General features: G+C 39.3%; 6 protein-coding genes across 8 annotated transcripts; 1 reads left to right on the top strand and 5 right to left on the bottom strand.

Annotated features, from left to right (window-relative positions):
• Positions 1-2,023: 2,023 nt before the first annotated feature.
• On the bottom strand, positions 2,024-5,863 carry coa4 (cytochrome c oxidase assembly factor 4 homolog). 2 transcript variants are annotated; one of them, XM_067608291.1, is made up of 2 exons: positions 5,712-5,863; positions 2,024-3,784 (listed from the first exon to the last, which is right to left on the bottom strand). In XM_067608291.1, the coding sequence occupies exon 2, from the start codon at positions 3,746-3,748 to the stop codon at positions 3,497-3,499; it is 252 nt and encodes an 83-aa protein (XP_067464392.1). In that variant the 5' UTR covers positions 3,749-3,784; positions 5,712-5,863; the 3' UTR covers positions 2,024-3,496. The 2 variants fall into 2 exon arrangements, with proteins under 2 accessions (XP_067464392.1, XP_067464390.1); XM_067608289.1 differs by having other exon boundaries at positions 2,024-3,781; positions 5,712-5,862.
• Positions 5,864-7,630: 1,767 nt separating this feature from the next.
• LOC137196291 (olfactory receptor 1M1-like) lies at positions 7,631-8,665 on the bottom strand. Its single transcript, XM_067609159.1, has one exon. The coding sequence runs from the start codon at positions 8,663-8,665 to the stop codon at positions 7,631-7,633; it is 1,035 nt and encodes a 344-aa protein (XP_067465260.1).
• Positions 8,666-12,140: 3,475 nt separating this feature from the next.
• Positions 12,141-13,103, bottom strand: LOC137196292 (olfactory receptor 1M1-like). Its single transcript, XM_067609160.1, has one exon. It carries the CDS (start codon positions 13,101-13,103, stop codon positions 12,141-12,143), a length of 963 nt encoding a protein of 320 aa, XP_067465261.1.
• Positions 13,104-27,365: 14,262 nt separating this feature from the next.
• tpbgl (trophoblast glycoprotein like) lies at positions 27,366-29,582 on the bottom strand. Its single transcript, XM_067608292.1, has one exon. It carries the CDS (start codon positions 29,304-29,306, stop codon positions 28,233-28,235), a length of 1,074 nt encoding a protein of 357 aa, XP_067464393.1. The 5' UTR covers positions 29,307-29,582; the 3' UTR covers positions 27,366-28,232.
• Positions 29,583-42,289: 12,707 nt separating this feature from the next.
• smyd4 (SET and MYND domain containing 4) lies at positions 42,290-48,748 on the bottom strand. The gene is made up of 10 exons (XM_067608293.1): positions 48,533-48,748; positions 48,052-48,196; positions 47,263-47,352; positions 45,094-46,135; positions 44,651-44,917; positions 44,163-44,374; positions 43,865-44,012; positions 43,649-43,765; positions 42,735-42,858; positions 42,290-42,498 (listed from the first exon to the last, which is right to left on the bottom strand). Exons 1-10 carry the CDS (start codon positions 48,664-48,666, stop codon positions 42,375-42,377), a joined length of 2,403 nt encoding a protein of 800 aa, XP_067464394.1. The 5' UTR covers positions 48,667-48,748; the 3' UTR covers positions 42,290-42,374.
• Positions 48,749-49,430: 682 nt separating this feature from the next.
• Positions 49,431-93,319, top strand: LOC137195713 (replication protein A 70 kDa DNA-binding subunit-like). Of its 2 annotated transcripts, XM_067608295.1 has the most exons (18): positions 49,470-49,564; positions 49,966-50,013; positions 50,181-50,206; positions 51,208-51,286; positions 51,407-51,515; positions 51,627-51,718; positions 51,811-51,909; positions 58,713-59,058; positions 61,003-61,105; positions 61,234-61,302; positions 64,742-64,934; positions 68,352-68,488; positions 69,284-69,432; positions 71,357-71,486; positions 80,360-80,536; positions 80,707-80,814; positions 80,967-81,053; positions 92,582-93,319. In XM_067608295.1, exons 4-18 carry the CDS (start codon positions 51,256-51,258, stop codon positions 92,681-92,683), a joined length of 1,932 nt encoding a protein of 643 aa, XP_067464396.1. In that variant the 5' UTR covers positions 49,470-49,564; positions 49,966-50,013; positions 50,181-50,206; positions 51,208-51,255; the 3' UTR covers positions 92,684-93,319. The 2 variants fall into 2 exon arrangements, with proteins under 2 accessions (XP_067464395.1, XP_067464396.1); XM_067608294.1 differs by lacking the exon at positions 50,181-50,206 and having other exon boundaries at positions 49,431-49,564.
• Positions 93,320-117,641: the final 24,322 nt, after the last annotated feature.

Raw genomic sequence — 117,641 nt, forward strand, 5'->3', positions numbered from 1 at the left:
TATGTGAATCATATACTATGGCCTTCACAGTCACCAGATCTCAACCCAGTTGAACTCCTATGGGAGATTTTGGACTGATGTATTAGACAGCACTCCCCACCACCATCATCAAAACACCAAATGAGGGAATATCTTTTTGAAGAATGGTGTTCATCCCCCTAGAAGAGTTTAGAGACTTGTAGAATCAATGCCAAGGCTGAGGAACACCATTCTTCAAAAACATATCGGAAGATATATGGAAGTTTGAAGAGATATGCACTCAGTGGTGGCATATCTCACTAACTACATTGTCCTATAGCCAGAAGTCAGACTACGTAGCAGAACACTTAGACTAATGTGTGCCTCCATGACAAAATAATATGCATTGTTACATGTTCATTAGGTTTATTATTAATGATATGATAAAAGCATCTAAATTGTTAGTGTTGTAAACTGGATCATCATGATAGCCAATGGAGTACACTATGTAGTGAATGGTTAAGGTTATGTTTATTTATTTAATATCCTGGGGTTTTGAATTAATTGCTCACATGAAATGGATGACTCACTCAGGCATTCTCACTTCTGTTTTCAAGTAGACATAGCATATCCATGTATTGTTATGGCTTGAAAATAAAGAATACATAGTGTTAGACATCCAAGAAAATATGACCTGTCCGACCTGTTTTCTCGTGATATCGGGTTGATTGACGCTTGATCTCGAGATAACGGCATTAAAAAAAACAAAAAACAAAAAATAAACTCCAAGCATGGTGGTTCTCAGCTCCTGTAGAATACAATTAAAGTAGGTTAACATGTTAAATGCATTTCTTTAATTTTCTTCCATTAAAATGAGCTTATATTTCAGATGTTTGAGGAAAAACAAATAAAGGTTGTAGGCATTTCAATGGGACATGTGACTTGCTGCTGGTGAGAGAACAACCTGCAGGTCTGACTCCTCTGACAGCACATCTCTTGTCTTGTTTTCATGTATACCAGCAATCAGAGAGCCACGTGACAAATATGAATCTGGGAACATGTAACACCACAGTGAATGTGCATGGACAATGATGGATACCCGTCTTTCCCATCGGATAAGTCGTTAGTAGAGTAGTTTTGTCAGTCGTCTCTGTGTTGAGAGCTGAGATGTTTCAACATTTCTTTCAGCTGTTTTTTGTGTCAAACCTTTCCATCACTGCTCTGACAATCACTTTTTTCTGAATGCTGACTTCTTATCTGACCGCAGATTGTAGTTGATGTAAACGTTGCACATTTTTGCTGTAAAACGTTATTAAAAACCCACAATAGATGAACAATGATACATTTATTCTCACAGCACCCTTGGCCCATCCTCATGGCACCCACTTTGGGAACCACTACTCTAGTGTCCAGTATTTGTAGTCTTCCCTACACTGATGGTCTATACAGTTCTGTCATCATGGGATTGAAAAGATATTTATGATTCTTGTCAACATAGAGGAGTCACTCTTAGTATTTTTAGAAAATGTCAGTGTCAGTATGTGTCAGAGAGCAAGAAAAGGCCAACCTCTCCACCCCCACAAGGGACAGACACACAAACACACACAACCTGCCCGCCTCCACAATGACTTTCTTCATCCAAACTGCATAAATGAGAATCCAAAGAGCACTGTTGTGCCACCCTGATCACAATGACCTCCATGACCTTTTGTGAGAGCAAGCAGAGTCTAACAACTGATGTAAATGTGAGCTCCCAAGACTCCTCATGTTGCAGAGATTTGTACCATCCACAGTGCAAACTAAGAAGAGGCACAGACATTTGTATGTAATGATTATTGAATATGAATATATCACACAGCCTATTAAACTTACAAAACATTTTGTGAACTGTGCTTGTACAAAGTGAATAAACCACGCAATATGACTCACCTATTGCATAATGTTCTCTAAAGGTAGTTTTGTCATTAAACATGCAACAGTGAACCAACACAAAATGATACTAATGGGCCCCTGTGATGGCATCACCAGAGAATTCTGGTTAATGACCTTGACTTTAACAAACAAACCTTTGACTGTTTACACTTCAGACTAATTAATCTCAGTTGCACCTATTACCACTTTTAACAATTAGAACTTGAGCTGTCTTTTAACTCCCCACAACGCCCTGCTCTGCCAACTGCCCTGTCTACCTTCTGTTTAATCAGGTGAGAAATTTAAGGTTTAGATAATATAGAGCATCTTTAAAATTTTACAATCTTGACTTTCAAGCACTCACTCAAACCCAGTTCGATGGGGACTGATGTGTAGAACAAAGAAAAGAAGTTTCAAGCCTGAGTGACTCAAGGTTATCTTCTGAACAAGCTATCTAGCCAGCAGTGCAAGTGTTTCTTTCTTTTGTCCTTGATGTTACTCCTTAGAAGTATTGGGGGACGTGCGTGTTAACACCTAAGTGTTCTGTGATACATTTATTAAAGAAGTGTCTGCGTGATACCACAAATGTACCCCACACAAGAGCCTCACTGATGCGGGAGTTTTTTTTAAATATTTGACATTTAAAAAACCTTAAATTTGCTTCAATTTGTTTCATAAATAATACAGTGGTGACCATTAAGATATGTACTGAGTGTGACATTTCACAGTTGAAAAATTGAAGGATAGGTCCACAATTTTTCAACAGTTGTCCATATGAACACTGAAACAAGTTTTCGTCACTGTAATCATTCCTCTTGTTCATACTGGCTATTAAAAGATCCCCTTCAATTGTGCTTCTCCACAGTGTGTCCACACAGTCATTTTGTGCAAAAATGTATTTCTGAATATATTTTTCCAAAGCTCATATGCTCCCACATTTACAGTCTTTTTAGCATCAAATTCCCTCTTTGTGTTTCCTCGGACAGTGTGTCCCAGTTGAGCTGCAGTGGAAGTAGTGACAAAAAGAGGGACTTTGCCATTAAAAAGACTGTAATGTTGAAAGATATCTACTTGATTTGACTAATTTGGATGACTGAAGCTTCACATTATCTTCAGATAAATTTTTAAATACATTTTTGCACAGGAGGACTGTGCCCCCATCACTTAAATTGTAAGTGCACTATGAAGAGATCTTTTAATGGCCAGTATGAACAGGAGGAATGGTTATGGCAAGAAAAACATGTTCATTTGGGCATGTGACTGTTGTTTTAAGACAGACTTGAAAAAATGTGGACCTGTCCTTTTTTGAACAAACCATGTAATAAAGAGCTTGTTTCTAAATGACCTCAAACATGTCTTTGGAATTTCTGTTCTCAAAAATATTTTTATTTATCAGTCAACATATAAACAGATACAGCTAAGATGATATATCTGATTTACAGGTCAGGCTCTACACCACATACGTGAAAGTCCAAGTCAGGCTTATTTTTAGCTGCTTATACTTGCTGATTTTCATTACAAATAATTACATTAAATACAGTCTTTCCACATCAAACATATCAAACAGGTCCTCAATACTCCAAACCACTCTATGTGTGTGTGTGTGTGTTTGTGTGGTTTTGTGAGTTCAGCTGGGTGCGGACTCAGTGGAGGTTGGCTGCTGTTTCATCAGCTGTTTTTTCCGCGTGTTCTGGAAATTCATCATACAGTCTTTGAAAGTCTGGACCTGGCTCTGGCACACACGCCAGTCCTGGTGTTCAGCCATGCACTCCTGCACAGCATAGTGTAGCTCAGCACAGCCTGTGCGCGATATCATCCGTTCAACAGGGTCATCCTCATCGTCTTTACGGCTGCGGTCATGAGGTGAAGGGGATGCCATCCTGTGTAAATGTACGGTATTGACTCAGGAAGTCTGCTGAAGACAACACAAGATGTTATTAAGTAAACAAGTAATAATGCAGCTTTAATAATACAGGACTTCCTGGCTGCTTTTTTCTCCTAGTTGTTCTTTCTGGCTGTTCAGGCCTTTTGACGATGCAATTTTTCTCTAAATCTCCAGCTGTGTAATTTAACGCACTTTCTAAAGCTTTGTGTTAGAGAATGAAAGAACCTATGTAGTAACTAGATATGGTACTGCTCCGTCTTATCTTTAACTTTGCATTATATTTTAGTTTTAATCCTATTTTATCTTTTATGAGTGTTTATGGTTTTTTTTGTGTGTTGTAAATCTATCCTGTCTCCTAAGGTACTTAGTAACTACATGTCACAAAATTCTTGAAATAGCATGTATTTTTATAAATGATTATATTATTTCAGCAGTACAAAGTTATCCCACATCTCTACACACCAGTAGTGGTGGGATGTAACTAAGAACATTTACTCAAGGATTGTACTGTAGCTACTGTGTACAATTAATGTGAGCTTGACCAGCTGCTACATTTAGAATCAGATTCAGGTTTATTGTCCATGAAAGTATATATGCATGCAAGGAATTTGATTCCAGTTTCTAGTGGCTCTCAATGAGCTTACTCACAAAAATCTTCAGAAAGATGTACATGGACAACAAGCCAAACAAAGATAATTAAACATAAGCATATCACTATTATGTACAAGCAAGTGGGTGAAAAAATAGATACATACATATAGAAACAACAACATACAATGTCTAGACAGGTAGAACCATTTTTGTAAAAAGGATGCAAATAGTGCAAAGGTGTGAAAGAGTGCATAGTTCTGAAATAAATATTGAAGCAGTAAAAAAAGTGATGTTACTTAATATACATAAAGTTGGTGTTATACATGTCAATGCATAAAAGATGATATATAATACATATAACGTTAGTAATAACACTGACAGGGCCGTTTTGCACAGTGAGTATTTAACTTTTAATTATTTAAGTAGACTTTGCTGATATTTCAATGCAGAACTTAAACTTTCAATAGACTAATTTTAAATTGTTGTAGTATTACTTTTACTGAACTGAAGCAAATATCTGAATATAGTCAGCAATACCTGTAGTGGTGTCACTTCAGTTCAGCGGGTCGTTTAAAGCAGAAAGCAACATACTACACTGTAGGTTAGCTATCACTGTCCAGAATAACACTATCACACTACACTGTAGGTTAGCTAACACTGTCCAGAATAAGGCTATCACACTACACTGTAGGTTAGCTAACACTGTCCAGAATAACACTATCACACTACACTGTAGGTTAGCTATCACTGTCCAGAATAACACTATCACACTACACTGTAGGTTAGCTAACACTGTCCAGAATAAGGCTATCACACTACACTGTAGGTTAGCTATCACTGTCCAGAATAACACTATCACACTACACTGTAGGTTAGCTAACACTGTCCAGAATAACACTATCACACTACACTGTAGGTTAGCTAACACTGTCCAGAATAACACTATCACACTACACTGTAGGTTAGCTAACACTGTCCAGAATAACACTATCACACTACACTGTAGGTTAGCTAACACTGTCCAGAATAAGGCTATCACATTATACTGTAGGTTAGCTAACACTGTCCAGAATAAGGCTATCACACTACACTGTAGGTTAGCTATCACTGTCCAGAATAACACTATCACACTACACTGTAGGTTAGCTATCACTGTCCAGAATAACACTATCACACTACACTGTAGGTTAGCTAACACTGTCCAGAATAACACTATCACACTACACTGTAGGTTAGCTAACACTGTCCAGAATAACACTATCACACTACACTGTAGGTTAGCTAACACTGTCCAGAATAACACTATCACACTACACTGTAGGTTAGCTAACACTGTCCAGAATAAGGCTATCTGGCTTGACCGTACCTGTTTTTCTCTCTGGGTGATTCTGTCCGTCGAAGAACCGAGGTTAAGTTTCCATAACCTGCATAACTCTGGACTTTTCATAACCAACAACACGCTGTAGAGGACACATTTAAACAGAAGACAACTGTGTAGCCGTGAAACAGCTCCGTCGATACTTACATCAGTTCCGCTACGTAAAAACAACAATGTATGACAACTGATAATGAAGTCGTAGAAAATAATAAATTGTAGCCTACATGTGAAGATAAAGTAGCAGTGTGGAAATAATGTCCGTAGATATCCTGGAATTGATATTTTAAGTGCAAATGCCACTGAGTTGGTTCATATGCATTAAAAGCCACCAGAGGGCAGGCCGCTTTACTATTTTATAGCTAACATCTTTATATTCAGTCTATGCTCATATCCCCTCACTTTGTGGCAGCTTAATTGTATGATGATCTGCAATGCATAATGTGTTTAAAGTTCATATGGTAATGTAGCCCATTTTATAAAGTATTGAGTTAACTTGTAGAAAACTATATAGAAAAACATTGTTACCTGTAGTTACCTCAGATAATTATAATTTTTAATACATATTAATAATAAATCTATCAATACGCCTATAATAATAAAGATCAATAACCTGGCCTGTTATATCCTATGCTATGATGTGACTATCTTGCTAAGAAGTGGGCTTTTTATAGAGCTAAATGAAAATAGCTTATAGCTTTACTTTCAAGTAATTGTTTAGTTTAACCAACACAGGCAAACATTTGTTTGATTGGGTTGACTGGGTTGGGAACTAAACCACTGAAACGAAATTAGATTAGATTATCTTCGAACAGACGTTAAATGGATAGTGCACACATTTAATGTGGGAAATCTTCCAAGAGGAAAAAATAGAACAATAGTTGTACAGTTGTAGCATTTTTTTATTATTATTATTATTTTTTTCCACATATCCACATTTCAACAAATATGTCAGTGACTCAAAACATTGCCTATAAGGTGTCCTGTATACGATAGATTAACCTAACTAAAACTAAAAAGATTTGATTGAATATTTAAAAAGTCAGCGCATCTAGTCTCTTGTTTGAAATCATCTTCTGACTCTGTGATGATATATAGATAGGTTCTGGGGAAAGTCAAGAGTCTTTCTGCTAAAGTCAGATGAATGCTTTGAATGTGTCCCATATGTCCTTGTTTTTAGATGCCCTTGTAGAGTAATAATTCAGTAGTTTTCATCAATGACTCATGATCAGCAGTATTTCAAACAGCCCAAAATTTTGAATGTAGATGACATCTTACAGGTACACAAAATATTTGAAGACAAATCACATATTTAGGCACAAATCTGCCTGCAGACACTGAGGCTTCAGTTTGTCACTGCTGCCACCAGTAACACCAGACTACTTTGCGGTATCACATCAGGTAAAAATAATGTTCCTTAGCTCTAATATTCACTCCTCTGTTGTTAAACAACTGCACAGAATACAACACAAGGACATGCTTTTTATGGAACTTAATGTAGTGTTCTTCTCAATTTACACAACGCATCAGCAACAACAACAACATTTGTTGTGCACAAAAACTCTTATACACTTGACAAAACCCTCTTTCTTCAATTTCTCAACTATGGTAAACAGCCATGTTACAGAGAACATGTCCCACAACATTATTTTCCATTTTCACTTAACTGACATACACCAACTCATCTGAAATTGTCTCATTGTGGTGAATAACCTTGATTAAAACGATGATAGTATATGTAAAGAAGAAGAATTAGTTAAATCAACTGACCCAGAATGATTTGTTTGAAGAAGTTCTTAATATTTTTGTCTATTATAATAGGCTTTTTTAAACCCTTTTGTTAAAATAAAAAAGTCAAAAAGGCCAAGTTTATAAGAAACCAAAAAAACCAAACTTTGAACCACTTTGCCTCACGTTGAGGACCTAAATTTCTGCAAGGTTTTATTAATCCCCCAAGGTTTGCTCTTAAGTTGATCTGGTTGTTGTGTGCCAATTTTATGTTTTCTTACCAGTGCAACAGCTCTGATTTTGATCTCTTTAGTTTTCAAGGAATAAACAATAGGATTGATGCAGGGTGGGATGCAAGAGGCCAGCGACAGGCTCAGCACACGCTGGTCTGGGTCAATGAGTCGCAGATAAAACCCGATAGTAAAAATGGTAATAAGAGGAATGTAAAATACAGCCACAAGGATGAGATGCTCAACACATGTGGCCAGAGCTTTCACCCGACTGTCCAGTGATTTCATCCTGAACACAGTCACCAGGATGCTGACATAGGACAGAAGAATGAAAGTAAAGGGTCCTACAAGGAGCAAAACAGTGAGAAATGAAGCTGCAAACCACTGCATTGTGTAATCATTACAGGCCAGTCTAAACACAGGTGCATAGTCACAGAAATAGCTGAACACTTTGACAGAATTGCAAAAAGACAGTCGAGTCATTATACCTACTGAAAATGAAATTATTCCCAAAGAAAAACACCAAGTCAGGCCAACAATACAACACATGCTCCGCACAGTGTTGATTGAGTTTTGCCGCAGAGGAAAACATATTGCGATCAACCTGTCATAGGCAAGTACAGCCAGCGCATATGACTCCAAAGTCCCAAATGTATAGTATACAAACATCTGTAACAAGCATAAGTTGAAAGGAATAAAATTGTCCTTAACAAGGAATATCTTTATCATGCTGGGAATGGTACATGTGTTTAGAATCACATCAATTACTGCGAGGTTGACAACAGCCAAAAACTTTGGAGTGTGTAAACAATGATTAAAAGCAATTACGTAGATCACCAAACTATTGAACAGCAGTGTAACCACATAGACAAATGCTAAAAAGATGAAGTAAACACTGATGTAAGGAAATGTTTGAAATCCAATGATATAGAAGCCCGGAGGATGAATGATGACAGAGTTGTTTAAAACAGTCCTGAGAAAAGACATAGTTGAATTCCACAGGCTGTGTGTTGGAGGACAGCCTCTGGCCCACAGCGCATAAAAGCTCTCGAGTCTGAAAAACAGGGAAATCATATCATTGTGTACATCAGACCATTGACAAATTGTAAATTATTAACGTAAATGCATATTTTCGTTCCATTCTGATCACCACATTTAAATTCAAGCAGTATATATAAAATTCTCAGTAAGTTAACATGATGCAAGTTGGTCAGTGATGCTCACCTGATTTTCTGTTATGGATCATTTCACTCTGTGATGCTGACTCCAAAAGCAGCATGCAGATGGCTGCACATCTGCCTTGTGGACAGAAACAGATATACTCTCCCGATTGATCTCTGGAGATCAATCAGATGCAACAACTTTCAACAGAGACTGACAAAGTAACCGTGCAATACTCTATCAATGAAATTAATTTGATCCTTAGAGAGCAGAGCTATAGGTAATGCAACCATTCAGTTATTGCTTGAATGATGATGTATTGATGCTTGGCAGAATAAAATCAAATCTATAGGTCATAGACAAATATCTGACAAGAACTCTGTCTAAATGAAGTTGAAGGTGAAGACTGTTTGAATGTTTGAATTTGACAATAATTATGAAAGAATTACATTATGCATGCTGCAGTGTTTAGCATTTGCAATTCTTGTCATTTTAAATAAACCGGACTGTGCCCAAGCCTTAGTAGTATGATTTTAAATATTATTGATTTTAATTGAATTTGATATATTCCTATATCAATATAATGAAAAATGGAAAATGAAAATGAAAAATGTATGCAAAGATCATATATAAAAAAAACCCCAAACATTCCACTGGTATGCATTACAATACATACATTACAATTTCAAATTTAAACTCATGTAGTTAGTCTTTAATTAAAATTTGCTCAAAATCACATATTTAGACAACAGAATTTTGTAAAATGGTAATATTATGGTATAATTACTATTCCACTGAATGTTGATAAATGATGATGGTTAACTATCACCTATTTGTTGCCTTTAGTTAGTGTCTGAGTGTGAAGGAAGTGAGAGAGACTGAAGTAAATCAGTAAAAGAGCACAATGACCTCTATGACCTCAAGTTAGCAGCAGACTACAGAGAGTTAAGTAACCGTTAGATTACAGGATTCCTCACACTGCAAGGAGTTGAGGGCCATCCTAAATGAAATCACTGAATTATTTGAACAGGTGCAGGAAATGTAGAGGAGGCAGGAGGAGGCTTGTACAGAAGTTAATACTGCATAATTAAGCTCCTGACTAGGCTGTATGAAAATTTACATTTCACATTTTTTTGTGATTTCATGAGACGCACTACAGAACTGTAAGAAGTTAAAATACATTTTGTGAACTGTGTTTATATAAAGTGACTAAACAGTGCAATATACAGTAATAACGTGCATATTGCATAGGCAAGAGTTTGTTCCCTGAGGGCACTTTTATCATTAAACAGACCACAATAAACCAAAACAAAATGATTCTAATGGGTCCAATTTGTGAACCATCACCAGAGCATTTTGGTTAATGATCTTGACTTTAACAAACAAACTGTTTACTGTTTAAAGTTCAGACTAATTAATCTCAGTTGCACCTATTATGAATAAAAATAATTATGAATCGAGGGGTAATGGGTGGGAGTGTACATTCACTGTTTTTGTGAGGCAAAACATTCAAAGTACATCTGCTTTCAAGGCCAGTAGTCTCTTGTGCCTCTTCACTCCCCCAAGTCTCCTCTGTCTTAACCAAACAACATGTCTAAACTGTAATCTCCTGGTTCTGCAAGTTTGTTCAGAGGTTCCTAATTTTTTTTCTTCTTAAAGGTCTTGTTATCACTAACCTCCATTTAGACTTAAAACTCAATTTACCCCTGGTCACTATACATTCATTGTTGGTCTTTTATATTAGGCAAATCCCTTCATCTAAAGCTATAGATTACATGTCTGATTCCAGTAGATATTTTATTTATAATTATCTTATTTTGTCTAACATATGCTCAGTTGAATCAGAGATGTACAGAAAAAGTTATCAGTGATATGGGTACTATCAGCTCATTGAACCACTTGCATATGTTGTTAATAGTAAGCTTTGATTATTTTAACCTGGTTTACACTCACTGGGTCACTTTATAGTAAGGGAGATACAAAATTAGCTACACTTATGTATTTTTCAGTCTTTGTGCCTCTGTATAATCCTAATCATATGTTATAATCAGTAGAAATGATAAAAAACAGCATAAAAACTACAAACGCTGGTTGCAAGCAATGCATGCCTGTGATAGATAGTCAGTAAATGAGTAAAACCTTTCACCTCAGCACTGTCAAGAGGTCTTTGGCAATTAAATCTTTGCTTTGTAAATTGGTAAAAACAAAATATTAAAAAAATAATAATAGCCGGTTCATCCCAAGAATGTTATTTCTTTGGAAACACATAAATTATGACTGCGTGTTGTTTAACAATCCACACATGTTCATTGTATCACCGATAAATCTTTAATCATTAAAGTCTTTTCTTTCTGCCTGAAACTGCTGATGCCCTTGAAACATCAGCCCCCCACCCACCCTCCTCCCAAATGCACTAACCTTGCACAAATGTGAACATTTTGTGCTGTTATTTAATATTCATCCATCCTGTGTTTATAGAAATAGTAAAGTAGTAATTTTCACATTTTAAAATGTCAAAAAATTTAAATATTCAGTGAGTGGTATGAAATATTGACTATTCAATTATCTGAGCCCAATAATCCTCTACAAACTCCTTTTCTTCCTACAAGTCTTTAATAATTTCACATAGCCAGAATTAGACAGAAAAAACTTTCTTAAAAAACATTTAAATCAACCTGTGTTTGTATATAGATGGCTGTGCCTTGTTTGTGGTGTAATGAAGTCTGGGAGTCAGCCTAGTTAAACTTAGTTTAGTATGACTTGAAAATAAATGCCTGAACCAGCACACTGGCTCATAAACTCTGGAAGTACCTCAGGTAAACACTATAATGACACAGACAATTTATGAGGAAAATAAATGTGAGACATATTAAAATGAAGTCAAGAAGTGTTTCAGTTTTCATTTGTTTTCATTTGACAGGTAACAGAACAAATATCATACAATTATATTCAAAGACAACCAAGTACATTTTATGCCTGAATAAGTCTTTTCTCATATGGTTAGAAAAGAGACAGGACATGTATTCATACACTTGATATTGGTGAATGTTAAAATAACAGCAGAATATCAAATACAGATTAAAACATCAGTGCTGTTGAAATGTCAGTAAAACAGATGGTTGAATAATGAGGAATAATTATGGAATAATATGACACTGCGAGTGTGTGGAAACCCGGCTGTTCCCAGATCAGATAAAACCATCCCTGCTTTCTCTCTTCCACAGTGACACACACACACACATAGTCTTCCTGCAAGTGTAAAAAACATCCTTAGATTGCTTTTGGATAGAAAAAGAAGCTGTCATGGGCTTGTTTTCATTCTGTGGACAAGTGCAAGGGCTCTGATTTTGATCTCTTTAGTTTTCAAAGAATATACAATAGGATTGATGCAGGGTGGGATGCAAGAGGCTAGCGACAAGCTCAGCACACGCTGGTCCGGGTCAATGGATCGCACATAAAGTCCCATCAAGAAAATGCTGAATATTGGAATGAAAAATACAGCGACAAGGATGATATGCTCAATACAAGTGGCCAGAGCTTTCATCCTACTGCTTACTGATTTCATCCTGAACACAGTCACCAGGATGCTGGCATATGACAGAAGAATAAAAGTAAAGGGCCCCATTAGGTTTATCATACTAGATGTGGAGGCCATGGACCACTGCATTGTGTAATCATTACAGGCCAGTCTAAACACAGGTGCATAGTCACAGAAATAGCTGAACACTCTGACAGAGTTACAAAAAGACAGTCGAGTCATGATGGCTGTGCTATATGCGACTCTCACCAGATTATAAACCCAAGTCAGGCCAATAATGCAAGACATGATCCTTATTGTGTTGAATAAGCTCTGATGCATTGGGAGACATATTGCGATTAACCTGTCGTAGGCAAGTACAGCAAGCGCATACGACTCCAGTGATGCAAAAGCATAGTAGACATACATTTGTAACAAACATAGGTTGAACGGGATGAAGTTGTCCTTAAAGAGAAATGTCTTTATCATGCTGGGAATAGTGCTTGTATTTAAGAATATGTCAGTCACTGCGAGGTTGACAACAGCCAGACATTTTGGAGTGTGTAAGCAGCGGTCGCAGGCAATTATGTAGATCAACAAACTATTGAACACTAGTGTAACCACATAGACAAATGCAAGAAAGATGATGTAGACACTAATGTAGGGAAATGACTGAAATCCAATGATATAGAAGCCTGGAGGATGAATGATGACAGAGTTGTTTAAAACAGTCCTGAGAAAAGACATAGTTGAACTCCACAGGCTGCGTGTTGGAGCACGGCCTCTGGTCCACGGTGTTTGAAATCTCTCAAGTCTGAAAACAGAGGAAAACAGTACATCCTATTACTTATCACAATTAAGCTTTCCAAAGAAATTGACATGACACACACATGTATACTCATTCGGCAATTAAGTTATGGAAACCATTTTTGTGTGAATATAATGTGTTATTATCATTAGTCACAAACACTACTGTGCCAAAATACAGTGTACTTTTAGCTCCCCTGTTCTTTTGATGATCGTTTTTCACTCTTAAGTGACTCCATACAATGCTGACTTCAGCTGCAGCCATTGAATGTCTGCATGACCGGCCTATGTAGAAAATAAACCCTCCTCATTGATCTCCAGAGATAACATCCAGACTTCTAATTAAGAATAATATAAACATTACAGTAATGAGAAGTAGCCTATTACTGAAATGAAGGTATCATGTTGTGTAGTGAGAGTTGTGTATTGTGCATCTTGCAGAAAAAAACAAACATTCAGTCATTGTTTTTGTGATTCTAAGCACTTCATCACTCCTCACCTCCAGAGCAGGAAAACATGCAAAGAAAAAAAACAGGCAAACGTTCACACTCAATCAGTAATGTTTGGAACAGAAATTAAAACTACATTCTCATATATAATCAAAGTGTTTCACATAAAGTTTCCTCAAAATAAAGACCAGTTTTATTCTTGTCTGTACAAATATTAGTGATTTAAACAAACCTTCAATAGCATCAGAAAACACTAATAACTGAACAGGCCTATGAATTCATTTGGGAGTGATGACAGGTTCCCATCTAGTGTTTTGTATTTTTGAGAGAGGGGCAGTGCCTTTCACTAAGAAATTAATAAGCAAATAGAAATAGAGTTTTATATAGTTGTTGGCTGGTTGCTGATATGCTTTCAGGACCACGGACAGAGACTTGACTTTACTGTCAGTGGCAGTGAAACAGAGTGAAAAGTATATTTTACATTTACATTTACAATTTGTCATTTGGCAGATGCTTTTATCCAAAGTGACTTATAAGCTAGGGAAGGCAATCAAGCATTAGTAGACAGTGACTCCAAAAGAGCCAGAAAACTTCTGAAGTAACTGATCAGGTACAGAAAAGTAGATGTATACACACAGACTGCTCTGCTCTGTATGACCTCTTTTTATGTAAGTCTGTGCACTCCAGTTTAGAAACGGATTGATAAATGAAACAGCTTGACTGTGAAAGGATGGGTTCACAATTTTCCAAGTCTATCTTAAAACAATAGTAAGGTGCCCAAATGTACATTGGCATGTTTTACTTGCCATCATCATTCCTCCTGTTCCTCCTGTCCTGATCCCTTCATGATGCACTTACAATGTAAGTGATGGGGGACAAAATCCAAAAGCGTCCTTCTGTGCAAAAATGTATTTCAAACTTTATTTGAAGCTAACATGTAGCTGTAGCTGTCCAAATTAGTTAAATCAAGTCAATATCTTTCAAAGTTACAGTCTTTTTAGTGTCAAATACTTTTTTTTTTTACAATCCTTCCACTACAGCTGAACAGGGAAACACCGTCCATCAAGGCACATAGAGGGAATTCTTTACTAAAAAACTGTTGAAGATATGCATTTTATTTGACTAACTCAGATGGCTGAAGCCTCATATTATCTTCACATGAACTTTTAAATACATTTTTGCTCAAAGCTTGGACTGTGGATTTTGTCCCTCATCACTTTCATTGTAAATGCATTATGAATGATCTTCCAATGGCCAGTATGAACAGGAGGAACGATTACAGCAAGAGAAACCTGTTTCACTGTTCTTTTGGGCACCTGATTGTTGTTTTAAGAAAGACTTCAAAAATTGTGAACCTTCCCTTTAATGTCCACCTGAGTCACCTGAGATCAGAAGCCTCTTGACTAGTCAGGTCACATAATTGTCCCATGGAGACCAGAGGTGGTTCTGGTCTAGACCTTATTTAAAACAAAATATAGTGAAATATCTAATACATCAAATATAGTGACATGCCTAATACATCATTTCCTCCGGAGGTGTATTTGTCACCAAACAGAACATAATGACCCCAGACTAAAAGATTTCATCATGCAAGAATGCTGGTTAATGACCTTGCCGGTAACAAACAAACCTTTTACTGTTTAAACCTTTGCCTAATTAATCTCACCTGCATCTATTAGTGGGTCTTGCAGTCTTGCACAATTGGAGAGAAATGGATTGGGCTGCTGGGCACTGCTAGCTTTTCCCCCAAGAGTACCTCTTCTGAAATAACAAGTTATGTTTCTTCAGACTATACAGTAACACTTAATTTGATATTGTAGAGGCTTAATTACATCTCGAAACATAATAGCTTGTGCTTAAATAATTCAAATCATAGTTTTAAATGATTTAAGCTGCAATTTTATAGTCAGATTTTAGGTATTTAGAGTGTATTTGTGTAACATGTAGGCTCACATGCTAATACACCTTGACTTTTAATATAAACTTGGAACATAGATGGGTCAATAATTGGTACACTATTACTATTTTAGTTACCCAATGCTATAATCACACACCAAAAAATCACAATTTAATGGGTCTCTTCAGAAAACTTTCATACTTTAGATAAACTTCGGATAAACTTGAAGCAAATAAACAACAAAATATGATGACATTAACAATGAATAGTATTCCCAGAGGGGGCTTTTATCACCAAACAGGACACAGCGACCCCAGACAAAAGGATTCCCTCCTGCCTCTTTGACTCCCGGGAACCCTGCTAATGAGCCCTATTTGTGATGTCATTACCAAAGGATGCTGGTTAATGACCTTGCCTGTAACAAACAAACCTTTTACTGTTTAGACTTAAGCCTAATTAATCTCGTCTGCATCCATTAGGAGGTTTTGCACCGTCGCAATTAAAACTGTAGGGTAATGGGAAGGGGTGTACACTGATATTAATGAGTCATTAGTGTTCTTGAAAGGCTGCCATTTAACTCCAAGTAAACTTCCTAATTGTCCAAGAGTCACTCCTTCTCTGAGATAGACCTGTAGTCTCAGGCCCTACACACCAGTAGGCTAAGTGTGACAAATAATAGGTGACATTAAACTTTAGATTGTGTTCACTGTCATTTGCTGAGTTGGCATTGGACACAAACTATGACTCATTGAAAAGAACAGTTCACAAGACATCTAGACATTGCTTCTGTGCAGCAGCAGAAAATTAAAACTTACTAAATTACCTCACACAAAAGAAGACTTATGCCGGTAATGATGCTTATCTAGGATATTTAAGTGAGGTGTACGTGAGGCTTTTAGTCTTTACTTTCAGAAATGTTCCTATAAATCAGCTATATGGTATAAAAATGGCAAAAAAACGGAGGCACAAGCACTGCTGTAACACCAACTCATGCAGAGTTTCTGGCACAACTTCAGCAAAGAAACAAAGAAGTCTGAAGGGGTCAAAACTCCAGCAACACCTAGTGTGTCCACACAAAAACCATGTATACGCCATTTCCCGCACATAAACTGGTATTTATAAATGCAGTCTATGCAGTGAGAATGTGCACACTTCACTCATACTTTAGACCAGGCGTACACATTTTTCCAAAGTAATCTAAGGGTGATGTGATGAGGTGGAGATGAAATATGAGGTGAGAGAGGAACCTTTTAGTAAAACATTGTTTAGGTTGACAATCACCTGCACTGATTGTGTGATTTATTTTGCTTTCACACAGATTTGTAAAATGCACAAAGGTGCAAACGTAATATTGATAATTTTTGTGTGATTAATTTTATCATTCTTTTCATTTATTTTACAGAAGTCAATATTTTGTTTTGCTGTTTATATTCTCTTTGTTTTATCCTTAATTGTGACACAGCTTTTAAAGTCGATTTAGATATGAGCGCTACAAACTAATCATTGATTACATTCATCATCATTTGTGTGTACACACAGTTTTAGTCTTGAATCCACACAGTTTTATTCATCTGGGCCCTGTAGTATAAAGAGCAACTTTATTATGAGACTAACACATTTCAGCTCGCTTCATCGGGGTCAGCATACAACACACTACAAAGACCATTTAAATAAGAAAAGTCTTCTATATATTTTTAACCTCTATGATGATTTTTTGTTTCACACCCATCTTATTTAAGTGTTCTCTGATGAAGGCCACATTATTATATTATTATGGTCTCACAGTAAAGTTGTTAATGTGATCGCCATGAGAGTAAACATATTAGAAGCAGGAACAATACAGTTGGGTTTGTGAAGGCTAATGATTAGAAATACACCAATCCAACATTTTCTCTCCCAGTATCAAATTTGATACCTCAGTTTAGGGTGTCTGCCAATAACAACTATGATCTGATACCATAAAAAAAAGTTTCTTGAAATGCTTGACTATATTTCCATATTTCCCCTCCACTTCTTATGAATGAATGAAGGAAGGAAGAGATTAATTAAGGTTAATGGTTCAACAGTAGAGGGTTTGTTTGTTTTCAAGCGAGGTCATTAAGCGTCATTCCCCGGTGATCCCATCACATTTGGGACTCATTAGAGGTACTCCGAGGAGTGAAAGAGGAACGATCCTTTTGTCTTGGGTCATTATGTCCTTTTTGATAATAAAATGAATGTAAGTTGTAAATTCCAAGGGGAATCTCATGAAAGTGTCAGACTGCCAGACAAGACTAAATTTAAGTACATCTAACATGAGGCACTAAAAATGGATATGATTATGTCCTCTGGGTTCCCTGCTATGCAACTGTGCTGTTTGTTCAAGTCAATCCATATTTGAAGAATTGACTGACCTTGACTAACTTGTAGAGCAATAAACCCAAACGAACCTTCTCTTGATGATTTGCACCAGGAGCAAACTTATGAGCCGGGGCTGGGATTTGATTTATGTAAGTCACTAGGTGAAAATAGATGACTGGACAGCAGGCTCCTGAAAAGGAACAACCCATGTATGAGTAGAGAAGAGAGCTCCAACAGTGGATTTAGAGTTTCAGGACCACAGATTTGTAGTCCAATTTTAGTGGAACAGTTGAGCTACAGGCCGATACAGTAGGAGGGAAGGACATGAATCATTGTCAAAATATGAAACACGATCACCAGGTTTTATGGGAGAATAACATTTTAACAAACTTCCTTTCCTGCTGTTAACTAACACTATATGATTTATGGCTGCGCATAAACAGCCTGAACTACATTTTCTCTAATCCGGACACTGATTCATGATTCTTGTCACTCCAAGGTAATGGATAAGAAATGAGCACTTGTGTCCTCGCTACAGAGAGCCAGTTTGAAATTGATGTCAGAAACTTAAAACATAATTAAGTTTCTCTGGCAACGTGACAGTCAGCACGGGTGTCCCTCAACTATGTGAGCTCCACCACACTCCTTACCTACCGTTCTACACTAACGTCTCTAAAAGGAAGTCTTGCAATACTGGCTTTATAGTGTTTATATGTGGTGACAGCTATTCTCTGCCTGATAAAACGCTGCTGCTCTTGGTCTAAAATATATAGAGAGAGATATACAGTATATAGATTTACAGTAAGAATGAATGAATGAATGTTTATTTTCGTGTCATACCATTAAAAATGGTCCATCCCACATGGGATTACATTACACATAATAATGCAATATATAATATAAATAACAACGTTCATGTTCCAAACAATAATATATATATATATATTGTATAGTAATAGTACATCTATGACCAGAACTTTTGCTGACTGATGTGTTTAAATCTAAGACATAAAAGGAGATGACTTTCATCTCAATGTCAACAAAAAAAAAACCCCAATATAGCCATGGGGTTAATCTCCAGGAGACTTAATCGATAACCACTTATAGATAGGATAAAAAAATGGGAATATTTCTTGCTAATCAAGTGAATGAAATATCTGACAAATCAGTGTTCTTCATCACAATGTTACTGAAATATTTGTAATATCTGTATTGTCGTAAAGTAGTCCTGCACAGTGATTTGCAACAACCAGTGACATTAAAGGGAGAGGTACCTCTAGTGTACCCTATTTACATACAATTAACTATGGCATATGTTCACTATAGCTGGAAACCTGAAGACGTTTTTCAGGTTCAGCCCTCAGAAGTCTGTCAACCAGTAAATGTTCATATTCATCATGATGGAAACTTAAACCAGCAGGGTCTCTTGGACTGTCCACAATACAATTATTTAATTTACTTGAATATTAATGTGACAGGTGTCAACTAAACGTATTATCCCATGCACTCTCATTACTCTTACTGTGTAATGTAAACATTTTATGACCTTTTGTAAAGTTTACATATATGACTACTGACCAACATAATATGATGAAATTCTATGTAGCGTCCCCTTAAGCTTCCTTTATCATTAGACAGTTGCTCTCAGAAAACAACGCTCTCCTGCCTCTATCTATAATTACTGCCAAAACATATTTGACCCACCAACTCCCATCCTGTCAACCAGCTAAGCCTCCATTAAGCTTCATACTGTAGGTCTCTTTCAGGTCAGAAGTCTGTTGATGCGTAATTTAAACTGCAGAGTTTATGCAACATCCACTTGGACCGTGTGCAACCGACTCAGAAACTTAAGTAATATATATAAATGGTAACAAGGTGTGAATGTGTGTAGCTGTGAGTGAGTGCTCTCAGTGAAACTTCTCTGAATAAATAAAAGTTAGTTCTTGTTGAGATGTTATCGGACAGATGTTCATTAATCTCTATCGGAATGTTTTAGGTTATAGCGTCTGTTCATGCTATATTGCAATATATATTTATAGGCCTACTGTACATACCATACAATAAGTGGTGTTTGTTTTGCCTTAAAATGTAAAACAGATTTTGAATTTTATTTTTGTGATAGGAAATACATGCTATCTGCAAACATGTTCAACATAGGTCTGTGTATCTGAGAAAAACACAACAGGGATCCTTTAATGTTGCTGCTTGTATCCATAATGCAGCTGCATTGTAGCCAAATGACCACATGAGAGCAGTAGTTGACAGTTTCAAGATTTTTTGTGGGTCTGGCCAAAACAGGACTCCATTAAAAGTGTGTAAAAAGTTAGTGTGCATTCGTCTGCTGGCTGACTTGTATAATCAGGTTGTACTCTTCTCAACAAAGTAAATTACAGCTCACATTAAGAAAATAATGTTCGTCCTGTCTGCATCAGTTTAGCATTATAGGATGTAGAGGATCCAAATGTATCCAATGTTCTGTTATTAGTAACAAAATTTGTCTTGTTGTGGGTGGATTTTGCTGTCAGGGTTGTTATGCAATAATAGTTATAGCACCATTTGTAGGTGTTTTACAGGACTCGGTTTCTGATGAAATGTCTAATACAAATATAAATGGAAAAGGGGTTAGTGTATGGTTTCAGGCTGAAATTCAGGTTGCAATAGTTGGCTTGAGACTGCACTGAGAGGAAAGAGCTCTTCGAAATGCCCGAGAAGTGACAGACAGGTTGTCAGAGCAGATGCTGTTTTCGCTGAGGTAACGGGCCAGTGTTATGACCGGTCAGAGGATCTGCAGCTCCTCTTGAGTGAAGGACAGCATGAAATATTCAAACTGCTGAGACTGCATTTATTTTTTTTCATAGCCATTTGAATGAGAAGCAGCCCATCACACACACATGCTGCTAAAACACACTCACTGGCAGCTAATTAGCAGAGCTGCAGTAGATGGCTATATGATTAATGGGAATAATATTTAATGAGCACTAAACATTTCAAAGTAATTAGGATGAATAATTGTTGTAAGGTATCTAACCGATTTATCTTTTTTTTTAAGAATTGCATTGGTATTTAAAACTGTTTAAAAAAACTGCTAAAATACAGTTGTGTATGACTGTAATTAAACTGAAGCCAGAATCGAAGGTTTTGTCAATGAACCCCAGAAAATGAGCAAATCATTTACAGTCTACAGTCTAAGTAAGAAATGTAGAGCTGTGTAATATATTTTTCTGTTCAGGGAAAACTATGGCATGAATGCTGTGTAGTCACTGTAGAATGCATTGAAATGTGGGTGTAAAATGGGATCTGTGAAAGACACAAAACTACCAATAAACTATATTATTGCTATCCAATTAAGTAAAAATTTCTCTTGATCTGAGAAACAATGGTTTCTTAAACTGGATATCTTAATAGTGTCTTAGAATCACAGAATATTAAATTATTTTTCATACTGAATAAAACACAGTGATGTAGCCTAAATAGATTAACAAACACCTGCATGTATGGCCATTTCTTTCTGGGCACTTCTAACTTTGATCAACTGATTTCAAGATAGCATGCATGTTTCAAACTGATTGTGTTATTAAAATGTGCTTCTAAAACATCTAATTATTCATTTGAATATTGATGGAGTGATTTCTGGTTATATTTCCTGCTTGTCCTTGAGAGGACGGACCAGCCAGTAAAACCTTAATTAAATACCTCTTAGCAGCGAGGCAGCTGCTGAGGGGTATTCAGGGTCACAGACAGTAACTTGTAAAAACTGCTGTGGATAAGGCTTTTATGAAATGACAGAGCCATAAGGTCATCAGAAAGTTTGTCTGTGATGCACAGATGATGCAAGCTCCCACGACTGGCCTTTAGTAAGGTCTATAGGATCTCTGAGAGTCACATTTTGATAACCGCCATGGTGCCTGGATCATATTTTGTGCATCAACGTCACCTTTTCAATCATTCAATTAACCTGGCATGGAAAGGATATTTATGATAACCTTGTTATCCAAATACAAAATGAGCAGCTGGAAAGAAAATGATTGAAATGAACGTGTGAAATCTCAGGAATTAATGTTTGTCCTACAGCAGGAGATTAAGGTCAGAGTGCTTCCTCTGTGTGTTTTTTCTCATCAACTCACTCCATACAGCGCTGACTGTTTCTTAGAAATTGACATACAAGTCAATGGGTTTAATTAGCGTATAGATCTGAGACACCTGTACAGCTTGTTAAGACAGAATCTGTTCTCCTGGTCAAAGGTCGATCGACCAGCCAACTGTGTTTATCCACAATCCTGGATGAATCAAAACCCAGACCAGAACTGCAGTCATCTTCTTTCAAACCTGATCAAAACCCACAAGACCTTTGAGCTTAAGAGGCCAGACAAAGGTTCAGATTCTGTATATTGGTTCCCATGATTTGTAATTACACTGCAGAATAACCAGAACCATTGGTAATGGAAATATTGAGTAGAGCAAGAGGCTGGAATTGATACATTATTTCATAGAGATGCAAACTGCATTAATTCAGTCTTGTTTGATACCTTATAAAATGATATAATATACCATATGTACTCAATAAAATGATATGATAACATGCCAAATACATAGTGTTCCCCAAGGGTGCATTTATTATCAAACAGGACATTGTGACCCCAGACAAAAGGATTCACTCCTTCCTCTTTGACTATTGAGAGTCTCCCTAATGAACTTCATTTGTGATGTCATTACCGCAGGATGCTGGTATAATGACCTTGTCTGTAACAAACAAACCTTTTACTGTTCAAATTTAAGCTTAATTAATCTCATAAGAACCTGTTATGGAGTCCCCAGTCTGCACTCATAACAATTAAAACGGGAAGGAAATTTGTGGAGGTGCACGCTAATAATGAGTAATTAAGATTGGACTTGAAAGCCATTTAGTTTAAAATAAACATGGTAATTGCCAAATCGTCAACCCCACTCTGACTCATATTCAGAGCTGAGTGAGTTTCAGTGGTGGTTTAACAAGCCTTTGTTGACTTCCCCTCAGCACTACATCTCCGGGGGAATCCCCGCCACCAACGTAAATGACGTTCCAATCCTCAGAAATCTGAAGTTAAATCTCTGGTGAACGTCTGTGAGATCAACCCCTTCAGGGGCTGAGGGAGAGAGGGATCAATGCAGGACACTGAAGGAGCATTTTTACCCAGAATGCTTTGTTATTTCCTCTATAGGGTGGAATAACAAGTGATATACTATATTATAATTCAGTGCAGATACGAAAACAATGTGTTCTGCAATAGCTCGTCTTGAGGAATATAAAAACATTTTTCAACAAAAGCCTATTTTCTAATTAAAATAAATAAGCCAATCTTTTCAAATTCATCAGAGTTTAATTTGAACACAAAGCAGCCATACAAGAACTTTGCCTAAATGAAATATGGTCAAAAATGAGCAAAGTTAATATGTGAATCAGGAAACACCTAACCAAACAATAAGTAAACAAGACTAAGATTTGTTTTCAATGCTTGGTGCTAGATACGCATTTTGGTCAGTACCCAAAAAGTATTGAAGCTCAGTTCCCTGCATTCAATGTAAGAAAACTGACAATGTATAAGGACTTGTATAATTGAAATGAACCCATCTGCAAAAATGTATTGCTTACTTTTAGAAATGGTTTTAACCATTCTCAAAAAACTTGCCCTCCTCAAGGGAAAGTGCATTGAATTTTCAATCCACTGTGCCCCTCAGACCCTGCTCCTTCATTCTGTAAGTGGCCACTTGTGTGGCCTGCGGTGTATGGTCTACTGTACTAGTGGGTGCAGAGGAGAAATAAAAGGCAATGGCAAAGGATTCATTCTTATTACACCATGACGTCCCTCCAGTGACCCATTTTTTCCTTCAAATTAACACCTGCTGTCTCCCTCTGTGCATGAACATTTCTGGTAATACATTTCTGATCGCTGTGACAGTGTCCTAAAGATTTATGTTTTAGAGAGAAAGAGGTCACTTTGAGATGCAAGAGAAAGTTCTATTTTCTGGTTTTGCTGTTTTTGTGAAGGACATAAAGGGAAGAACACGAGTCAGAAACAGAAATAGAAATTTGCTTCCAGTTCACTTCACCTCATACATTAGCACACGGTTCCCTTCCAGTGGAGAGGTAATTTTAAATATTCCTCCTGCTGTTGAGCTCATATTCTGTAAAGTTTTACTGATGAAAATGTAGTTTGAAATATTAATCTGCTTCTACTTTTGGGCATCACAGAAAGTGACCAGACAGATTTGACCCTACACTTCTTGTCCCACGACAACACCTCCAAAACCCTTCTCTTATCTTCAGACAGCAGCCGTGGCACATCCACCGATCAATAAACAGTTATCTTCAGACTACAAATCTACAATCTCATTTCCATTTGTCACGTCACAAACTTCACACATTCGCCATCCCAGGACACCGATTTCACCTGAGCAAGCAACGAACATTTACTTAGATTTGACAGACTGCATGTGTCCAAATAACCATACTATTCAATCAGTGGTTGATGGGCTGTGAGACATCAGACACTTTATAAAAACATTTTGAACATGCTCCTATGGAGAAAAGATATAGGCCATTTGAAAAGTGGCCTGAAGTGTAGCTGCTCAGACATGATTGAATTCTCTGATAGGAGCAACTGATCAACAGTAAAGATAATATTTTCACCTTCATTCCAGACATCTCTCCCAGTTTGTAGTTGGGCTTTGGCCTCCCAGACGTTCATATAAAGAGCAAGACGATGAGTCATCGCTTTGCATAAGGCAAGGACATTTGGTGCCTGGACTAAAGAACACTAATGAATCTTTTTCTCTACACCCCTTTTCTTTATCTTTCTTTTGCGGTTCTTTCCTTTCGCTGGGCTCAGCTTAAACCCTGTCCCTGCGTCCTTACAAAGTCACTCAACTGGATAAAGTCATTTACCTGGATGAAGAGGAGCGAGAGAGGGGAATAGACAGAGAGAGGGAGGGCGAGTGGGTGAGGGCATAGAGGAAGTCTTTGACAAATACAGTATTTGTGAGGAGAATTTAGTAGAACGGAAGAGGAACAAAGAAAAGGAGCAATGACAAGTGAAGTGTACGGAGAGTGCAGAGTTGAAGCCTGAATAGACAAATGAAGTCTTATCTTTCTGACCAAAAACAGAACATTGTGTTGTCCTACCTTTTTATTTATGTCCCAGAATTGTAAAAAAAAAAAAAAAAATGTAAAAAGAAAAATATCATGCAGGGGAAAGAGAGAGGAGAGGGCAGCAAAGACAGGTTGAAGTATTAAGAAACAAAGGAACTATAATTAAATATCAATTATATACAGTAGTGTCCATTTAATTGAACATAGGGTGCAAAATTGCTTAAGAGATTGTGTTTTTTTGACAATAAACTTGTTTTAGACAGAGGGGGAGACACCAGAGAATATTCTGGAAAGACTTGATCCCAAGCTGTGCAGGGGAGAGGTTATGGCTTCAAGTATCTGTGTGTTTTTAGTGTCTTTGAGGCTTGTATTTCCAGGTTTTAAGCACAGAACAGAAGCAAGAATCCCAGGACTCATGCTGAAATCAATCATAACAAGAGCATATAAGTTGAGATCCCTTTGTTTCATTCTCTCTGTCTGTACAAGATAAACATTATCAGCCATATGTCATGAGTTTTTCCCACTCCATTGAAAGATCTTTTTTTTTACAGCTGAAATCTTGACTTGTCATAAAAGCACAGGTGTTACCAATAACATTAACAATGGCTCTGTTTTTAGGTGTTCCAGTAAGATACAATGCACAATTTGAGGGCCTTGAAACCTGCACATATAAATTGAATGCAACCATGATTCATGTTATCAGTTACACCTATGCTCCTCTGGTATGACATGTTAAAATGTCGTGAAGAAGGTTGATGACAAAAAGTTGTGATTAACCCCAAACTCTTAAGATTTAGGGTTAGGGTTAGCACAGTATGTGCCGCATTATAGACACTTTGTAGGAAGTTGCATATCAACATTGGACTTTTTAAATAAAGCGTATAGACATGCATATACAGCACACACATACACACACACACACACACACACACACACACACACACACACACACACACACACAGTCATGTTTCCATCACTTCAGAGGACATTACATTGACTTACATTAATTTTCTGGAGACCCTACCTTACCTTACCTTAACTTACAACGTTACCTTAAGTTTAACCTGCAATTCAATTATATACATTTATGCTTCAGTTCTTGTTTTCAGTTTCATGGATGTCTTTGTGTGTATATCTTAAAACTCAAACTAAAAACACTCCTGGAAATGTATGGAGCTGTCGACAAAAATTATGTCAAAATGAGTTAATGTAACATACATTTTTCCTCGAAGACTGCTGTCCCAATGATTAGGTTGATCTCTACAGCCTCCATATACAACATGACAGTGCATGGTACACTGTCATGTCGCCTGACATAACGAGTGACAGTGTGTCACATTTTCATGTCATTGTCATGTGAAGGTGGCTCCTAGACTGCTGACATAGTGAAATACTCACAATGCAGACTGTTACATGAAACAGAAATGCTTATTTTTAGCGAGTTTTTCTTTCAAAAGTATTCCTTTATTTTTAGTTATTTATTTATTTAATATGTCTTTGCAGCTGAAAGTGTCCAGTGCTAATCATCCTCATGGGCTTTTTCAAGCCACTGTACATCAACACTAAATGATTAATTGTTTGCCTCTGTCTAGTGTATTACTGTAATCATGTTTATTATGATCCACAGGAGAGTGAAAGCAGGTGGGAATGACACTGATTCTGGATCATTTTGTCATGAACAAATGAACAATTTCTTGTTTATGAAACGAATTATTGTCAACAAAAAGCCCTGATGGTGTTGTTTTGAATTTTTTTTGCCTAACTTGCATCAGTTGAGCTCTGCTACTACAAATTTACACATGACTTACATTAACACATACACACTACTGTTTCTAGCTTTTTTCTCAGCTTTTTGTGTTCGACCTTGGTTCCAAAATTACTGTGATCGTAATGCAGACCTTTAGTTAAGACGGTTGATGAGCTACGGGCCATAGATACTGACTTCACAGGTCGTTCGTCATTCTCCGCGGTTTATTAGTCACGCTGCTGAGGAGATTAACACTGCCATGCCTTTCTGTCGTATCTCCCCATGCAGACCTCTGCCAGCCTTCACCCTTTGGTGCTTTAGAAAGAAGCAGACGAGACAGTCTCGACCTTTTCTGATGAATTCAGCGGGTGGTGACAATATGACCTTTTACTGTAGTCCAGAGTTATGAGTTACACTTTCTAAAATTTTCACAGGGAGCAGATGCACTCACTCACATCTGCTTCTTGTGATTGTGTTAAAATTTACAATAACAACAAAAATTGAGAATAAATATACAACAAGGAAACATTTTCACTGTTTCTGGCTCGCACACTGCTGCGTGAAGTCAACATTTCTTGACAGCGATGATAAAATGTGCTGATGTAAAGAACACTGCTTACTCACCATTTTTATTTGACCTTTTATTAATGTTTTGGTTGGTTTGTCTATGCCTACAACAATCACATGCATGGTTAGATTCTGTCTCTTCCTCTGCTGCCCTTTACTGATAAACTGACCTGGTGTGAAATGATACAAGTGTGTGTGTCTTATTTTTTTTTTTTCAGAGATCAAAGGCTGTTCACAAAGACAGGGTTGATAACGTGTCCCATGGGGTTGATGATGAAATGTGACAGTTTACTTCAGCATCCCCTGCTCGCACGAACATGGCACTCCAACCAACATGTCAGCTTCTTTGCCTTGTCTTACCTCCCCCAGCCTCCCTCCCAAACACTGCTCTCTCTCAGTATGGATTCCCTCGGTAAATTATAAGCAGAAATACTCCCTGCTGGGAAAACTGAATGTAGACTATTAAACAGTTTGAAAAGGCTGCAGTTTTCAGTAGTTACATTGATTCATTGTTTCCTTTCAGCTCTTTTTAAAATAGGAAATTATATACCTTTACAGTATATTTGTCACTTGATTAATAAGCTAATAAAGTAATACTAGGTTAGTCTGACAAGCTGCTGTAGACGGTGTCCACATGATGCGTGAAAAGCATTCCTCTCTTGAGGAGATATATATTTACAACATATACAATACTGCTTAGAAGTTGCAATATTCACCTGGCATGATGAACACTTATTAGTCTTTTATAGTCATTTAACTGGCTTTGGCTGTGTGCATATCTCAGTGTGAGAGGAATACCACTTCAGTTCCTGAAAATGATGAAACTGGTTTTAAAAACTATTTACTGATGTTGATATGAGGGCACTGACTCAGTCTTCTCCAGCTCACCATCCTCCCCTGTCCTCTCATTCACTACACAGCACCGGCCTGATGTTTCAGGAACTTAAACAGCCACGTTAGCCAGTCTCGGGTCTGAGTCCTGCTCGTAGCGGTAATGGTAGACCTCCATCTGGTCTCGGCACGCCTCTCTGATGTTGTTGAGCCACCGTTTGATGCCTCCCCGGTTCAGATAAAGCACCATGAGGAACACCACCCCGATCAGAGCCAGCACTATACCGAGGAACACGTACGAAACAGCCTCAAGGTTCTCGTTCATACAATCCATGTCCTCTCCTCTGAGTTTCTCCACAGGAATCCCTCTCTTGGCCTCCGGCTCGCTGCACAGGAGACGCCCTGCATCCGGACACTGGGATGAGTTCTTCAACCAGTAGTAAAACGCCACCAGTTCACAATTGCACCGAAACGGGTTTAAAGACAAGTAGACGCGTAAGCGCCTTTGCTGGTACAAACTGGTTACGTTTTCCCCTGTGATGCTCTCTATGGAGTTATTTATCAGCACTAACGCGTGGAGATTATATATATCTAATCTCATCAGGGGCATGGACTTCAAATTGTTTCCCGCCAACTCCAGTCTGTGGAGGTTGCGTAAACTTTGTGTGCCGAGCGCATTTGAAAGCTGCGCCGTGGCCTCAGGCAAAATAGAGTGATTTAGGTAAAGAGAGCGCAGGTCTAGTAACCCGTGGAAAGCCCTGGCTGAGATAGACTCCAATCGATTGTGGCTCAGATCCAGCAAATGCAAACGGGGGAGTCCCAGGAAGGCGTAAGGTTCAATAACCTGTATCCCGTTATAAGACAGCGAGAGAGTCGTCATTTCCAATTCCGTGTCGTTGCTCATGAACGCACCTCGCTGTAAAGTTGAAATGTTTCTCCCCTTGAGTATCAAGGTGGACGTCCACTCCGGTATGTCTCCCGGTACCTCGGTGTCCTCCCCATCACTGCAGGTTACTGTCCCCGAGTCTCTGGCACAAATGCAGGACGACGGACAAGCATCATCCGTCCTGACAGGCGAAAACAACAAACACACCACCGCTGCGTAATACAAACACCACTGATTCCAAATAACAAAAAGACACTTTGAATTGTCGGCACTGTAAAATATCCACATCTTCTCCCTCATTTCAGTCTCAAAGCAGGTGTGTACCGATGCGTCTCGCAAAGAAGGTGACCTACTGCAATCCTTTCAGGCATGTAAATTCGAAATCAGTTCGGCATCGGATACTACTTTGAACCATCAGAATAGAAAATATGCTCTATCCACTATCATGTCGGTGGTCCGTATATCTGTCTTGAGAATAGATGAGTTTTCTTTGGGATATTTACGCATCGGAAAGGTGGACAAAAGCCGAGTGTGGCTGCGTGCAAAGCTGCTGATCCGCGCTCCCTTGGTGGTATTTTTGACGCCTGTCACTGAGAGAGAGAGAGAGAGAGAGAGAGAGAGAGAGAGAGAGAGAGAGAGAGAGAGAGAGAGAGAGAGAGAGAGAGAGAGAGAGAGAGAGAGATGCGCGCTGCAGTACAAGAACTCCAAATTTATAGTCGGCAGGGAGTCATTAACTATGGATACATTGACACAGGAAAGTTATTGAGAGTGAAATAGTTTTTACTGTTCTCGTGCTGTTGGGTTGCCTGAAGAAATCGTCTCTTGAGTTATCGTGGCTTCACTCTGCCTTTGGAAAACCCTCAATACCAATGACTAATAAGCGATGCAGTAAAAAGTGTTCACTGTTGTGTGAAAAGTCAATTTTGAAACCCTGTCCCTCCCAGTTTTAACAACAAAGGAGCATCATTTAATAGATGGTTGTAGGATAATTTAACGCCCTGTTGTTCAGTTGCTCGTTTCCTTTCCAAATCATGTTTTCATTATTATAGCTTGGATTTGTCTTGTTTGCTGCAAATTAGCAGCTGTAATTACAGTGAAGCAGTGGAGCCTGTGAAATCAGGGTCAATGCTTTCCGATAGATCCCTTCTCTACTGAAAGAAAACTCGCTTTTGGAGAGTTGGTCACGCTCTCCACGTCTACAGTAAGGAGTTGGCAAACAAATCAATACGCTTGAATAAATAAGCCGCTTCTAACTCGGAGATTTGCATTGGCGTACGGTGCTGCTCCGCTGTGGGACTAGTCTGTCATTTTGTCTCTGTTCATTACTTTCTCAGAAACAAGGAGATGTAACAAAGGCGTTTTAAATGTGGGCTGGAAATAATGAGAGTGAAGTGAATAATACTCCAATTAAGCACTAAGCTGGCACAGTACACAGTAAAAGTTTAATGCATCTTTTGTCTTAAGTGACTTTATTTGGCCTACTCCTCCACCAACCCACATAATTCTAGAATGTAAACAATTAGGCTTATGAACAACACATACACTAAATTAGCCAAAAGGACTGAGAAGGTTCAGAACCATGGACAGCTCCGTTAGCTTCAGAGCTAACTGCGTTTCTTCTGTAGTTAGCCCTGAAGAAACCTGTTTAGTTTTGAGTCTTGAAAAAAAGATGAAGGAGGAAAGGAAAGAAGTAGAGATGAAAGAACGTAAACAGTTTTTTGAGTCCAACAACAAACACAACATGAGCTGAGGAAGAAAAATAAATGAAAGAAGGGGTCAAGGAAAGTCAGAGGCAGTAAAAGGTTGAGCACCATTGATAGCTCTAAATAGCGGTGCAATGCAGTTAGTGAGAAAGAAAGAAAGAAAGAAAGAAAGAAAGAAAGAAAGAAAGAAAGAAAGAAAGATTTAATTCCTCTAATGGAAGAAAGTCTGTTAAAGACACAGATTGAGAAACTCAGAACCATTGCACTACACTACTCTACAGGAAATACTTGATTAAAGAAATAATGAATGAAAGAAAGAAAGACAGACAGTATCTATTCCTTACTTTCATGTGCAGTCACATGCAGCCCCTTTTTAAACATATATATATATATAGATACGCATTGGATACAAAAATAACTTTCAGGATGACCTGTCCTTAACAAACCAAGTTCAAATCACCATTGAGGGTTTACTGAATTGAAGCAGCTGCAGAGTAACAGTAAACTGTGCTGACCGTCCTTACTGAAACCTAGTCACAGTTACAATGAACACAACAATGAGCTGCTCTTTTTTTCTTTCTATGCATGTGTGTGAGTGTGTTTACTGAGTGGGTGAAAGCAAACATCCAGACAAAGAGACCAGACCATGGTGTCTATCCTGATAAAGCGAACACAACATACATGAAAAGCAAAAGTTTACCTACAGTCTGCCATGTATTGAAGTGTCAGTTTTCTTCAGGTTCATAAGGAAGTTTTTGAATTATTCTTTAATATCATCCAGGTGAATACCTAATTGCTGTGTTCATGGAAATTTTACATTGCTATTCTTTATTTCAACAACTTAGACCCACAATACTGAAACAAGTCTTGCTATATTGAGCCTACATGCTAGTCTCACAGAGCCAGCTACACTACTTAGTTCAAAGTGTTCAGACACTCAAACATTACACCCATACTGCAGGGTTAGTTGAACATCCCAAAACCGTAGGCATTAATGTGCTCAAATAACAGTCTCCACTCCTCTAAGAAGGCTTTCCACAAGATTTTGGAAACTGCTGCGGGGATTTGCTCACACCCAGCCACAAGAGCATTAGTGAGGTCGGCTACTGATGATGGGTGATAAGACCTGGCTCGCAGCAGTGTTTCAGTTCATCCCAAAAGTGTTGGATGCTGTAGAGGTCAGGGCTTTGTGCAGGGCAGTGAAATTCTTGACAGGAGAGATCCTTCACCAAACTGTTGCCACAAAGGTGGAGGCACATTGTTGTCTAATTTTATTTTTGCTGCTTTGATGATTTATTACACGGATTAAGGCACTGGAGCACCTGAAGCTGATTGCAGTTCACTGTCATGCTCAAGAGCACTCCATCAGGAGGGTTTGGACAGAAAGTGCTGTGGTGTGGATATAAATATGGACACTGGGAGGAGGAGACAAAGAGAAGCTGAGGCCAAGAGACAACAACACAGGAAGAGATAAAGAGTGATGGAAAATGGGCTCGCTGCTGGTGTTCCTGATAAGCACAAAGGGCCATATTAACATCAGGTTGTTTTTGCCTATTAAGGCATATGGGATAGTATTTCTTCCTCCAAACACACAAGGACATCTGCTCAGTCCTCCTCTTCTCCGCTCAGAACCCCTGCGCCTGCTCTATCTACCGCTGCAGAGAGCTGATTTAGTGGCAGCTACTATTCATGGGCTGTTGCTGGGATATTGTTATGGTGCCCTCCTCGTGGCCTTCAACTTGACACTGAACCTCGTAATTGATTTACCCAAGGCTGCCCATCCCTATCTCCTCACTACAGTTTGTGTGTGTGTTTGCGTGTACACTTGTGGCTGAGTGACCAGTTGCCTGTAACCTTGGCAGGCGAGTTTTCCTCCTATCCTCAGGTGTGTCGTTACTTCTAACAGCTCTAGTGCACATGCTAAATTAGCAGAGGCTTATTGCGTTTGTGTGTGTGTGTGTGTGTGTGTACTGTTCAGTATGTATGCATGATTTGATTTGTACTGTGGGCACAATTATATATTCACTGCAAATCCTGGGTGCAATGCTCCTGCGTTCCGCTCTCAGATTTTTGGGTTCATCCCCTCCTTCATCCTTTCTGCGTCATTCGTCATTCATTAACCTTGTTTTACCAGCCAACCTGGTCTTTTCCATCATCCTCCCTGCAGCTGGCATACCACTGACACATGCAGTCATAATTAAACACGACCCAAGAAAAGGACACAAGCACCATGTAAAGACAGTGGAGGAAAAAAAATCCTGCAGAGCCTAAGGGAATTACAGTGCACAAAATATTTGGTCAGTGTAAGCTTACATCTCCCAACATGACTCAACACAATGTCTATGTACAGCAAACGCATTACCTGCACCCTGATGATCTCTCTGGCACTATTTCACACAGAGAGAAAACTATGAGAAGATGCAACACTTGACAATTCTGCAGCAGAGAAATTACGCTAAACCTTTATTGATAGGGCTCACATTTACGTATGTTGGCAAAGGGTGCTGGAGTGCACATTTACATTATTGCCATTTTCTCCTACAGTAGCTGGAGCTGTTTGAAATGAGCATAGCTGTGAGAGGAAAGTGAGATACGCTCTTGTCTATAGATATTTGCTCAAATCCATGCTGTGCTCAGAAAGCCATCCCAAAATCACAACCTTAAAATAACAGACTGGTCTTGTTACTGTGTCAAACTGCTTTCTCCTTGCCATAACTTGCTGTTTTACATCTTGACTGGATTCTGCCCTTCTTCTTGCCTTTGGCGGATTAGCAGCGTTCACTTAAGTTTTGCATGAAAAGAACTTAAAGATGAGGAGTGACCTTAATAAAAGTTAGAAAATTATTTTCTTAGTAAAAAAAAGTCTGTGAGCTAAGAAAGTGACTCTAGGATCTTTGTATGCATTGCTGTACAGGATCATTATTGGCTAGAAACACACATAAGCTTATACTGCTGCTGTCTGTTAAATGGGTGCCAGGGGAGATACTGTACACCAGCATGCTCATAGGTAACAACAGTTCCACCTAAAATCTTCCTTCATCTTTCTCCTTTCACTTTGTGTGTATGTGTGTGTGTGTGTGTGTTTGATAGTGTCCACTTAAAAAAAGGAAGTGGGGTGAGAAATTGAAGGACTCTGTAGCGACTGCTAATAATGCGGTTTACACACACACACACACACACAAACACACTATCTAACTCTTCAGAGAGGAGTGTGGGTGCAATGTGCTCGTAGGAAGGTGGAGATCATAGTTCATCTATCTCCCCTCCAGTCAAACTAGACCAGTAAAGATAGTAACACATCACCCACCTCACTCTTTCTATCTCTCCCTCTCCTTCCCTCCCAGCCCAAGAGCAGTCTGCACCTCTATCTGTCTGGTCCACTTGTCTCTCAATCTGTCCATCTGTCTATCCGCAGACCTGCTCCTTAAACAGTACTCCACCACCAGATTAATTATTCATTCATTTATTTTTATTTGATAGGGACAGATAATAGTGTACATAGACAAACTGAAAACAGCTATCCAAATCAAGTATCATAGTGTTTATAGCAGATGCTAATTTGCAACACCTGTACCTAAAAAGGCTTTTGTGAAAATAAGAGATTGAAACAGTGAGGTACGGAATAAGGGATGAAGTGAGAGGAAGAAGTGAAGAAGTGCAGCAGTTGGTTCAGTGGAGTCCAGTTAGATCCCTATGGGGATGAGGGTGTAAATGGATCTTGAGGAGCTGGTGTCACCTGTCTCAGGACCATTAATTAGTCATTTAGAGTTGTAATGGAGTGAGCTGCAGCCAGACAGACACAACCTGCCAAACAAAAGCCAAGTCACTCAGTCAGAGGAGATAGCTGTGGCTGCTGATCGCTCTGTGTGCCCAGTGTAGAAAACAATAGATGTTGTAACAGATCATAAACACATACTGTGATGACACAGATTCAGATGCACGTATTCTCTTCTGGAAAATCTATTGGATTCTGAAACACACAAAGGATCATATTTAGGATAATAATAATAATAATAATAGTACATTAATTTGTGTATAGAATTTTCAAAGCAAGGAGCAAAAAACAAAATATAAGATACTATAAAACATCAGCAGTAATTGACAATAATTTAGACACAGTATACATGAAAACAAACCAAAAAACAGGATAAAACAGAATATTAAAAATAAAGTAAATCTGGTGATAACGTGATATATAAGATAAATAAGGTCATAACTTTTTTCTAGGTAAACTAATTATATATTATCTTATATATATATTATGTGTAATATTTTAAGAATATAATGACATATATAATATTCCATTAACTATCTTACTTTCCCACCAAATATCCTGCATATAATGAAAAGTCAATATTCCATCTCAATTTTTCAGATGAAGGATGTTTTTGAATCTTTAAATCAGTGATGTACAAATTCATCATTACAGTTTTGATTGGGGATTATGTGCTTTAATGTCATGTATCACATTAACTAATCCAACGTCATCTTGATTTGGAGTCTGAATGTAATATGATCCAGTTCACTAAAGTGCTGAAGATCACATTCACACGGTTTCCTCTTTAAATAGATATGAGGCTCTTCACATTCATTACGTATATAGGTAATTCAGTATCAGTAGTGACAAGTTAATTGATTCAATTCCAACAGGGTCATTGGTTCATTGTCTCCCTCAACAAGTGTTTTTTTCATGTTTGAGATCTCTGTAAGTTAAAGAAGACTGATTTTGTTATGACCATGTAATATACTTGACCTGCCAAGAGGATATTTAGATTGATTTACAAAGTGTATAAGAGCCATCCAGGAGTACTTGTATTATATTGACTTTAAAGATTATAACAAAACCTTGGTCAAAAAGGTTTTTGTAGTTCCTCTGCTACCACTTTGTTTATTCATCCTGTCTACTTGACCACAAATTATACCCAATCAGGGGTGATAAGAGATGATGTACATAGAAACAGATACTAATGACTTCTTCTGTGTGTTTTTCACCCCCAAAAGTCTTTAAACATTTAGTATTACACAATAACGACTCCTCCAGTTGTCTGTTGGATTAGTTTATGTCTCCTCTCAGTCCATAAAGAACATTACGTTTCTAACGGTCATGTAACAAACAAATGATATGGATACTTGACTCGCAATGTGTCTGTTTAGATTGAATTACAAAACGGTTGATATCTGATGTTTGGGTGACCGCTATTTGTCCCTCTGGCTGTCATTGACCGATGATACCAAAGCCCTTATGGCACTTAAGGCATTCATACTGAAGGGTGAAATGTATCAGTGACACCTTGGAAAGTCAACCAGCTGCTCGAGTCAGGGCAACACCGCCTGTCTGCCGCCAGTCCTGTTAGAAGGGGTTAATCAGCCCCAGTGGTAGGTGATCCTGTTTCCGTTTCACTATACGGATGTTTTGGAAAAAAGGCATTTACTTCCATTTGTCTATTAGATAATTGCTCTATAAATACTGTATTGTCCTCACTTTTTTTGTTACAAAATGTGGTCAGTCCCTCGTTTGAGCTCAATAATATGGTCCCATATAATACAAGAGCAAAAATTAACTCTTTGTCACATGATATTTAGATACAGCAGAACAGCGCTGCTGCTCAACTTGCAACCACAAGGTGTCAGTAGTATGTCTGTCTTCTTTAAAGTGATACATTATTGCGATAAGCATTCAACAGATATTTGATCTAGATTATAGGCTAGGTTCAGGTCTGTCTTAAAATATCAGTCAGGTTAGGGTTAGGGTTAGATTACTTGCTGTAATCATTCCTCCTCTTCATACTGTGCTTACAATGTAGGTGATGGGGGACAAAATCTACAGTTCTCATTTTGAGCAAAAATGTATTTTAAAGTCAACTGAAGTTAACATGAGGCTTCAGCTGTCTGAGTTACTCGAATAAGTGGATATCTTCCACAGTTTAGAAGAAAGGTCATACTGTATGTGTACATGTGCATGCTGATTGTGGTCTAGCCATCCTGACACCACTCCCTCAGCATCTCCCAATAAACCTCTGTGCTGTCAGGCTGTCCTGAAGGCCAAAATAAGAGACGATATTTATGTTTGGCAGGGCAAGGCAATCAGAGACGTAGCACCCTCCATCCATCAGTAGCTAGACTACTCATCACTTCTACCCACAGACAGGGTGAACTTTGCAGGGCAAACCGCTGCTGTTCTGCTCTGCACCCCAGGCAGCAGGACACTGTGGAGATGGACGACCAGCGACCAGAGGCCAGTGCTCTCGCCTCTCATTTATTCAATAATTAATGTCTGTGTAGCTGCTGAGAGATGTGCCATGTGAGACTGGACTGCAGGACTGTGTGTGTTGAAAGATGGTCATTAACAAAAGTTAGTCAACTTACAAAGCTCATTAGGACTCATGCCATCTTTGTAGAAATTATTGTCACACCGAGGACAGACGCATTTGACTTTAAAAAACCTCAAGCAATCATATCACATGTGTGTGTAATCTGGTGTTGATATGTGAGCTATATAACAAGAGAGGTGGTAGGGGGACCACTTATCAACAGCAAGACCAGCAAGCATTATCCCTACCGAAATGTCCTTGAACAAGACACCGAATCTCTACCTGTTCTGCAGCTGATCCTTGGCTCTTCTTGAGAGGGGAGAAAGTGAAAAGAAAATTTCCCTAAGGAGAGTAATAAGGATCACATTACATTACAGGGAGGGATAACTGATGAATGAGAAGTGTGAGCAGTCATAGGGGTAAATGTCCTCATCATCCATCCACGTTACAGCGTAGTGCTGAAAATACTCCAATACCATTAAAGCTGAGAACAGAGGGGGGACATTTGCAAAGAAAAGGAGGCGTGGATAGATGGACAAAGAGGAGGAGGAGATTATCTTACATTTATTATAGTGGAGCAAATTAAAAAGGGGAGGTCATTATTTTTATCTGGAAAGTAGAGAGCGAGTGACAGAGACCTATTCTTAGCTTTTACCCCTATGGCTTGTGGACAAGATGGATCTACAGTTTAATGTGAGCCTGTTTTAGAACTCTGTTAAATTACTGCTTCATAAAATGCACACAAAAGAGAAGAAAACATCCTCTTATATTACCAGTTTGTCAGATGAATACACTTCTATGGCAGTTATGAAAAAAGAAATAACTGCAGACCTTTCATTCTTCAGTTAACATATTTAGAACCGCAGGCAGCAGAATGCTATGCTGACACCACAGAATATAAACTAAGTAAATAGATAAATTTCAGCAAGAGCGACTTTTCCTCAATATTTTTTATTTGCTTTTTGAGGTTCGAAGTATGTCACCTGGGTTATTGTTCCCTGGAGTGGGATGAATAATGCCAGCAATATTCCGCTTTCATATCTGGGAACATCATAACAAGAAAGCAGACACTATTTAGGGGACGGGATGAAGCATTCCTCTGTAGATTTTGTCAACAGCAACTCCTCTCATTGTGGAAGATAATGTGATAAGACTGACACTAAAATTATGCTAAATAAAAACTCCACTCATGTAAATACAAGCCTCGTCGAAGATTTAAATGACAAAAACCGGGTCAAACTTTACTTCTCAAACTCAAAAACAAAGGGGGGGAAAAAAAAGCTGGATTAATCAAACTCCAACCTTGCATGGTTTGAGCTGCTTAGTCATAGGCGTGTGACTGTGTTCCAGCAAGGTGAACAGACTGTTTTAGCAGAGTGATTGCCAGTGGGTCTGCCAGCCCAGCTGACCCTCACCTTGTCCAGTGGTGTACACACCTCTCATACACATGTGCCAAATTTAGTAAGCCTCACTGTCTGCAGCCGAAATTACACCAGCCCTCAAACACATAGATCGTGATTCTCATTCGTACAAGCCTTTTCTCTCTCTTTCCAATAATGATTTGGATGTTGGAACTATATTCTCCAAGTGCGAGTAAAAACTAATGAATGTTTCTATTTTTTGCTCTGAAATTTAGAACAAATTGTCGTCTGTTTTAAAATGCATCGTTGCATTTCACATTCAGTCTTGAGTGACTATGATTTACTGTCAGCCATTTCCATAATAGTTGGTAATAACCTTGCCAGTGTGAGAGAGTGATGAGGATTTTATTTTTACATGAGCACCAGCCACATTACCATAGTCTGCATCATGTATCAGATGTCCTCGGCTGTGGGGAGAGGGGCTGAAAGATAGAGCATCGGAAGAAACTGACTGAAGGAACAAATCCACTTAAAGGCAAGATGCAGACATTGGAGAGCTAGAGGGGGTCCGAGCTCTCAGAGTGAGGAGTGAGGGGTTCGTGTGCTGTAGGCAGCAAGAGGGATATATTGTCTAAAAAAGATGAGACCCTCCAAAGGGGTCAGCATGGGAGAATTCAAGGTGCAGGTTGATGGAAGAGTGGTGAAAGTACCAAAATGCAAAGAAATTAAATTACAAACCAAAAAACTAGAACAGCAACTCACAACTTTTAAAGCTGTAAAAACACGAGAAAGCATAAAGGTGAACAGGTTTGAGCATGACTGAATTGCTTGCCTTTTAGTTTTGGGCTGTCTTATTGGTTGTTTTTGAGCTTGACCTTTGTGTTTCTTGGACAAATGATCAAGGGGCAGTGTTTTTAAGTATTGGGAATTTGTTCATATTGGTCAGACAAATTGACATTTATGCCTGTAAAACTAAACTCCAAAGCAAAAAAAAAAAAGAGAAAAACTCAAAGAAAGTCAGCTAACATTTGGTATTCAGCAGTAAACACAAAGTACAGCTGAGGCTGCAGGAATGTCATTGGTATATAGTCATAGACAAATTAAAAATTTGACCTGATGATGGCACTAGATTAAAAGTTAAGAGCTTGCAAAGGTTATTATAATTCATCCAAATTTCACGACAATTAATCTAATAGTTGTTTAGGTATATCTGGACCAAAGGGGTGGATAGACCACCTGACCGACATTGCAATCCATAGAAACTCCACTAGCATGGCTAAAAAGCTATTGAAGTATCATGGAAAATGTGGAAACTGTCCTTTTTGGAGCTCGACCCATGTTGGAGACTAAAAATCAGGATATCTGCTGCATCAATTTTGACTCCAGTTTCTTTACTCTCAAATATTTAGCTGTTTTTAACAGTTTTAATAGTTTCAAATTGGTGTTAATGCAGCTTGGTTTGTTATCATACATTTTGTTGCATTTTACATAATTTACTTAATTTCTGTATAGATCAAGGTTTAGCTACTTGCTGTTTTCCAAATTGTGATAGAGACAGCTGGTGACTTTACTATTATTACTGCTGGTGCTAGCAAGTGTTTAAAATGTGCCAGTTGGTATTTTCTTTCATCTTTACCGTTCCAGCCACACCTTCTGACTGAAGGTCAGAGTTCATTGTTATGGTTACAGCTGTGTGTATAATTCATGTGGGGGTGGTTGTAATGATGATGACCAGCGGCTTACAGGAGACGAATTAAGTCAGGCTGACTCAGCTGTTAGTAACTCTGTCGGTCTGTGTTACAGATATTGACGCAGGACAAACGCAACAGCTTTTTGTTTGTGGTCTGGCCAATTTTGATTGCATTATGTATAGCAAGACATCTGATAAGCCCATGATCACAGCCTCTGTAAATGGCCTCAAATGGCACTGGACAGTTAAAAAAAAGGAAAAAGAAACCTGTGATGTGATACTGGAGCAACAGGGAGATGTCTGCAGACTCATTCATCTTGGCTGTGCTCTTTATCTCCAGCTTCTTTTTTTCCCTCAGTTTCTCATTTCTCTGTCCTGTTGACTGTAGCCCTCCCTTCTTCACAATATTTAGTTTACTGTTACTCCTTTTGAATCTGCATTCACATTTTCTACAGGGACTCCTGGCTGATATAGAAGTAGCTTAGTTTACAAAAATGAAGAACAAGCAAGCAAACAAACAGAAATAACTCCGAAAACAGAATGAGCAGCATGTGTTATTTTGGATCTCGAGCTGAGCAGACTTTGTCAGGGACGTGTGGAGTGTAAACACAAACACTTGGAACCTGAGCTGATTGATGATATACCTTTGTGGTAAAAATTCAAAGTTTGAGAAATGTGGGCCTTTTCATATCAGCAGTCTTTCATTAAGGTGTTTAGAGGGGATGTTACAGGATTTTCACGTTCAAATACTGTATCTCTCAGATCACATTACATTCTGCATTAGTGAACATCTCCTACTGTTTGCTGTAAGACTTTATGTCTGTGTAAGCAATGTTATCTCTGGCTCTATGCAGATTTTAAGCTGCATCAGTGACTCTCCCACTGTAGGAAGACTTTCCCTGACGTTTTCTTGATATACAGTAGCTCATTAGAGGACAAGATTTTATGGGTTCATGATTTTCTAAGGATCTGAGTGGTGGAGTGGAATTACTACTGTATATCAAGTTCATTTGAATTTAAGAATTCATTGTCAGTGTGTCTACAGACTGTACTTCAGTCACTGACTGTCTGTTAGATCACATACAGTATGTGTATGTACAGTAAAACAAAGTCCTGGAGTAACCTGTGATATTGCCATATTCTGTCACTCAAAGTTGACCTCAGTTTAATTCCATCACTGTGTCTTTTTGCCCCTGGACCTGCAGCAACCTTATCACTGCAATAATCAGTAAGAACCAGCCCCGTGATGCCTTTTGGGTTCACCGTTTTACGTCTCCTCAGCTCATTTCACCAGCTGCCTCTCAAAGTTTTTGCTGTGACCTTGACTTTCTGCGCGCATTCATGTCTGTTGGATTGGCTGCCCTACAGATACTGGTGATGTCTAACTAGCAGATGCCTCAGGGGTTCCAGCTGTGATCAAGATTTTATTGTCCCTGCTCAACAGGAGCCCACCCTCATCTCTGAAAACCCATGAACCTCCTCAGCAGAGTTTACAGTCATGTGGAACCCTTATCTTCTAGCTGTTTATGTTGCACTATAGCCTTTATTCCTCATCAAAATAAAAGATTATCTAGTTGAGAAAGGAAAAAAAAAATCTAATTACAGTATCATAAAGCTTTAATAGGACTGATCCATAAAGACTTTTAAGTTGAGGGTACAGAGGTCTTGGAGGACACAAGAGTGGGTACTGTAGGTTCAAGAGTCAGAGCCACATCTTGCTTTCCAGCCATCCAAGCATGAAATTGAATTTGTCAGAGGATAACTGCTGCCACCTAAAGGTCAGAGGGCTACTTGTATGTGGTAGCTGAGGGTATGAGCAGATTTTATAGATTGATTAACTTGCTACAGTATAAAGCTGCTCCTGACGGGCTATAAATAAAAAGTGGACAAGCCAAATAATGAAAAACGCACATATTTTCTTTTACAGTTTTGTTTAGAGAGGTACATGTAACCTGGAAGTACCTGGTGGATAAGTTGCCTCACATTGAAAGTCTACCACTGAAGCATGAAATTGAAATTATTGATGGATACAGTCCGATACCAAGAGGTCAGAGAGCTACGATAAACTCCATGTATACCTGTGGATATTTGGTAGCTGTGCAGATCAGTGTTTTGCTTCAAAAACAGTATTTTTATAAACTGTATATCAGTATATACGCACACACAGTAAAAAATCAATTCCTTAATGCATACAAAAGCCAACAAAGCCCACAGTGAGAACATTTTATCGATTTTATTCAGTTTCACTGAGTACAAAACTATATACATATGTTAAAGAATTACATTCTGGTATATGTGTAGGACTACCGTCGTAGACAGTCCTCCATGACTTGCAGCTCCTGTAATTCATGACAGTGAGGGCCACAGTGAAGGCAGAGGAGACGTCTGACCTTGGGGATGACAGAGAGGGCCGGGCCTCTGGCACCACTGGGAGAAGGAGAGGAAGAAGTCACACAACTGTTAAAACTATTCCTATCAGTCAAAATAATAAAATAGTGGGAGTTTTAAGATTGTTACCTTATAGACTCACGTAGAGCTCTTCATCTTATTAAACTTAGTGTCCCATGTTTAGGCATTTATTTGCACTGTGACTACACATTTAACATCAGATGTTGAAAAAAGTCTGAAAAATGTTCCCTCCTGTCTGTGCAACTCTTACTCACCCATTGAAGTGTAGCTGTGCTAATTTGAAAAGCTGTCGACCCATTTCAATACTGTCTTCTCCATACTGAGAGCCAGTAGCTACAGCACTATGCTTCAGATGAACAGCTGCATTATTCCAGTCACCTACAACAGCAGCAGACAGGAAACAAAGCAGTAAGAGGACTGCAAAATCATTTCTACCCAGAGCTCTAAGTAACGTCACAAGTCAAGTCAGATTCTCTTGCATATTCTGTTACTGGTTTCTTGGCTTTGTGAAATTAAATGATACTATTAAGCACTTCAGCTGATTATTCTGACACGATGTGGCTAATCAGCACTGTGCTTGTTCAGTAGCTGTTATGACTACTCTTCTATTCAAGTCTGGAAAAGGTTTTTTGAGGGGTGTCAGCATGCTTATTTCTGACTTAAAAGTAAGCTTTCCATTGCCGTATTGTTGCCAGGGCCAATAATGTTCTCATGTCTGCTGAAAAGCACACAAAGTGACACTGTTCCCAAGAAACCACTACTATCAAGGACACAGTGGTATGAAAATTGTGACAATTGTGACATCTTGTTGAAAAATTTGCTGAGTCATCTATAGCACTTTGTTGAACTATGTCTGCCGAAAACAAATTCCCAGGGTGCACTGTGGTTTTAGATCAAGACCTTTTCAGGTGGCTTCCATCCAGGAAGTTATTGTTATAAAACTCAGCTCATAGGTAGAGATGTTCATTAATGGTAAAAGTGCATTTATACCAATTTATGGAAATGTCCATTAAAGGATAGATTCACATTTTTCAAGTGTATCTTAAAACAATACAGATATGCACAGATATGTACCTAAATGGATGGGCAGTCCGAGCACCACATGAGACAGCAGGAATGTATTAACCACAAAGCGCACATTCAAATACACATGCATTATTATTCCCACCCATTGTAGCGTACGCTCTGGCCATAGCATCTGCCAGCTCCCCTTGTAGTGGGTGTGTCTCTGCAAGGATCAGTCCAGACTGACGCTGAGTACTTTTCAACAATCTCAGAGCTTCATCTAGGGGAAGGAAGGGCAGAAATGTAACATGAAGATGTTCCAAAGACTTAACAAATGACAATGATACATTTGGATTTGGATATAGTTTTTCAAAAGCACCTGGTCTTTCTCTCTCCATGAGGTCCACAGCCTTGTCAAGGTCCACCCTGATCTCCTGCAGTCTGTGGCTCACTTCAGAGGAAGTAATATGATGACCACAACATGACTGTAGACATATAAATCCTGTTCCTCTGTCCTTACTGCATTTCTGAAAATCATATGATAGATGATGTGTCAAATGAGTAGAACTGACATGTAAACAATAGTGAGAAAATATTGACAGAGGATTTCCTTAAAAGTAGTCGTGCAATTAATCTTCTATAATTGTTAGACAACAAAAACACTAATGAACGCTTACTTTGAGAGATGCTTTGCACTTGACACACAGGAGTCCAGACTTGTGTTGACTAACACCTGACCGCTGCTGTCTGTCCTCTGACCCGCCCTCCTCCTCCTCCTCCTCCTCCTCCTCCTCCTGCTGGGTACAGGCCTCACACTGACACAGGAAGTAGTACTGTTCCTGCAGGAGACGCTTGCGTTGTTGGGTCACCATCCTACTGCTGTGAGGACCTGAAAGAAGGAGGATAGATAGTGATAGATGACAAGATGGTTATAGAACAACACTGCAATATGATGAATCCTTTTAAGATAACATTTCAGCTATGTTAAGTTATTTAAAAAATAAAACATGACTCTTATATCACAGTATCAATATTATATTTAAACATTGCTCACCTCTATCCTTCAGAATGTATAGCTATACTGTCTTTCTGTTTCCTTTGCACCCTTTGTTCTCAAATCAAAGTGATTCTGATTCATACAATGGGCGCATCATCATTTTCTTACCATAGCAGTGCAGGATCTCTTGTTCAGCAGCGATAGCTTTGGCTGCTCTGACAGTTACAGTGACCCCACGGGCCGAGCCACTGTACTCGGCTACATTTCCACAGAAGTCTGCAGGCAGAACTGAACCAGAGGGATCAGCACTAGCTCCAGTGCTGAACACCAGGCTGGTGTTGGGACAGCAGGAGTGATTCAGAAGACTAAGAGTCGGGAATATTGCTGTAGCAATGCGTATTTCCTGGCTGGACTGCACTGGTGAGTTTGCTACTCCTGTGAAATGCAAAAGCCGATAAGGAAAGATCAAGAAGATGCAACTCTTAAATTCTTTCTCTCAGTTAAAGCCTTGCAATTACTACCTAAATTAAAAGCACAATCAGAATTTAAAGGGCCTAAGATGTGAACGCTGAACAACTACAACACTTGTGAAAACTGAAACTGAGAGTCACCTGTATCTTGCAGCATGAGGATAGCCTGGGCGTTACACCTCAGCTGCAGGATGTGCCTCAGAACTGCACTTCCCAGCAACCACAGCTCCGGGCTCCAATCACCACTACCGCCCTCCTCTTCTGCTCCATCAGGTGATTGGCCAGTTGCCCTTGAATATCCACTGGGGTTCCAAGATGCAGGAGGAGGTCCAGCCTTGCTGAGCCTCAGGTACAGGGTTGCTGCAGTAACGGCACACAGGAAACGCATACCAGGGCTATGGCGATTGAGGTGGTGCAGCAAGTGAAACACGCTCAGGTAAGAGTCACCACAGTATAATGTAGGATTGGGTTGATATGTATGATGCTGATTGGAATTACTGGACTCACTGCAGTCACTGTTTAAACAGCTTAACTCGGACTTTATGTTCTCGTCGTTAGCCTCATTGGCCATTCGGATGTTTTTTAACCCGGCCTTTAGTGTGACCCTCAGAGCGAGCTGTGACATCACACCCATCGCCATCAGATCTGCTCCGAGTGGACACTCCCAGCAGTGATGTTCCTCCCAGGCATCTCGCTGACAGCCAGTTGAACAGTATTGGCTGTAACTACACCCCTCACACGGCACAGGACACAGTGTTTCAGTCAAACACCTGTGACAACGCCTTTGCTCTGTTCCAAACAGCACTCCCTTCTCCGTTTCCTGCCTTCCTCCCTTCACTTTCACCTCCTTCCTCCCTGGTATGAGGACATAACTGTACGGCCTGTCATTAAGGATCACCTCTCCAGCTGCTATTCTCTCTGCAGCCACCAGGTGTCGACCTTTCTCCAGGCTGAAGCCGACAGCGACTTGAGGACAAATCCCAAATGTGAGGGGTCCAACAGATGGTCCGTTTGTTGCGTCTGGACTTTGATGGTTCTTTGAGGCAGGACTGTGATGATCCAGTTTTGCCTTTTGACCCACAGAGAGGTGTTTGAGGCACTGTGTGCGGCGGCTCTCTAGTTTGTGTACAAGATGGGAGGGGTAGCTGTTCTCCAGGGCTTTATCAATGTCAGTAAGAGATTCCTGAGGAAAAAAAACAAAACACTGGAGTGTATGACAGTACAAAATCTAAGATTGTGAGCAAAGCATCAAGATGCCTGACGTTTTTACTAACTTATTAAAGTCAACATTTTAGCTTTAAAATGTTGAAACAAGTCGAGTGTGGCTCTAAATATATACCAGGAGATGCTGACTTGCGACACTTGAGACTTGAGGACACTTAAGTATGCTTCGAAGACTACATATATACAGATAAGTTGGAACAACACATCTTAAAGTAGTATCTTAGGAAGTAGCTCTTGTTCTGGGTTCTAAGCAGACAGACTAACCATGATGCAGGTTTCCTTTCTAAGTGGGACAGCTACAACACTGGACTCAGCTGGTGCTTCTAAACCGGGTGGTCATTGCAGCATATATAAGAATTTAGACTCTGAGCTTTATTAGTAGTAGTATAAAAGTAACAAAAATAGTCTAGAATATGTCTGACTTGCTTTTTTAGTGTCAAAATGAATTATTAGGTCAATTAGCAATCATAAGGTTGATAGGCTTCAATTAAATTAGGTATTATAGAAGCAGATGCCCCTGGTTTTAAAGGTCCATTAATATCTATAGTTATGTCTATATATTTCCTGGGTTCTTGGAAAAGTTCCTGCAGTATAAACCATCTAAACAAGGGAGAGACGGGTGTCCCCGGGGGTGAAGGCTGCTTTCTGACCACATGTCTGCAGTGTGTTACCTCACGAGGCAGCAGGATTCACGAGATCACACAAACCATCTGGCGCGTCAGTTTATGCAGTGTGAGGGGGGGGTGACAGATTCGGGTTAGAGCTAAATGGACTGGTCGCATTTCCAGGCTCACCAGGGTGGCGTTATGTGCTCTTGTAAATCATCTGATATTCGTGTGGACTTGACAGCATGTCGAGCATGAGTGGGTCCTGCTTACATATGAATTTCAAAAAGATTCTCTGCAGGATTCCTGAAATCAAGCTCTATTCAAAATGATCAAACAATGGCAACACAATCTGTTAAACATCTACAGGCAAATTTTCAGCCAGCAAATGAGAAGCAGTGTTGGTTTAAACAAAGTTTTAATGATACCGCAAGGACTACACTACCTCATTATTTCATTGTTGTAGACAGTGGCATCTCACCTGGTAGTGCTGCAGATGGTAGAGCGCAGCAGAGCGGTTGGCATAGCACATAGACAGCTGCTCCGAAGTTTGGGGAGCAAAACATATGCCCTGTCATGACAAGAGACAGAGAGGCCGCATATTAATTAGTACTGGGAGGCATGCAGTGATATAATGGATTTTTACACTGCAGTTTGTAATACAGAAGACATAACTTCATATCTATGTTTGATTTTGAACCAGTTCAAAGAGATACTATATTTATCTGTATTGTTATTAACAATAGGTGGTGCTCTACCCTGCCTAAAGGATATTTACACCAGGTGCTGCAAGAATAAAGCTAAAGGAGTCATTAAAGTTCCCAACCATCCGGATAGTGGCCTTTTCTCCCTGCTGCGGTTGGGAAAGAAGGTACCGGATACACCAGGCCAAAACTGAGAGGCTCAGAAATACAATCAGGCCACTTGGATCATAGGAACTTTTTTAAATTATTAATAATCCTTACTTTTTAATTTATTTTTATTGCACAATTTGAAGGAACTGACACGATTGCATTTTACTGATTGTGCCTGAATAACTGCATGTGAACTTGATTGATTGATTGATATCATGACTATAACTTTAGACAACTTTCTCTGATTAATACAGTTGGTTACTTTTTTGTACTGTGAACTGATACACTGCCATTACTGCATGACATAATCAAAAGCTAGTTAGGATTTTGAATAGAATGATTGATCCATTGGATCCGTGGATCAAAGTTTCTATTTTCTGAAACATCTGAACTGTGGGAGATTGTTTTCATGTCACCTGTGAGTAGTGCAGAGCAGCTGCGGTGTAGTCTCTGGTCTTGAAGCTAGCATTACCCCTCTCCCTGCTTTTGGTTGCTTGCTCTGGGTCCTTCTGTAAAGAGTATCCTGCAGACATGCACTGCACAAAGTCCAGATCATCTTGGCTGGAAAACAGAGACACAGACCACAGACACATAACAAATACGTTTTCCTTGATTAACAATTAAACAAGTTCCCTCTCTGTTCAAAAACTTCCACAGCAGCATTATCAAGGAAGTTAGAGTTTATTTACAAATTACAAAAGTCAGTGGAGACTTTGCAACACTGAGTGATGAAAAGGAAAATATTTTCAAATGATCCAGTCAAAAATAAAGCTATGACCTACAATGGTTGATCAAAATACTAAGTTTAATATACTTATATGGCCTCCAAAGACCTCCATTTAGATAATAAAGACTAAGATAGAGGCAGTGTAGTAAGGTAGTTAGCTAGCTACTCACGTTGTCAGAGTTAGGGCGCATTTAAAAACATCATCTATTTGCTGCAGAGATATAAAACGATCCTTTAACTCGGGATCGAGCCTGGTCCATTTCTGTGCGACGTGATCCTGCCACTGGACGCACGGAAGATCCATCCTGAAGCACAACAAAACCTCATGGGCAGTGAGCACCTTGAGGGTACTTCTGGGTTTGTTTTGAGTTTCAGATCACCGGTGTCAAGCAAGCGTGCATCAGAATAGTTTCCGCCAAGAGCCTTCAGAATAAAACTTTTACGTCTAAGCACATTGCTACTCAATTACAATTTTACAATTTAATTTCATTTAGCAGACGCTTTTATCCAACGTATGTCTTAGAGTTGATACAACACAAGCAAGGATCTAGTGAGGAGAAAACAATGCAAGTAAGTGCCATAAAGCTAAGTTCGAGTCCAAAAGGACATATGTGCCAACAGGCAGTGCACAGAGGCAATGCATAGATTGTATGAAGTGCATAGAAGCAGATTTTTTTCAGTCCATCAAGTGCAGAGGCGTTCACAAAAGAGCTTAGTCTTTAGTCTTTTATTAAAGATTGAGAGAGACTGAGCAGATTGGATGAAGTTGGGTAACTTGTTCCACCACTGGGGAACAACAGAAGAGAAGAGCAACTTAGGGCCCTGTTGTGGTGGTGGTACCAGGCGCCTTTCATTGGGTGTAGTGAGCAGGAGGGAGCTTAGACCTGAATGAGGGAGTTCAGGTAGGTGGGAACTGTTTTAGCTGCTGTTTTGTAAGCGAGTGTCAGGGCTTTGAATTTGATGCAGTGGCGTTCTTTCATCCATGCCGAGATATCGGCAAAATTATTATTTTATTTTGAAACTATAAATGATCTATATCCGGTGTAGTTCGTATTCAATTGACATAATTACCAAAGTATCGTTTGCCTCGCTCTTCTCGCGATACCATTACCCTAACTACGTATGCAATAAGCTAGTCCACAGGCTTTGAGAACAACTTTATCAGAGACATGAGTGTACAACTCACACGGGGGGCGGTTGAAGTAAGCATGACTATTTATTCAAGTGAATGAATGTTTTTACTTCTGGCTGACTGTGTTTGTCGAGGCTGACATTTAGCAGTGCATGACTACTAGCTGCAGTTGCTAGCAGTGTGAGCTAAGGAGATTGAAGTTACAGCCTCACAGCAGCATCAACACAAACATATCGACTTTGAAAACCTTGCTGCTGAGCTAATTATTAAAGCCCAATAATGAGATCATGTGTTTATGTTGTGATTAAATACATACATGTTGCTTAAGTTATCCAAATACTGACGCAGAACAACGCATTTTTTGGCATTTCTGTACCTTTGCACCCTTGTAGTAGCAGTATGGTAATGTGATGAGATAGGGGCCAGGAAGTGGTTAATAACATGTCCATGCATGTCCATGTCACTGTCCAGGCCCTATACAAAGGCTCAGAGGTGAAAAACCCCGTGCTGCAGCTTCTGGTAAGTGAATTTAAGGAGTCCTTGACCAACCAATCCATCTATATTGTATTTTAAACACCACCATAAGAGAATGTGATATGGAACATCATCTATCATATAATGTTAACTTTAGAAGCTGGTTATGGATAATATAAGTACATGGGGGATGTCTGTTTTTTGTCAATCAGGTGAACTGAATTCATGACAAATCAAGGTATTTTTTCACATTTATTCAAAAATAAAATAGTGCCATAAAACAGTCCTGCTCACTGATTTGCTAAGCTGCCTCCATAAACCCTCTGAAGGTAGACAAGCTTGTATTGTCTCATGGTATTCCACTCTATAAAATACCAAGTATTATTGAAGTAATTGGGGCTGCAGCTAATGATTATTATCATTATTGATTTGATTTAATCTGTTGATTATCTTCTTGATTAATCGATTAGGCCTAGTTGTTTGACCCATAAAATGTCATAAAATGGTGAAAAATCTCAATCACTGTTTCCCTAAGCTCAATGTGATGTCTTCAGATGTTGTGCTTTGTCCTAATCAACAGTCCACAACTCAAAGACATTAAGTTTACCATCATACAGGACAAAAAAACCCAGAAAAATATCCATATTTGAGAAGCTGGAACCAGAAAATTTCAAAATGTCTTCTTAAAAAATTACTCAAAAAGATGAATTGATTACCAGAGTAGTTGGGAACCAATCAATTAATCATTGCAGCTAGAGCACAAAACTAGCAAATTAGCACCAGCCAAATGTCAGTAAAATATGTAAGTGGCTGGTAGATTTGCTTCACTCATCAGCCAAAAAAAAACAATGGTAATCTACTGAGTGGCTGGTAAAATTTGAAAGTTCACTAGTCATTTGGCTGGCAGACGAAAAATTTTGGATCCTGATTGCAGCTCAAAAAGTAATGTCAGTCTCAGAATTTGAAAAATGTTGTGGTCTTCTGGTGAGAGATGTTAATATGAAAATCATTACTAATATCCAGCAATTACTGCTGATGAAAACTAGCCTTTTGGTTAACTTGGGTACATTTACATTTGTTTGAATGTTGATTAATGCACATTATCCCTTTTTCAAATAAATAAATAAAAATTAAAATTGGCCTCATGGAACTGTCCACTATCCAGTATCAAACATGATGATCCTGAGACTTCACTTTTTGTCATTTTGCTTGTATAATCCTTCCTTCCCTCTCTGTTAGAAAATCGCTCAGATCAGTAATGCCTCAGGTCCACCCAGGTTCCGGCTTATGATGAGTGATGGTCTGAACTCTTTCTCTTGTGAGTATCTTCAAGTAGCCAGAAAACTTTCAGTTTCCAAAGGTACACATGGTCTCTCGTCTTTTAACTGAAGGCTGACAGTCAAACAAGTTAATCAGGTAAATGCTTTTGTGTATACAGCCTTCCTGTTGGCCACCCAGCTAAACAACCTGCAAGAAGAGAACCTCTTGGTACCGAACTGTGTGTGTATGTTGAAGAAGATCGTCACAAACACATTGTCAGACGGCAGGTATGTGTTTCTTCTTTGTTTCCTGCCTTTCTTTCTTCCCTTTGCCTCTTCTCTATTTGCTGCATGAAATCCCCCTTTGGCCTTATTTTCTTTCTTCTTCTTGTGTTCCAGGCGCGTGGTGATTGTGATGGACATGGAGATATTGAAGTCGGCCGAGGAAACTGGAGAGAAGATTGGAAATCCCACCCCATATAATACAGATGGTATGGTTCTCTTAAAATGCGCATGCATGAATTGAGAAACAGTAATAAGCAGCCCCCACAAATCCCCTTAACGCTGTTTGTTCAACTCGCAGGTAAGACTTCATCTCCAGAGAAGTCAGCCTCGAGCACCTCTGTCCCAGCATCCCCTCCATCTGCTGCAGTACCTGGACCCTCCTATAAGAGCAATAGCAGTGAGTGTCATGTCAAAGATTTTGTTTATGATTTCATACTTCTGTATATACAATTATCCAGTCTAGACGTAGATTTGCATGTCGTTGACTCCTCACTCTCAGCAGCAGTGACACAAACAAATTTCATATTTTGCTATGAAAAGGTGATGGATTCTTAACAGCATTTGACCTAAATATTCCCCAACTAAAGCGCAAAAACGGCAAGCGATAGCCAGCAAATTTGATAAATTTGATTGGTATCTCTCAAACAGGCCGTTATTGAATACAGCGCTGATATTTTGCATATAGCAAGAATATATTACAGCGAAACCTGTGCTTGTCAATACACAAGTGAGCAGCATGCGGCTGATACAGCTATCAGAGCCAATATAAAATCTCTGGTCTATGTTTTTGAAACCAGCAGCAATTATGGAATATTGAGAGTAATACAAAAATATATGTGGATGCTACTGTATGCGCTGAAGAGATTTTGATCTCATTTTTAAACACACTAAAACAATTCAGACAAAGGCCCTCAGGCTTTCTGTTCATGGATATTACATGTCATATAGATAAATACTGTAATAAGTTATTTACTTAGCTGATTAAAGTAATTAACAGTAATTAAGTACCTGAGTAATATAAACAAGTTCAAGTTTTTTCATTTAGCTAAGTTGAATATACTGAGCAGGTCTTTACTCATCCTAAACAGTTCTGTCAACCAGACATCACTGAATTTCTTTGCCAGCAAATGATTGCAGTCACACAGGAGGAACTCTTAAAATGTGGTGCCTGTAGAGGACCAAACCATATCTATGAGTAAGAATATGATGTCAGGGATACATGTGATCATTTTCAAGTAATTCAACTAATTCAACATCATTTTGCACTTGATAAAATGTTATCTTCTTTGTAAAATGAGGAGTTAGTGTCTTTATTTTAAATTACCTTTTGCTTCTTCTCAATTATTTAATCAGAGAACTCTACATTTGTATTTTGTTGATTATTTACAGTCATTGTCAGCTATGCACATTTAATGATAGTTTTAGATTAACAGGAAGCTGAGTTTGTCAGATTGCTGTGAGTTTTGGCCCAGATATTTTAGAGAGAATTTGAGTATTTTGAAAAAGACTCCACGTCACCAGCAGAGGGAGCCATGCACTGATAAATGATTTGCAGTCATCTCACTGATTTTCTTCCTCAAAACCGTTGTTCCGCAGCCATAATTTGGCACCAACAGAGTCTTTGTTGTTCTTTTTATCAATCTAATTTAGCACTAGCCTATACCACACTTTAAACCAGCACTACGGACTACAAAAATAAAACCTGCTTTCCATCCCTTTGATATTCACAGCACTCAAGTGTTCAAAGGTTGTATTCTGAGAGAGGGTGAAGAATTAGATGAAACAGTATCATGAGGCACAGCTTGGGTTTCAACCAGCTGAAGGTAGCCACAGGAAATGCTAAATTAATGAAAGAGTGCAGTTCCTTCAGCTCAAGTGCCTTTTTTTCAAATCACATTGTGCACTTTTATCATATTTACTGCCCAGCTAACAGAGCAGGAAACTATCTTGTTGCCCACTGGCCACTGCGGCTAGTGGAGTCTATAACTCACCCCTTTCACTGTTTTACCACCAACCAGATTTTTATAACAGAGTAGGACCTCCAAATGACGTTTGGTTTCTTGCCAAAGGAGCTGGTACCATGTATCATGTCTAAAGTAGCCTTTGTTTTATCAGATCTTCTTTTATTAGCTTAGTCTTTGTTTCACTCAGTTGTTTTATACCACCAACTGCTCTCAGCATTGACATTGATTTTGTTATGTGGTAGAAACATACCCAATAGTCCTCAGTGGAGGATGTAGGCATGTGGGTGGATAATGAGTGCTTGGTATATATATTGTGTGTGTGTGTGTGTAGGTGTGTGTCTGTATGTGTGTGTTGTGACTGAGGGAGATTGTGTGGGCTGATGGCTCCTCCAGTTCATGGCTTCATGAATATTGTGTTGTGGACTGAATCCCCTCGTAGCGATATACATGCAGAGGGGAAGAGAGAGAGAGAAAGTCAACTAACTTGACTCAGCAAAGACGAGGCTCTGCTCTAAGTAGTTTGTCAGACTCTTTTCTCGTTAGATCCTTTGATCTGTGTTACCTCAGAGATTCCGCAAGATATAGAAAACCTGCTGCTCTTTAATTGTTCTGTTGATGAAATGGTCCTGCATTCATCTTTAGAGCCCAAAACAAGCCTTCTGAGTAAAGGCTTCAAGTGTTCTATCGTACCGAATGTAGTTAAGTGTTTGATTACTTTCCAATATTTTTGTAAATTGCATTTTCAGTATGTCGATAAATGTGAGCGCATTCACCAGATAGCTAAATGCTACAAATGGAGTGTTTCCAATGAGCAGTGGGTGGTGTAATGACTAGGGAGGCTGCTGTTTTATAGAGGGTCTGAGTTCAAGCTCCTGTGTAGAAATGCATCTCCTGCTGACGTGCCCTTGAGTAACACACTTCACCCTTGGGTGCTTCCATTTGGCTAATGTGGCTCCTTGCGTCCTTCACTCACAACTCCTCCTCGAGTTTTAGCTCCTCCAAACAGGGATGTGACAGAGAGATGCCACAAGAGAAGCAAAGACGGAGGAATTGTATTTACCAAATGGGACCTTGCTCACTGCGGCCTCATTTTGAGGCCACAGCAATTACTCATGATGCACGGCATCTTGTGCAGCTGTCTCATAATGTCTAGAAATAATAACAGTATAAAACTGTTTCAAAGAAAAACACCTGCCGTCTGATGACTGCTGCTCCAATTCTGATTATCGGTCTATTGCTGCATCAGAGAATAATAGAAATAACACCAATAGACAAATAAAAATACTTTATAACTGAAAGAATAGAACAGACATGAGGGCGCAATAAAATCAGCTATAAATGAAATCTTTCTTAACAAAATCTATAACATGTGAACGGCTGCACGTATCGCAAGTTGGTCCTTTTCAGGCTCAGACTGGATATTACAGGACTAATAACAACTATGATTGTACAGCTGTTTAGGACAAACATTCTTACAGATTGAGCCAAGGTACACTTGGAACAGAAATTAAAAAAAAAAAAAAAGATGAAGAAAATAGAAAAGGTTTTTATGATTTATTCATGATTCAGATTAAACCCACATCTCATAATTTTTAATTCATGAATAAACATGAAAAATGTTGTGCTGTTATTTGTTTTATGGGTAATAGTACAGTATTAACAATCATGCAGTAATATTAAATATTATATTCTTTATTTGGATCCCCATTAGCTTCCACAAAGTGGTCGTCATGTTCCTGGCATCCAGACAACATGAGCAACAACAAAACAAACAGAGATTTAAAATCACATTGACCAATAAAACAAGAAAAGCCCAAACAAGCCAAATATAGAGATCAGAAAGTAAGTGAAATAGCCCTGAAAAGGTAGACAATACAAATTTAAATAATAACAATAAAATCAAAATTGTCAAGATAGAAACAAAAACAGAATAAAAATAATGAAAAATGTTCCAAAACCACAATAACTAAAAGATTTTGTATGTCTGTAAGAAGCAGACTCCAGGCAGCTGAAGCTCTCCAGAGAAAAGTTCTCATCATACATTGTTTGTGGACATGGCACTGGATGACCGGTGCTATTTAATATTATATTAATAGTACAATAATACTATTAAATATTACAGTATAACTGTTTTCCACAGGAGCTTGTGCAGCTGCTTCTTTACTGTCCTATCAGATCAGCAGACCTGTAAAAAAAAAAAAAACCTCCTCCTAGGATAAACCCGTGTCTCCTCGCTCAATTGGAGGCCTCCTCGCTCTCCTTCTCCTCTGAGATGCATTTAAGGAATTGAAACATCCTCGATGATGGCAGACCTTGATCAATTTCCAGGTCACGGGCTGGAGGATGGAGGAGTGAGGCCAGAATGAAGCATAATTAGCAGAATGGAAAGCATCCACTATCAGCTCCAGGCGTTCTCCTCTGTTGTGAGCGCTGACCTCTGGCATCCCTGGAGTGGGAAGATGTGGTCAGAGAGCATTTTTCCTCTGGTGTCAGCAGAGTTTCACAAAACACAGGAAATTTCAAATGTTTGTTTCAAATAGTCAAAAGCATTGACTATTGTTTGAGCATTCCAAACTCTTGTCAATGGAAAAGCATCAAAATGTGAGTCGCAATTTTATTATTAACAGTCTACAATTAAAAGAAAAAAGTAGTCGTTTTTGAGCAATAGGTGGAGAGTCAGAGGTCATGACACAGACAGATCTGTGTTTCCAGTTAAATATTCATCAGCAGCTATCACTTGAAATAGACTACCTTCAAACTGCTTTGCAGATATTTAAATTCCAAAAAGAGATCTGCACTCGCTGAAGTGCAGTTAAAAAAAAAAAAAATTCATTATTCATCAGTAACCATTCTCTGCAGGTTTCCTTTGTCCTCACAGCTCTTCCCTTCTTCTCCTCTCTCTCTGTCTCTCTCTTTTTGTTTTGTCTGCCTCACTATGTGTAAAACGTCTTTGGATCCCTTGAAAGGCGCTATATAGATTAAAGTTATTATTATTACTATTATTGTTATTATAAACACACACTCATTTTCTTGTTAAATTTCTCTATATATAGTTTTTTTTTCCCTGTCTATATGTTTCTCTCTTTTTCTCTTCCTACGTCCTCATCATCAAGCACTTGTCATAAACAGTGGCTGTTAAATACATTATTGGCATAAATATAAGGAGGCTGTACTGATCTTAATCACAAAAAATGAGGATCCTTGATAAACCTCTATGCCCCTCTCTTTGTTCTGTTCTTCAGACCCCCTCCCTGCACACACAGACACACACACACCTATCATCTCCCGTTTTCTTCTTTCGCTACCAGCTTCTTCCTTTTAACACTCCATCCGGATAGCGTGTGTATGAATATTGATGTTAATTACCCCTCGCCTGAAAATAGCTGTTCAATCTGTGATTTCCCTGAGGAATTTTCTCATGACACACACACACACACACACACAGGCATATACATATACATACACATGCGCGCAGAAGTACACACCCGCAAAGGAGGGTATCATAGAGGTAAGTATTTGTTGTGCTCCAGAACAGGAGCTTAAATCAGAGGAATGGTCTATGTGGAATTGCCTCTTTTTATGCTTGACAATTCTTCCCCCAAATGCTGCTGCTCAATATGGCAGATCATCCATGCCAAAATGAAGCATTGCATGAAATTTATTTTGACAGCACACAACTATCTAGCTTGAATCACTGCTGATGGCTCTGATGCTACTTTATTGTGGGAGGTGAGTTAACGCCTAGTGATTCTGTGGGCTGGTCCAAACTGTTCAAGCAGTCATTGTCAGTTGTAAAACAACACATAAAAACTGAACTATGTTGTTTTAAAAACAAAGGGAGGCTTTTCCTAACTTTTTCATTAGTCGTGTTGATTCATTTATGTGTGAGATTTCATATTAGGTCTGAGTTAAGTAAGCACAGGTAACCATGGCAAATAATGTCAACACGGTAATCCAATTCAACAAAGCACACTATACTATGTATATAAATTTAACAGCTTAAATACTTACACATTAGCCTTCAGGTGATCATGTAATAAGTTCAGCGTATATGATATATAATAAATATAACAATTAATTCTTAGGAGCAACTGTGAGAGACAACCTGTAATCATAAGCTTCCTTCCTATATATACTGTGCTGCACATTCAAAAGAATCACATTTCCTTTGAAAACAGCCATTAAACTCTGACTCAAACTAAATGTAATGTGGTTGTGATGCATGAATATGATTATTTACAGACTGGTCTTTTGGGTTTGTGTCGTGGCCAAAGAGACTGAGATTCTGATAACTGATTCTAATTACTTACTTTAATTAATTTCTTTTCCTTATGGCTGAAAGGCATAAGTACAGTAATTATGAAATTAATAATTGATTGGCAGTCTTACCCAAGAAAAACACAGTTTTATTCATTGGCACAAACTGATGTTTAGGGGAAATGAATAACTCGACAGAGAGGTCCATGGGGACAGTTTAATTTGTGAGGAAAAACAGCTATTCTCAGGCATTTTATTATTTTGGCAGCTGCCTGCATGATCAGATAATAGTACCACTAATGTTTTATAACTGCTTAAATATTTTTGTCAGGGTGTTTAATTAAGTTTGTACTGCCTAATGGCAAACTGGTAGGTGTTCTGCCAGGCATGTATTACTATCAGCTCTTATAAATTTGTCAGCATCAGATAATGGCAACTTTGTACTTTGAGGTAATAATGAAGGAACATTCATGTACTTGTTTAATTAAATGGTATATCGGACAATGGCGTGAATGACTAAGTATTTAGCTCTGACAAAAAATGGTATTGTTATTACATATACACACTAGCTGAAGTGGTTTAATTGTAGGGCTGCGGCTCACAATTCTTTTCACCATTGACTACTGATTCTACTTAAAAAGAAAAGATGTCAGACAACAAATAGTGAGTCTGTAAGATCATTACCAGAGCATAAGAAGACATTGTCACACACTTAATCAATAGTCCAAAATCCAAAGATATTCAGTTTACAGTGAGATATAACAGAGAAAACCAGCATATCCTGACATTTAAGATGGTGGAACCAGCAAATCTTTGATATTTTTTTCTTGATAAAGGACTTCAGCAATAAATCTATCATCAAAATTGTTGTCAATTTCTGTTGACCAACTAATCAGTTAATTTATTGATCTTTTCAGCTCTACTGAATTGCACTATTAATCTTGTTAATCTGAAAGTATCTAACTTTGTTTCCCAATAGCCTTTTCTCCTTCCCGAGGCCGTGGAAGAGGTTTTGTGGGAAAATCACCCATGAAGACGTCACCCGCGAAGACGCCATGGAACTCTTCACCCATGAAGGCTTCACCCGCGAAGACGCCATGGAACCCTTCACCCATGAAGGGTTCACCCATGAAGACGTCACCGTGGAAGGCTTCACCCACGAACGCATCACCCATGAAGATGTCACCCTGGAAGGCTTCGCCCACGAAGGGTTCACCCATGAAGACGTCACCGTGGAAGGCTTCACCTACGAAGGGTGCCAGCGCTTCTCCGGGTTCTTCAACTAAAATGATTCCTATTTCTAGCCTCAACCCCTACCAAAGCAAGTGAGTTTAAGTGTGTGTGTCTGTCACCCCATCTGCATTCACATGCTTTCATATACACATATCCATAAGAGAATTTAAACATAAGAATCCAAACTTTGCAGTGGACGGTTACAAAGCACTGAACCTGACTTGCATGTATTTCTTCTCAAATTCCAAGCAAAGCCTGTACTATACATATTTATGTTTTTTTTTTTTCTCTTACTGCTCCTGCTCATTCATCAGCTTAACTATTTCCTCTCATGCTGTGATTCCACTTCCCTGTTTTGCTGCCATTCCTGAGTAGCACTTTGGGGCATGTTTGGAAATGTGTGTGTGTGTGTATATGTGTTTGTGGGTGTGTGCATGCGTGTGTGGGCATTCTTTTTTTTTTTTCTGTATCAATGAGTGTGTCTGTGTGGATTTGTGCATGTGGATGTTAGTCAGCCCATTTGCATGGAAATGAAATGACCGATCTTGCCTCAGAAACAGACACTGTGGTGGCAGGTACTGCTGGGTCTTTATGATCTGCTGCTGCGGTTTTGATTCTGTTATTTGGCCCAGTGGGGATTTGGCCAACCTCGTTTTTTTTCCCCCTCTTCCTTCCCTCTCACGATTTCTTTACCTCCTCCAGGGTGCCATGTTACCGCTGTTTTTTCCCCTCTCGTTTCTTATCATTTCATTAGGCTTAAGTCTCTGTCTCTGACCTTAAAGTTGACCACAAAAAGACGAGAGCACAGAATAGCAAGATGTAGTTATCCAGATTGGAGTAAAGGTACCCTGTCAGCTCTCACTCCATGTTTGGGCTCTGATAATGTAGCCCTGTTTGAAATTGCAAGCTGTAAAGATAACTGTGCCTCTAGGTGTTGTAATAAACTGATGACTGTTCTAACTTTGAAGTTGGGGAGTACCTACAGTGAGTAAAACCGATGACTTCAGCAGCTGTAGTTCTTCTACGTATGTTTGCACGAAACGAAAAAGTGCGAGCGTGTGCATGTGCGTCCGTGTGGCGCTAAGTGTTACGTACTGCAGATTATATAGGGATCCAGTATATGTGCACATCGTCTTTTTATGGTCGTCTGCATGGCTTTCTCATCCCATTCTGCTGGTGTTAAGTAATAGCATCTAGAGCATACTATAATTGGCTTTTGGCTGCCATAAACCTTTGTGTAGCAGTCTTATCCATACTGAGCAGGAAATGGGGTTCACTCTGGGCCAGCAGCTGCTCTCATGATAGGGGATTTAATTGCAGGCAAAGTTATGGTATGAATATCCTCCACTGCACAATTATCAACTCAGTCAAAAAGCTCACTGCTGCATAAACTGCCGAGCTTGGCTGACTGTTGTTAAAAACAGAACAAGTAGCACTTTTTAAACGCATCCAGGAGTTGGCAGATGTACAACACCTAGTTCAGTCTTAGAAAAGAAAGTTGCCGGATGCCTTTTTTTTTTTTTTCTTTCATGGAACTTTAAAAAGACTAAAAAGACACTCATCCAGTTTCCTTGGGAATTGTTCTTTTGCACAGTTGTGTTTCACTTTGGTGACTGATGTGAGCTGAGTCGGGATGCTCATTAACAAAAAGAGGAAGCTTTTTGAAGTGTGTCTGCAGCATTCTTCACTGTTTGTGCCGACCTTTAGACTGCAACTCCTTTAGTTAAGTTGCACATAACTGCTGGTCAAAGAAAACTTTTCTGTAGTGTTTTTTTTTTCTTTATAAAGGATACATTAAATCCTCTTAATCCACATGATGGAAAGTTGTTGATGGTAATTGACGATGAAAACATGATGAAAGGCCTTAATGTAACATTTTCAAGTAAAACATTTTCAACGCTTATATTTTGGGGATGTTTTCTTTATCAGGAAGTTTGTTCTTTTAATATTTAAGGTGAAATTGTTTCCACGTTCAGTATATTACGTTATCAAATTACTATTACTATTACAAGTATATATTCTGTTTTTATCCCTAGGTGGACTATCAGAGCCCGAGTCACCAACAAGTCCAATGTCCGTACGTGGAGTAACTCTAAAGGAGAGGGAAAGCTTTTCTCTTTTGATATAGTGGATGAAAGTGTGAGTAAAAAGCCTGAATATCTGTCTGATATGTGCGTGCATGTCAACATACAGTATGTCACACATGGCTGCTTTTCATTTTATCCATGAAATGAAATGTTGTTTAATGGGAATGTGCTGGTCAACAGGGAGAAATCAAGATCACAGCCTTCAACAACGAAGTGGACAAGTTTTTCTCTCTAGTGGAGCAAGGCAAGGTGAGCAGATCCCACTCACCCATATCCAACCACACTTAAAGCGATAAGAGCTTCTTGGAAATTTCAGTCAAAAATGATAACTTTTGTATGTACTCCACATCACCCAGACCTGGAATGCTGCAAGTAAATGTTAGTACTGACATCCTTTTTAGTCTCTTAATGTGGTTGTCATTTGATTTCTTCATTAAAGTAGACTGATTTTGACCACAGCAAGACAATATCTAAAGGCTATAAGAAGTTCATTGACTGCTTGCAAAGCACAGTCTCAGGTATCCATTTTGTATGCGCAGAGTACGTCACACAAATGTATCATTGGTAAAATTTTGTCCAGTAAAACCCCCCTGCAAAATCCTCTCATACCTGCAGGACTTCTGGCCAATAAATGAGCCAGAGGCAAGTATTAGAGGATTTTGTGGAGGATTTTATGAAGTCATATTTTACTGAAATATATATATTTCGTACTGAGCATTTAGGTGGATATATGGAAATGGGAATACTGTATCTAGCTGTCTACAGCTTGTGAAAACTTTTTTTTTTTATATTGTTTTATTGGTTTCTGGTTTTCTGGTTATCTTAATTGCATCAGAGATGGCTGCCAGTCGTGCAGGCTGCGTTCTCCACAGATGATACGTGAATGAAGTTTCTCTTCTGGCGTTTCAGGCTATGGGGCTTAAGTAATACAGAGATTATATTCAGAATCAGTAACAGGTTTTTTTGCTAAGTAGAGTTTGCCTTGTGGTGTATAATGATTAAAACATACATAAGTAAGTAAATACCACAAAAGTCAAGTAATCTTAAAGACATTTACAATATCAAGTGAAAAGCACATGGAGAGCAGTGTTTGAACATTTCTCTGTTTAGGAGTAGCTGAGATTGACACTAAAATTAGAATAGCTGGTCCACCTTAAAGGTCAGTCCACCTTAAGTGAGCTTGGTCAGGTTAGGTAACCCATTGTCGCTAACTTCAGGGCTAATCCCCTTCACTTTTCCAGCAGTTGGGGAAACAACAGGTGAGACTTTTCTTGTTCTCGACAAGCTGTAGCATTTATTAACTGACACACTGCAGCCTGCTAACCTTTTCCTCTGCTCCCCTCGCATTCACTGTCATTTTTCTGCCGCTTGTTCTCTCCACTCGCTATACACACACATTATGCACTGCCCTATTTCTTAAAGCAGATACCCTATTCTTATTACAGTACAGTTCACGTAGATGTCCTTTGAAGAATGAGGAGAGGGAGGATTCTGGGATTTGATACACTAGTCGATGACTCAAAAAATTCCACGATAATGTAGGATGTTATCGTGCTTGTGCAGTGTGCAAGTGAAAATCATTAGTAGCCCATTGATATTAATGATTGTGTGAAAATTTTAGCAGCGGTGCTTATGATTGCGCTGCTTCAGAATGAATACAGGGGAAACACTGGAAAGGGAATGCACAAAAAATTGACCAGGAATGTGCAAATGTTTATAATATTAGTAATTTTTTGGGTAAGTATTCCTGTAAGATATTAAAGGATAGGTTCACATCTTTCCAAATCTATCTTAATACAATACTCTGCTACTGTGTGTATGATTAGACAGTTATGAGTCGTTGTAATCATTCTTCCTATCCCTTTGTAGTGAAACTATACTGTAAGAAATGGGGAAACAAAATCCACACAGTCCTTGTTCTGTGCAAAAATGCATTCTGTACTTTGTCCAAAACTAATATGAGGCTTCAACTGAGACTGAGCAAGGAAATGCTGTCCAGAGAACCACAAGAGACTGGCTAAGTCAGACTGCTGAAGCCTCATATTACCTTTGGCTGAAATTCAGAATCCCTTTTTGCACAGAATGAGGACTTTGGATTTTGTCCCTCATCTCTTAGTGGCAGCACAAGGGGATATATGGAGAGGAGGAATGATCCTAGTGACCAGTAACTCTATAATTGTACATATTAGTATGTGAATATTGCATTAAGATGAACTTGAAAAATCCTAAACTATCCTGTAATATATTCTCGCATTTTATTATAGATAGTAATACAAGAATGAAAGTCAGTCAAGCATTAATACATATGAATCTATTTGCCAAACCTGTTGGTCTAAAAGAACCTTGGAGGCAGCATTTGTTAATAAGATCATCTTTTAACCAGTGGACCCTGGTTCAAGACCCTGTGTCAACAAGCTGCTTCACTGTCCTTTAGTAAGAAATATATAGCGGCCACCAGCTCCAGCTTCTGTTACACAACTAATGCTGACCTCTGACCTCACTGGAGGGCTGCAAACAGGATTATTTACAAGGATTTAAGTATATACAGTAGTATCTTTGAAAATAATCATGAATATTAAGGAATAATTCATTTAGAAATTCCTTATCAATACTATTGAGGACACTGAGTTCGTGCTGCCCTCAGTTGGGACTTTTAAGTTCAGTTTTTCCACATGGGAAGTCAAGTATTAAATATGTACAGCATTCATGTGTTAAACTCCATAATTAGAAAAGTTATTAAAAAGTAAAATGTCAGATAAAGTGTACAGATGCATGATGACAGACTGCAAGAGATATCAACATTTTCCTAGGAGAGTGTTGGCACCATTTAGCTCCAGTCTCATGGACCAGCTGGAGGAACAATCAACAAGCCATTGTTTATTTGAGGTAAAACTCTTATTATTGTGCAGAAATGGTTGGTGCCCCCGTCTAAACAGCGAGAACATGCCCTTTGCATGTCCCTATACACCTATGCAATTACAGACAGGTAGAACACATGTCGAAGCTCTTGCTCAGCTCAGTCTGGCCCGCAGAGCTTAATAACTCAATTAACCCCAGCCATCATTTTGCTAGTCACACTGGCTCAGGTATCAGCCACTGTTAGTGACTCCCAACACAGCCCCAGATCCAATTTGTGCCCTCTGCCCTCTAAAGATAAATAAAGGAATGAATCCGTCTTCCCTTCGTGATCTGAGTATTGACAGAACAGTGAGTGGGTGTGACTGGCTCCGAGCGGCCAGAATGCTTATCACATTAGTTTCATGCTCCTATCTCTGTGTGGGGTAAATCAGAGAGAGATAGGGAGTAAGGAAAGAATAGAGAGTAAGCCACTGAGACAAACTCAGTAGAAGATATTGGAGAGTTGGGGGAGTAAATGAAGAAGTGGGCCTTGCAGATTGGGTTTAAATTGTGCTGTTTAGCAGACTCGCTCTCAGCTGCTTCTTATTTTCTGGTGAATTAGAGAAGTGATGGCGCTGATATGACACCACATCTTAGCTGGACCTGAAGATTTTTACATTGTTATCATGAGGTTTTGGTTTAACATGTTGTATTGTAATAATAATTTCCTTAGCAGGATCAATAACATAGTTATGATCAGTCTTAGTTGCTTCAGATTTACAGTAAATGACCAGTTTGATTAGGTTTAATTTTATAACGCCAGCACACTTTGCTCGCCCATTCTCTGTAGGTGTACTACATCTCTAAGGCTACACTGAAGGTGGCCAACAAACAGTACACCACACTGAAGAATGACTACGAGATGACCCTCCATGCTCATTCCTCCATTGTGCCATGTGATGACACTCAGGACGTCCCCACACTGCACTGTGACTTTGTGCCCATCGCAGAGCTGGAGAACAGAGACCCGGACTCCATCATTGGTAAGAGAAGAAGTTTGCCAATTCGACTATTTGTACATTTCTGCCATTTAACCAATAAAAGAACAACTTAGCAGTGAGTGAGCAGGTAGCGCTTCAGTGCCAAGGACAGTTGGGAAAGGACGGGAAGCAAAAGCAAGAGACGTAGCTGCTCGAGTTTTTTAGCCTTATAGAGGCAGACTACATATCACATACTCAGTTTTTGCAATGAAGGCTGTAAAACATGACTAATAATCACCTGATCTCGACAGATACACATCAAACCAATCAGCAAACTGGAGTGTTAAGATGACTCACCGCCTCTCCAAACTTTGTGAGCAGCTACTGAAACAAGATATTAAAGATAGAAAATTACATGTGACTCAGCAATCATGTGGCATATTTTAGCTACAAATGTGTTCAGATAGTGATTTTTGTGGATAGTTATGGAGAGATTTGACAACATTCATGAAGGGCTGCCGTGTAAAGTATGTCTGAGAGAGAGCGACGTGTTAGTCCAGGATGGTTAGGAAAAGGTTGATATTTGTGAAGAAAAGAGCTGTCAGTAATGTTTTGCAGTACATGTTACTTCGACCGATGTCTCTGCCATGTCCGCAATGACAGAACCGAAAAGGTGTGGTTTGATGTTGCCATGCTAGCTGTTGTCAGGATTTGAACATGTGGATTATCAACCGGATAATCCCTCCAACTGTTCAGTCAACCCAGGCGATTCAAGGCTATAGATATAGATGGTTAAAAAAACTGACCTAATAGACAAGCACATGTCAGTCAATTGTGTACCAGATGTCCTGGAATAATACATTATGATGGGGTCAGAGGGAAGGTTAATTCAGGCCTACAGTAAAGAGGAGAGATAAAAAGAGAATAGTGTTCATTCCACCGTTTTTAGAAAGGTTACTTGCGGTGGCTGCCCTCTGTTCCTGACATGAATGTCTTATCTCTTTGACAGGTAAATTGGGATGATCCGAGTGTAGATTGGGGTTGAAATTAGCAATTCAAGAGTGTTCTCTCAGCATGTCACTCAATCTTATTAGGAAGATGATGTACAGGTGTGACACAAAAGTTTGTGAAGTTATGACAATGAGGATGGAATTTTAATTGATTGCTTTTGGTCTGCACTGCAAGTGGGAGATTTAGGGAATAACATTGCATGTTACAGTATTTGGCCATTCGCAGGTGACTTTTATCTGTTGTTTGGTCACCATTTAAGAATCACATTTATCAATAACTGTTCTTACTTGTAGCAGGGCTGGGTATCATTTATAAGTTTTCAATACTAGTGCCTGTTTGATACATGAGTTTCTGTACCAACAAAAATAGTTTTTTCAATAATTTACTTTTGAGAAATATAAAAATATATTTCTACAAAATTCCTTGTTTTAATTTAATAACAAAATGTTGTCTAAAATATTGGAATGTGCTGCACAAGAACTTAAAAGCAGCTATAATCAATGTTTTTATATTGACAATGGATCACATGAAGGGTGTCACTCGTAATGATGAACTTGACTCTGCAGTTTCCTTCTACTGAGCTTTACAGTGAATTTCAGCTCATTGTTTTGGCTTTCTGGCCCACAATTTTACTGTTTTGGTACACTGTTGCAGCTCTCATAGCATTGTGAAGCCTGCCATCACTAACTCTTAAATAAGGGGAAGATATAAACTAAAAATCTAATGTTGAAGTTTAAAGTAAGCACTCTACAGATGAGCGTCATTGACGAATATTTATTAGTTGGTGGGAAAATTTCCTCACTGTGGCATCCCTAGTAGCGACAAGCTGGTGAACGTAGTCTCCTCACTAAATTCACTCTAAATGTTAGATGAAAGGCATCTCTACACTGAAAGGTTCAAGTCTGTTGTATTTCTGACCACACCCAACACAGGTGGATGAGTTCAGGTGCAGTCAGGTCTGTTGTACTTGTGATGTAGCATTGGGAAGTGCTGAACTGCTTACAGGCAATGCAACAATTGCTGGATATCAGTATAAGCAGGGCTATACACTCTTTTAGTGTTGGACACACCATGTTAGACGACAAATTAATGGTCATTAAGACAACATACTTGAACAGACATTCACAGTGGCAATATAACATGATTACATCAGTGTTAACTATGAGCAATGTAAGCTAGCACATAAACACTACACAGTTCAGAGATGCACTGAGTGGTTTACCTGGAGGACTGTGTTTGCGTCGGTCACAGAGGGGCATCGTTACATGTCCTGTGTGTCATCTGTTGTCTCTCCATTCACTCTCCTTCCACTCCTCTCTCTCTGCTCCTTTGTTAAATAGGGGATTATAACATGGTAATGAGAACTGTCAGCCTGTTCCTGTGGTGATAATGGAGTTCAGAGGTGGATGACATCGTCTCAATCATAATGGAATTAAGGAGGGCTGAGAGAGCACAGACAGAGAGCAAAAGAGGAAGGGAGGAGGAAGGGCGAGTTTAGAAAAAGGTTAGCAGACATAGCAGACAGGAGGATGAAGTCCGCAGAATGACTGGTTCTCAAAATCTATATTCATTATCATTCATTTTGTTTAATGCACGGGCACTAGTCTTGGCACCATTAAATATTTAACAGACAATTAACCAACCATAAATATGAATAATTTTTGAGCCATTTATGTTATAAATCAAGTAAAAAATACCAAACCTAGCTTCTCCAATTTGGTTGCTTTTGTCTTCTTTCATATCAGTGAAATTCTTTTTTTATTTTAAAACAATTCATCAGAACAAGAGGTATTTTAAGTCATCAATGCCCATCATGTGATGGACATTTGTTAGTGGTTTTTACGTTTTATAGACTGTGTTTTAAAACCTGCAGCATAACATTGAGGTGTATTATTTTTGTCTTTTTACACTTTTACTTGATGTAATCTGTATCTTCATTTGTTCTCTCTAACCTAGTGTGTGAAAATTCCTATTTCTTGTACAATAACTGCTTTATGAATTATTCGACTTGTTCAGATTTAGTTTTTAATTTTGGTCATGGTAGGCCAGGACCTTCACCTTCTTAGAGCTCAGCAGTAACTGCTCTTCAGTGCAGTGATCCCGAATGAAGTGTTTAGGCCTTGAGCATGACAGGAAACATAAATGAGGAATGAGTGTGTTTGTTGTGATTTGGATTGTGGGCCTTGGTGTTAGCTAGCCTGTTATGGCATTTATATGTCAGTCTGCTGTGACTTGGCAGTATCAGAGGGGTGTCAACACTCTGCTGTGTTGGATCTCTACTACTTATGATATGATACGATATGATATGTCGAGTACATCAAGGGGCCATTTTCACACTTTATACCATGCAGAGACATTTCAAAAGTGTCACTTCGCATAACATACTATTGCTTCATTTCTCTATTTGTCTACCTGTATGCATGAGATATCTTTAGATGGAGATGTGAAAATTGTTCTTTCTCCATGTAGATGTGATTGGAGTGTGCAAGAGTGCAGAGGAAGCAACCCGCATCACCACAAAGACCAGCAGGGAAGTCACCAAGAGGGCCCTCAACTTAATAGACACAACTGGAAAAGTGGTGACAGCCACACTGTGGGGAGAGGAGGTAATAATTATAATCTCTCTCTCTCTCTCTCTCTCTCTCTCTCTCTCTCTCTCTCTCTCTCTCTCTCTCTCTCTCTCTCTCTCTCTCTCTCTCTCTCTCTCTCTCTCTCTCTCTCTCTCTCTCTTCTCTCTCTCTCTCTCTCTCTCTCTCTCTCTCTCTCTCTCTCTCTCTCTCTCTCTCTCTCTCTCTCTCTCTCTCTCCCTCTCTCCCTCTCTCCCTCGCCTTGCTTTTCCTCTGTACCCAGGGATGGATTTGCAGTTTAACATAAAAACATGTTGAGCAGGCTGTAATTAATCGTGTGTTTATGAAGGTGCCCATGCGTGTATGTGCTTGTGCATCCGTGTCAGCGAACGTGTGCACATCGCATATCTTTGTGTTTGCTCTTCCGTGCTGAGCAGTTTGATTAGGTTTTCTGGGCTGTAAAATTTTGGATTGGTCAAATCATTCCTGTGACCTTCAGGAGTGTTTTGGACCAAAGTCCCTGATTTGAGACGGCAGGCTAAATAACTCTCGAATGTGCATGAAATGGCACTATTCTTCTCTAAGCTCATTCAATCTGCAGGAGCTAATCCCTCCTCTTTGCCAAAATCCAAAAACGACTTTCAAATTAACTTGTAGGTTGTCCAATTATAAAAGCAAACTATACCACATATTACTTTCTGGTCTCCCCAAGCTGCAGACACAGACTGAACATATAACAGACAATAACACAACTGCTTTTGCCATCTCTTGTTTGCCATCATTATCTCCTCAATTACTGTCTTGGATCCTTTTTTTTTTTTTTTCTTTCTCCAGGCAGAGAAGTTTGACAGCTCTGGGCAGCCTGTGGTCGCCATCAAAGGAGCTCGCTTGTCTGATTTTGGGGGCAGATCTCTCTCTGCTTTGTTTAGCTCAACCGTCATGGTCAACCCAGACATACCAGAGGCCTTCAGACTGAGGGCCTGGTGAGTCACACTGGTTTCCACGCAACAACCAGCACTCATACACACATTCATAAACAAATACAGAATTGTTCACACTATTGTGGTCATGCTGGCATGTTTATAAGTGCACATAGACATCCGATCAGTTCTCACACAAGCACCAAATAAGACACGGTATGTGTAAAAAGACAGTTAGTTAGTTATCAATACACAGTGAAATGTGCCTAAAGTTGAGCATTCCTATGGAAGCCCAGTGTTCATGTTAAACAATGTTGCACATACACATGTACACAATGAACTAAACTAAGTGCGAAGCCCCAGTGATCACGTGTCAGGAGACTGGTGGCGTGTCCCTCCTCGATCCCAGAGGGACTTTAGACAGGATTGGATGGAGGGAATAACAGAAAAGCAGAACACGGATATATTTCTGGATTCCAGCTCTGACACAGTGAGCTGCATCAAACTGGATTCTTATTAGCAGCTCCTGTGGAGGGATTTTGAATTATGACTCATTCACTCATTAAGGCTGTTCCCAAGTCTGGCCGCGGCTGAAATATAAATGTGTTTTTTTTTATTTCTGAGTGTGTACATAACAATGCTTCAGTGTGCATATGATTGCCTGAGTGTTACACTGACAGCTATTTTTAGGCAGAAAATTGCGTCAAATGGTGTAATCGCAGCTTCAAAGTGAGAATACAATAAATACAGGGGTGTGTTTGTCGGTACCTGTGGGCATTATTCTGCTCACTCTTTCAGTCGTTAACGTCTGGTTTATAAATTTGGCTAATTGCTCCATGAACAGTAGCTTTAGCCATTTTTTGTGTGTGCACTGCATTAGTTATACCAGTTACTTGTGTGTGTTAGAGAGGGACAGAGAGGAGGGGCAGGCTCCATTGCGCCGGCTTTAATCTTGGTCTTATTAGTCTCCGGTCAATACACCATCTCATCCTGACATTCAAAGGGCTAAATAACTAAAAAACGGTGCCCCTCCTTCCTTTCATTCCTCCTTCCATTCTTCTCTTATCCCTGGCTTTCCCCCCCTGATCTCTGCTGCTGTTAGGTCCTGTCTCCAGTTTACATGCTGACGGCAGTGAACGAATGACAATGAATGTTATTCAAGGAGCAGACAGTGTTTTTCATTCCGTTTTAACATTTAGGTCTGTGCTTTACAAAGACAGTGTTTGTCTGACTCCAGTTCCTGTGGCGATGTGGTGCTTTGTGGGATTGTTTTGACCAGGGTTGCTTGCATAATTGAAGGAAACTGATGAATTTGGATGATGCCTTGATTAGATCGCTCTGCTCTGCTAGAATACAGAGCAGGAGTCACACTGATGCATTAAGATTTTAAAAAGAATATTAAAAAGGTACATAAATGAATAATTGGAGGGGCTAGACAAAAAGAGAGCCAGACAAATTTTGTTTTTGACACAGTGTGTATGAATAGATATATGTGGATATAAAAGGCTGATTGATGTATGAAAGCGTTCATCCATGATGGGCAGCCATATGTCAGATCAAATAGATTGCGGGATACAGATGCAGTGACTGTAAATCAGTTAAGAGATTAAGGGAGTAATTCAGTGATGGCAGAAGATGGTTTCTTTAGATAATAACAGATACAGTGCGGTATCTCTTTCACAGGAAAAATCAAAGCCTTTTAATAAAACATGTTCATACATGTAAACAAGCTGACACGCTTACATTTACTCCCTCTTCACAAAGAGATAGATACACTCTTGTACATGTTCGCAGATGACTAATATTGATGGTGTATCTTGTGTAGTTTCATCACCTCAGTATCCAGGGATCATTAGTTGCATCCTCAGGTATGCTCTGTGTGTTTTTCATTTGACTCAACAAACCCTCCTTTTCTTTTTCTCTACTTTCTTTCTATCTCCCTACACTCTTAAATAATGTATGTCTTGTGTTAATGTCCACACTATAGGTATGACCAGAAAGGCTATGCGCTCAACAGCCAATCCCTGACAGAGATGCGATCAGCGGGCAGCGGAGCAAAGGCGAACTGGAAAACACTGAGTGATGTTAAGAATGAACACATGGGACATGGAGAGAAGGTGCAGTACACACATAGCTACATGCATACATACATACATAAACCATAAAAGAGAAAAAAAAAAGAGTTCAGTATTAAACACACTGATATTCAAATCACAGAGAAAATTGTATTTGCCTCTTGAAGGGTTGGTTCACCCAAATTAAAATAAATATTGGAGATAGAAATCGGGACAATTAAACCAAACATATTTCCATGACTGAATATCACTAGAGGTGTGTAATTTGGATGAAATGACCCTTGAAGGAAAAATCTGAAAAAAAACAGATTTTCATCTTTTTTTAATTTGGTTTGTTATTTGGTGTTAGGAGCTGTATTCTTGATGATAAGTGGCCTCACAACGAAGTAAGGCTGCAACTAATGATTATTTTCATTATTGACTGATCTGACAATTATTTTCTTGGCTAATAGATTGATCGATTGGTCTGTAAAATGTGTGGAGAATATTCAGTGTACAGTGATATGAAACAGAGAAATGATGCACATACTCACAACTGGGAAGCTATAAATGGGGAATAGTGGCTGATTAAGTTTCTGTTGATCGACTAATTTATTAATCTACTATAATTTTGTCTTAACAATAAAACTACGGTTCTATCTATCTATAAGTCAGGTGTATTTTTTATTCCTGAGTTAGAAGTCCAAGTTTATTATTAACACATTATGAATACACTATTACTTGGTCTTCAAAAACAGAATAGTTCATGGAAGTGGTGGAAATGCACAAAGTGAGCCTTAGTTTATGTCTCCATTTTATTAAATGTGTTTCATATACAGCAGTTGTGTTTCACTGGCATACATTTTGGCATGTGTATGATCCAGTGTAGTCCACAATAAAGGACCAGAATGTAAGAACCATTATGAGAACTACAAGCTGCTTTGATGCTAATTATTTTGCTTCATGTTTTTTTGTGTGGATGAATAACTCAGGGCATCTGTACTCAATATTTTTATAATAACAATGAATCAAATAATAATGTGTAATTTGAGAGGGGTTGCTTGTAGTGATGAACCTACAGAGAATTTTCACCCTGAATTGTGACTCTGCAGCTCCCCTCAGCTTTACAGAGCTTTATAACGAGTTGCAACTCATTGTTTAGCTGTCCAGCTGGAACATTACTGTTATGGTTCACTCTCACAGCGTCATTTTCGGCTGTAGCAGGCAGCTGTTTTCTGCGAAAAAAAAAAGCTCTAACCCTAACCCCACTGTACACTACCTGCTCAGCTCCCAAACGACAAACTGACAAAGTTATAAGACACTTGGCTGGTGAACACAGTGGAGCATTTAGCAGTTTAAGAGCCAGATATTTCCCTAAGGAGTTGGTGTAGAGCAAAAACAGAGCTAAGGGAGAGTGAATATTGGACTTAATCAGGTGGCCAGAGACACGACTCCAAATGAATGATAATGCTGCTCCATAACTGCTAGATGTGTAAATAAGCAACTGTTTTGCTAACAAGTTCGCCATATCAGCTTAAAAAGTGATGATATGACAGTGTCATACTCACAACTTGTTTCCGCTGCTCCCAACAAAAAAAAAAAAACGAATTACTGGTTTAAGTTTTGGTTTTTGAGTTTTATATTGGTTTAATGTCCTGAGTCACAAAACAGGTGATATACAGTATGTCAGGTTGAAATGAAGCCATGAGTTGTGTTAACAGTAAAAAGTAAATATTATTTGTGTTGCAGTTTTAGTTGGATATTTCTTTGTGAAAACTTTGTCTGGAAGCAGATTGATATGTGAGTCAGAAAATCTTTCTCTCACTCGGGCAGCTGGCCGTTGTTTTAAAGAAAAATGAAAGAAACCCCTACAGATGACGTAACATCAGCAAGGCTACAGAACAATAGAGCAGAAGATCTTTTAGTGATGTACGACAAGCACAGTAAACACCAGGTTTTGGTGTCAGTCCCTGAGAATCAAAGGGTTAGAGCCTCGCTGTTTTTGCAGCGAAGTTTAGCAGTCACACAGGGACGAATCCATCATGTTGACAGACTTTGATGTCGGGAGCACGACTCACATTTTCTAGACTTCGTTCATTTATTTGCTCTTACTGCACAATTGTTAGTAAGGGTTATGGTTTTTCTAGCTACAAATACAGTAAACTCAGTTGCTTGTTCACAGTGGATTGTCATGAAAGGAAGTTATGATAAATACCTCTTATTACTAAACATTACAGACTTATGATACATAACAGTTAAATGTTTATTTTTTGTGTGTTTAGCCATATAGTGATTACACTGGAGGCCTTTTATTTAAAACTATCAATTGTGATTTTCTGTGAAAAGGCATGGATTTAATGATTTTTAAAACCGACTGCTTAGTCTCATTTGAATGTAAGCGTTTCAACAAACACAAATCCACAGTTAGTCTTCCATTCATTGTAAATAGAGCAGCTTTAGGCTATGCCTTGCTACGTATGACTTCATGGATTAGAGTCATGGTTCTCTTGTTTTAGCTGTAGGAGGGAGATAGTGATGATCATATATTAGCAGTACTGATTGAACTGCTGAACTCCACCATTAGAGGAACATGTGAGAAGTCTCAAATTGGACCGTGAACCATTTTAAGAAGCTCCATCGCACAGAAATATCATGCTTTCGACTAAAAGAGTGCATGGAAGTGGTATGTGCCACTGACAAACTTTCAATCTTATTAATTAGGTTTATCTCCAGCTAGTCTCCCTCATCCCTCACGTTTACGGGTAGCTTCAAGATCAATGTCGTTTCTAATAAAAAATTCTAATTATGTGTTGGAGGTGGAGGAAGCCTATAGGGCATAACATTAGCAGAAGGGAAGTAGCGAGGACGGAGAACGTGGGAGAGTGAGAGACGGGTAGAAAAGCCAGGCAGAGCCACTTAGACTTCATGTCACTTATAAACCTGCATTGAAGGATGGAGGGGAACAAGGCCACAGCAAAAAAGAAAAAAAAAAAAGAAAAAAAAAGGAGTGAAGAGTGTGGTGACTAAGAGTGAAGTGACAAGGTGGTATTGAGAAAAGGATACAGACAGGAACAGTTAACTGGCAGATGTGGGGAAAGGAGTTGAAAGGTGAGAATGTGTAAATAATTCAAGGGTTTTTTATTCTCTTTTTCTGTTTATTCCTCTTTGTCTTCTCTTTCCTTTCTCTGCCATAAGTACCTCCAACTGTCTCTGTAATTGAATGGCTTTAAGGAGTCTATAACATACTCTAAGGCTGCAGCTTTGGTAATAATAATGGAATCCCAATCATAAGCTTATAGTTTGAAGGAATCTAATTTGACATTCTACCTGTTTGCCTCCCTGTACGTATGTTCGTGACCGAGACTCTGGTTGTGTACCTGTGTGTGTGGATGTAAGTGTTCAAACCATTTCTAATTAATGTAGCTTTGTGTGTGTGTGTGTGTGTGTGTGTGTGTGTGTGTGTGTGTGTGTTGGGGTTTTGGGAAAAGCATTAAAGTTGGCATGTGCAGCCACGTCAATTATGTGAAGTAGATTTTCACTTGGTTGCCCTTCCACATACAAATTTTAATTGCATTTAGGTGCCAGAAGGTGACACAAGGATTTGGTGTGATAAGAATGAAAACTATTTTCAGAATGTTGGGTTGGTGTGTGTGTGTGTGTGTGTGTGTGTGTATGAATCTTTAGGTAAGTCTGCACTCCTATATTTTTGTGTTTGTATGTCTGTGAGTGTTTTTGTGTATCTGTCTTCTTGTGCAGAGTTAGTCATGCTGCTCCTCTAGGTTCTCCTCAGTGTGCTTAAGGTTAAGACTTTGCCCCAAGGCTTCTGTGTACATACTGGAATACTGAAGGAAAGAAAAAAAGACACACAGAAGGAGAAAGGAAGCGATGATGACAAGAGGGGATTCATTTAGAGTGGACTAGTTGTGATGGAATTGCTATGGTCCAGATCCTGCTGACCTCTATGCTCACATTCACTGTAGCATCTGCCAACATCACAAACCCTCAACAAGGCCCCAAAGAAAGCGTCCTGTTCTTCTCTTCCCGCCACAACCACCCTCCCACCACCTTCCCCACCCATCGCCTTCCCACCTCTCCAGCCTTCCAGCGCTCCAATCTGCCCAAGTCTGCAAAATGTGATGAGGCAGGCACACGGGCGGAAACATGGGAGTGGAGTGTTGAGGGGGAGAGGGCTGTTGCTAACGGGAGAAACTCTCCTAATTAAAAAAACCTTCTTAGTAAGTGTTTTGGAGGGGTTCTTGCTGTGTGGCATGAGTAGTGAGTAGATGGATGGGTGGACAGATTATGAGGCTGTGACTCAGTGTTAGCTAGGGGGAAGAAAGTGTCAGAGAGCTCTAAGTCTGACTGACAGTATCCGTAGAGGTCGGAGGGGACACAGGACAACATCAAGCATCTCAAAAAAAAAAGATGAACATAATGGCCTTTTCACATTCAGTGCTTTTACTGAACACTTTACAGAAAGTGTATGACCCCTCAATGCTCTTAGCTGAGTGTCCCCCGGGGTCTGAAGTGTTTACTTTCAAAAAATTAGTGTTCAAAGCAGGCCTGGTCGCCTGAATACCACAACTAGGAATAATGGAACAGGACTCCCGATTCTATTTTGTGGATTTTGTTTGTATGACGAAGGAACAGCATTGCATTGCTCAGTGTGTGTGAATTTGGCTTGCATCCTAGAGAGAGTCTTTGATAGACTCATTTAGGCCAACATTAGTAATGAGTCTGGCCCGGCTCTAGCTTGTAGTTGTTGTTTAGAATGCATTTTAAAGCATTTCATTTTAAATTCTGGCTGTAATTCCAACATCTTGTTTAAGGCCTGCTCTCCTGGTAGAAGATATACCCTCTGGTGGTGCTGGGGAAACAGATTTTTTTTTCTGTGGTTTGTTACATGTGAATGTATAACGTATTTATTGCCTTGTGCTTGCACATGTGCGCCCATTTATATCCATGTGTGTCTGTTTGCTCGCAGGCGTGTACACATGTGTGTGTGCGTCTCTTCCCAATGAGACACAGTTCATCTGCTGTGTGCATTCTTTATATTTATATTTATGGAAATCCAATGCTGTGCTTCTCCACAGGATGAGAGAATAGCCTTTTTCCCCCAGAATTAGCATTTCTTTCCTTTTTAGCTGTTGATTTTACCAGTGTGAGTTCTGCCGCCTAAGGTGCTAATATCTGTTTAAATTACTGCAACATCGCTGCATTTTAATTTGATTCTGTTTGACTGTGTACACTTTAATTTAAATTCATAACTGAAAGAAGTTTAGCTCATTGTATCTGTATTGCAAATGTGTAAGTTTGGGTCTTTGCATATAACCTTGCATGTTAGTTGCATGTGTGTGTGCGTGTGCGTGTGTGTGTGTGTGTGTGTGTGTGTGTGTGTGTGTGTGTGTGTGTACATTAACACAATTTATGTATTAGAGAGGGAGAGAGAGAGGTTGCTCTCATCTTACATCTATTATGCATAGAATTCTCACACTCCCTTTGCTCTCTTTTTAAACTGTTCCAAGATTGTTTGGAAGTCAAATAGAGATGTGTAAACAGCGTGCATCTACCAGCTGGACTGAGTTGTTGGCAACCGTTTCACTGATGATGCCAAGTTTGATCTGAGTTTATTTTTATTTTACTTAATGCCTCTCTTTTCACCCTAAGCAGCTTATTTGCATTCTTAAAACAGTGAAGGATGTCCTGCCTGCACTAAAAGGAGCATTTTTGCCCCACTTTGTTTCTTGCAGGGTTTTTTTTCTCACTTCAGACTGATGGGCTTTAGTTTATGACATTTGCTATGTGTGGCACAGTTATGCCAATAATGATAACACAAGAGAATGCCAATAGAGTAGTCGTACCATTTGGATGAGAACAGAGCATCCACCCAAGATTATTGATGCTCAGTTTTGATGAGTGAATGTTTCTGTGTTTGGCTTGATCCCAACACTGTTTGATTGGAAGGACAGTTCACCTGAATGACCCTTTAGCCATTCTTGCATACTTTCTGCTAGCTGATGATTGCATTACTTCATGTAGGTGATGCTTCTTAGCCCTCTGGAAACATCTTTGTTAGTTTTGGTGGTCATAAGAGCTACCCTTCAAAGTCATGTGCTGTTGTACCCCAGCAGGAAAGAGCTTGAAGCATTGTGTGCTCTGAAATTGGTCATCGTACCCCGCCACTGTTTTGTGATTTTAACTCTTGTACTGTGGACTAGTGATTACTCATTGTGTTCTTACAGCCAGAGCCATCTGGCGTCTTGTTCATATACCAAGTGCAGCCTCCTACATAACAAACGCTTTGATGAGGTGTTTTGTTCTGGTCTATTCATTGTACACCTTTAAGATTGCTGCTTTTGAAAAGCTAAGCGACAGTCTTTGCAATGCTCAGACTTGTTCTCCTGGCTGGAACACCAAAGCATTTCTTTTTTAAAGTCTGTAAAATCACACTTTTATATCCTGCTATGGTTTTTCTCAATTGGTTAAGCACATTTTTTGAAACACCGCTGTATTTCCCAGAACACTTAAAACAGCACTGCATCATTTTACACTGTGCAGTACAACAATCCATTTACGGCCGTCAGTTCCGTAGCATTTGTTGCTAAGGTTGTTGCTGAAGTTTTTCCATGTGTTGTTTACATTGTCCACTCTCATATTTTGGAATGGATTTCATCTTGAACAGGTCCAGATGTATTTGAAGAATTGATATTTTAAGCAAATAATGAGGAAAAAGTAGTGAAATCCTACTACTATAGTTAGTTTTATGGTTTGTTGATGTAGCCTCTCATGCGGCCGGAAGTCAGCTGAGACGCAGCTTCCGGGGGCTAGCCAGTCAGACCAACCATCAGCTCATCAGGAGGAGGGCCTTAAGTATCCTCTACAACAAACTGAATAAACTCATGTCATAGAAATACTAGTTTGAACAGTCTGTTTTGAGGTTTCTCATGGTCAGTGTTCACTTTACTGGTATGTCCCTCAGCCACTATAAGTACCTTATGTAACAGTAATGGAAAATAGAAAATACACAAATGAAAGGAGAAAAAAAAAAGCAAATCTCAAATTCATGTAAATTAGGAGCTATTTACTATAGAAATCCAAAACTAAATAGAAGTATCTTCCAGCACCTTATTGGCCTCCTTTCTATCTGGTCACAGCATTTCATCAAAACATTTTCCTTACAATACACAAAAAATCTTTTTGCATAGTTCAACCCTCACCCACATGTCTCTGCTGTGATGTTCATACAGCAACATGTTGTCTCTCTTCCTCTGGATCCACCTCCTCCTCTGACCAGACACATCATATAGGGTTTGCTTTCACATCTTCCCTCTGTATGAATGGTCTTTTGTTCTTCCCTGACGTCTGTCTGCTCCATGTTCAATGACTGTGATACCTGTCTATATAAGTATGTGTGAATGTGTCTGAGAAATGATAGGTGAAGAGTTGTACCTGCAAGATAAATTCGACATGGTGCTCTAGATTTTTTGAAATGTACAAAATATTCATGTTTGAAAGGTTGTGACAGTTTGCTTTAATATTTTACATGAGAGTATTTACACAATAAACATAATGAGGAACATGTCTGATAGTTATACAAGAAAAGCAGCTTAATCCATTTTGATCTTAAAGGCAACACTAGGTCATCTGATATCAGGATTTATACATTTGAGGAAAAATGCATTAACTGTAATGAGAAAAGGAACCATAAATTTGAGAATTGCACACAGTGTTTCGAGATTCATGATTTTCAATTAATGGTTGTCCCAAAGCAACTGAGAGAAAGGTGTAATGTAATGACATGAACAGATGGGCGGAGAGGATCCACTTCTGCATTTTCTTGGCACAAAATGAGACAGAGATAGTACCTCAACCATGACCTACTGAATATTTATTGATTTGTAATAGGAAAATAAATAAAATAAAATAAAATGTGTACCAGGTTCTAAGCAGATGTGCCATAATCCATCTTTGTGTTCTGCCAAAGGAAGTGCCAGTGAAGACTCTCTCATTAAAAAATGACAGGTTGTTTTAATGTAAACGGTAAAGGGGGTCATTTTACATAAATTGCAATTTACTAAGAATAATCTCGAAGAGGAGAAGCCCAAAATCATCTGTTGCCAGTACATGAAACGTCTTTGTCTCAGTTTCATTCAAGACTCCAGAAAAAGAATCTGATGGGTATGTTTTGAAATTTTAATGAAACAATGCAACAATAATGCAATCACAAGGACCTCTAAATTTTACCTTCATGTTTTCAACATCTGCCAATACTACAAGCAACCACCAACACATTCACAGGAGAAAGCTCCCAGTTAAACAGGGAAACTAGATGATCTACACATACTCTGACTCTTTCTGTCTCCTCAGTTGTTTTCTCCTGCAGCAGTTTTTCTGTATTCTGTCAAGTCACCATGTTTGTAGGGATGTGAATTTTGCTTTTACTGGCTAGTGCTGTTTAGCTGGCGAATAATACTTCTACAAAGTCTGCTCTGCCAGCTCCAGCTCCAGTGATTTTGCTGTTACCGTTACAGTCGTCACAGTGATACATTTCATGCGATGCTCTTAAAATATGTCTGGTCAGGATTTAGTTGGGGTGGCATGACATTTGACCAGACAGCATCATTTACATTTCCTCCGCAGCAACAACCAAGTTTCATAAGGTGTAAGATGAAATATACAAAATGCTGCACAAGTGTTCAGTGTTTAAATGATAGTGCTTAAGGTTCACTTGGTTTTTCCACTATGTTACTTGATTTGCTGGTTGAATTTGTCCACAGCACAACATTGTGTAAAGGGGCAGCACCTGCAAATTAATTGCAGCCTCTCAGACGTTCAAATTGCAGCACTTTGATGTGATTTGGTAGTTTTTATCGATCTTGCAGCTCTGTGCCCACAATTTGATGTCTTCCTCTCCCATTTATGTTATCTCTTCTCAGGCGGACTATTTCAGCTGCGTGGCGACAGTGCTGTACATTCGTAAAGAGAATTGTCTGTACCAGGCCTGTCCATCTGCAGACTGCAACAAGAAGGTCATAGACCAACAGAACGGGCTGTACCGCTGTGAAAAGTGTAACAAGGAGTTCCCCGACTTTAAATACAGATTCCTACTTTCTGTAAGTGTAAAGGATGTACAGTGTACATCATTAATGCTTGTTTGTCACACATAAAGTGCCGCTGACTTTGACGAATATTGAAATTTGTGTGATCACACATACACACACTCAAACTTACACACACAAGTAATCTCTCACCCCTTCATCATCTCTGACTGTCTGACTCTCAGGCTAACTTAGGAGACTTCGGGGATAACCAGTGGGTGACATGTTTCCAGGAGACAGCTGAGGTCTTGTTGGGTCACAGTGCAGAAACACTGGGACAGCTCAGAGATACAGTAAGACACACACACACACACACACACACACACACACTTCTCTCTAACTCTCATAGTTCTTTAACAGACTACCTCCTGTAAACCAGTAGCCCTGACCTTGTAATTACCTTGTTTTGTGTGTGTTTGTGTGTGTGTGTGTGTGTCTTCTTTAGGATGAGGCTGCATTCGATGAAGTCTTCCAGAAAGTCAGCTTCACAACTCACATCTTTAAAAACAGAGTCAAGCTGGAGACGTACAATGTAAGTACCTATAAATGGGAGCACAATAGATTTTGATACAATGCAATGCAATTTAGTTTCCCAGGAATAAAAGGAGCGGTATATAATGACGTGCAATGGTGCTCATCATTGTCCTGCAAGCAGTGAGAATTTTTTCACTGATCTCTGCCTTGCAGGAATGCTCGACACTGATTGGCTGGCACATGTCTGTTATGAATAAATACACCAGCAGGCATTTTATTTCTCCCGTACACTAATAATGGTTCTGGATAAATGGGCTTTCAAAATAACTAGATTGCAAACAAGTGGTATTGTTGCAAAAACAGTAAATGATCTGTGTCTATTTCACAATTAAACCAAAAAGTAGGCTGTGTGTGGGTGTGCGTGAGTAATTTTTTGTTGTTTTTTTGTTTTTAGATCCAAGTAGTGCTTCCTACTTTAATGGTGAAATATTTTTGTTTCAACATATACAATAGATTAGTCACATATGTATCTAGATTACAAAATGATGAGACGGCGATACTTGATTGACAGATTTAGTATTTTCATGGGCTCAAAGTATTTACTGGCTTAATGAAATCTTTATGATGAGCTGGCTCCAGGCAGAGATGTTAAGGATGCTTTCCAAATAGTGAAAATAAAAGTTGTAAAGGAACTAGCTTGATAAAATCTCCCCATGACGTTAAAGCATGATACATCGCAATGTGTTATTTTAATTAATTGGCTGCATGTCATCCGTGAATTTGTAATGATCAGACTTGTCGTCGGTTATTATCTTCCACTGAACTGCAGACCCAAGCATGTAAAGCCACAAAACAAGATGCGTAAAATGCAATATAATCACAACACACTGTCAGTCACACAACATGATTCCAACATCATTTCAATTAGTATCACTGTGACGAGGGACTTGTGTAGCCAGTACACTTTGGATAACAGAAAACAAATACAGCTGTGGATTAATTTCTCTTAATTAGGCACTAATTAGCATTTTGCTATTGTCTGTCTAAGCCTAATTAGCTTAATTATTTAGAAGCTAATTTGCTACTGGGGGCACATATCAAGAGTCTGAGTGGAGTGATTGAGATGTAGGATGAGCTCTGAGCGGTCCTATGTCCCAACCTCAAGAAAACCTACATGGAACGCTACACAGAGTTTATAAGCCTTTCTTCATAGACTGGAAAATAATGTAAAACGTTTCTGATAAGGACTTACACAAAGTCAAGGGAAAGTACTGAAATTCAGTCCACATAGTCCTTAGTGCACATCCTCTATAGCTGTAGACTAATTTAACATATGATGATGTTCAAAGCAGTGAAGAGGAATCTTCACTTATGGAACGAAATGAGCTTAACTGTGTTTACAGTAAATGTCAGCATACTGCTGCCATTTATGATGCCACAAGAAAAAAGCCTAATGCTCCACAAGCAGATGCTGGAGGCTGCAATTTTCATTACAGCCCACAATACAGCACTGATGGAAAGAACAAACAACATACTAATGATTTTGCTTTTATTAGAGCTCTGCCAGTAGCAGGGCAAGTTTTTTCCCCGCAGCTGCATCACAGGAAAGATTAAGGTGTCATTTAAAATAAATGTTTAATCACTTTGGGAGCACAAATGTAAAGTTAATCATCAAAATTAGACATCTGCCCATTAGATCTGATAGTCCTTTTGTGTAAATCTGCCCTGATAAAGACAATAGAGGAGAAGAGGTCAGGGAGTCACTAAAAGCGCAACAAAGCATCCTCTGAGGACTATGAATATACACAGCAAGTTTCATGGAAAGCTGGACATAAAGTGCAGACTAACTTTCAACACAACCTGTAGGCGCCGTCTGGCAAGAAGTGGAAAACATGTCAGCAATGGTATAGCGTCTGTTTAAAAGTCAACGACTGTGCAATTAAGCAGCCACCTCACGTTCAAACCAATTAACTGAGTGATCACTTTGTTCACTGACTATGAATGCATTTTAGAAATAAGACCAGCTTTAGATTACCTGCACCAAATTAATTTAACCTCTTCCACTCCCACCCCCATACCATTGATCATTTTTTGGGGGGGAGGCAGGGGATCTTTAGGGGGAGATGATAGGTCAACAGTATATGCCACATAGAAGTGGTATACATCATCTGAAAGCTGGGAACCTGAAGATTAATTTGAGATGCAGTTCAGCACTGTGTGTCAAGTTGTTCTAGTCATAAATCTGTAATAAACATTGTTTTTTGGTTAGGTGCCTATTCAAATTTTGAAAGTTTAGAGTGTATATGGGCTTAGATGGAAGTATATGATGGCCATTCCCATGCTCAATTATGTCTCATAAGTTGTTGCAGCAATTTTTGGGTTGATACCATTTGTTACACAGATTTTGTGCACAATGTAACCATTTTTTGACCATTCGAGAATTGATAAAAATGGTCAAAAATCTTACAGATTTCTGCAAGAACTGCATTTTTGAGTGATTGGATGGTGAGGACTTCTGTTCTGGAAATTGCTTAGAAATCCCCTTATTGTCAATGTACTTTGGAAAGCCATACATCCCCTGTATTGCCAAGGTCTCAAGTTTGTGATTGTAAAGTTTCATGAGGCTATGAGTATCCTAGAGGTCACAATAGGTCATTTTATAGAGTAAGGTTGGGCTCATTGAATACACAAGAGTGTCAGCTTTCCAGTCATACCAAATTTATGCAATTCCAAGACTCTTTAGGGACCCCAGTATGCAGAAATATTCAAATACACCCTTTTTAGAATAGGCAAAAATATCACATTTATACTGCATGCAAAAAACGGCATAGTTCTTGCCAAATACTGCATGGGATTAGCATAAAGTGGGCATGTCTGTAAGGGGAGACTTGTGGGTACCCAAAGAACACATTTTCATTCAGATATATTGAGGTGAGAGGTCAAGGGACCCCTTTGAAAATGGCCTTGCCAGTTTTTCCCTCACCAAAGTTTAGCCTAACTTTGGACCTTTCGTAACCAATGGATACCTTAGATCATCCAATTTTATATGATACCAGTATCTTCACTGTAGCTTTAAAACTGCCCCTGAAAGACAGTAATGGGAGTGGAAGAGGTTAACACAACAACCCATTAATGAATTGCATAATGAGGCACAATTCGCTCTAGTCATTAAAACCTGTGTTTTGCAGCTCATACCTGTATTTGAAGCAGACAGAGTGAGACAGGTGCATAGATTTAATGTTACACCCACCCAAACCTGCAGCTCTAACCATAAAAATGTGTTGTTTTAGTTGTCTAATTAACAAATGTTATTATAAAAAAAAAACTCTTGTAAAAACTCATCTGTATGTATAAGCTGTTAATCACACATCAGAGGTGATGTTGTACCTACATAAGGGAGGGGTAGAAGTGCATGAAACAGCATTGAAGTGAAAAACCTTTTTAATTGATTCATTGTTTGACACATTTTGTAGTGTTGTAGGAAGTGGCAAGGATTGAAAGCCCAAGAACATAATGTAAAATGGATGATTTAAGTATTCCACAAAGTAGGGATAATGAGCTCTGAGCAGATACATATTCTACACAAGACTTATCAATGTATTCAGAATTTATATTCAGTGGTTGTTAGTCAAAGTTTACTGGTTTTATTTCAAAGCTCATGATCTAAAGAGACGAGTGCAGAGAAGAGAGTCTATGAATCATTTGTTCAGTGCGTCTTTCTACCTCAGCCTCAGTTCGTTCCTATGAATTTTGAGTGTTACACAAGATGAAAAGATCAGACATCTACCACCACGTTTTCATAAAAATAGAACAATGTAATGAAATGTCTGAGCTTAAAAAGATTAATGAACTAACAAAATTTGTGCTTTGTCATTTTTCATAACAAGAACACACAGGGAAAAAAACAACCGTGCTTAGGATTGTATTTTAAAGTCGCTTCTCTTGCACATAAACTCAAGTTTGTATTATTTTAGGGCAGAGCAGAAATGATAAACTACCACTTTTTAGACTTAACAAGCACAATGCACTCAAATCCCCAAAAGTTTTCTGTGCTATTAAACCACACGAGCTGTTGCTGATTCTAGCAGCGCAGCAGTTTTAGCCTCCACTCTTTATTTTCAGGTTATGACTTAATTTTGCAATTTTAAAACGTGACAATCTGTAATTGTCGGCCTATAGTTTATGACATATTTGTTCGACTTGAAAGTAGTCAACATTTTCATGCAAACAGCAGTTTTCCTACTCAATTGCTGATATAGTGAGTCAACAGATACAACTGTATTGATCCTTATAGGGGAAATTCACATATGACAGCAGCACAAACAACAGTTTTAAGAGCTAACACAGAAAACAGAGAAGAAAAGTGTCAGTTTCAGTTTATAACAGTCAATAGTCAACAGTCAGTACTGCTTAGCTAAGGGTGTTGTATTCTGTGTGAGCTTTGGAGGTTGGAGAGGTTTTATGTCTAATGTTAATGTTTACCAGGTACATCGTTCTTCGATAAAATGTTCCTCCATACAGGAAGGAGCAGCAGCAAAGGTAACAGCAGCGTTGTTTCATTTAGAAAGAATAGGATAGAGGAAGATTTAGTACAATAACCACAGCAATGACCATTAATATCCAATAATGTTGCCAGAAAAATAAACATGTCGCATTTCATACTTTTAGCCCTTTTTGACCAAATAGTCCCATAACTGAAGGAACCAGAGGAATCAATTATAGGAACTAAACTAGAAACTAAAAGTCCCTTTTGTTCATTCCTGTTTGTGTTTCCACCACATCCAAAGAAAAGTGAAGATTAGGAAAATGACGCCCATGGCACTTTAAAAACGTAGGAACATGTAGAAACAACAACATATTCATCCTGTGTTTCTTTGTACTTACTGTTGTCAGATTTGTATTTAATGAATCAATAAAAAGGAGAAGTGCAGAGAAGGAAGATGAGACTGAAAACTCCAGAGCGTCTGTCTCCACAGTAGATGATCTGCTGTTTGAAGGTTATTTTTTCCTGGTTTAGAATATAACCGCTGTGAAACCATCAGAAAATAAAGTTTTATTTTTCTCATTCACTCGCTTTGTTCTCTTTACCGTCACTCCCTCCCTCTCTCTCTCTCTCTCTCTCTCTCTCTCTCTCTCATTAACTCTAACTCGCTCGTGCTCTCAGTTCGATCAAGTTCTCATTTTTAAGTGTTTCCAGTAGGTTGGGGCGTGGGCGGGGTTTGTGGCTGATCAAAAACTCAGAAGACACTCAGCAGCCAGATAGAGCGACTGAGATTGACACTAAAATGAGAATTGCTAGTCCACCTTAAAGGTCAGTCCACCTTAAGTGAGCCTGGTCAGGTTAGGCTAATGCATTATTGCTAACTTAGAGGCTAACCCCCTTCCATAGATGAGTCTTTTCTTGGTCTTGAGAGGAGTTGTGCTCATAAGTTTACAAACCCTGGCAGAATCTGCAAGAAGTGTACCATTCATAGTGTCTATAGTTGTGACCATAAAACTCAATTTTGGTCTCATCACTCCAAATAACTTTGTTCCAGAAGTTTTGAGGCCTGTCTAGGTGCTGTTTGGCATATTGTAAGTGGGCTGTTTTGTGGCTTTGGCACAGTAAGGGCTTTTTTCTGGCAAGTTGACCGCGGAGCCCATTTTTGTTCAAGTACCTCCTTATTGTGCATCTTGAAACAACTTTCAGCTGAAGTTGCATGTGGGTTTTTCTTTGCAATCTGAACAATTTTCCTGGCACATGTGGCTGAAATCTTTGTTCTACCTGTCCGTGGCTTGGTATCAACAGAACCCTTAATTTTCCACTTCTTCATCAGAGCTTGATTGGTATTTTCAAATCTTTATAAAGATTTGTAAAGATTTATAAAGTTCAACTCCCTTCTCTCGGAGGTCCTTTGACAGTTCTTTTGCTTTCCCCATGGCTCAATATCCAGTACAGTCAGTGCAGCCGTGGATGAAATGTGCAGGGTCTCTCAAGAGCTGAGAAACTCATTGACTATTTATACGCAGACACTAATTACAATCAAACAAGTCACAGGTGTGGAAACTTACTCTTCATAGCCATTTAAACCTGTGTGTGTCAACTTGTGTGTTTATTATCAGGGCCATTTTGGTGATTTCAGTCATCATTATGATTTAAAAAGGGCAAACACAATTATGAGCAACTATCAACCCTGCAAATCCCATGTGCCTGAACCTTTGGAAAGTACTAACCCTGGAGCGAGGACATTTTAACAACTGGGACCATCCTACAGCATCTAAATTTACTCGGTTTCCTCTGGTCAAAACTCTTTATTTTTTCATTTTTTTTCATTTTGTTTCCTTGGAAAAGTTTATGTGGTGAAAAATTCCCATTGCGATGCCAGTAGTAATGGTAGCTGAGGTTTTTAGCTAGTGGCGTGGTCCTCTGGATGGCAGTCTGGTTCGGTCTGTCAGTCAGTCACCCACTTTGGTCCAGACTGAAATATCTTATTAAATATTGGATAGATACCCATGAACATTGTTACGGACATTAAGAGGATGACTCTGATGATCCCCTGACTTTTCATCTACCATGAGGTTGACACTGTGGTTCAGAGTGAAATTTTTACTTAGTTTTTAATGAACTGTTGTATCAGTTACCATACAATTTAATGCAGACATTCATGGTCTTTGTGCACAACAGTAATCTTCATGTAGCTCCATCATATGGTCAAAATATCTGTTTTTCCAACACTTTGGTTTATCCATCCACACTTTGGTTTTTTTTAGCCTGCGCATTGCCACCTCACAGGCTGCTCGTGTTTATACCTTAAACAGGAAAAGGAACAAATAGTCTTAGGAGGAGGGAGATGAAAGTCTAAACCAGCAGACAAAAACCACTTTATTGTATTTGAGTAAAATTCCATCTTAACTGTGTGCCGTGTCAGATTAAAGTGGAGTCCCACAGAGGCAGGAGAGTGTGCAGTGAATCAGACACTTGTGCTGCAGACTTCAGTATAGTAGAGGTCCTTCTCACTCTGCCACAGGTGAAGTTAATGGAATTCAGATGATACTGAAAATCAGATTTGGCCTGCAGGATTACTGAGCGCAGACGAGTGCATTTTTCATATAAACATCTCATTTGCATTCGTTTAAAAGGAAATACAAGATTACTGATGCACTGAGAATTTGGGAAGTGTATCTGATTTCCACCCTGTAACTAGATGAAGTATATTGAGTCCAAATCTTAGGGAGTCTTCAAGCCTGGATGGTTGTTCGTGTTGAATCTGTGATATTATACTGTATTAGTAGTTCATAAAGGTATAAAAAGATAAGTGTGTGGTTGTCTGCAGGAGGGCCTCAAACGTGTGTGTGCATATACACTCACTGGTCACTTTATTAGGTACACCTGTGCAATCTAATGCAATCCAATACAACAGCTCTGCCATCAATTCTTTTATGAAGCTTATACATTTTTAAGTTTGGCGGTGTACTGGAGTGTATTATATTCAATGGTGTTCCTAATATTTTGTCCACTCAATTAACGTACATCAGGAGGGCAAAATATTAGGAACACTTTTCAATATAACACACTCCAGTTCAGTACAGAATTATCACCTTTCTGACAATATCAACAAAAACTGAAAATGTATAAGCTTCATAAATGTAGAATTCATGGCAGAACTGTTGTATTGGATTGTATTAGATTGCACAGGTGTTCCTAATAAAGTGACCGATGAGTGTATATGCTTGTGTCTTGGTGCTATTGCATCTGTGTGTGCCTGCATCTGTCTGTCTGAAGTCAATGAATTGATTTTTTTTCATTGAATACATTAGTGTCAGAGGAGACCTGTTTTTCCTGCCTTATGTTAACAGACAGGCCATTGAGAGCCACACACACACACATACTTAACACACTTACTTCATATCATCAAGACACCACAGTCTTGGGATGTCTTGTCACCAGCACATTCAGGTATTTTCACTGTCCCTGAGCATGTGAAAAAGGTTTGAGGAGATTCTTATGTGGCTGAAGGTGTTGATGCTGCACATCTATACAAATGTTCCAGGAAGCTGCCATTCAAAGCCTTAATAATATGATCATTTACATTATCCATTTAAATGTAAAATACTGTATACAGTATGTAGTTTTTAAGTGAGGCATACAAAATGAGGCCATACTTGTTATAGAACACAAAAAGGGGTGGAACACAGTGAATATAGAAAAAACATATACAATCAGGAAGTACCTCATAGCACTACCATACATATATAATTCATAAATCCGAGATCTATAAGAAAAAAACATCTCAAAACAAAAATAGAACAAAGAGCTATGGAAGGGTATCAGGCGAGGGTCATCATGAACCATGGACCCCAAATTCTACACTAGAAATTACAGCATAACACTCATATCAACATCCTCATTGAGGCCCATAGGCTGAAGTGTATCTAAAGTTTCAATCCATTAGAGCTCCTTTTAGCATATTTTTCTTTCCATATCTCCCCCTCTTAGCAATTCAATGTGTTCAATACCCTGGAATCGTAGAGGGGTGATAGGGTGTGAGAATTCATTGAAATGACGTGCAACAGGATAGTTCACATCATTGCGTCTGATGGAGATCTTGTGCTCACTAATCCTTTGCTTCATCATGCGTGCAGTTTTACCAATATTAATCTTATCACATGGGCATTTTGATAGATAAATAACATTTTCTGTGCTGCATGTTGCTTATTTTCCTATAGATCTGGGGATCACTGATTGATGGAGTATCTATGTATGGTACTACTATAAGGTGCTTCCTGATTGTATATGTGAGCTGACCTGGAAAAAATCATTCATGCTCTCATTTTCTCCAGACTAGACTACTGTTACTCCTTTCTGGCATAAAAGAAAGTCCCTTTCTCACCTCCAACTAGTTCAGAAAGCAGCAGCTGGGCTTCTTACTGGTTTTAACAGACGACATTCACACTCACATCACTCCAATCTTGGCCTCTCTCTATTGGCTCCCTGTTCATTTTAGAATTGATTTTAAGATTTTACTGATCACTTAGAAAGCACATCTGGGTCTGGCTGCAAGCTACATAATTGCAGAAATGCTGACCCCTTACGAGCCAGCCCAGCCTCTAGGACCTCAGGTGGGGCCCTTCTGGCTATTCCAAAGTCGAGGCTTAAATCTAAAGGTGACCATGCTTTTGCCATCAGGGCCCCTCGGCTTTGGAATGACCTGCCTGAGGAGATAAGGTTCACAGAATCAGTAACTTCTTTTATATCACTTCTTAAAACTCCTTTCTATAGACTTGCTTTTATGTAGTTTCGTCTTTCTGTCATCTTTTTATCATCTCTTTATTGTTTGTCTAACGTCATCCTCTTAATGTCGGCCTTGTTATTGCCTTCTGTGTCATGTGTCTTTGCTTTTGTATTGTACTGACTTTGCTTTGTCTGTCAAAGCATGTTGTAAACTCTGTTTTTAAAGGTGCTATATAAATAAAGTTATTATTATGTGTTTTTTCTATATTCACTGTGTTCCACCCCTTTTTGTGCTCTATAACAAGTATGGCTTCCATTTGTATGCCTCGCTTAAAAACTACAATTCCCAAGAGGTGGAGCTTCTACCACCAGGGTGTACACAGGTGTAGTGCATACTGCCAATGATAAGAATGGGATTAGTTATTTTTACCTGCCTGTTCATTATTGAATCATGTCTGCTCCGATGAAAGTCTGATAGACTGTGATACATAGTAATTGTTGAATGCATGTTGTGTGGAGAGTGATCAATACTAAAAATGATCATTCATAATGGCACTTTGAGAAACAAAAGGTTTGACAGAAATCACTGACTTATATTATCCTGCAGTGTGTTTACATGCACTTGAGTAACAAGGTTACAGTCGGTTTTCTCCAGAAAGCTGATTTCTTAACTGTCATGTGAACAATAAACCTGCTTTCTGTAATCAGAGTAATCGGAGTATGGGATTAGAGAAACCTGGTTCCCACAGGTGGATTTTACTGCCTGCAGAACACCGATTTCTCTGCCATGTAACCAATCTAATTCTTTTCTAATCAGCTTTTTACAAGTAAGCACGTTCACAATAACAGACTGCAGACAGAGAAAGCACAGTGCCAAGCGGCTGGATGAAAGGAGGGATCATTACACGCACTGAAGCGTCTTCGTATCTAAAATAATAGAAACCAAAGTCTGACTGAAACTAAGACAAAGTAACCTGTAGATGTCTAAATAAGTCAGTTTTCACCGCTGAACAGTTGGCTGTTAAATTCAGATACATTTACGCTGTGAGTAAGACTCCGTTCTGTCTGTCTCTCACCGCGCTGTCCGGCTGTTCCAACACACGATGCGCTGGATTTATAACATCAAACAAAACGAGAACATCAACGAGAGCGAAACAGAATGCAGCAAAATAATCATATTATCTTGTTTTCATAATCGTTGGAAGCCAAAGTTGTAATTGAAAATAAAATTCGATTAATCGTCCAGCTCTACCGCAGGGATCCTCACTTTATCTGATTTTATTGTCTCAATTATTCTCAGTCATGTTGTGGCGTCTGTAAGAGGTGTGTGTCAGTTAGTTGTCTGTTGCATGCAAGGTGCGTCTGTCTACATGTTTTGTCAGTATACGGTCCTCCAGACATTATGTTGTTTAGTTCTTCTGGGAATAACCCAAATTCCCACCCCATCTGAAATTGAGTTTGAGAATGGGGTGAATGTTAGACCACTAAGTAATTGTTTTCTCCAGATGTGACTGTGATTAGAATATTAGTCTCCCCACATTAAATTAACAAGCCTCCGTTCTCACAGTACCCCGTCCTTTAGAAGGCCATTATTTTAAATAAGCTGTCACCTTATGTCAAGTGGAACCTTTGCCTTGACGGCCCCCTCTATTTAATTTACCTGCTGTCCTCAGGTAAATGCAAATTGAAAGTACTAATAGAGGTGTTGAATCACATATGAGATAATGGGCAAATGGTAAATCACAGATGCTGGTTATGCTGTCTGAATTGTTAATTGATTAATGAATTTTCTCAGGATTAACTCTTCTTATAGTGACAGTGGAAATAATGGAAATACATTTTTGGCTTCAACCTGGGAAATGAGTCGGTTCAGGTCCAAATTATAATCAGACCAACTGAGTCGTGTAGACTTTGGAAGATAATCACTTGACAAGGAGCACGGACTGCTGAAGCCTCATATTAGTTCAGCTGAACTTGAGATTGCATTTTTGCAAACAACAAGGGCTGTGGATCACTGAAAGAAGTGATCTCTTTGAGGCCAGTAAACAAAAGCTCTTTCAATTTACATATTGCTATGTGAGTATTGTTTTAAGAAAGACTTCAAAGAAAACCGTGAACCCCTATCCTTTAACATCAGGTCTGACTAAAGTGACGTCAGCTGGCATCAAAGACCAGCCAAGAGCAGATGAACAGTTCTGTACTCCACCACTAGACGTCAGGTTTCATACAGATTTAGGTTTGGTTGAAATTTAAACCCACTGAGATGTCTGCTTGTTTCAGTCTTATGGTATTTCTTATTTTGTTTTAGAGAGCCAACACTTGAATGATGCTGATGTTTCTGCACTCGACTCAAGACTATTCTTTTTCCTCCTCAGGATGAGTCCAGAGTGAAGGTAACCGTAATGGAAGTCCAGCCAGTCGACCACAGGGAATACAGCAGGAGACTCCTCAGTAACATCCACAAATTGGCCAGCTGAGCTCGATCCCAGTCATCCAAATGGCTGCCTGGTGATTAAACGTGTCTTCAACTGATCTCTTACCGGTGTCCGACTCTTTCCGACTCAGCGAGATAACAGCATATCTGACTGAGGCAGCAGAGGGGTTGCCAGTGATTCATCGGACTAAATGGCAGCCCAACAAAAGACTGATATTTAGTTGTTCACTTCCTTCAACAGGCCAGTTGTGAAACACTGCGAATGTGATGGAAATTGCTTTAACCTTTTAATTTAATTACATTTTAACAAAGCGGTTTGACTGTGATTACATAGAACTGTGGCTTAGACCTGCTTACATCTCATGTATCATATACAAGCTCAAGCATTTTCTCTTTTTAAATAAGTGATTAATTTCTTTGGTGTCAAATCTGTGCAGTGTTTGTTTTAAGAAGACTTAGATGAGTCTGATTGATTTAAATTTTCTTTGTTTTATGTTAAATTGAAAGTGTGGCAGAAGTGCGTGGGATATGCACGTGTTGGCATTTGTTTTAACTGTTTTCACAGGGTTTATTGCTTGTTAAAATTACTCTTTGAGTTAAAGAAAAAAAATGCTGGTTTTGCTTTCTGGGCTTCCAAGAAAAGAAGCAAAGACTGATTAAAAGCATGTAAAGATAAAAACAGTGTTTGTTTTTCTCATCCATCCTTGTTATGTTGTTTTAAGAATCAAGCAGAATCGCATATCACTGATAAATCATGTATTTTACTGCTCTTACTGTAGATGCACCATGCATAGCAGTTTCACTTTCAAATGAAATGTCTGCAGCTCAGCAGTTCAAACTACTTTATGTTCGCTGTGAGTAAACATTCAGACACTGGAAATCAAGGACAGTGATGTGCTCCTCTAGAAAGGTGTGGCTCAAGGGCATGACACTGATTTATGTTGGCAGCGATGCCACCTGCTCCCCTCACTTCGAGCACCATCACGACCATCCTCCTGCCTGCTGCCAGCCGCACGCTGTGTGTGGAGGTTTGGGAGATTAAACGTGCACACACACTGATCTTTTCATCCCAGTGTCACCTTTCCCTCAACTTTTTCCCCCATTATCTCTTTCTTCCTTCTCTTCCTTTTGTTCAGTGCGTTCTGAGGCCGCAGTCTCTAATCATCCTTTAATTTGAATAACAACACAATCTGACCTAATACATTGAAAGTAGTGGCACAAAATTTACTAAATCAGCCAGCATTTTAAATCTGAAGTGAAAATTATAAAAAGGAATTAAGTGAATGATTAAAGGATGCTTTAGATTCATGTGTCACTGATGAACAAACCACACAATTCAAACCACTAACAACTGAACTGACGCCCGCTTTTGAGGTTTGCTTTACTCCGAAACGTTGCCAGGTCCAAAATCTAATCGGGACATTTTTTAATTAGCTGGCATGCGCAGATGCAGTAAGCGTGTTCTGTTCAGCAAATCTAAAAGGGAGTCCATGAGATCAGAAAGTCATTTCCAACTTAAAGCCTTGCTGCTGATTGAGACTTAAGACACGTCAGTCTGCAGCCCAAGGCATTGTGGGACAGAGGAGGACATAGTGAAGAGATTAAGAGAAATACATTTTTTTGTATTATCCTTGGAGAACTTTATCTGAATGTGACATGCTAAGCAGTAGTGGACTAAATTGCTGGTAACGTTGTCATATCTTCTCTCTGGGAATGTGGGACCTTCAGTCTGGTGAATGTGCAGTCGGTCTCTATCTGCAGAGTGTTTGTGAGGCTAAAAGGACAGCAAATGGAAATGAGCTGCAGTTATCGCAGAGGTCATAGCCCTGATCACAGTCTATCTGTCCGCAGTCTTATCTTAAAACACACTGTAGTTCACTCAAGCCCTCCTGTGTGTGTTTGTGTGTGTGTGACTGAGACTTTGCAAGAGACAGGCATTTCCAGAGAACCGGTATTTGCAACGCCTACAGAGAGTCACACCTGACCTGACCAACGCTTTACAAACATCTACCGTACACCGGAGACATGTATCGTAGGCGTAACACTGGAATAATGCCTTTCATTGAGGCATTGTGTACATGTGCCCTGAGATAACTTCTGCTGTGATTTGGCGCTATATGAATTAAATTGACTCGACTTGACATGTGGCATTCAAATAGTATTTGCTTAGAATGTAAAAGACGCTTGCAGTTAAAGGCCCTGCACACTCACAAAGGTGTTTTTAATTACTTGCTATTCAAGACCTCAGATCAGGTGGAAGTCGTGCAGGAAACTGTGATCTCACCAAAACTCTGTGGACTAGTAATAATAGTGTAAATTGTCCCACACTCGATGCATCAAAACTAACAGGAGAATGAGGGACCTGTCAATCAAGCAGAGTCTGCACACACCCGCGTGATCTTGAGAAGAGATCTGATCAGACAGCTTAAGTGGAGACACCTGGGTGGTTGCACTAAGGCCCCATTTACACTTGTCACCTGCAGCTGTTTGGTAACAACCAGAAACGCCAGTAGGAGAATAACTTATGCACTTGAGCAGTTTAGTTACAACAATACCAGGCTGTGTGCAAAAATCGCTCCCTATTTACTATATAGTGCATTTATAGTACAATTTTGCTATAATTTCACTCTTTTTACCATACAACATTCTCTGCAAACAATCCCATAATTAATGCATTTTTTAGATGATGATGATTAGTGATTGTCCGAAATCTCAATGTGCTTCTCACTACTGAGTAAACCACTGAGTGTCTGTTATAGGAAGTAGTGAATGAGTGAACAAGGGAGTGATTTCAGAAACAGCATTCACAACATGAATGCACCATATTAATGAACTACAAGCAAAACAATGGGTTTCTTATCTTCACAGGCTCTCATTCGCACTGCTCTCTCATCCCCATAGATCATTCAACTGATGAGGGATCAGATAAAAGTTAAATCAGTATGTTTTACCTGTTGGAGTCGTGCGAGACGGTTTTCCTGTGGCTTTCATCAGACAAGGAAAACAACAGCTAATTTCAGCGTAATTTTAGCTGCTGTCATGTCATCATGGGGACAGACCCTGTGCAGGCTATTTCAGCTTACTGATGTGGGTACTGTACCCTTGGGAGAGATAGTAATGATTATGCCTACATCTTGGAGAGACAGATGCATTTACACCTTTTCAACATCTGGCTAGAATGCATCTTGAAAAATTGGATTTCCAGCCATCTCGAGTGCTTCTTGGATCCATTTACACTTTTTACGCTTTTTTGATTCCCGGTAACTATCTGACCACCCAAGATGCATGCAGTGACTGTGTGTAAATGGGGACTATGGGTCCGTAGGGGCTTTTACTGTACACAGTGCACAAAAAGTATGACGCACACTATTCATGTGCAGAATGATAATGCCACAGTGAATGGTTATTCGTTTGAAAAGTCTGCACAGCTTTATGATTGCATTAAAATAGCTGGCTGGAGTGGCTCACCAGGTTCAGTGTCCTAATTTCATTTTTAAGTATGCATATGCAATATGAAATCAGCTGGAAAAAGGAATCTAGTTCATGGATGTTATAGATGCTATAGTGGCCTATTTAGCCATGTGCTCATTATGTTTGTGTAAATCTAATGTTGTGCCGTTTGTTTCCCATGTTAATTAATTTCTCTCGCATTGCTGGAAAAGAGAAAGACTGCTCAGTGGACTTACTCAGTAATAAAGGCTAAAATATATACTAGAAACTGATGATGATGAGTGACTGTGCAGTTCTCTTTAATTTTAAGTGGCAAAGATTGGCACTGCAATGATTCCCCTCATGTGTTTTCATAATGTATTTTGCCTCAGCTACCTTACACATGAATCTAAAGCAATCATCATTAGAGAAATGATTCCTTTCGGTCTTCCCACAGCCACACCACAGATACTCCAAGGCAGAAGTCTGTTGAAACCACATGTGGCTTCTCTTGGATAGTTTTCATTTAAAGATTGGTGTCTGCACCAGAAGTATAGCTTACTGTGGGTTCATGGCTGCAAGGACATTTGTATTATAACACAGTAAACGGCCAGTTTGAGCCACTGAATCAAACACATATTTAAGTTGTTCTTATTCCGTTGATCACTAGCCAAAATCCAAGTAATTATCTGATACATAGAAAAATGTTAACTCAGACAAGGTATAAACTCTTAAAAAGACAAAACATAAACACCACAAAGTGCATTTACAAAGCACAGGCATTGAAATAAAATATTAAAAAAGACAGTAATCAAATATTTGACTATAAAGTCAAAACTTGAATCAGCGGTGTCAGGAGTAAATGAAGTTGATGTGAATGTTTCTTTGTCCGCACTAAAAAGAAAGGATGTGAACTGCAAATATCACAGGCTTGGTTCTTTTAGAAAATATCGCATCTCTTTATATTTTGTTTTCATATCTGAAAAGACTCAAACACATGTGTGAACATAAAAGTGCTCCGGGGGGTCACATTCAAGTTTGTGAAGAACTGAATTCAGCCAGCACACAGCATCCCATCAGCTATCTACATGTTGTGCTTTGATGTGCATAACTTAAAAATTCTTGTTTAATCCAGAACATGCATCTACTGGCAGGAAGGAGAAATTGTGTTTTCCCCAAAGCTCAGCAAGGACTGTGATCGTCTGTTTTCCAACTTCATCTCTGCTGGTCTTACAGAACATTTTAATAGACAGTTTGACTGCCTCTTTCTGCTCAAGGATTTCACAGCGTTATCACAGTGTTATCAAGGACACTTCACTCTCACAAGGGTATTTATAGGCTCTGTATGCGTGTGTGAGTGTGTGTGTGTGTGCTGATGTATGAATGTATGTATGATCTCCCAGTTAAAGAGCGATCTCAAGGCAGCAGCACAAGTACTCTGCAGCATTCTCCGGTGGTCTTTCATGTTACTTGTTCATAGTGGGGACCCGCAGGTACAGATTTTTCTCAGTAACTCTCTTAACTTTCCTCTCTTGTAGGAGGACATTCTTTCTTTTGTTCAGCCCTCCCTTCATGCCTCCTTCCACTCTTTACATAAATTACCCAATCCCCCTTCAACACCCTACTCTTTCCATTATACTCCTCATCTGTCTTTTCCTCTGCCTTCCTGTCCACCTACAGTATCTGATGTTTTTTCATGCTGTTTCCACAGCACCATCATCATTTCTCTCTGAGCTCCTCATCGATTTCTTTCTCCACTCCATGCTGCCTCTCATCTTCTCCTGTCTTTGTTTCTCTCCTACCCACCACCACCACCACCACCAGTTAAATAAACCTTCCCTCTTGCCCTCTCTCTCTCCATCATAAACAGATTTGGCCGGAGGGCATTTATGTACGTTTTTTTTTTTTTTTCTGCTCTACTTGGAGAGCCAGAGGCCATGCCAAAACCAAGGCCAGCATGCACAGTGTACTGTACGCTATGCGCCTGCACTAATGCATGATAACTCTTCATAGATGGAAAGATTTGAATTGCCAATGTAAACCAGTTTATAAAATGGTGAGGATGGATTGTAACATAAATGGTGAAATTATTGGATGTGGTAATGACATATTAGGTTTTAGGCACACATTAGTTGTCCATCCCTGTAAGTACAGTATAACTGGCAGATTCAACTGACATTGGCATGTTTCTATGGTGTGCATACCTAATAGGTGGATGATTACATTACAGAGCACTCCCAGGAAGGGCGTGAGTGGCGTCAGAGGGAGTCGGAGCATTAGATTAAATGTCACAGTGGCACAGGCTTCACTGGAAATGAAAAATGACACTGTTAGATACATCAAACATTATTATATATTTATCAGAAAAAATATTCAACCTCTTGTTAAGGCATAATAGGTTGAATATTTATCACATATACAATATTGAAGCATCTTCTTGATTGTGTTTGTAGAAAAAGTCAAGGTGCAGTCCGTGCTGCTTTCATCCCGTTCATGTCAGAGTGTGAATTTGGGGTTAGATATTTGTATATTGTTATTCTGTTATGATCAGCAGCTATTATTTCGTACTGAAGGGTGTTATTACCTTGTGTTGTGTTTCTTGTGTCTTATGTTTCCAGTTTTGTACTGGGAAATTGGAAAATACATTATTATTAAGGTGAGCACAGAGAAAATTTCCCCCTTCAGCAGAGGAATGTGAAAACAGCCCTCTAGTGTTACATCATTCTGCACGGTGAAGGTCAAACAAACAAGTAACAATAAGAAAAATCACTTTTTTTAGTGGAAAATATGCACTTATAATCTCTTTTTTGAGTTGGTAGTGATTATGACTATTCTCCAGACAGCTCGCTTACCTATACAGTTCCTCGGTGGCACATGTCTTTCATACTCAACTAATTGCCAAAATCATGCACTGTCAAGAATTGTGCAGTGTCTTATAGTTTAGGTTGATAGTACGGAACTGAGACACAGTGTTGGTTAATGATGTCCCATAATGCCTTTCAGCACCTCTCAGAGATAGGATGAGAACTTGTTGCCCTGATGATGCCGGTGAACAGATCAATGGCAACATCAAGAGAGCAAGATAATCAGAAATTTAAGCAACAGAATGAGAAAAATGTGTGAATAATAGCAGACATTACTCAAAATACTGCATTATATTTTGGTCTTTTGTGGCTGCTGTCGACAGACAAATTGGTGTCTCTGGGCTCTGTTCTCAAGAATCAATGGTGCGGAGTGCTGCACACCCGCTGTGGCGGCTGACTTTTGGAAATTTCATTGCTGGAGGCATGTGGCACAATTGAAGTGCAGTTAGAAACAGGGTGCGATTATGAATAATAAATAAAATAATAATACATTTAATTTGTGCTGCACTTTCCATTCATAGTGATAAAGAAAATAGTAATAAGAGTTAAGATGAAAAAGACTTCCTGAATAGAAAGGTTTTAAGGCCTTTTTTTAATAGAGTCTTGGGTCTGTGCTGCCCTCAGATGGTTAGGAAGGCTGTTCCACAAGCGTGGTGCAGCAGAGCAGAAGGCTCTATCCCCCATAGTGCGGAGCTTAGTACCAGGGGCCTGGAGCAAGCTGCTGGCAGATCTGAGGGTGCTGGTGGAGGTTTGTGGTATGATCAGTTCCCGTAGGTAGGGAGGTACATGTATATTGATGGATTTGTATGTGAGTAGCAGGACTTTGTAGTCAATCCTGAAGAAGACAGGGAGCCAGTGCAGTGAAAACAGAATTGGTGTTGTATGTTTGTGTTTTCGCACTCTCATCAGGATCCTGGCAGTGCTGTTGTGAATGTACTGGCGCTTCTGGATGCTTCTGCCAGAGATCCCTTTGAAGAGCGCATTGCAGTAGTCCAGTCTCGAGGAGATAAAGACATGGACAAGTTTCTCTGCATCTAACAGGATTAGTGAGGGGCAGAGTTTAGAGATGCTTTTGAGATGGTAGAAAGAGGTTTTGCATAGATGTCTTACATGGTCATCAAAAGTCAGCTGAGGATCAAACCTAACACCCAGATTAGTGACTGAGGAGAAAAGGGGGATGTCCTGGCCGTCAAAGGTGAGATGGGGTATGGGGGGATAACTGAATCTGGTGTGGAGTGCCAATAAGGAGAGCCTCAGTTTTGCTGCTGTTTAACTGGAGGAAATTTGTGCTCATCCAGGCCTTTACCTCCTCAAGTTAGGTGCTGAGGCGTGACATGGCTGCAGGGTTTGGGGGCAGTTTTGATGTACAGCTGGGTATCATCAGCATAGCAATGAAGACATCCCATATCTGCTGATGACATATCCATGGGGGAGCATGTAGAAGGTTGGGGCTGAGAACTGATCCTTGCGGAACACCACAAGTGAGAGGGAGTGATCTAGACGTGCATCGTCCCAGTGAGACATACTCAGTCCTACCAGAAAGGTAGGACTGAAACCACAAGTGCAGAGCCTCACGGGTAGTGTGGAAGCACTCTAAGAGGATAATATGATCCACAGCTTCAAATGAGGCACTCAGGTCAAGGAGAATCAGGAGAGAATGGGACCCTGCTTCAGGTGCCATCAGCAGGTCATTCACAACCCCGAGCAGAGCTGTTTTAGTGCTGTGTGCTAAACAAAAACGTGACTGAAATTTTTCAAATAGGTTGTTGTGTTTAATGTGGTCCTGAAGCTCAGAAGTGACCACCCTCTCCAACACCTTGGACAGGAAAGGTAGGTTGGTGATAGGTCTGTAGCTGGCAAGAACTTCTGGGTCCAGGGTGGGCTTCTTGAGGAGGGGGCGGATGACTGCGACCTTGAGGGCAGATGGAACACTACTGGTTTGAAGGGAGAGGTTGGTAGTTTGGGTGATCAGGGGGGTGAGAATGGGGATGTATGATTTGAGTAGAGCTGTGGGAATGGGGTCCAGGGCACAAGTACAGGGTTTCATCTTCCCGAGGATTACCTCAATGTGGCTCTGCCTGACGCCAGTAAAATGAAGTAGAGACGGCATACTCCCAGACAGAGTGTCAATGACAGGGGGAGGCAGAGAGGAAGAGCTGGACATCAGAGGAGCGGATGTTGTTGACCTCAGCTCTTAAAAAAAGTCAATGAAGCTGTTACATTGCTCTTCTGTAGCCTCAATTGGGGAAGATAATAGTGGCTTCAGGAGATGATTCATGGTGGAAAAAAGATGCTTAGGGTTGCAAGGATTGTAATTAATTAGGTTGGAGTAGAACTGTGACCAAGTATCTTTAAGGGACATTGAGTAAGTCCTTTGATGTTCACTGAAGGCCAGTTTATGGACAGTGAGCCCAGAGCATCTGAAACATTGTTCCAGGACACGTCCAGCTGTTTTTATTTTTTGCAGGGCATCAGTGAACCAGGGAGCAGAGCATGAAAAATTGACCTCACACGTCTTGACAGGGGCATGAGGACCAAAGACACTGCTTAGAGATGTATTGTAGAGTGCCACTAGTTCATCCACTGATGCAGAAGCTCAGCAGGTGATGTGCTGGAGGTCCATGCTCAATGTCAAATCCATTGAGACCACCAACAATGACAATGTTGTTGAGCAGAGTGAGGTGAGGAGGTCGTGTATCTCAGGGAGGAAAGATGAGTTTGGTTTGGGGGGGACATAGATGAGAAGCACCGTCATGGAGTTGGAGGTTTACATTTTGGAGCAAGGCGTTCAATTTTAAAAAGATCAGGCATTGGCAGGGGAGACAGTTTCAGTTCAGCTTGGTGTATGACTGCTGAGCCACCACCACTACCAGAGCTGTGGGCTTTTCCATGTAACTATAGCCAGGAAGGCAGGACTCACTAAGCAAGTAGTCCCCTGGTTTATGCCAGGTTTCAGTTAGGCACATGAAATCAAGCCCCTTATCCAAGATGTGGTCATGTATGAGGAGGGATTTATCAGTGAGAGACTGTGTATTAAATAGTTCCATGGTGGCAGGAGATGGAGCTGAGAATGGAAGTCTCTGCAAACTTCGTGGTACACTGTGTCCACTCCACTCCATATTTTGCGTCTTGCCTGGTATAGGGTAGTCTTGCAATGTTTCCAACGATGACGCCCAAGTTTGTTTTGCCTCCGTATTCCACATTGAAACCACGGCGTGAGTCTCTATGGATGTCATGAGGTCTGTTTCTTAAAATCCTAAACTCTTGGCAGCGGGTTAAAAAATCAGTTAGATAGTACATATTTCAACTCAGGGAGTAATCAAAACACACAGGCAGAAAAACGGAAAAACATGAAAAACGCAAGCAAAATGCAGAAAGGCCACGTTAATCACACGAGCAGTGAAGTTCACAGTCAATTGTCTCTTTAGCTAAGAAGAGCGGCAGCCGGTATGCGCCAGTGTTCTCTCGTAATGCAGAGCAGCTTCTCCAATGCAGATTAGATGATAAATATGTTAGCAGGAGGTGGTAGGGGCTCATGTCAGTCATCATCAATCAATTTACTTTTTTTTTTCTTTCTTTTCTGAAGGATCGGTCTCTGCATTATGGAGCTCAGTCATAGAGAGAACAGCTGGGAGTGGATTCACTAAAAAAAGCTCTCTCCAGAGGAAACTGAAGTCTTTGTGTGGGAGGTGAAGAACTGCTGTTAGTGAATATGTGGCACCTTAAATTAAATTAGTTTAGATAATACATTAATGTTCAAGGACAACTGTTATAAAGAACAGTTTGATGATATTTGGGCGAACAGAACTAGTGGCAAAAGTACAGTTTGACTTCCTGTGTTCAGTGAGTGTTCATAAACCACAGTCCATGTTTAATGTCACACTCTGACAGATGGATGTCAGAGTATGCAATGCAGCATGTTGGATGACAATTATTCATATCACATCCAGACTAGCGTATAGCTAGTATGACTGTATGATTTTCTCCCTCTTGGGAACTTTATCAAGTCATATTGCAGCATATTATCTGTAGGGCTTTTATCATTCATGATAACAAATCTGTTACAGAAATGACTCCTCTCTCTTATGTTATTGGCAAAGAGAAAAATTTATTTCGGGCACCCTTGGTTCCAGAAGTAAAAATCCCATTCATTTTTCCAATAGATTATGTTACGTTACCCATGGTTGATGCATGTCTACGGCTTGAATTGGCATGAAACCCTCCCAGTTAAGTCATCGGTTCAAAAAATAAAATGACTGCGTTAGAAAACAGCTGGTTCTTTGATACTCAGTTGAAGATACAAGACTGTGTACATAAACCCTTGGGGGTAGAAGTTTGCTACTATTCCCTAGGTGCATGTTGGCAAGAATTAGCTAATCACCAAGCTTAAAATTCAATTATGTGTGCCTCTAACAGCGGGCGGAAGCTAAAAATGACGGTGTTGAGAAAACTGATTTTACAATGTACAGAGTAAATCAGTTCACTTATAATGTCTGGGTCACTTTTGAGTAAATTCAGCAACAATGGTGCCAAGTCTTGTTTACAGGTGCAACAATGAAGCATTGAAGTCATTATGCTCTGATTTGCACCTCTAAGTGGCTACCTCATAGCAACAGTGGCCAAGGCTCATGGTTACTGTAGTATTTTTAGCCATCAGCCATGCCAACATGACCGATAAAACATGATCTCTCAGAAACAAAGTCAAATAATTGAAACTGGTGCTCACAACATAACCGTATAGGACCGTCACATTATGCTGGAGAGTCCTGTGTTTCTATGTTCAATAATATTAAAGAAATTTTGAAATGGAAATACAGGATGGAGAAAAACATTTCCAGAACCAGCAGCCCCTACCACTTCACAGCTCTATTGCAGTTGTAACCACACCTATACTAGTGATAATGTCACAGTGTATTGACACACCCTGGAGTACACTAATACGTCACTGCAATAAGGTTAGTTAAACTACTTTTCAACTTGTGGTAAGTTGCTCTTTAAATGTACAGACGGGAGAGAAATTAAAAGGAAAAACTGGAATAAATGACTGGAGAAACATAATAAATGCAAACCAGGCACAAGAGGTCACTGAATGGTTTGAACGGCTATGTGAGATTTTGGTCTGACGTGTCATAACCACCACAATAACACCAAATGAAGCCATGTGTTTTGAAAGAATGACATTCATTCCTCCTGTAGACTTCAGAGACTTGTAGAACGCTGAGCAGCATTGAAGCCATTCTGGTGGTTGAGTGTTAGTTTTTTCTTCTGTATGTTCATGCATAAATTACTTGGTAAAACTACAAAATTGGCACAGAACAAAACCATATGTTGTGCCATTTACCTTCGGTGTGTGGTGGGTGGGTGGCATAAGCATAAATACCTTTTAATGCAGTAATACATGGTATCCAAATTGCCCTGCTACTGCCACAGAGATTCATCCACCTCTCCCTACTTAATGTACAGTCAGTAACTCAACAAAATATCAGTGGGAGGGAAAAAAACCTGTGAACGAAATGTCACTTTACTGGCTCAAAGTACACTGTCTTCTCTTTGATGGATGTTTCCCTCTTTAACTGTTGAAAGTATACATGCAGAATGGCAATTCCTCAAAGCTGCTCCTCACTCTTTTGATTCAGAGGAAGTGAAACCAAAATGTGCTGTTTACATTGTTTCTGGGGACAAATGTTGGTCTTTAATTTTTTTAATGTATTTTTTTCAAAGCTATGAGCTCCACAAATAATAATAATAATGACCTCTATTTAATCAGGTATGTCACATTGAGATTTAGATCTATTTATAAGGGTGACCTGAGTACATGTAAACAAGAATAAACCATTAACAGCTCTGTGATGCTGTATTTAGGCACAGGGTGGTGCTTTGAGCCAATTGCTAACATCAGCATGGTATTTCTCACAATGACAACGCCAACATGCTGCTGTTAATAGCAGGTATAATGTTTACCATGTTCACCATCTTAGTTAGTATGCTAACATTAGCCAATAAGCCTAATGATGGCACTAGATGAAAAGTTAAGGGTTCACTAAAGTTTTTACAATTTATCCTCAGGAGGACATTGATGAAAAAATTCATGGCAATCTCTCCAATAGTTGTTGAAACATTTCGCTTAAAACCACAATGGTGTTGCTACAGAGAGAGTCAGGATCATCGAAGTCATTAGGATCGATCTTTGTGGGATGATGAAAGTCTGGACAAAACTTCATGTCAATCCATCAAACAGTTGTTTAGATATTATATACATTATAATACTGAAATAATAAACAAATAAAGAAAAATAGACATCACACAGATTTTAAAAAACACATTTAAAGACTAAGAATTCAAAGCATGTTCCTAAAATGTCCCACCAGGTCAAGTCTTGGCAGTGTGTTTGGTCGCTTCCTCTATTGAATAGAGCTTTAGATGAATTTGTGTCAATGTTGCAGCTGAATTTGTGATAGATTATATCCTCATAGTCTACTACAGAAAGTAAGAAAGTGACAATCCATTCACCTTCACTGTATTCAAGTGGAGGAAAAAATCTAAGAGATGTCAAAACCAAACAGACAACAGCTATCTGCATGGCTAGATACTATTAGAGTAAATGAGAAGATATGGATTGTTTTTCCAATTATTTATGGGAAACATCACTGACTGAAGGTCAGTGTCATTCCTCACCTATCCACCAGGCTCCCTCAGCGTGTTCCCACCTCTGCACACCTGTCGCGGATTCCCTCATCAGCCCTTGTGACCTGCTGCCTGCCTCACCACCTGCAACTCATTTCCCTATTACTGTCTCTGTATATATATATATATATATATATATATATATATATATATATATATATATATATGTAGCTGAGATTTTGCCTGCTGGCTTTTGTCAGATTGTCTGTCTTTTGGCCACCTATCTGGCCATCTGTCACAACTAATCTACCTACCTGACTCCTGCATATACAGTATGTCTCTACTTTCTGTTTTCCTGTTGTGCTGAAGGCTGCTATGGTACCTCAGTCTCCAACCTGGTTACTGCATTTGGGTCCTTCTAGCCTAATCTAAAATGTAAAAAAAACACACACAATCCTCAGAGTGGTGGGATCATGACAACTGTGCAAATGTTGATATGAAGGAATATTTAAAAATGTAATTTGAGGATTTTTATTAATTCTTCATGCTGTACAACTTCAGTTATTCAATGTTTTTTTTTTTTTTTTTTTCAGTCAGTCCATGTGATGTCATCTCTGTGTGCACCTGTAGTGTCTTCAGTATGAACCAATAGATAACTATCTTAAGCTTCTATCTTCATAACCTCTAATCTGATCACAGAGAGATGGCTGTGATAATTCCCCCTTGTTTGTTTTGCTTATCTGCAGGATTAGATACACCTACTGGGATGATTTCACTTATTCTACTTTCCCATTACCACGTAGGGAGAGGAAGAGAGATCTGCACTATTCAATAAAGTCTGTACAGATGGGAAATTTCATTCTATAGCTCACTCTTTATCTATTCATACATACATTCATGAGTTAACTGGCTTGTTTCCACCTTCATATTGCCTTCCAAGTTGAGATTTAAACTCATCCAGTCCTCAGTTGATGTTACAGTCACATGTTGCATGTGCAGCTTGCAAAAACAAAATGAAATATATAGACATAGTTTTTCTGCACTTTTTTTGCTTTTTTAAAAAGCGTAATGTAATTTAATATCTGCTTGACATCTGTATGATTCAAGTCAGGAACAAAGTAACATAAAATATAAATCATACACAACAGCAGCAGTGTGCAATCCAAAGCAACATTCCCTAAAAATCTCCCAAAAATATGGAACAAGGATCAGACAATGGTAACGACAAAGCTAAAACAGGGATTAACAATATTTCCAAAATCATAAATACTTAATTAAAACCATCTTAATGACTCTCAGAGCAGCCCAAGGCCATTTGTTCTTATTAGAAATAATAAATACTGAGACACTGCCTTAAGTGTAACTTACTTATTTTCCATGTATGTTAGGGTTTTAAAATCATTTACAAAATCAATCATAAAGTAAATGGATTCGGTGTGACAGGTCTTTATATATCTTTGGAAAAAGAGCCACTTTCAACACTTCCTCACAGTCTCAACTCTTGGTCAGCGGACAGAGTTTTCTACCGTGAGATGCAATTGAAAGCTCGATGTGTGATTATGTTTCAGTATTTGTCTGTAATTCTGATCCGATTACCAAATCAGATAAATTAGATGAAAGATTGTCCAAAAAGAACCTAATATTGGAGAATTCAGTGTGCAGACACATAATCACTGTGTAGTTCAGTTGTTTTCTCATTGAGGGGGCTTCAGCAGGGAAGGGGTAAACATAAAAGGGAATACTGATGGTGACTGTGTATGCAGCATATGGTTAATTTCTCATTTTGCTAGCATGTGTTTTGTAATGATTTGTGTAGGAATTGTACTAGCCTGCTATGGAATCAAAGTCAGCAGATGTGGTGATGTTTCTGTCTGCTGCCTCACTCGCTCCTCTCCATGTTTCCAGCTGAGAGCTAAGTGGAGACACGGCTAATTACCCAGTTTACACCACAAACGTAATTACACCCCTATGGGAAGTTACACGTTGAGTGTGCAGTACATACTGAATGTGAGGAAGTGAGGGCGGAGGGTGTAGAGGAGCTCCCCTTTGTGTATGCGTGTGCACGTGCAGATTCATCACAGGTACAACGGTAAAATATTAATGGTAGGCTCTTCTTTCTTGAAGCTTACAGGGCAGTTTAATATTTAATCGAGCATTCAAACACCCTTTAAATGTTATGTTCGAGCAGGATTAGTAGAAGAAAATAAAAAAGGCTAACATAATAGAACATGTATGTCTTGCTATTGAGCTTTCAATACCTGGTATCTGACTTAGAATAAAAGGATGCAGCTTGAAGCTCATAAATCTCTCTCCCAGAGGGATGTGGCTAATCACAGACAAACCACATGTCTGAAGCTCAGTTATTTAGCCAGATTATCAGTGCAGGAGGTAGCAAGCAACAATGCTGCAAACCACATTCCTAAACACACAACCTTGGGAGGCGGTGATTGCTGAAAATGTTGCCACTTTGTATTAAATTCAATTTTAAAGAGGAAAAAAAGGAGAGAACTTATATTAAATGGGGGATTGGAGAGTAAAGGCTGTCAGTGTGGAGTTAATGTGTAAAAATGGTCTTTTCTTCCTTGTGCTATTATATCAACTCACTCAGATGTTCTTTGTCATGACTTTTACCCACATTCGCATGGAGCATATGGAGATCACATATTTAATCACACACACAAAACCATCCACCAATCAATCACACTCTCAAAATGCTGCAGTTAGTTTTAGCTCAATTATTCTTTTTTCGCTTTTAACAGTCATAGCCTCAAGTCTCCTTTTTTTCCTGCTGGATTGCTCATGAATTTCACACACAGGAAAAACACAGAAATAGAAACAGGAACAACAATAATAGCCCAAATCAAAAACCTATCACCATTGCACATAACGTGTAAAATCATCCCTTTGTGTTTGAGAGTGCTGAACTGCAGAGGCACCTTTTTTAAATCACGTTAGAGAGGAATGGAGAGTGATATTGAATTGTCCCTATAGGGAAATTTGTCTTGGGCTCCATGTCGCTGCATCCCTTCAAAAACAGTTACAGCACTCATGTGACAGAAGTAACCAACACAACAGTTTACACTAACACTAGCACAGTAGGGAGAGAAAGCAAAAGACAGATGGGGTATGTCATGTCACAGTACAAATGTCTGCACTACCTTCCTCTTTTCTTTGTTACCAAAAAAATTGATGTTTGCCCCTCCATCCTGCTGCCTGTTCTAGTGTTGTCAGAGATGAAAAAGGCAGCTTTTTTTGGAGGACACACAAAAAATTCTTTTAGAAAGTAATTTTGCTAAATGGCAACCACATATGGTTCAGTGTAAAGGCACTTTAAAGGTAGGTAGTATCAAGGCTAAGTAACCTGTGTATGTTTTTCACCAATAATGGTGTTCAGCAATGATTTTATGAGCAGTTTCACTGCATTGTTATCTCACATTCAACCTTCACATATGAGGATGCAAAAGCATGTCTTGCCATAATATGCATTTCTGCAGACTGCACAAGGTGGAAATGCATGTTGGTGGCTTTAATACATTTGTTTTTGGAGAGGTATGTACATGTTGAAAACCATGTGACCCCAAAATTCCCAGAACTGTCAAAAAAATTACAAATCTTTCAATTGTACCTTTCTAATCCCCTTCAAAGTACTTACCTTGAGATGTAAGACACTTGTTTCAGCACTTCTTCCACTGCTAGAAACATTTCCTGTAGTAATTTTTTGTCACTGTGCCCAGAGCCTCCTGCGTTTCTTCCTGGATTTCTTCCATGGTGGTGAATCTTCTCCCTTTCAGTCCTAATATCAGTTTCAAGCTATAGGCACATGCTACCTAGCTGCAAATCCAATAACTATACCCTACTGCCGTGCTATCAATGGTCTTTGGGAATTTTTGGGTCCCCCCTTGTACAATGAACTCCACACAGCAATTTACCTGTCTGATTCCAAAAAGGAGATGTTTTAGCGGTAAGTTTCACCTCTGTGTGATTGTAGCTATTTTGAAAAATACTGATCAAATAGAAGTTAAGTTTTGTGTCCTACTTTGCATGCTAGACTGATGTCTCAGGCTTTGACACTCAGCCATGGTGGTTGCTGATTCTTTAGCAAACTTTGCCATGCAAACATTGATTTTTCTGGCTTATTAGAAGGCAATGAGCAGTAAAGCCAAACCATAAACTTCAATATGCCCATTTGGAAACCAGATGAGTTCACCAGCCTGCCTGCAGACTTCTCCATCAAACTCCATTTTAAGATGACATCAGCAACAATGAGAGAGATTGGGGTTATATGCTTACATATATGTAATTTGTTATTACTGATTACAGAATACACAATATATCTGATACATTTTAGGGATGTGACTTTAAAACAGTACATACTTGTAGGCTTCCTGAACTCCATGACATTTATGTAGCCTGTAGAGTAGATTATACCTAAAAAATCCTTATGTTGAATGCATATTTATTGATAGCACATTGATTAATTGTAATAACACAATGAAACAATAGGTCTTTAATCTATCTATGATTCTATTCTGTGGCTAATGGACAGTCCTCCATCCTTGCCACATAAGCTTAATGGCAGTGAGTTGAAGACTACTTGCTGGTTAAATGCACTTGTGATTTTTTTTATTTAAAAGCATCTTTTGTGAGCATCATGGTTGCCAGTGCCTCTAAGTGGCACTGGTTGCCAGGGCCACTTAAAGGTGAAGGAAGAACATGACCGTTGGTGAGTGAGTTGTGTGAGTACGGGAGGACTAACAGTATACTTCCCGTCTGAAGTTGTGTTTTTACTGCAACATTTTCAGTCACCACTTTACCTCCATTAAACTCTGAGCACTCTGCAGCTCTTCTCTTCTTCCATGGATCACAGTGTGCTGAAATAAAAATAAAAAATACAGCATGTCTCATATACTGTATTTATCCCTAAACTGCAGTGTGACAAGCTTGTATCTAACAAGTTTTCAGTCTTTTGGGCTTCTTGTAAAATCTAAATGCACCCTGACTCCCGTGTTTAGCCCAAGAGCAAGACACCTCCACAGTTTGGAGACATATTGAAATCTGTATCAGTTTTCTGACATACAGTGATGGTTGTGAGGCTAAACTCAAGCAAAAAAAAAGGTTTGACAGAGACAGAAATGCAACCTTTGTTGGAAAGTGAATCAATTTAAACACAATTTGGGAGTTTTTTTTTAATGAACAAATTTATGTGAAGCGCTATTTATGGCACATGTTTAAAGAAGAGCTTGAAAATGTGGCTGAACAGACTGGCGCGTATATAAACAAGCTGTGTGACTGTGATATCCCCTCTAAGAAAAAACAGCTTTGCTTTCTGTACTTCTCAGCTGCACCCTTCACTGAAACACACTTGAAGTGCAGTGGTAATGAGCTTTTCCCACAGAATCATCTATGTTAATGATTTCTCAGATATATTAATGCGTGAAATCTTACAAAGATGTCATATCATAAAGGCTCAAATATGTCCAAAATTTGCAAATTCTGAGAAGCATACTGTAAAGATGACCAGAGAGAAAGGTATGTTGAAGTAAACGTATGCACCACTCGCACACTGCAGGGCTCCAATGTCCACTTATGATTTATTGCACCAAGGTGACGTTTTGAGCAATACTGCTCTTCATCAGACTCAAGTGACAAAGCACAACGCCATCATATATATATATATATATATATATATATATATATACACACACACATGATACAACACAGAAGGCAAACACAGAACACAGATGACAAGTCTACAGAGGATATAACTGACAGACGGTGGGTTTCAGGAGTCACAGAAGGGGCAAATGTCCATTACCTCATTGAGGCCTTTGGGTGATATAGTGTCTAGAATTTAAATCCAGAATAGTTTGTGTTTCAGAAGAAGAGTGTTGATGTCTCCCCCCTCCGTGGGAGTTGGACATGTTCAATTCCAATGTAACTGAGAGGGGCAACAGTATGGTTCATTACATTGAAGTGATTGGCCACAGGGCTTTTATGGTCATGGTTTCTGACAGCACTTTTATGTTCTGAGGTTCTGTTTTTGAGAGGTCTAGACTTTTTTCCTATGTATGCCACAGGGACATTTTAGCATATATATCAAATTGTTGGTTTTTGCATGAGATGATTCCTTTAATAGCGAACACTTTCCCTGTGTGTGGGTGGTAGAATGTCTTGGTTTTGCGAGTGAAATTACACTGACAGTTCCCACATTTGTAATTGCCAGGTGCCACAGGACTCAAAAAGGTGGGTGGGGTTGGTGGGGGGTCAAGTGGATAATCCGCCCTCATCAACATGTTTCTAAGATTTGGGGGTCTTTTAAAAAGGATCTGCAGTGGGTTGTCCAGATGTCCTTTGAGGGCAAGGTCAGTAGCTACGATATGCCAATGTTTCCTGGTGACAGTGGACATTTCTTTGGCCAGAGGTAAGTATTGAATAGCCCAGGTTGTTCTGTTGTCTTTGGTTTTAGTCCTGGTAGTGTTCAAGTACTGCGATTGTGTTAAGTTGGAGAAACGGTTGGAGGCTTGTGTCACCCATTCACTTTTGTACCTTCTTTGTAGGAATCTGTGTTTTAAGTCTGTCATTTGTTTTTTAAAATCAGTGTCCGAGCTGCATATGCGGCATATGTTGTTAAACTGAGAAATAGGGAGGCTTTTCTTTAAAGATGTAGGGTGATATGACTGTGTAAATTAGTTTGTCAGTCTGTATAGGCTTGTGCTAAGGTTGTCTTTGTTATTCATAATCATTATGTCCAGAAAGTTCATTTTAAAAGGGTCATAGGCCAAAGTGAATCTCAGATGTGCATTCTGTATGTTATTGAAGTTGTGGAAGTCTCTGTGGAGGTCCATATGAAAAAGATGTCATCTATGTACCTTCTGTGTACAGAAATGTATTGCAGGAATGGGTTCTTAGAAGGTTTCAGTACGATCTCCTGCTCGAAGAGTCCAACATACAATGAAGTGAAACTGGGGGACATCTTGGAGCCCATGCTGACTCTGGACACCTGCAGAAAGAAATCCTTGTCAAACATGAAGTAGTTTGTAGTTGGCACAGTCTCAATAAGCTCTAAAATAGCTGATGTGCTCGGTGAACATTGCTCAGCAAAGTTTTGTTGTTGCATGTTGAGAAAAAATTCTGCTGCCCTCAGCCCCCCTGAACATTGGTGTATAAAGTCTCACTATCCATAGTTACCAGCAGAGTATGGTAGCTGCTGGGTTGGACAGCTTGTATAGTTTTAATGAAATCCATAGAGTCTTTTGAGATGCAACGAAGGGCTCTGGCTAGAATTGAGCCAGGGATATTATGGTGACATGGTATGCACCTTAACCACTAGGCTACCAGGTGCCCAACACACAAATTTCTTATTTTCTGTTTCATAAAATATTTACAGAGACCCAACATTCCCCCATGAGCATGAACTTGGCGACAATGGCAGGGAAAAACTCCCTTTAATGGGAAGAAACCTCTAACAGAACCAGGCTCTGGGTGGGCGGCCATCTGCCTCGATCGGTTGGGTTGTGAGAGAAAGAGAGAGGGGGAGAGGGGACAGAGAAAGAATGTGTGTGTGATAGAGAGAGAGAGAGAGAGGGGTGGGAGAGACAGAGAGCAGGAAGAAATAACAATAATTGTAGCAGTGGGTGTTGAGCAGGATCACGGGGGCAGTGGGTGGCTTGCAATCTCAGATCCAGATTCTACAGCTCCGGAGGCAGAAATACCTGCAGAAAAGTAAGGAGAGAGGAGAGAGAGGAAAAAGCACAAAACTATGGGAGGGAGAAGATGCAGGGTTAGTAACATGCATGGATGGGACATGAATACATACAGATGGAGAGGTAGAGGAGGAGAGAGGAACTCAGTGCATCATGGGAAGTCCCCCGGCAGTCTAGGCCTATGGCACAGAACTAGGTGCTGGTCCAAGGCGAGCCTGAGCCGGCCCTAACTGTAAGCTTTATCAAAAAGGAAAGTTTTAAGCCTACTCTTAAACATATAGAGGGTGTCTGCCTCCTGAACCCAAACTGGAAGATGTTCCACAGGAGAGGAGCCTGATAGCTGAAGGCTCTGCCTCCCATTCTACTTTTTGAGACTCTAACGGCCAAAATACATTGGGCATTGATACGGCGCGACACATCTGTTGCAGCATGGCCGCAGTAGAGCACATCCATTATCATCAGCTGAAGCTGCACTGACCACAGAAGCTTTGCACACCCTTGTGGGCTTCGTGCGGCTCATCTTTATTTTTGCGTGACTGGTCTATTTTTTTTCCCAAGCCCTCCAACAGGTAAAAACTACATAGAACTGTGTACAAACTCTTAAATTATTAAAATAAATACCTCATTGTACCAGAAGCACTGTGAGGCATTAGTGCAACTTTGTTTTTGTTTTTTTTTACATTGCACATTAAAATAAATCAATCAAATCAATATGTATACATGATCCTGTAGTTCAAACGATCTACTAAATTAATTCAGTACCAGTTAATATAGCCTATGCTTCCAAACCCTGCATAACCAACTGCATTATCACTTGACAAAACTCAATATGAATGCAGACGGAGTTGGTGTAGCAGGTAGAAAAGTCCAATACGCCTCACCTACATGACGTGTCGCATCTGTCCCTGGTGTATTTCAAGGGTAGGAACCACAAGTAAGCCTACATTCTGGGAGCACACTGTTGTAGTGGGGTAAAAGGGTACTATGAGGTATTAAAGTAGGTTTTTAAAAACATCTGAGTTTAGATTTGGATGTGCTTTAATAGGGGCATTTACCCTTTAACTGTAGCAGCCTTCTTACTCTTCTGAAGTGAGCATCTTTTTTTCTTTATTTAAATTCAGTTTTTTTTGTAATATCATAACAGAGATTCTCTCTGGTCGTTTTGTCTTCAGCCTAATTAGAATCACTCTCTCCTCAGCTCTTTGCCTTCCCATTTATCCTGCACCTTCTGCTAATGAGTTGGGCTTAATCAGGCATTCCATTTCACTTAGAAACTAATGAAATGTTGAGATCATTCATGAGGAGTTTTCATTTAAAAAAAATTTCTTGCTCCATGTCTTCTTTTAAATACAGCCGTTCTCTTTGCGCCCGTTCAAGAGTCACAGTAGATTACTTTAACACAAAGAACTCTCTTCTCGCAGCGTGTTTCTGGAGCAGCGGCATAATTGGAGGAAAGGTTATCACACTGTGGAAAGCAAGTTGAAAGAAGTGTTTCTCAGGGGAATAATAGCATATTTCATTACCAATGGTCTTATAGTGAGGGTGTTCGGGGGAATAGTGATGTATTGTTTTTGTCTTAAGACTTTGGGGGGATATTGTTCATAAATGATATTGTTTTTTCCTCCAGTCCCTTAGACCACGATTCTTAGGACAAGAGAGCTAAAGCAGAGGAAAAACATGCTGTATGTGGTGTGGTGCATTCAGGGGGCAGGCTCATAAGTGTAAGGTAATAATTGATCAGTGTGGCTGCGAACTGATGGGCTAATTTATGGTTCTGCTATATTTTCAAATGCACTGACTCAGGCGATAACATGTTGTGAGTAGGCTGCTCTGATCAGTGACACACCACCTTCTGCTAAGTGTGTATTTGTAAGATATAGAGAAGTAAGGAATGAGAAACACACAGCAGTAGCTTATACTGTGTTAGCAGTCAGAGGCAGAAGTACAATACTGCACAGGTTGGATGATGATTGGTTCATGATTGCAAAGACATATACGTTGTACAGTTACCTTTTTTATCTATTTTCAGAATATGTTAAACTTCCACTGGAATGATAATTTAAGTCTAAAATTGGACCGATTTTTGATCTTAACAGCAGTCAGAAATTGAATGTGAATCCTCTGTAGAGTTGGAAGTTGGAAAGCATTTGGGCATTTTTGGAGAGTCCAGTGCTGATACTCCACTTAACATCGTGTGATTATGGTAAGTCCACTGAGCTGCAGGTGAAAAGCAGACAAGATTTTATGTGTCTGAGTTACAATAGATCTTAAGGTTGAGTGTGCCATTAGAGTATGTGTTAAGACTACAATAAAAAGTGAAGTCAGGTTCATAGTTTTATATCTATAAATGTGCTGTGTGTTAATATTTGATTATCTAAATAAAACACTAAGGAGAGAGGACTGACTGAAGGAGCCACAGCTTCCCATGGTATCACTGATGGAGAAGAATGTTCTTAAATAAGACTATATATATTACAATATGCCATAATACTGTATGCTTTCAAGTTACCTTAGCATGTAGTTTAACTGTAGTGGGTATATATATATTTATGTAAGTGTGGTCTGTCTCTGGTTTGTTATTGTAGAACTTATTGTGAACTCCACAGTAAAAACTCATAAGATATAGTTAAGCAATCGTAAGATAATCAAGAAATAAAAAGGGAATAGTTAGTAACCACTCAGTATGTTGCACCACTTTACTTGAGGGTGCACAAAAGAGAGTACCTAGTGTTTAAGTAATTAGTAATGAATGAGTTGTTACTGTTTTGTGCCACTAAATTAGATCGACTGCTGCAGCAGTTTGATGAGCTCAGAGAAACTTTCCCTCCTCAGCAAATGAATGTAAAAACAGTCCTCTTGTGTCAAACTGCACATACCTACATCATTCTGCACAGTGAAGCTCAAACATCCAACTGAAGTAACAATATGTAAAACAAATTTTTGAGTGCATGGAGATTTTACAGCTTTAATACATTTCATAACTTATTACATAATATTAATTCTTGATATATTCTTAAGGTCATAGCAGGCTGTTTTAATTGTCGTAATGTGGAGTCCAACAGAGCGAGTTGTTTTTCATCTGTGAAATGTGATGCTACATTGTGTGTGCGTGTGTGTGTGTGTATCTGTTCACATTCATGAGATAGTAGGGTTAGGCAGATCACCAGGCAGAACTAGGACGCACATACAATCTAGGTTAGCATTTATAAGGAAGCAGAGCTATCTGTCTGGGACAACTCACCAGAGACAAAGTGTGTGTGTGTGTGTGTACGAGCATGTGTGTATGTGTATATACAGTGTGTGGGCATGTGTGTGTATATCCTTAAGAGTAATACCTGAGAGGCATGTTTGTATGTGTGTGTGTGTTTGTTTGTGTGTGGGTGGGTGCCTACTACCAAGAAGTCCTGTGAGAGAACACGAGCAAAAGTTCTTTGGCCCGTGGAATAAGTTAGTTGTCATCAGTAAATATCTGCCTGTGTGGTACTGGGCCACTGGGCAGGCAGAAATAATGAGGATGGGGCCAGATGGAGCGTCACTTCACACAGTGTGCCCCTGCTCGACTTTCTAATGGACAACGTTTTGGTATGTGAAAGAAAAAATAAGGGCTTGGGTCAGTTGCCTTTTATGCCAGAAATAGAGGAATCTTTATTAGTGCTGAAAATGCTGATCTGGAAATACTGAAGAGGATGTTATAAAACACAGGTCAGCAGTCAGCATATGGGAACAGTCTGGATACTTATCAGATCAGCACTATTTTAATCTCAGCAGCTGAAATAATATTATAGTTAAAATAGTTCATTAAAATCATAAAAGCAAAAAGGCAAAATGACCAATGATCAATTACAACAGATTACAGCTTTCTGTCTTGTACTATTTTAATAGTTATTTACACAAAAAAATATATTTTTTCAAAAAAATATTGTAATTCAATTGAGATATGTTACATAACTGACCATTTTTTGACAGAACACGTTGCTAAGTGAACATCTTCACGCGCATGTGGGCATTTGTGAATGTGCGTGTTTGTTTTTTATGTCTGAGCATTGAAATATGTGTTTACAGAACAAATGGTTTAGTGGAGTGTACAAGCATGGCCAGCTGTATTTGTCTGCTGTAAACCCCAATCTGCATCACCACAACACATTGTCTGAGTCACCCAAGTGTGTGCTTGCATGCGTGTGTATGTGTGTGTGTATATGTGAGTGCTCATTTGTGTGAACTCATTGTGAGTTATAGGAAATTGTATGAAAAGCAAATGCGCTCTGTTTCTCTGAGCTCTCTTTTAAAATTTGAACAGCAGCCACACAGCATCACATAGCATGAAGTAACTGGGGGGAAGCTGGATGTGGCTATTGGATGCTGTAATACGTTGCCTGCAGTG

This window comes from Thunnus thynnus, chromosome 13 (assembly GCF_963924715.1).
Source record: "Thunnus thynnus chromosome 13, fThuThy2.1, whole genome shotgun sequence".
In the NCBI taxonomy this organism is placed as follows: domain Eukaryota; kingdom Metazoa; phylum Chordata; class Actinopteri; order Scombriformes; family Scombridae; genus Thunnus; species Thunnus thynnus.

Coding starts and splice junctions, on each gene's coding strand:
- tpbgl (XM_067608292.1), bottom strand. CDS start 29,306: ATGAGGGAGAAGATGTGGATATTTTACAGTGCCGACAATTCAAAGTGT.
- LOC137196292 (XM_067609160.1), bottom strand. CDS start 13,103: ATGTCTTTTCTCAGGACTGTTTTAAACAACTCTGTCATCATTCATCCT.
- LOC137195713 (XM_067608294.1), top strand. CDS start 49,532: ATGAGTGTACAACTCACACGGGGGGCGGTTGAA. Junction 49,565..49,965: donor TCACACGGGGGGCGGTTGAA/GTAAGCATGACT, acceptor GTCACTGTCCAG/GCCCTATACAAAGGCTCAGA. Junction 81,054..92,581: donor TCAAGCTGGAGACGTACAAT/GTAAGTACCTAT, acceptor TTTCCTCCTCAG/GATGAGTCCAGAGTGAAGGT.
- smyd4 (XM_067608293.1), bottom strand. CDS start 48,666: ATGGATCTTCCGTGCGTCCAGTGGCAGGATCACGTCGCACAGAAATGG. Junction 44,013..44,162: donor AGTGCAAAGCATCTCTCAAA/GTAAGCGTTCAT, acceptor TATGATTTTCAG/AAATGCAGTAAGGACAGAGG. Junction 42,859..43,648: donor CAGAGCGTACGCTACAATGG/GTGGGAATAATA, acceptor CTGCTGTTGTAG/GTGACTGGAATAATGCAGCT.
- LOC137196291 (XM_067609159.1), bottom strand. CDS start 8,665: ATGTCTTTTCTCAGGACTGTTTTAAACAACTCTGTCATCATTCATCCT.
- coa4 (XM_067608291.1), bottom strand. CDS start 3,748: ATGGCATCCCCTTCACCTCATGACCGCAGCCGTAAAGACGATGAGGAT.